The 144,179-nt window shown below is 35.1% G+C and overlaps 12 protein-coding genes across 12 annotated transcripts; 2 read left to right on the top strand and 10 right to left on the bottom strand.

Moving 5' to 3' along the window:
• Positions 1-1,181: 1,181 nt before the first annotated feature.
• LOC133326746 (glucose dehydrogenase [FAD, quinone]) lies at positions 1,182-39,389 on the bottom strand. Its single transcript, XM_061535354.1, has 3 exons — positions 38,934-39,389; positions 2,626-2,876; positions 1,182-2,563 (listed from the first exon to the last, which is right to left on the bottom strand). The coding sequence occupies exons 1-3, from the start codon at positions 39,386-39,388 to the stop codon at positions 1,182-1,184; spliced, it is 2,088 nt and encodes a 695-aa protein (XP_061391338.1). The 5' UTR covers position 39,389.
• Positions 39,390-64,905: 25,516 nt separating this feature from the next.
• Positions 64,906-67,487, bottom strand: LOC133326747 (glucose dehydrogenase [FAD, quinone]). Its single transcript, XM_061535355.1, has 4 exons — positions 67,329-67,487; positions 67,132-67,265; positions 65,880-66,558; positions 64,906-65,810 (listed from the first exon to the last, which is right to left on the bottom strand). Exons 1-4 carry the CDS (start codon positions 67,480-67,482, stop codon positions 64,906-64,908), a joined length of 1,872 nt encoding a protein of 623 aa, XP_061391339.1. The 5' UTR covers positions 67,483-67,487.
• A 4,888-nt stretch (positions 67,488-72,375) lies between these two features.
• LOC133326748 (glucose dehydrogenase [FAD, quinone]-like) lies at positions 72,376-74,299 on the bottom strand. The gene is made up of 2 exons (XM_061535356.1): positions 73,994-74,299; positions 72,376-73,935 (listed from the first exon to the last, which is right to left on the bottom strand). The coding sequence occupies exons 1-2, from the start codon at positions 74,297-74,299 to the stop codon at positions 72,376-72,378; spliced, it is 1,866 nt and encodes a 621-aa protein (XP_061391340.1).
• Positions 74,300-75,180: 881 nt separating this feature from the next.
• On the top strand, positions 75,181-77,063 carry LOC133326749 (glucose dehydrogenase [FAD, quinone]-like). Its single transcript, XM_061535358.1, has 2 exons — positions 75,181-75,462; positions 75,519-77,063. The coding sequence occupies exons 1-2, from the start codon at positions 75,181-75,183 to the stop codon at positions 77,061-77,063; spliced, it is 1,827 nt and encodes a 608-aa protein (XP_061391342.1).
• A 729-nt stretch (positions 77,064-77,792) lies between these two features.
• LOC133326750 (glucose dehydrogenase [FAD, quinone]-like) lies at positions 77,793-79,812 on the bottom strand. The gene is made up of 2 exons (XM_061535359.1): positions 79,498-79,812; positions 77,793-79,442 (listed from the first exon to the last, which is right to left on the bottom strand). The coding sequence occupies exons 1-2, from the start codon at positions 79,810-79,812 to the stop codon at positions 77,793-77,795; spliced, it is 1,965 nt and encodes a 654-aa protein (XP_061391343.1).
• Positions 79,813-84,459: 4,647 nt separating this feature from the next.
• Positions 84,460-86,434, bottom strand: LOC133326751 (glucose dehydrogenase [FAD, quinone]-like). Its single transcript, XM_061535360.1, has 2 exons — positions 86,123-86,434; positions 84,460-86,061 (listed from the first exon to the last, which is right to left on the bottom strand). The coding sequence occupies exons 1-2, from the start codon at positions 86,432-86,434 to the stop codon at positions 84,460-84,462; spliced, it is 1,914 nt and encodes a 637-aa protein (XP_061391344.1).
• A 4,030-nt stretch (positions 86,435-90,464) lies between these two features.
• Positions 90,465-92,408, bottom strand: LOC133326752 (glucose dehydrogenase [FAD, quinone]-like). The gene is made up of 2 exons (XM_061535361.1): positions 92,079-92,408; positions 90,465-92,021 (listed from the first exon to the last, which is right to left on the bottom strand). Exons 1-2 carry the CDS (start codon positions 92,406-92,408, stop codon positions 90,465-90,467), a joined length of 1,887 nt encoding a protein of 628 aa, XP_061391345.1.
• A 2,425-nt stretch (positions 92,409-94,833) lies between these two features.
• LOC133326753 (glucose dehydrogenase [FAD, quinone]-like) lies at positions 94,834-96,653 on the bottom strand. The gene is made up of 2 exons (XM_061535362.1): positions 96,435-96,653; positions 94,834-96,372 (listed from the first exon to the last, which is right to left on the bottom strand). The coding sequence occupies exons 1-2, from the start codon at positions 96,651-96,653 to the stop codon at positions 94,834-94,836; spliced, it is 1,758 nt and encodes a 585-aa protein (XP_061391346.1).
• A 439-nt stretch (positions 96,654-97,092) lies between these two features.
• On the top strand, positions 97,093-98,441 carry LOC133326754 (uncharacterized). The gene is made up of 3 exons (XM_061535363.1): positions 97,093-97,338; positions 97,390-97,650; positions 98,133-98,441. The coding sequence occupies exons 1-3, from the start codon at positions 97,093-97,095 to the stop codon at positions 98,439-98,441; spliced, it is 816 nt and encodes a 271-aa protein (XP_061391347.1).
• A 7,445-nt stretch (positions 98,442-105,886) lies between these two features.
• Positions 105,887-110,160, bottom strand: LOC133326755 (glucose dehydrogenase [FAD, quinone]). Its single transcript, XM_061535364.1, has 3 exons — positions 109,486-110,160; positions 106,336-107,178; positions 105,887-106,267 (listed from the first exon to the last, which is right to left on the bottom strand). Exons 1-3 carry the CDS (start codon positions 110,158-110,160, stop codon positions 105,887-105,889), a joined length of 1,899 nt encoding a protein of 632 aa, XP_061391348.1.
• Positions 110,161-114,058: 3,898 nt separating this feature from the next.
• On the bottom strand, positions 114,059-118,297 carry LOC133326757 (glucose dehydrogenase [FAD, quinone]-like). Its single transcript, XM_061535365.1, has 3 exons — positions 118,282-118,297; positions 117,873-118,183; positions 114,059-115,597 (listed from the first exon to the last, which is right to left on the bottom strand). Exons 1-3 carry the CDS (start codon positions 118,295-118,297, stop codon positions 114,059-114,061), a joined length of 1,866 nt encoding a protein of 621 aa, XP_061391349.1.
• Positions 118,298-123,193: 4,896 nt separating this feature from the next.
• Positions 123,194-125,138, bottom strand: LOC133326735 (glucose dehydrogenase [FAD, quinone]-like). The gene is made up of 2 exons (XM_061535347.1): positions 124,758-125,138; positions 123,194-124,692 (listed from the first exon to the last, which is right to left on the bottom strand). The coding sequence occupies exons 1-2, from the start codon at positions 125,134-125,136 to the stop codon at positions 123,194-123,196; spliced, it is 1,878 nt and encodes a 625-aa protein (XP_061391331.1). The 5' UTR covers positions 125,137-125,138.
• Positions 125,139-144,179: the final 19,041 nt, after the last annotated feature.

Raw genomic sequence — 144,179 nt, forward strand, 5'->3', positions numbered from 1 at the left:
AAAGCTGAAAAGGTGTGCATTTCATTCCTTTAACGATTTTTTCGAAGGTCAACCCTGTGTAGATTTATAAAATTCTGTTTCCGAAGCCCCCTGTACTCCATTTAATAAATTATATTTAATATATTTGAAGCATACTTTTAGGACCATCAATTAATAGTAATGGAAAGCGTAATTTTAGACGTTTTTTTTTATTTTTTATTGAAGGAATATTTTTTCAGGTACCAAAAGACCGTTAAAGAATAAAGATTTTTTTAAAGAATATTTTTTCGAAGACAACTAAGGCGTAGATTTTTTAAAGAATATTTTTTCGAGGACAGCTAAAGCGTAGATTTTTTAAAGAATATTTTTTCGAGGACAACTAAGGCGTAGATTTTTTAAAGAATATTTTTTTCGAGGACAACTAAGGCGTAGATTTTTTAGAGAATATTTTTTTTCGAGGACAGCTAAGGCGTAGATTTTTTAAAGAATATTTTTTCGAGGACAGTTAAGGCGTAGATTTTTTAAAGAATATTTTTTCGAGGACAGTTAAGGCGTAGATTTTTTAAAGAATATTTTTTCGAGGACTTGGACAGCCATAAGCGTGGATTTTTAAAGAATATTTTTTCTAAGACCAGGACAGCCATAAGAATGGGTTTTTAAAAAATATTTTTTCTAGGACAACAGGGTGTGGATTGTTTTTGAAGTACCCTGTATTTCATTTCATAAATTCTATTTAATATTTTTAAAGCATAATTTTAGGTCGTTCAATTAATTGTGGACAGAGAGTGTACTTTTAGGCCTTATATTTATTAATTATTTGTTAAAAATTATTGACAACAATATTTTTGAATTTATTTTCTTCATCTTCTTTATTTAACAAAAAATCACTTAAATTTTACTTAAAACAGACTTTGCAATTGACTCAATATATTATTTATATATACAAGTGTGTGTATATACATATTTTAAATCTATAAACTATAATAATAATTATTTTTATCATATAAAAAATTATAAAAAATAAAAACAAAATAAAAAATCCTTATAAAAATAATTCTTAAACAACTAGCAAGGTAAGCACTGGTCAACATTTTGTTTAGGCTAGACAATACAAAAAATTTGGTCAAAATAATTTAATTAATTAATGGAAATGTAATGAGGGTTAGTTGGAAATTGCACTACTGTGTCAGGTCTCCATCGCGCTATGACTGCTCATTTAAATCATTGGTGTATGTCCCCCGCGAGTTCAGTAGAGTATCGGAGACATTGTGTAACTCCAAGGGTTCCAAATTCCTCTTCTTACGATATTCTGTGGGACTTAACCACAGCTCCTTAATCATATCCGCACCCTTTTCCGCAATCATAATAACCGGGGCGTGAATGTTGCCATTTGTTATCGTCGGCATAATACTGGCATCGATGACCCTCAGGCCTGGTACACCATATACTCTAAGCTGAGGATCCACCACAGCCCAAGGATCTGTGGGTGGTCCCATTTTTGCCGTACCTGACATATGATAAATGGTCATGGTATATTGACGTATGGCGCAATTCCAATACTCATCGGTGTAGTGGGGTAAATGTTTACAATTCGGTAACTGTTTGGACCAGAAGCGAGCACCAAACCTCTTCATGGCTTTGGTTTCTCCCAAGGCGACAGCGGCCTTAACACCTTCCCTCATAACATTAACATCATCTGGATGAGTGAGATAATTGTGATAGAGTAGAGGATAGCGCAGCGGATTTTTCGATGCCAATTTCATAAAGCCTCTACTCTTAGGCCTGAGCATCATGGGGAAGACACCAAACACATCACGATTACTAACTTCTCCGAACATATAGTCATAGAATTCCTGAGTTAAACCATGAGCCTCCTTAACCTGGCTACCACCATCTGACATCACCGAGGCTGAGGTCATCATAAAACTAATATCGGGCCAGTCATCACTGGCATTGGCATATTTGGTGTTGATAAAGGCCACTGCTTCCAGGCCCACACTTGAAGTCAAAGGACCATCTTCGGTAATGGCATAACGCAATGCGGTATTAATGTTCACCATACGATTCATAACCACCGATATGGGATAATCGATAAGGAAGGCAATACCACCCACAGCAATGTGATCTTGTAGATTTTGCCCCACACCAGGGAGGTGATGGACCAAAGGCAGACCCACTCTTTGTAATTCATCTGCAGGGCCAATTCCCGACAACATCATTAGATGAGGTGAGCCAATGGCTCCAGCTGAGAGTATTACCTCCCTGGTGGCATAGGCCGTTTGCAGCTTGCCATTGCGTATAAATTGCACTCCTGTGGCTCTTTTCGTTTCGGGATGAGTCAGAACCTTGGTGACATGGGAAAACAAGGCCACATGAAGATTTTTTCTTAATCTTGCCGGTCTCAGGAAACATTTGGCCGCCGAGGCCCGGGAGCCCCTTCTCATATTGAATTGATAGAAACCAAAGCCAGTCTGTTGTTCACCATTTACATCCACAATATCATAGCCCATTTCTTCGCCAGCCTGTAAAAATGCCGGACCCAAGGGGGTGTTGTAGGGAGAGTCCTGGACAGTCCAAAGGCCACCTGGAATAAAATTATATTTATAAATTGAATTTAATTGTTCATTTATTTCATTCTCTACTAACCCGTCCCATGATATCTTTTATTCTTAGCCAAGTAGGGATTCCTTTGATCCTCCGATTTGCGGAAGTATGGCAAAATCTCCTCATAACTCCAGCCGGGGTTGCCAAATGAAGCCCATTGATCGAAGTCACGACGATTGCCTCGTATATACAACATGGTATTCAATACCGAACTACCACCCAAAACTTTGCCACGGGTCCAACAGCAGCGCTTATCCTTCATGGCCTGGCAGGCGGTGTTTTGGGGCTGGGTTCTGGAAAGAAAGCAGAAAATCGAAACCAAAAATGTAATTTTGACACTAATACAATGATGAAACAACAAAAACTACAACAAGAATTTTAATGGAATTAGAAAATAAAACATAAAAATATAAATATAAAAAATATAAAAAGTTTTTTTAAAGATATTTAAAAAAATTTTGTAAAGATATTAAAAAAAATATTTTTCAGGGTCTAGAATAGGTTTAGATTTTTTAAAAAATACTTTTTCAGAGACTAAAATAGGCGTAGATTTTTTAATGAATATTTTTTCAAGGACTAGAATAGGCGTAGATTATTAAAGAATATTTTTTAAGGGACTAGAATAGGCGTAGATTTTTTAAAGAATATTTTTTCAGGGTCTGATAAGGCGTAGATTTTTTAAAGAATATTTTTAGAGGATAAGGCGTAGATTTTTTAAAGAATATTTTTAGAGGATAAGGCGTAGATTTTTTAAAGAATATTTTTAGAGGATAAGGCGTAGATTTTTTAAAGAGAAACTTTTCAGGTTCTGATAAGGCTTAGATTTTTTAAAGAATATTTTTTCAGGGTCTGATAAGGCGTAGATTTTTTAAAGAATATTTTTTCAGGGTCTGATAAGGCGTAGACTTTTTAAAGAATATTTTTTCAAAGACCAACAAGACGTAGATCTTTTAAAGAATATTTTTTCAAAGACCAACAAGGCGTAGGTTTTTTAAAGAATATTTTTTCAAAGACCAACAAGGCGTAGGTTTTTTAAAGAATATTTTTTCAAAGACCAACAAGGCGTAGATTTTTTAAAGAATATTTTTTCAAAGACAAACAAGGCGTAGATTTTTTAAAGAATATTTTGTCAGGGCATGATAAGGCGTAGATTTTTTAAAGAATATTTTTTCAGGTCCTGATAAGGCGTATATTTTTTAAAGAATATTTTTTCAGGGTCTGATAAGGCGTAGATTTTTTAAAGAATATTTCCTTAGAGGCCAAGAAGGCGTAGATTTTTTAAAGAATATTTTCTTAGAGGCCAAGAAGGCGTAGATTTTTTAAAGAATATTTTTTCGAGGACAGCTAAGGCGTAGATTTTTTAAAGAATATTTTTTTGAGGACAGCTAAGGCGTAGATTTTTGAAAGAATATTTTTTCAAAGACCAACAAGGCGTAGATTTTTTAAAGAATACTTTTTCAAAGACCTAGAAAGTGTAGATATTTTAAAAAGAATATTTTTTCAAAGACCTAAAAGGCGTAAATTTTTTAAAGAATATTTTTTCAGAGACTAGAATAGGCGTATATTTTTTTAAGACTATTTTTCAGGCACTAGAATAGGCGCAGATTTTTTTAAAGACTATTTTTCAGGCACTAGAATAGGCGCAGATTTTTTAAAGAATATTTTCTTAGAGGCCAAGAAGGCGTAGATTTTTTAAAGAATATTTTTTCAAAGACCAAGAAGGCGTAGATTTTTTAAAGAATATTTTTTAAAAGACCAAGAAGGCGTAGATTTTTTAAAGAATATTTTTTCGAGGACAGCTAAGGCGTAGATTTTTTAAAGAATATTTTTTCGAGGACAGCTAAGGCGTAGATTTTTTAACGAATATTTTTTTGAGGACAGCTAAGGCGTAGATTCTTTGACGAATATTTTTTTGAGGACAGCTAAGGCGTAGATTTTTTAAAGAATATTTTTTTGAGAACAGCTAAGGCGTAGATTTTTTAAAGAATATTTTTTCAAAGACCAACAAGGCGTAGATTTTTTAAAAAATATTTTTTTGAGGACAGCTAAGGCGTAGATTTTTTAAAGAATATTTTTTCAAAGACCAACAAGGCGTAGATTTTTTAAAGAATATTTTTTCAAAGACCAACAAGGCGTAGATTTTTTAAAGAATATTTTTTCAAAGACCAACAAGGCGTAGATTTTTTAAAGAATATTTTTTCAAAGACCAACAAGGCGTAGATTTTTCAAAGAATATTTTTTCAAAGACCAACAAGGCGTAGATTTTTTAAAGAATATTTTTTCAAAGACCAACAAGGCGTAGATTTTTTAAAGAATATTTTTTCGAGGACAGCTAAGGCGTAGATTTTTTAAAGAATATTTTTTCGAGGACAGCTAAGGCGTAGATTTTTTAAAGAATATTTTTTCGAGGACAGCTAAGGCGTAGATTTTTTAAAGAATATTTTTTCGAGGACAGCTAAGGCGTAGATTTTTTAACGAATATTTTTTTGAGGACAGCTAAGGCGTAGATTCTTTAACGAATATTTTTTTGAGGACAGCTAAGGCGTAGATTTTTTAAAGAATATTTTTTTGAGAACAGCTAAGGCGTAGATTTTTTAAAGAATATTTTGAGAACAGCTAAGGCGTAGATTTTTTAAAGAATATTTTTTGAGGACAGCCAAGGCGTAGATTTTTTAAAGAATATTTTTTCAAAGACCAACAAGGCGTAGATTTTTTAAAAAATATTTTTTCAAAGACCAACAAGTCGTAGATTTTTTAAAAAATATTTTTTTGAGGACAGCTAAGGCGTAGATTTTTTAAAGAATATTTTTTCAAAGACCAACAAGGCGTAGATTTTTTAAAGAATATTTTTTCAAAGACCAACAAGGCGTAGATTTTTCAAAGAATATTTTTTCAAAGACCAACAAGGCGTAGATTTTTTAAAGAATATTTTTTCAAAGACCAACAAGGCGTAGATTTTTCAAAGAATATTTTTTCAAGGCCATATCAAGGCGTAGATTTTTCAAAGAATATTTTTTCAAAGATCAACAAGGCGTAGATTTTTCAAAGAATATTTTTTCAAAGATCAACAAGGCGTAGATACTTTCTTAGATGCCAAGAAGGCGTGGATTTTTTAAAGAATATTTTTTGAGGACAACTAAGGCGTACATTTTTTAAAGAATATTTTTTGAGGACAACTAAGGCGTAGATTTGTTAAAGAATATTTTTTTGAGGACAACTAAGGCGTAGATTTTTTAAAGAATATTTTTTGAGGACAACTAAGGCGTAGATTTTTTAAAGAATATTTTTTGAGGACAACTAAGGCGTAGATTTTTTAAAGAATATTTTTTCAAAGACCAACAAGGCGTAGATTTTTTAAAGAATATGTTTTCAAATACCAAGAAGGCGTAGATTTTTTAAAGAATATTTTTTCAAAGACCAACAAGGCGTAGATTTTTTAAAGAATATTTTTTCAAAGACCAACAAGGCGTAGATTTTTTAAAGAATATTTTCAAAGAGGCCAAGAAGGCGTAGATTTTTTTAAAGAATATTTTCATAGAGGCCAAGAAGGCGTAGATTTTTTAAAGAATATTTTCATAGAGGCCAAGAAGGCGTAGATTTTTTAAAGAATATTTTCATAGAGGCCAAGAAGGCGTAGATTTTTTAAAGAATATTTTCATAGAGGCCAAGAAGGCGTAGATTTTTTAAAGAATATTTTCATAGAGGCCAAGAAGGCGTAGATTTTTTAAAGAATATTTTCATAGAGGCCAAGAAGGCGTAGATTTTTTAAAGAATATTTTCATAGAGGCCAAGAAGGCGTAGATTTTTTAAAGAATATTTTCATAGAGGCCAAGAAGGCGTAGATTTTTTAAAGAATATTTTCTTTGGGGCCAACAAGGCGTAGATTTTTTAAAGAATATTTTCATAGAGGCCAAGAAGGCGGGGATATTTTAAAGAATATTTTCATAGAGGCCAAGAAGGCGGGGATATTTTAAAGAATATTTTCATAGAGGCCAAGAAGGCGGGGATATTTTAAAGAATATTTTCATAGAGGCCAAGAAGGCGTAGATTTTTTAAAGAATATTTTTTCAAAGACCAAAAAGGCGTAGATTTTTTAAAGAACAGTTTTTCAAAGACCAACAAGGCGTAGATTTTTTAAAGAATATTTTTTCAAAGACCAACAGGGCGTAGATTTTTTAATGAATATTTTTTCAAAGACCAACAAGGCGTAGATTTTTTAAAGAATATTTTTTCAAAGACCAACAAGGCGTAGATTTTTTAAAGAATATTTTCATAATGGCCAAGAAGGCGAATATTTTTTTAGAGATACTTTTCAGATTTCCCCAAAACTTCCATAACGAACCTCTTCGAATATCATTAACAAATTCGTGTTTGCCTCCAATTTGTCTCTTCAAAATTTCTTTGTAGTCTTGTCATAGCCATTTATGGCCTATTATTATTTTCTAAATATCTCTCCATCGAGATATTTGTTTATCAAGCTGTCATAATTGCCGAATGGCATCACTTTCAAGTCAGCCTCTTGCGGCTAATTAGCTATGCGAAAAAATATTTCGCACCGTTGTAAAAAAATTTGCATATTGCTTATGACATAATAACATAGATTATTCAATGGGTCCATGTGCGGAGAAATTAATCAAAGGTTATTAGTTACAAAAAAAAAAAGAAGAGACGAGAAACACGCGATCACTTTTATCAGTTTGAGTCATTCATTCATTGATATATCGAATTGGGGTTCGTGCTTCTCGAAAGAAATTGGAGATGATAATTACCTATGGATGATAGTTTGTACTTTAGATTTCGAACAAGGTCCAAGGTTCTTCAGATTTTCTTTTTTTTCGTTTTCAAAATCCGCACATCTATCTGATATCTTAAAATTAAAATATTTAAAAATAATCTGCAAATTAGAATCTGACAAGCTTTCAAAAATTTTATTTTATTTAAAAAAAGTTTTCAGGGAACAGAGAATGCGTAGATTTTTTTTAAATATTTTTAGGATCTAGCATAGAATTTAATATAATAAAATATTCATAGGGACTAGCGTAGATTTTTAGAAAAAAATTTTTAGAGGCTTGTAAAGCCCAGATTTTTTCAAATATATTATTGAGAGCTTTAAAGAAAATAATTGAAAGGAAAATGATTTCATATTCAAATCACCACTCACTTCAAATACCTTCATTGGTGAACCCATTCCCATGATTTTATGTTTCCAATACCTTTCATTATTAACAAATTATTACAATTTTATTTCAATTATTGCCATTCATCGACTGTTTTATATTCATAATTTTATTTCCACAAGAAATGAAAGAAACAAGACCCAAACAACAGCTGTTGATATCAAATAATCACTTCCATTATTATTTCAAGTTTTGTTTTTTTCTTCAATTTTATTTTTTATTGTAATCCTTTTTTTTCGTGGTGCTACCCAAGATTTGTCATACTGACCTACATTTACGGTCAGTCGGAATATGTAAAAAAATATACGTATATAGTAGCCGGCGAATGGCCTTTACTGGCCATTGATATGAGCAAAAAAAATGCTTGTATATTTCCGTGTGACTGTCTGCCTGTAAGCTTCACAGCCCGCTCATATGCAATGGTTCATTTGTAAAAATGTTAAGGAAAAAAATTCCATCAAGAAAAAAAAATAAACTTGTTATTTTGCACAACGTGTTGGAAGTTTTTTTTATTTTTGCTTTTTTGTTTCTATTTCTTGCCGTTTGTTTGCATTTTCATTCATTGCAGGTTTTTTGGGGGGGTTTTGAATTTTCGCTCATAGGTTTTAGCGCCAACTTGTTGTAATTGAGTGATATTGGCTCAATTTTGTAATGAGTCAGGAGTGTTTTTCTCTGTTTGGCAATATTGTTTAGCATAGGATTAGATTATTTTTTTTTTCGGGGATCCGTAGGGCGTATATTTTTCAGCAAAGAGTAGAGCATGGATTTTTTAAGAACTTTTTGACCAATAATACGTAGATTTTTTTAACTATATTTTTCCTTTGACCAATAATACGTAGTCTTTTTAAATACTTTTTCTGGTACTACTAAGGTGTAGATTTTTTTAAAACATATTTTTTTCAGGGGCTTATTCTAGCGTAGATTTTTAAAGAATATTTTTTCCTGGACCAGTAGAGCTTATATTGCTTAATGGCTATTTTTTTTGGAAGTTAAATAGGCGTATATTTGTTAAAGAATATTTTTTTCTGGCACTAGAATAGGCGCAGATTTTTTGAAGAATATTTATATGGGACTAGCATAGGCGTAGATTCTGGTACTGTTAAGGTGTTGATTTTTTAACGAATATTTTTTCTGGGACTACTATGGAGTAAATTTTTTAAAGAATACTATTTTTTTGCGTAGATTTTTGAAGAATATTTTTTGAGGTCAACATTTTTGAGAGAATAATTTATCTGGGACTACCAAGGAGTTGATGTTTTAGAGAATATTTTTTCTGGGACAACAAAGGCGTAGATTTTTTAAAGAACATTTTCTTAGAGACCAAGAAGTCGTAGATTTTTTAAAGAACATTTTCTTAGAGACCAAGAAGGCGTAGATTTTTTAAAGGTATTTTTTCAGATACTTGCTTATGCGTAGATTTTTTAAAAAATATTTTCCTATGAACAATAAAACCTAAATTTGTTAATAAATATGTTTTCAAGGGCTAGCATAGGCGTAGAGTTTTTAAAGAATATTTTTCAGATATTAGCACATGCGTAGTTTTTTTTTACGAATATTTTTGGGACTATTCATTCAAAGTTTTTTTAAAGAATATATTTTGTGACTATTCAAGCGAGGATTTTTTAAATAATACCACAAGGCGTAGATTTTTAAAATACAAATTTTCCTGAGACCAAGAAATAATATCTTTTCTGCAACTAAAAACTTTCTAAAAACTCTTAGTTAACGGACAAGAGATTTGTTAAAAAATATTATTTTTTTTTTTTTGAGTAGAATTTTTTATAGCCAGAATATAAAGAATATTTTTTCTGAAACTATTAAGAAAACGTAGAGTTTTCAAAAAATATTTTGTGGGCCAGAATAGAAGGGATATTTTTAAAAAAATATTAGTTAAGATATCAAACTGAGACTACCAGGGCGTAGATTTTTTAAAGAATATTTTTTCTGCGCAGAATTTTTAAAGAATATATTTTTCAAAACCAGTAAATTGTAAATTTTTTGAGGAATATTTTTTCAAAGACCTCAAGGCAATAAGGTATACCCTAGAATAATAGTATACCCTAGAATAGTTTTACAAAAGCTGACAGAGCATAGATTTCTAAATAATAAATTTTGGACATGAATGTAGTTTTGATTTTTTTTCTAAATATTTTTTAATTAAAAATTTACCCTAGACTTGTTGTAGAATGTCTACTTTCAGGGATTGATTTAACTAATTTAATCAAGCAAATGGAGCATAGAGTTTTTTTTTACTTTTTTCAAAAATTTATGTAGGCCAGGATGTTAAATTGTTAAATTTTTTCTTGACAAACAAACCAACGATTTTTTGGTAAAAATCTTTGATTTTTTTATCGAGCTTTATTACACAGTAATTTTATTTAATACACTAATAATAAACATCAGGGTGGGGTTTTTTTCTATGACTAAAATGTACTTAAATGGCAAAGACACGGAAATAATTACCACATTTCCAGTATTGAAGACGACTGCGGGAAATTAACAACAATTATATTTTTTTTATTATTATAAGAAACCAGCAGAGGTTACGAATTTTTTCCATATTTTTTGGTAAACACCGGGAGCTTCATTAAAATTATTAACGTAATTTGTTGCTTAAAATACCCAAATTAGCAATAAAAAGTGTGACAATTAATGATGTTTGAATTTGGTAGTTTTTGTGAAAGTTGTGGGTGCGAATTTTTTCTTTTTGGAAATTAAAAATAATGGAATGAAATATTTGATAAGAATAGTTCCGTTCCAGAACCTAAAAGAATCGCCTAATTTTACTAGTTTTGCAACTTTTTACTGGAAAATCGTTCCTCAACTCACAAAACTGGTAAAACGTTGAATCAAATTTAAGAGAGCACAAAACAAAACGGCGTTCTCTTTGTAATTTTTTTACTCGAGAAATTTGGTCGAGTTAAAATGGTAGACAGGAATGCCTATTTCTGATTGGCTGTTATGTTGATTTTGAAGTATTGCCATCTAATTTTGTCATTTACTAGATTTGCGTTCCCGAACTTTTCAAATTATTTTGTACTCTGAGGCGATTTTGAAATGTTTCCCTTTTACTAGATTTACTATTAAGAAAGTACTGAAACAGACCAAATTAAGAAGGGAATTCCCATTATTTTTAAAGTTTATAGAAATTCTTTTGTATGTTCTTCGATCATTTTTAAGGTCCCAGACGAAATTTTTATTTCCCAATATTTTTTCCGAAATTATTTTCCATTATTTCCTCTTCACGTTTCCAAAATAAAGCCTACCAAATATTGTTAACATCTCAATTTCTAAAGTTCCGTCTTCACATTTTCTTTTCTTATTTTTTATTCGTGATATTCAGCTTGTAAACCAATCTGTCTACACAACACGTGACGTATTGTCACGTTTTATGGATTAAAGCTATTATTTTTTTCCGATGAAATTAAAGAGGGCATCTTTCAAATTGATGTTTATGTCTAAAATCTTTTGTTTAATACACACACAGAAAGTTGTAGGCATTGTTGTAATATTTTTTTTTACACGAAAATAATAAAAGTTTGTGCCTTTAGGTTTTTTTAACTCTAAACCACTGGTCTTTAATTTTTTTTTTTTTCAAAAAAAAAAGAAAACCAAGTTGGGCACTAAAAATAGTTTTAGTAAAATCGACGTCTTAAGGACCACTCTTAAAATAGTTTTAGTAAAATCCAAGCCTTTTTGATAGGCTATAAAAAATATTATATTGGTACGATCAGGAGTTTCGTAATGTTACTCATGTGAAAAACACAGCGTATACATACGGCAACCCTGCAGACAGTAGCAACACGTAATGTGATGGAGAATTATCGGGAGAAAAGGAGAGAGGAGAGACGTGTTTTCAGGAAAATGAAGAAAGAACAAGAAAAAACGAGAGCGTGAGCAAATCGAGATGTACAAGAGTCAAAATGAAGTCCGAAAATTCTACCAACGGGTAAAACACCAAACCGAAGGTTTTGGTGCAGTCACATCATCCTGTAGAGATCCTGTAGAGATGAAGAAGGAAACCTGGTGACAAATACAGACAGCGTTTGAGAATCTGGAAGGATCACTTTGAAAAGCTTCTTGTATCAAATAGTGGCGGTGAAGAGGATACCCCAGAACCAATAAGAGATGATGGTATAGTGTGTATACCACCTAGCCAAGATGAGGTCATAAAAGCAATTAATCGGTTCAAGAACAATAAAGCAGCAGGTGCCGATGGATTACATGCCGAGCTATTCAAGACTGGTGGTCAGATGCTGGTCAGGAGCATGCACCAGCTGATTAGTACAATTTGACCAGAGGAATGCATGCCCAATGATTGGAACCTCAGCATCCTGTGTCCCGTGCACAAAAAAGGAGGCAAGACGACATGTACCAACTAAAGAGGAATTAGCCTTCTTCCCATTGCATGTAAAGTGCTATCCAGCGTACTATGTGAACGACTGAAGCCAATGATCAATAACTTTATTGGACCATACCAATGCAGCTTCAGACCTGGCAAATGCACCACTGACCAGATTTTCAATCTGCATAAAATCCTGGAAAAGACCCACGAAAAACACATCGATACATTCGTCCTATTCGTCGACTATAAAGCCGCATTCGACATCCCTATCCGTTCAGAGGATAGTTTGCGTTTGGCATTCCTGCAAAATTAGTACGGCTATGCAGAATAACTTTAAGTGGCACAAGGTCAGCAGTTAATGTCGGAAAGGACCTATCGGAGCCCTTCAATACCGAACGATATTTGATTCAGACAAGGTGACAGTTTGTTGTGTGATCTTTTTAACATCCTGCTGGAAAAGGTCATACGAGAGGCAAAGGTGAACTGTGAAATGGCACCCTGTACACCAAACAACACATGTTACTCGCATACGCCGATGACATCGATATAATGGGTCGAACACTGGGCGGGGTAACAGCCACCTTTGAACAAATTGAGAAGGAGTCTGCCAAAGTGGGTCTGACTGTAAACGGCGAGAAGACCAAGCTGATAGTATCAACGCGCAAGACGTCCAGTAGACTCAGACCAACTGTGGAACTTGGTACCGCCATAAATAAAACGAATGACATCAGTTTTGATATTCGGAGAAGGATTGTGATGGCCAACAGATGCTACTATGATCTAAGTAAGCAGTTTAGAAACAAGGCCACCTCCCGCCAGACCACACTCACACTTTACCAGACGCTGATACTACCCGTGCTGTTATATGAATCTGAAGCATGGGTACTTGCGCAAGCAGATGAGGCAGCTCTTGGGGTTTTTGAAAGAAAAATTCTCCGAAAGATCTACGGGCCGATCTGCGTCGATGGTCGAATGAACCACGAGCTTTAAAATTTATACGCGGACATCGACATAGTCAGTCGTATTGAGCTGCAGCGTCTACGGTGGCTAGGCGATGTTGTGCGAATGAATGAGAATGCACCAGCTAAAAATGCATATAAAAGCGAGCCTACTGATGGTTCCCGAAGAAAGGGAAGGCCACGAATTAGACGGAAAGGCCAAGTAGACCACAACATCTTGGAACGTAGTCTTTCAAATTGGAAAATCTTTTTTAAGCTACCATTTTTAAGCTCGGCTTATGGAACAACCGTTCTGTAACAAGCCAGCTAAGTAAAGGATGTATAAAAAATATTATTAATAAAATCCACACCTTGTTGATAGGCTATAGGAATATTTTTAATAAAATCTAAGTCTAAAGGTGAACAATTCCACGATTTACATTTTTTTTAAATCTACGCCTTTATGTTGGGCTATAAAATTATTTGTTATAAAAGCCTTCTTGTTATTCTATGAAAAATATTTGTTAGGCTATAAAAAATATTTTTATACAGAATCCACGCCATCTTGTTAGGCTATAAAACATATTTTTATATAGAATCGACGCCTTGATGTTGGGTTATAATATTTTTAATAAAAAACCACGACTAAAAAATATTTTTATAAAAATGGTGGTGGATTATAAAAATGTTTTAATAAAATTTATGCCTAAAATGCTACTCTAAAACAATTGTTTATGTCATCCACGTATTGAGAACTATTTAATTTCTCTTTGTGTAATTTAATTCATGCCAGTATTTTTTCTTTAACCACATGACAACGGGTTGCTGTCTTAAGTCTTTTGTTTGTGATTGTTTAAAAAAAAATACTAAATCCTGCTGTCATATCAAGTGTATACACCAAGTTTACTAGCACAACAGCGGCTTATGACTTGATTAATTCGTGAACAGGATTTCATGTCATATTCAGGAGAATGTCATATACGAGGGAGGGTATTTAAGTTACAAAAGTTTTTGAGCAAAAATTATTAATAATTTTTATTTTATGTCAGTAAGGGTATAACATACAGAAAGTGGCAAAGTTCTCTTAAGAGACTTTTTAAAGATTTGTATAGTAAAATTATATCTAATTTTTCTTAATTCGAAAAAATAACTAATTGAAATATTCTTGGAACTCATAATAATGAGGTATTCTATACCTATTCTCTATTTTCCATCCTCAAATAGTCATTAAATCCCAGCCTTCCTAATTATAAACATAAAATGAAAAAATACTCATCTTAACAAATGGAAAGTGCTATCAGATTGGTAATGTTAGACATTCTGTCTGATAGATGTTGTTTGGTTATTCGAAAACATAAAACAACTTTCTTTTGCCGTTTTTTCTATATTTTTTATTATAGGCTTTTGGTTCAAAAAGGCATAATTAGTTTATGTTTTCTACAAAAAATTACAAACGGCAAACAATTCTAATAAAAACATAAATTGTTTCGAATGAGGAACTCTTTCAAACCGGATTTCTAATGATCTGAGATAGATTTAACCACAAACAGAAATCATAAAAAATAATTTTATGCTTTAAGATGCTGTAGAATTTAATTACTATGTCATTCATCTTAAAATTTTGTGTTAGAAATAAAATCGGTAAACGGTAGACTAGAAAGTGTTTTATATCTTTAAAAACGAAACTAAACAAAAGACTTAAGAAACGAGCGGCATTTGTATGACAGAGTGAATTTTGCAATAAGAAAATATATTAGATTTCTGTTGTAAACAAATTTGCATAGAGAAATATTCATTTTAAAAAATCCAACCCTTAGAATGAATCCAAAAACATTTTTAATAAAATCCCTGAATGGTCACTAAAAAATTTTTAATAAAATCCACGATTGAAGGTGGACTATAAAAATATTACAAAAATTTAAGCCTTAAGGACCTATCTAAAATATTTTTAATATTTTTTAATAAAATCCGCGCCTTATGGGTCACTCAAAATATATTTTTAATTAGATCACGACTTAACACCCACTATAAAAATATTTTTATTAAATATTTATAGTCCCATATTTAGGGACTATAAAAATATTTGCATAAAAAATCAATCCGTCTTAAGCGCTACTCTAAAAATATTTTTAATGAAATCTACGCCTTAAGGGACCCTTAAAAAATATTCATAATAAGATCTAGTTAAAAAAACATATTATAACATAAAAATAATTTTAAACCAGTGAGCGGAGCAGTATAGTCGGACGGGGCCGACCATATGATACCCTAAACAACTTCTAAGGTTCTGAGCTTGGGCAATATTTCGCGATATTCGCACCCTTTTGACCGACTAGAGGTCAACAGCACCTCTTCTTTACACTGACATATTTTCAGAATATTACTAATATTCAGTACAGCCCTTCTAATTACTTGTCCGGATTCCCTTTACCGTGGGTTTTGTTGTGATATTCGGTTTTCAATTGTGGCCTGTAGATCAACTCAAAAAAAAAAAACACAAAAAAATAAGTTTTTGGTCTACATCATCCCAATATTATTATCTGATCATCATCGAAAATTATAGGCGTGGTCCTTGACGTAGGCGTTGTCCTGGATCCTTATGGAAAATGTAAAGCGATCAGTGTGGTAATGGGTTACTAAATAATATCTGAATACGTAAGCGCCTGTGTAACTCCCACATCCAAGAACATACGACAATATAATTAGTATCAAATTAAAGCTCAACCACTCCTTTTGGATATTTTATCAAACCCTCTGGTCTATACCCTTCAGGAGTACATTTTTACGCTATAAAATAAAAATTTTGTCATTTTTCACACAAAATTCAGGGTCGATTTGACCCGCTAAATATTGACCGATCTGTATCAAAACATGCGTGCTTATTTTTTTGCCCGGTCCCTTTGGCTGTGTTTGGGTCACATTTGCGGCCTCTGGAGCGACCAGAAAATTAGACCAATATAAAGTTTTTGGTTCATTTCATCCCCTAAATATTAACCGATCTTTACCAAAATCAATAGGGGCCTTCATTGACCAGAACCCATCCTACATGCAAAATTTCGTGAAGATTGGTCCATAACTGTGGCCTGTATCGTGCTTACAAATTATAATGGACAGATGGACGGACGGACACACATGTCTATATCGACTCAGCTAGTCGAGATATGACGATCGGTATACTTAAAGGTGTGTCTAGGACCAATATTTCGCGGCGTTACAAACTGACAACATAGTTGTGTAGGGTATATGGGGACTACCCCAAAAAGGGGGCGAATATTAATAATTTTTGGTGGAGAGATTTGTTACCATATACGACTACAAATTACCGAAATGCAACGCATTCGGTAGAAAAACGCGCTCAAAACCCCCCAAAATACCGAAAAATGGGTGTACCCTTATATGGGGGCTATACAAAAAATGGATTTATATTCATAATTGTTTGTGGAGAGATTTGGTACCTATTAAGAACTCAAAATACCAAATTACAGACAATTCGGTGGAAAAATTCGATCAATACACCTAAAATGCTAAAAATTAGGAGGAACCGTTACATGGGGGCTACCAGAAAAAGTGCACCTATATTTATAATTTTTTTTTAGTGGAGACATTTAGTGTACCCAATTGGAATCCAATGTACCAAATTTCAGCGAGTTTGGATAAATAACGATCTCAAGAACCCTAAATTGCCGAATAAAGCATTCGGTAGAAAAACGCGCTCAAGAACCCCGAAATACCGAAAATTGGGGGTACCCTTATATGAGAGCTATGCCTAAACGTGGACCGATATATCCCATCTTCGAACTTGACCTGCCTGCAGACAAAAGACAACTCTATGCAAAATTGCGGCACCCTATTTCAATTCCTTCAGAAGATAGCATTATTAAAACAGACGGACATGGCTAGATCGTCTTAGATTTTTACCCTGATCAAGAATATATATACTTTATAGGGTCGGAAATGAATATTTCGATGAGTTACAAACGGAATGACAAAATTAATTTACCCTCCATACTATGGTGGAGGGTATAAAAATTAGCATAGAAAAATATTCATTTAAAAAAGCCATGCCTTAGAATCAGTCTGAAAAAAATAATAAAATCTACGCTTGAAGCGGGCCCCATAAAAATATTTTTAATAAAATCCATGCTTGAAGTTGGACTATAAAAATATTTAAAAAAAAATTCAAGCCGAAATTCGACCGATCTGAAATATTTTTAATAACTTTTTTGTAATGTTTTCCTCACTTGCCAGTCGTCAGCATGTTCAAAATCCTTCGAACAGAATATTTGTATTGGGAAAAAAGACTTGATGAGAAGGAGAATGGACAGGCCGTTTAATCGGGACGCACAGGAGTTAAACGCCATATGTGCATATTTAACGGAGAGAATACCCTTCCAGCCAAAAGGTCTACTAAAGGAATGGGTTAAGATTATTAACGATAAGTTGGCTGAACTGAAGCAACTTGCATCCGAAATCAATGATGAAGGAGTAAATTCAGAACTGGAGCAGGTGACCCAAATGTGTGAAACCATCGTACAGGAAGTGGATGGTATCAAGAGAGATTGTCTGGAACTCTATTGTCCGATTTACCCCCAAGAACTCCACTACGTATGATTTTGCATTGGAGGAAATATACAACGAAGCCGACTATATGATTAGCAGATGTGACGACCTGAAAAGTGATTTGCCCAAAATGTCGAAAAAGAAAGCCCTAACCGGGATGGAATATCTGAAGAGATGGAATATAATAATCAGAAAGTTCATTCCAAAAGTTTCAAATGTGAAGTTTTCTGAAGATATGTTCTTTATTGAATTGAATCGTATGGCCGACATATACTCTGATGTAAATGAGGTGCTGCATAATAAACTGGAATCTTCCAACGATATTTTGATGCGCCCGGCAAACCCTCACTATGGAGGGAATTTAGTTACAAAAAATGCAATGATGGAGACAGTCCACTGGAGAAAAAAAAACATGAGTTAGAAACAGATAACTACGAAAAGCACAAGCCAGAAGAAATCCTACAGTTTAGCATGGCAGAATCTATACACCTGCTTAAGAAAACGGAAGATTACGGAACGGATTTTGGAAAAAAAAGGAATTAGATATCGTGTCATATTTTATTTAGAGTACAGACGAGCTGCGCAGCACCGTGTCGTGTCTTATTATTTCTTATACGAATGAGCTGCGGCTGTCTGTATATTTTTAATACCTGGATTTTTATTCTTGACAAATATTTTTTATATGTTCGAAAAATATATATTTCTTTTAAAATATCAAATGATTTTCTTTTTAAAATGTCCCCACTATTCTTATAAAGTATCATTAAAAAATATAAACTTTGTAATATCCGATTTTATTTTTCCTCATTCATTTTAGTTTTTTTCCTAAATCCATACCACAAAACACCACATTCAATTATGTATTTGGCCTTCAAGTCTCTAAACAAACTAGAATGATTTACAAAATTGGCCTCGAAGGCCAGCTTGGCAATAAACGCAAAATCATTGCCAAGGTTATTAAGAATCTAACGATTGTGTGTAATGTTTTTTTTTTTCTCCAACACGTAATTGTTTTGGGCAATTGCAATTAGCCAGTCAACTACCAAGCCAAACACAGCAAATAATTTCAGAATAGAGGCAAGGTATTTAAGTTCTTTTAAGAAAAACAAAAACAACTTGTTGTAAACATTAAATGCTGGTTGGTTAAGAAGTTGTTGCTGTAGTTAAGAATTTTTTTTCAAGTGGAAAAATTAAAATGTTGTTTACATATTTCCTTAAAGAATTTTTTCGTAATTATCATTATTTTTTTAATTTCGGAATAAAGAAATTAAAAAAGATGTATGAATTTTTTGAAAATATATCTTATAGGTCCTAATATAGTCGTGGATTTTTTATACCCTACACAACTATATTGTCAGGGTATTCTAGCTTTGTGCAGATCCAAAAGTTTGTACAAAGAGAAGGGGATCGGACCAAAGAATAAGCATGCCTGTTTTGATAAAAATCGGTCAATATTTAGCGGGTCAAATGGACCCTGACTTTTGTGTGAATAATGATTAAAATTGTATTCTATGGCTTCTATATATTTACTCCTGACGGACATAGAATCGAGGAGTTGATATCATATCCAAGAGGATTGGTTGATCTTTAAGTTAGTACCAATTATATTGTTCTATGTACTCGGATGTGGGAGTTACACGTAAATATTTACAGGTGCTTACGTATTCAGATATTATTTAATAAACCATTACCACACTAGAGGACAGAAATATAACGCTGATCGCTTTGAAGTTTTCCATAAGGATCCAGTTATGGTCAAGGACTTACTTACATACTTAGCTGGCTTGTGACAGAACTTTCGTTCCATAAACCGAGCTTGGAAAAGATTTCCAGGCGCGTCGGTCTTTTGCGCTGTTTTTCCCATTTGAAAGACCATTTTCGGCGATGTTATCTTCGACTTGAGCTTTCCAACGTATTCTTCGCCTTCCCCTTCTGCGTGAACCATCAACTGGTTCGCTTTTATATGCCTTCTGGGCTGGGACATTTTCATCCATTCTCACAACATGACCTAGCCAACGTAGTCGCTGCAGCTCAATACGTGTCTAACAATGTCGATGTCCGAGAATAGCTGGTACAACTCATGGTTCATTGGACGGCGATATTCACCGTCAACGCAGATCGGCCCATAGATCTTTCGGAGAATTTTCCTCTCAAACATTCCAAGAGCTGCCTCATCTGTTTGCGTAAGTACCCATGCTTCAGATGCGTATAACAGCACGGGTAGTATCAGCGTCTTGTAGAGTGTAAGTTTGGTCTGGCGGGAGGTGGCGGCCTTGCTTTTGAGTTGTTTGCTCAGACCATAATAGTATCGGTTGGCCATCACAATCCTTCTCCGAATTTCAAAACTGATGCCATTCGTGTTGGTTTTGGCGGTACCAAGGTATATAAAATCTTTGACTACCTCGAAGCTGTAGTTCTCTAGTTCCACAGTTGGTGCGAGTCTACTGGACGTCTTGCGCGTTGATACCATCAGCTTGGTCTTCTTGCCGTTTACTGTCGGACCCACTTTGGCAGACTCCTTCTAAATTTGAAAGGTGGCTGTTACCGCTCTCAATGTTCGACCCATTATGTCGATGTCATCGGCGGCGTAGGCGAGTAACATGTGTTGTTTGGGGTACGGAGTGCCATTTCTATTCACTTTTGCCACTCGTATGACCTTTTCCAGCAGGATGTTAACGACAAACTGTCACCTTGTTTGAATCCTCGTTCGATATTAAAGGGCTCCGAGAGGTCCTTTCCGTCTTTAACTGCTGATCTTGTGCCTGTTAAAGTTATCCTGCATAGCCGAATTAATTTTGCAAGAATGCCAAACGCAGACATGGCTTTATACGCCTCTGAACGGATAGGGCTGTCGAATGCGGCTTTATAGTCGACGAATAGATGGAATGTGTCGATGTGTTTTTTGTGGGTTTTTTTCCAGGATTTGGCACAGAGTGAAATATGGTCTATAATTTTCGGTGATGATTAGATTATAATTTTGGGATGAAGTGGCACGAAAATTTAATTGTTTGTGTAATTTCGATCTGTAGGCCATAAGTGATAGCCGAACTTCACAACACAAAGGTTGAAGCAAATCTGGGCAAGGTATTTAGAAGGGCTGTACTGAATATTAGTAATATTTGTTGACCTCTAGTCGGCCAAGAGGTTGCAAATATCGCGAAAGTTGGACTTTCGTGGAAGTTGTATAGGGTATCATATGATCGGCCCCATCCGACTATACTGCTCCGCTCACTGGTTTTACTATATATATTTTTTAATTATTTACTTATTAACTTTTTTTTTTTTGTATTTGTTATTTTGTGGACATTAACACACTTTGTGACATAATGACAACACCCTTTAATCGTTATTTAATTTATGGTTTGTTATCTCCCCGCCATAGTCATTAAACACATCGCGAAAAAAACATAATGTCTTGTTCGAACATATATCAAACCTCATTTATCAAATCTATTAATTTATAATTAATTTTTTTTCTTTCATCTTTTCGCATTGATTTTATCAACAACAACAACAAAATATTCCGCAACTAGCAATTTGCGGCTCAACTCCTTCAACACCTTGTCAAGTGGATTTTACGGCATTGTTGTGACAGGGCGCCTGTTTAAATTTCCGAATAGACAAATCGGCAATGATTCAAATTTAACAATAGAACTTTCGCTTTGTGGGATTTTTTTTTTAATTTTTTTTTTCTTTTTTACTGAAATCGAAAAAATTCCAAAACAATTTTTTTTACCATATTTTTCGTTTGGCTGCCTATCTTTGTTTTCTTTACACATTTTTCATTTGTTTTCTATTTTTCATATCTTTATTTAGCATTAATGCAATACTTGAGGGTAAACATACATTTGTCCAAATTACGACTGGCCAACACAGCCAGTCAGTCAGCCAGCCAACACACATTCACTGAAGGCTAAGCTGTTAAGTGAAGCCTCAAGTATTTCATTTTTGCATTTCTTCTATTAACGCGTCACATAGTCACATACGCTATTTACATACATACCCCTACATACCAGCAGTACTTTTTGTTTTGGTAGCCAAAAACTTATTTACCATATCCGTTAATAGCCTTGGCCACAGACGAGGTAAGGCAAAAGCTTAAACACCGCCAAACGCACTACACCGAACAAAAATAACAACAAATACCAAAATTGATAAAAAAAACAACAACATGCTAACTACTATGACCTGGCTCAAAGACAATATATATCTCTATAGATATCAGTATGTATGTATTTATTTACTTTTTTGTTTAACCAACATGATTGATGGTTCGACAATAATTGGTTTGAAAATGTGATTTGACTTCCAGTCATTGAGAAAAGAAAAAATAAAATAAACCACACGGAATGTAAAGCTTACCCCCAGTGCTTCTTCTTTTTTTATTGTCTTGCATTTGACATTAATAACAAAAAACAATTTGTTAACGACCACAAAGTGATGAAGTGATTAAAAAAGGAACGAGCGAGAGAGAGAGAGTGAGAGAGAAAAAACGCTGACTTCCCACATAGCTTTCATTGGCACGAGTTTGGGTCTTAAGTCTTTTGTTAGGCTTTAAGTCTCCAAAGAGACAAATTAATAAAATGTATGTGTCTTAAATCTTTTGTTGAGGCAAAACAAAGACTATATGATACCCTTTACCACTTTGAATATATTCTACATATGTATCCTAACAGATGTCGCCTTTTCGAAAGAACTTTGATATGAAATTGAACGAACTTAGTTCTAAATCTAACCCAATTTTCTCGAAGCTTAACACACGAGCTATGTTAGGGACAGATATCCATCTCAAAGGCACGAAAATCCCCATGAAAATGCAGAGCAACAACAACATCAAGTGAAAATAAAAACCCTAAAAAAACACACACACACACACACACACACAAAATTTCTGTAACTACACTTGTCATGAGCGAACAAATATATTAGACAGGTTGTTAGAAATACTCCAACGTACAAACCATTCAATTATAGTAACTTCAGTATATTGTACGATGTTGAGTGCCGGTCGGCCAAACTTTGGGTCTTGAGTGCACAATTTACATTAAATCGGACGAAAATATATATGGGAGCTAAATATAAATCGGAAGCGATTTTCTCGAAACTTAGCACACATCATTCTGGACCTAACACAATACCCTATGCCAAAGTCCGTGCCTCAATCTCAAATCTCAACCGATGTTCTCGAAAAATGGCACACATCATACTAAACACAATTCAGTTCACTATGCAAAATTTCGTGCAAATCGAATGCGATATAGGGTCTTTGGTGCACCATTTACATTAAATCGGACGAAAATATATATGGGAGCTATATCTAAATCTGAACTGATTTTCAAGAAACTTAACACACATCATTCTAGACCTAATTCAGTACGCTATGCCAAATTTCGTGCCAATCGAAAGTTATATAATGACTTTGGTGCACCATTTACATTAAATCGTACGACAATATATATGGGAGCTATATCTAAATCTGAACCGATTTTTGCCAATTGCAACAGAGTTCGTCCTTGGGCCAAATAGATGAGCTGTTCAAATTTCATCCAATTCGGACAATAAATGCGACCTGTACTTTGTTTACAATTTAACATAGACGGACGGACGGACATGCATAAATCGACTTAAAAGTGATTCTATGCATATTCTCAAAAGGAACCATGTGTCTATCTCGTTTCCTTTTGCCTGTTACAAGCATATGCACTAAGACATAATACCCTGTACCACAGTGTGGTGAAGGGTATAAAAATCCATGCCTGTCTATGGACCATGAAAACTTTTTAATAAATCCTCGGTCTATGGGCCATGAAAAAAATATTTTTAAAAAATTCACTCATGACTATGTACAATGAAAACATATTTTTAAACCAGTCGGACGGGGCCGACCATACGATACCCTGCACAACTACCACGGAACTCTAACTTTCTGCCGATGTTTATTCTGAGTTGGGGTAATATTTCGTGATATTTGCTGCCTCTTGCCCGATTAAAGGTCAACAGCACCTCTTCCTTACATTTTCGAATATTCAGTATACGCCTTCTAATAACTTATCCAGATTCCCTTCACGGTGGGTTGTATTGTGATGTTCGGATTATTTTCGACTCGAAAACACACAAGAAATTAAGTTTTCGGTCCACTGCATCCCAAAATTTTAATCTGATCATCACCGATAATTGTAGCCGTTGTCCTTGATCATACCTTGATCCTCATGGAAAATTTCAAAGCGATCAGCGCTATATCTTCGCCCTCTAGGGTGGCAATGGGTTACTAAATAATATATGAATACGTATGCACTTGTAAATATTTGAGTGTAACTCCCACATCTCAGTAGAACACATCACTATATTGGGTATCAACTCCTCGGGTCTATATCCTTCAGGCGTAAATGAATACGCCATAAAACACAATTTTTGTAATTTTCCACACAAAATTCAGGGTCCATTTGACGCGCTAAATATTGACCGATCTTTATCAAAACAGGCATGCTTATTCTTTGGCCCGATCCCCTCCTCTATGTATGGGATCCCCTCGCGATGTTTGAGCCATAATTGCGGTCTCTGGAGCGACCACAAAATCAGAAAAAAAGTTTTTGGTCCATTTCATCCCCTAACTATTAACCGATCTTTACCAAAAACAATAGGGGTCTTCATTGGCCAGAACCCATCCTACATGCAAAATTTCGTGAAGATTAGTCTATAACTTTGGCCTGCAACTTGATTACATATTATAATGGAGAGACGGACGGACGGGCGCACATGTCTAGATCGACTCAGCTAGTCGAGATTGGACAATCGGTATACTTAAAGTTGGGTCTAGGACCAATATTTCGCGGCGTTACAAACACTTGGGGCTGCACAAAGCTATAATACCCTGACAACATAGTTGTGTATGGTATAAAAATATACGCCTTTGGTCTCTTAAAAATATTTTTAAAAAATCTACGTCTTTGTTTGGACCCTAAAAAATATGTTTAAAATATCCACCTCAGGTTAGGTTAGGATATACGGTTTTTAATAACAACCGTCCACTCAGAGACTATGTCCATTGTGATCATCCTTTTATGTTACCTGCAAAGGAAAGAAAAAGAGAGAGTGGTGGAGCAAGGAGAACATATATTGGGAAAAAAGGAGCGGAAGGGAGGTTATTTTAGCCATGTCAAATTTTTGACAAAGCCTAGGATCTGGCTTGGGTCTATTTTGGAGAAGAAGACTAGGTTATAAATTTCATAGGCTACAACCTTTAACCTGAGATGCTTGAATTTTATAAGTATCTCATTTATCACCAGAAGCCATAAAAGGTGGGATAGTACTCCTCCCTGTGGTGTGCCTCTGTTGACAGATTTCCTTACGGAACTCTTTCCTAAGGATGAGTTGATAATTCTGCTTTCCAGCATTCTTACAATCCATTCCGTAATGAGTGTGGGGATACCTATGCTTACGAGAGCAGAATGGATGGCTTCCAGCTTCACATTATTGAAAGCTCCCTCGAAGAATGTTGCCAAGCTATAGCCAGAGGACTCCATATTCTTCTCGACGCCCCCAACCACCTTATACAGGTCGGTATCCACTGATCTGTATTTGATGTATCCATGCTGAGAGTTGTTAAGTTTACTATGGTCAATAGTGTTCCTAATTTTTGAGTCTCGTAAACTTTCTAAAGTCCTGAGTAGAAAGGATGAAAGACTAATCGGTCTATAGTCTTTTGGTAGCGTATGACTCGTCTTCCCGGCTTTCGGAATTAAGGTCACTGTTACCTCTCTCCATAGACTTGGTATATACGACAGAAATAAACAAGCCCTAAAGACGTCCTGCAGAGATAATATTATTCGTTCATCTGCATATTGCAGCATGGCCGGTATTATACCATCTGGGCGAGGAGATTTATAGGGTTGAATCTGTTTATCGCCCATACTAGTTTTGGGTGGCTTATAGTATCTTCTATCAACTTCCCTCCCTCGTTCGAACTTTTGGCTGATGCACACACTCCGCACACTTTCTATATAGTCATTGCAACCAGGAAAGTAGGTTGACGATAGAAGATCAAGAGTCTCACTGCCAGAGTTTGTCCACGTTCCATTACATCGCTTAATACTACCTATGGATTTTGGATCCTTAGATAGTACTCTGCGAAATCCACCTTAGGTTGGGTTCTAAAAAAATTAAAAAAATCTATGCCTTAAGACTCTTATTTTTTTTTAAATCTACGCTTTTGGACCCTTAAAAATATTTTTAAAAATCTACGCCTTTTAAAAAACTCACGCCTGTATTAACTCCTTCTGACCTTCGGTTGATCACCAAAAAAATATTTTTAAAAATTCTCACCTTTATCCGCGCTTTTGTTGGGACCCTAAAAAATATTTTTAAAGCAATCCACGCCTATATTAGGACCTTGAAAAAAATTGTTTTAAAATTCAAGTCTTTTACGATAGTTAAAAAAATATTTTTTTAACAACCATGCATTTGCTAACTACTTAAAAAAATATGTAAAAAAATAGTAGTTGAAAAAAATATTTTTAAAGGTCCGAACAAAAAAAAATATTTTTTTATTTATTTTATTTTTGTAATGCACCAATTCCGTTAATATTTAACTAGCCAGTAAGAGAAGGTCACCAAAGAAGTTGAGGCCAAGCCATATTGACTTCATGTTTTCGTTAAACTTTAAATGACATTGCCTTAATTTTTTTTGTTTCATTTTTTTTCTTGTTGTAAACATTACAATCCGGACTCACTCTCATTATGAGTAAAAAATTTTGAGTTATTCTCTAAATTTTGAAAACTTCTTTAAATTATGAAATATTTATTTTGAGTGTTTTTACTCAAAACACAAATTTCCACTCAAAACATACAGAGAGTCTGTTTGTGACTCTCTGTCAATATTATGCAACTGAAGTGAGTGAGTTTTGTTGCTGTATTCAAAAAAAATTTTTTTTTTTGATTTATATATTTGCTGAGGCATTACTGCTAAGACCAGTTGTAATTTATTTCCACTTCTTCAATTTTTGTAATGTTTTATTATTTTTTCTCTCTCTCGGATGGAGTCCCTGCCTTAGTTGTCCATTTCTGATTGTCCAGACGATGTCTGTCAGGTTGGAGTGGTAGGATGACGAAAATAAAAAAATAAAAAAAAGGGAAAATATGTCTGGTGATTGCTTCATTTAATTGATTATGGTTTTTGTTGTTATTGTCGTGCGGATTTTTTGTTTTTGTTTTGATTGTTGCTTTATGGCCATCGAAGGCTGTTCATATGTGAGATAAGACGTGTAATGGAAATGTAATTGAAGTGACACATTTATGTTTTAAATTCACGACATTCACTTGAAAAAATATTTTTAAAAAATCCACGTCTTTGGTAACTCCCCCAAAAAATATTTTTTTAAAAAATCCACACCTTTGGTAACTACTCCAAAAAATATTTTTAAAAAATCCAAGCCTTTGGTAACTTCTCCAAAAAATATTTTTAAAAAATCCACGCCTTTGGTAACTCCTCCAAAAAATATTTTTAAAAAATCCACGACTTTGGTAACTCCTCCAAAAAATATTTTTAAAAAATCCACGCCTTTGGTAACTTCTCCAAAAAATATTTTTATAAAATCCACGCCTTTGGTAACTCCTCGAAAAAATATTTTTAAAAAAACCACGCCATTGGTAACTCCTCCAAAAAATATTTTTAAAAAATCCACTCCATTGGTAACTCCTCCAAAAAATATTTTTAAAAAAATTCACGCCTTTAGTAATTTTTCCAAAAAATATTTTTGAAAAATTCACGCTTTTGGTAATAACTTGAATTTTTTTTAATCCACGCCTTTGGTAACTATTTGAAAAAATATTTTTTAAAAAATCCACGCCTGTGGAAACTATTTGAAAAAATATTTTTTAAAAAATCCACTCCTGTGGAAACTATTTGAAAAAATATTTTTTAAAAAATCCACGCCTGTGGAAACTATTTCAAGAAATATTTTTAAAAAATCCACGCCTGTGGAAACTATTTGAAAAAATATTTTTTAAAAAATCCACGCCTGTGGAAACTATTTGAAAAAATATTTTTAAAAAATCCACGCCTGTGGAAACTATTTGAAAAAATATTTTTTAAAAAATCCACGCCTGTGGAAACTATTTGAAAAAATATTTTTTAAAAAATCCACGCCTGTGGAAACTATTTAAAAAAATATTTTTTAAAAAATCCACACCTTTGGTAACTCCTCCAAAAAATATTTTTTAAAAAATCCACACCTTTGGTAACTCCTCCAAAAAATATTTTTAAAAAATCCAAGCCTTTGATAACTCCTCGAAAAATATTTTTAAAAAATCCACGCCTTTGGTAACTCCTCCAAAAAATATTTTTAAAAAATCCACGCCTTTGGTAACTCCTCCAAAAAATATTTTAAAAAAAATCCACGCCTTTAGTAACTTCTCCAAAAAATATTTTTAAAAAATCCACGCCTTTGGTAACTCCTCAAAAAAAAAAAAAAATAAAAATCCAAGCCTTTGGTAACTCCTCAAAAAAAAAAAAAAAATAAATAAAAATCCACGCCTTTGGTAACTCCTCGAAAAAATATTTTTAAAAAATCCACGCCTGGGAGGAGTTACCCTCCAAAAAGTTGAAAAAATATTTTCTAACAATTCACGCCTGTATTAGGACCTTGATTTTTTTTTAAATCCACACCTTTGGTTGGTACTTTATTTTTTTATTTTTTTTTTTTTTGTAACCTCATTCTATTATTTATTTTAATATTTTTATTATTATTAAAAATTATGTATTTATAATTATAATTTTGCACGTAATTTATATAAATTAGCGCTTCGAATATTATTTGCAATGTCATTTATCCGGCAGAGACACGCACTCGAAACCTTATTGAGGTCATCGTTATCAATTGATAAGAGCTGAGTAGAAGGCAAAAACGTATCCACATTACAACAACAACAACTAGAGTAATAAATATCATTTATCACATATTGTGAAAACGCTAAGTAACATGTTTTCCCTACCCCCCATCCTCATAACTGCAACATCATCGTCATTGCTTTGAACAACCTTGGAAGGCCGTTTGAGAGATTTATTTTATTTTTTTTAATTTTTGGAAATCACCAACTACCTCACTTTGAGCAGACATGTAATAAAACCTGCTTTAACTCACGTCATCATATTAAATGACTTTTTTTCCGGCTAAATGATATAACGACAATACCTCGTTGTATGTAAACCACCCCCACCCCTCTCCATAAAACATATTTTATTTCACAAATTCCACCTGCCAAATATTTATTTATTTTATTTTTTATTATTTTCTTAATTATTTTTTAAAATTTGATTTCTGTGATCTTTGGCTCGGTACTTGGGTAGGTACTTGCTCGTAATTCAATTTTGTGTTTTTAATTAAAAAAATAATAGTTAAAAAGTACTACTTAACAAAAAAAAAATAAATCATAACATAAAATGTTGACATTGAACTATAAAACAGGTGAATTGAAGGTAAAATCCACGAAAATAAAAAAAATACCCCACACAACTATTTAAAACATTTAATATTTTTTTTGTGGAGAGGGGCCAAGAGTTTTAGCTGAGGGGGGTCTTAGGTTACAACCCTAAAGGTTAATAAACCTTTTACAATGGTACATAAAATGAAATAAATGTATAACAATGGGGCTTTTAGTTTTATTTCTCTTTTTAATATATATTTTTTTGTTTTGTGAAAATAAAATAAAAAAACTTCAAGCCTGACTGCATTTCCGCGTGGTAATGCCAAGATCAATAAATGTGGATAAATGAAACCATAACAAAAAAATAGTTTATTTGAATCACAATAGCAGAAAAAATTATTTTTTTAAGTGCAAAGTCGGAGAATGCACACCTGAAGGAAGTTTGAAAAAAATATTTTTTGAAAGGCAACGTCTGGGTATATTTAAAAAATAATATGTTTTTATTACAACATTAAAAAATATATATTTTATTTTTTAAACAACTTCTGAGTCTACATTTCAATAATCTATTATATATTTTTTTTATAAAACTCATGCCTCAGGTAAGGTTTGAAAAAATATTTTTTAAAGACATCGTTAGATCATATTTCCAAAATATTTTCTTATGACAACGCCGGAAATATATATTTATAAAAAAGAATGGTTGGAAAATAATATTTTTTAGGATAACGTCTGATAAAATATATGTTATTAAAAAACCCGCCAATTTGATTCCATAAAAAAATTTTCAAAAAACACCCAACTGAAGGAATGTTGTAAAAATATTTTCTTTAAAGACAAAGTTTGAGTTTACTTAAAAAAATATTTTATACTAAAAACATCAACCCCGAAAGAATAATTATAGGAAAAATATATTTTTTTTTAATACAACTTCCGAGGCGATTTTAAAAATATTTTATTAAAAAATAACGTCTGAGTATATATTCACAATTCCACGCTTTTAAAAAATTAAGACAACGTCGGAGCCTGTTTTAAAAAATTTATATTCTTATAAAACACACACTTGAAGGATGGTTGGAAAAAATATTTTTTGGATAAATTCTGAGTCTACTTAAAAAAAAAATATTAAAAAACCCACCAAAAATAAAATATTTTTTATAAAACCCCCAACTGAAGGAAGGTTGTAAAAAATATTTTCTTTAAAGGCAACGTCTGAGTTTACTTAAAAAAATATTTTATTCACAAATTCAACAACCTTTTTAAAAAACCAGTAAGGAAAGTAATAAAGTCGGACTGGGCCGACTATATGATACCCTTCACCACTTTGGATATATTCGACATATGTATCCTAACAGACGACGCGTTTTTTGTTACATATCTATATCTGAACCGATTTTAGGGAAAATTGCCAGAGACTAATTTATATTACTTCAGTACGTTGTGCCAATCGGCCTAGCTATGGATCTTTTTACGAAGCTTAGAAATATCATTTTAGACCTAATTCAGTACCCTATGCAAAATTCGTGCAAATCGAAAAATATATAGGGAATTTGGTGCACCATTTATCCAAAATCGGGCGAAACTATATAAGGGGCTATATCTAAATCTGAACCGATTTTCACGAAACTCTGCAGACATTTTTCTACACTTAATTTAGTGCGCTATGCCAAAATTCGTGCAAATCGAAAGATATATAGGGACTTTGGTGTACCATATACATAAAATCGGACGAAAATATATATGGTAGCTATATCTAAATCTGAACCGATTTTCCCAAAACTCACCACTTATCATTCTACACTCAATTCAATTCGTTGTGCCAAATTTCGTGCAATTCGAAAGATATATAGGGACCTTGATGTAGCATATACATAAAATCGGACGAAAATATATATGGGAGCTATATCTAACTCTGAACCGATTTTCATCAATTTCAATAGGATTCGTCTTTGGGCCAAATAAATGAGATGTGCCAAATTTCATCGAATTCGGATTATAAATGCGACCTGTACTTTGTTTACAATTTAACATCAACAGTCGGACGGACATGCATAAATCGACTCAGAAAGTGATTCTATGCGTAGTCTCAAAAGGAACCATGGGTCTATCTCGATTCCTTTTGCCTGTTACAAACATATGCACAAAGACATAATACCCTGTACCACAGTGTTGTGATGGGTATAAATAGTTTATTTGAATCACAATAGAAGAAAACCATTGAGCGAAGCAGTATAGTCGGACGGTATCGACCATATGATATCCTACACAACTTCCAAGAAAATCTAACATTGTATGGTTCTACATTCTGATCTTGGGCAATATTTGCACTCTCTTGACCTTCACGATGGGTTGTGTTGTTATGTTCGGCTATAGCCACAAGGGCCAACTGAGGCGTGGATTTATTAAAGAATATTTTTCAAGGGCCAACTGTGGCGTGGATTTATTAAAGAATATTTTTCAAGGGCCAACTGAGGCGTGGATTTATTAAAGAATATTGACTCGAAAAAAACCAAAACAAAAAATAAGTTTTCGGTCCAATTTATCCCAATATTATTATCTGATCATCACCGAAAATTATAGGCGTTGTTCTTGACCACACCTGGATCCTCATGGAAAATTTCCAAGCGATCAACGCTATATTTCCGCCCTCTAGGGTGGTAATTGGTTACTAAATAATATATGAATACGTCGGCACCTGTAAATATTAAGTGTAACTCCCACATCCGAATACATACGATAATTTAATTGCTATAAATTTGAAGGCCAAACACTCCTCTTGAACATACTACCAACTTCTCGGCTCTATGTCCCTCAGGAGTAAATATATACGCCATAGAATACAAATTTGTCATTTTCACACAAAAGTTAGGGTCCATGGGACACGCTAAATATTTACCGATCTTCATCAAAACAGGTATGCTTATTCTTTGGCCCGATCCCCTACTCCATGTAAAAATTCGCGATGTTTGGGCCATAATTTCGGCCTCTGGAGCGACCAGAAAATCAGACAAAAATAAAGATTTTGGTCCATTTCACCCCCTAAATATTAACCGATCTTCACCAAATAGGGGTCTTCATTGGCCAGAATCCATCCTACTTGCAAAATTTCGTGAAGATTGGTCAATAACTGTGGCCTGTATCGTGTTTACAAATTATAATGGGCAGATGAACGGACGGACGGACTCACATTTATAGATCAACTCAGCTAGTCGAGATATGACGATCGGTATACTTAAAGGTGGGTCAAGGACCAATATTTCGCGGCGGTACAAACTCTTGGGCCTGCACAAAGCTATAATACCCTGACAACATAGTTGTGTAGGGTATAAAAATTCGGACAATGGCAGGTTAAAAAATATAAAATATTTTTTTTTTAAGTCTAAAAATACATATTTTTAAAAAAATACTCGAATGATGCAGCTTAGAAAAATATTGAATCCAATGCTGAGGTAATTCACGTTCCTATCTCAGCTTTTACAAAACATGTTTGAGTAAAAATCACAACCTAATCAAAATTCAGCCCTCTTAAAAACCCTGAACCTTATTGAAAAATTATGAAAATTACATTAAAAGAAAAACGTTCGTCGTCTCTTCATGAATGCCAAATCAAAATCTTCTAACTTTCTCGATCTCATTTTTTATTCAGATATTAAAATTCTAAAAAAAACAAATATTCAAATTCAGACAAAAAACGAAGACAACACTTTTTGGGGGAACAAATATGTAAATATCAAGAATACCTAACAATAGACTTCTGAATGCTCCCCAACGATATAGGTAACACATTCTTTTATGACCACACTCATTTTCAGTCCCACATCAATAGCCACAACACCAAAAAAACTCCCTTTCAATTTAGACTATTTGAGCCATTTCAATAGAAAACAAAAGACTTAAGCAACGAACTTAATTGATAAAAAAATATTATCGAACAAGAAGTTTTCAACAACTACAAACAAAATGTATAGAGTTTTAAAAGCGGACATTCTTTTTCTAAAAAAAATATTTTTTTTTTTTTGACAGATCAACTGCTTTCTTGTTCTGTTCTGTTCTGTTTTTTTTTTTTTTTTTTTTTTTTTTGAATTTCATTGTGGAAAAAAGACTCAATTAAAATTCCATAAGGATATCAAACTGTTATACAGGCGTAAATTACCCTAAATGGACTTAGATATTCAATAAAACACAAACATAAATTAAAAGTGAAAAGTTTTTATGATGTATAACAGTTTTGCCAAACTGTTATACTCTTCGAAAAAACGCATGGAATTTATGTTTTCTCCAAAAAGTTATATAATTTGACTTTTTGAAATATTTTTTAGTTCAGTTTTTTTTTTTTGAACTTCATCGTGGAAAAAGACTCAATTCAAATCCATATGTATATCACTGCTATCTTGTTCTGTTCATAAGGATATCAAACTGTTATACAGGCGTAAATTACCCTTAATGGACTTAGATATTCAATAAAACACCGAAAAATTAAATTTGAACAGTTTTTATGGTGTATAACAGTTTTGCCAAACTGTTATACTCTTCGAAAAAAACGCATGAAATTTATTTTTTCTCCAAAAATGTAAATAATTTGATTTTTTGACATATTTTTCTGGTGTATAACAGTTTGTGTGAACTGTTATACATTGCAAAAAAATTTTCGATTTTTATAAAAATTCATTTCTTTTACAATTTTGTATTTTCTTTTTTCCTTAAATTTTCATAAATTGAGGTTTTATGTACATGTGATGTATTTTTGTAGTGTATAAAAGTTTATGTAAACTGTTATACTTTAAAAAAATGTGCGATTTTTATTAAATTTGACGTTTTTTATTTATTTTTTTTTTGCTCTCTAGTTATTTTTCTTTATAATTTTATGTACCACTTATTTAGACTTTATTTGTTGTTCACACCTTTGGCCCTCTCGTCTACGTCTAACTTTAATGAATTCATTAAAAACAAATTAAAATCATCACATAGCCGACGCTATTATGCCAATAGACAAACATCTGTTTGGTACGAAAAAATTAACTGACCTAAGACACTACTGCTGCTGAGGTGATGACTGGCAAAGTCCAAAACAAAAGACTTAAGACACAAACGTGGTGGCAGGCAATTAAAATGAATGAAAAGAAAGTAAATAATTTAAAAACGAATTTTTGGAGATGGGTTTTTTTTTTGTTTTGTGTTGAATTTATGAAATAATTTAGTAGTTAATAACATGATTAATAATTTTAAACAATAACAAAATTGTTGTTAAAATTTGTATTGTATAAATTTTTGAATGAAAATAAATTTTTTTTTTGATTTTTTTAAACAATAAATAAATCAATATTTTATAGGAAGTGGGATAAGCTGACATTTTGTTTGTAAACATAAAACATAGCCCATACAGTGGGGCCTCGTAAAACATTTTATTTGGAATTATTTAAAAAAAAAATTTTTTTTTTCTTTGGGGTTTTAAAAACCAATCGTAAAGAAATAATTTAAAAACATAATTGAATTTTTTAATATATTATATTATTTATTATTTATTTTTTTTTCTACTACTGTGCAATAGTTTCCACTGTACTTTTGTAATATTTACAAAACAATTGTTTGTGGCAAAATTAATTGCCCGCATAGGCCGCCTTTGGCCAAGAAGAGAAACGTACCTGGTCGCCGCCAACTTTCAACATAAGTAAATAAAAATTTTAAAGCGAAAATTTATTTGGCGAATTCATAAAAACACCGATTTTTAATGAAATAACAAAACAACAAAGACTTCATAATTGTTAAAGAAAATAGCAAGCTACTGGGATATTTCAAAATTCCACAAAAAAAAAAAACAGTAAGGAAAGTAGTAAAGTCGGACGAGGCCGACTATATGATACCCTTCACCACTTTGGGTATATTCAACAGATGAATCCTAACAGACGTTGAAGGACCATAAACACGAAAATGGATCCATAAACATGTCATTCTACAACCTATACTAAATTCTTCTTTTGGTCATTTGCTATAGATATAGCATATATGAGACTTGTCAGAGATTAACTTATCTTAACTACAGTTCATTGTACCAAAATGTGTGGTAATCAGACAAATTTTGGGTCTTTTGTGCACAATTTACATACACTCGGAAGAAAAAATATATTGGAGCTATATCTAAATCTGAACCGATTTTCACGAAATTTAACACACATCTTTCTACACTTAATCCACACATCATTCTAGACCTACTTCATTACGCTATACCAAATTTCGTGCAAATCGAAAGATATAGAGGGACTTTGGTGCAACATTTACATTAAATCGGACGAAATTATATATGGGAGCTATATCTAAATCTGAACCGATTTTTACGAAACTTAACACACATCATTCTAGACCCAATTTAGTAGGCTATAGCAAATTTCATACAAATCGAAAGATATATAGGGTATTTGGTGGACCATTTACATTAAATCGGACGAAAATATATATGGAAGCTATATGTAAATCTGGACCGATTTTCAGGAAACTTAACACACATCATTTTAGACTTAATTCATTACGCTGTGCCAAATTTCGTGCAAATCGAAAGATATATAGGGTATTTGGTGGACCATTTACATTAAATCGGGTGAAACTATATATGGGAGCTATATATAAATCTGGACCGATTTTCAGGAAACTTAACACACATCATTCTCGACCTGATTCATTATGCTATGCCAAATTTCGTGCAAATCGAAAGATATATGGGGACTTTGGTACACTATTTTCATTAAATCGGACGAAAATATATATGGGAGCTATATCTAAATCTGGACCGATTTTCAGGAAACTTAACACACATCTTTCTAGACCTAATTCAGTACGCTGTGCCAAATTTCATGCCAATCTAAAGATATATAGGCACTTTGGTGCACCATTTACCTTAAATCGGACGACACTATATATGGGAGCTATATCTAAATCTGAACCGATTTTCTCGAAAATTGGCACACATTATTCTAGACCTAATTCAGTACGCTGTGCCAAATTTCATGCAAATCTAAAGATATATAGGCACTTTGGTGCACCATTTACCTTAAATCGGACGACACTATATATGGGAGCTATATCTAAATCTGAACCGATTTTCTCGAAAATTGGCACACATTATTCTGGAACTAATTCCGTACGCTATGCCAAATTTCGTGCAAATCGCAACATATATAGGGACTTTGGTGCCCCATTTACCTTAAATCGGACGAAAATATATATGGGAGCTATATCTAAATCTGAACCGATTTTTCCCAATTTCAATAGGGTTCATCCTTGGGCCAAATAAGTGAGCTGTGCCAAATTTCATCCAAATCGGATAATAAATGCGACCTGTACTTTGTTTACAATTTAACATGGACAGACGGACGGACGGACGTGCATAAATCGACTTAAAAAGTGATTCCATGCATATTCTCAAAAGGAACCTTGTGTCTATCTCGTTTCCTTTTGCCTGTTACAAACATATGCACAAAGACATAATACCCTGTACCACAGTATAACAGAAATTTTAAAGTTGTACAAAAAAAAATCTCATTGATTTTCTATAGAAAACTAATTTTTATTACAAAAAAAAAAAACTAACCCAATTCTGATTAGAAAAAAAAAACAATGGAAAATATGGGAATTCCATTTGATTTTATGGCCTACATGTGTGGTGGGTTTTATGGCATCAGAACTCCACTCAGTTCTCCCCCTCCACTCTCTACTCCCCCTCTACTCTTCTCTCCCCCTCTACTCCCACTCCACTCTTCTCTCCCGCTCTACTCTCCACTCCCTCTCCCTCATACCATCCAATTATCTTTATAGCCTATGATCAATCCATCCAATAACATGTTTGTTTCTTAAGTCTTTTGTTTTTCTTATGCTAACATTAAACCCATAATAATGGTGATGATAATGGTTGTGCAGTACCGTTAGAATATCGATTTTCACTTTCTTGGTATCTCTAATATTCTGTCTTTCTGAGTTTTACAATGTTTGACATGATTGTTGGTTGGTATGTCAGCACACGACTGACTTGGCATCTCAATCCTGTTCTAGAAATTGTTTTAATGACTGTTCGGTTGTTTTTTTATTATTTTCTATTGTGGTGAAAGATGCCATTAAAAATAAAAAAAGAACATAATTGGTCTTGGGGAGAAGAATATTTTTTTTTTTTTTTTGAAAAGAAAATAAGAAGAAGAAAAAAAATAAAGTTTTTTAAAAATATTTTAGAGGTCTAAAACAGGCGTGGATAGAAGAGGATTTTATTAAAATTATTTTTAGGCGTCTAACAACAGGCGTGGATTTTTAAAAAAATATTTTTAGAGGTCTAACAACAGTCGTGGACAGAAGAGGATTTTATTAAAATTAATTTTAGGGGTCAAACCACAGGCGAAAATTTTTTAAAAATATTTTTAGAAGTGTAATAACAACCATGGATTTTTTTTGAAACTATTTTTAGGGGTCTAACAACAGGAGAGATTTTTTTATTTTATTTTTTTGTTATTATTTATTTTTTTTTTTAAATCAATGCTTTTGTTTGATGCTTGAAAAAATATTTTTAAAAAATCGACTCCCTTGGATGATGCTTGAAAAAATATTTTTAAAAAGTCCACGCCTTTGGATGATGCTTGAAAAAATATTTTTAAAAAATCCACGTTTTTGGATGCTTGAAAAAAATATTTTTTAAAAAATCCACGCCTTTGGATGCTTGAAAAAATATTTTTAAAAAATCCACGCCTTTGGATGATGCTTGAAAAAATATTTTTAAAAATCCTTGCCTTTGGATGATGGTTGAAAAAATATTTTTTTTTTAAAAATCCACGCCTTTGGATGCTTGAAAAAATATTTTTAAAAAATCCACGCCTTTGGATGCTTGAAAAAATATTTTTAAAAAATCCACGCCTTTGGATGATGCTTGAAAAAAATATTTTTAAAAAATCCACGCCCTTTGATGCTTGAAAAATATTTTTAAAAAATCCACGCCTTTGGATGCTTGAAAAAATATTTTTAAAAAATCCATGCCTTTGGATGCTTGAAAAAATATTTTTAAAAAATCCACGCCTTTGGATGCTTGAAAAAATATTTTTAAAAAATCCACGCCTTTGGATGTTTGAAAAAATATTTTTAAATAATCCACGCCTTTGGATGCTTGAAAAAATATTTTTAAAAAATCCAGGTCTTTGGTCCTGGAAAAAATATTTTAAAAAAATCCACGCCTAAAATCGGACGAAACTATATATGGGAGCCATATCTAAATCTGAACCGATGTCAAGAAAACATAGCATGTATCAATCTAGACCTAATTCAGTATTCTTTGCAAAATTTTGTCTCAATCGGACAAATATTGAGAGTTTGGTGCTCCATTTACCTAAAATCGGACGAAACTATATATGGGAGCTATATCTAAATCTGAACCGGTTCAAAACTTGACATATATCAATATGGGCCTAATTCAATACTCCATGCTAAATTTTGTCTCAATCGGAGAAATATTGGCTGTATGGTGCTCCATTTACATAATATCGGATGAAACTATATATGGAAGCTATATCTAAATCTGAACCGATTTTCTCCAATTTCAATAGGGTTCGTCCTTGGGCCAAATAAGTGATATGTGCCAAATTTCATTCAAATCGGATCATAAATGCGACCTGCAATGTGTTCACAAAAATACATGGACGGACGGACAGACGGACATGCGTAAATCGACTTAGAAATTGATTCTATGCATATTTTCAAAAGGAACCATGGGTCTATCTCGATTTCTTTTGTCTGTTACAAACATATGCACAAAGACATAATACCCTGTGCCACAGTGTGGTGCAGGGTATAAAAATTTAAATTTTGTTGTTAACCCCCAGGCCCAGTATATTTTTATTGCTATCCTATTTTTCTATCGAATTTCTCCCCTTTCGAATAACTCACCTATATTTCCAATCCATTTTACTTTTATGCAAATACAGCGACAGCAAGGGTACATCCGAAATTTCCGTTTCATGGCCACCTGCCTCCAGCAGCAGCACTTTCCAATGAGGTACTTCTGATAGCCGTGAAGCCAACACGGAGCCCGCTGAACCACCACCAATTATAATAAAATCATAAACACGATCAACTTCTTTCACATTAAAAGGACGATTTTCCGGATCGAAGAGATCATAATTATAATAGGCAATGGCGGCTATCAGAAAAGGTATGATGGTTAGTTTACCCACTCCGATAATGGCAGTGGCCAGCTTAATGGCACCAGCAATGGCCAGACTTAGTTTGGAGGCACCTACTGCCAGGCCGGCAGAGGCAGCAACTGTGGAGGCTGAACTGGCCTTAAACAGCAGGCCAGCCACGGAGGAGGCAGCGGCGCCCAATGCGGGGACCACAACCATTTTTCAACGAGGGATTTTGAAGGGGGGATTTTTTCAAAATTTCGATTTCAAATATTTATTTTGGGCGTTTGAATTTCCAAAATTTTCCACTTCAATTTTTTTTTTTAATTTTTTCAACACTTTTTTTTGTATTGATTTTTTTCAATTCATTTTCAATTTCAAATTTTCTTGCTTATTTTTTTTTTTCTTTTCAAATATTTTGTGCAATTCGTTTAACTTCCATTGTGGTATGGGGGTATTAACAAATTCACTTTTTTGTTGTTTGTTGTTTTTTTTTTTCGAACACAACTGCAAAGCTCTTAGCCAAGAAAAAAAATGGTTAACACCGTTTTAATGCGACCTCCATGCGCATGCGCTCACAACCGTTACGTTTAAAAGTTTGTCGACAACTGAGTGAAGTTTCGACGAATTGTCGTTGATTTTCATTAAATTGACTCAACAGTCGGCCAGGCGCACTACCATCATGGCTCAATGATAATTTAAATTGGTAAGACCCGATGGTAAGGCAACCACACATTACAACAAAGTTAGCCATGTTATTTGGAGAGCACTCAAGAGTGAGGCTCACTGGGGGTTTATGCTCTCTTGTCATGCCTTGGCATTAAATTTTGAGAGCTATGTTTATGTTTCCACAATGTTTTTGTTTACCTCCATCGGATCGGCATTAGGAAAATCAATAATAAAAAAAAATTATCTTCGGCTGTGTACTTGAGGATTTCCCCATAATCGTCTCTTCTCCTCAATTCTGCGGATTCCTTTTGATTTGGTAAATCATTTTTTGTCATTACCATAATTTATTTTGGATTTTTTGTTTACGTGCCAAATTTAACGTAGATTTTTCAAAAATATTTTTTCATGGTCCATAGACAGGCTGGGATTTTTTAAACATATTTTTGGGGTCCATAGACAGGCGTGGATTTTTTAAAAACTATTTTTGGGGTCCATAGACCGGTGTGGATTGAAAAAAAATTATTTTTTGGGGTCCTTGACCAGGCGTGGATTAAAAAAAAAATATTTTTTGGGGTCCTTGACCAGGCGTGGATTTAAAAAAAAAATATTTTTTGGGGTCCTTGACCAGGCGTGGATTTAAAAAAAAATATTTTTTAGGGTCCTTGAACAGGTGGGGATTTAAAAAAAATTATTTTTTGGGGTCCTTCACCAGGTGGGGATTTAAAAAAATTATTTTTTGGGGTCCTTGACCAGGCGTGGATTGAAAAAAAATTATTTTTTGGGGTCCTTGACCAGGTGTGGATTTAAAAAAATTTATTTTTTGGGGTCCTTGACCAGGCGTGGATTTAAAAAAAAATATTTTTTGGGGTCCTTGACGAGGCGTGGATTAAAAAAAAAAAAAAATATTTTTTAGGGTCCTTGAACAGGTGGGGATTTAAAAAAAATTATTTTTTTGGGGTCCTTCACCAGGTGGGGATTTAAAAAAATTATTTTTTGGGGTCCTTGACCAGGCTTGGATTTAAAAAAATTATTTTTTGGGGTCCTTCACCAGGTGGGGATTTAAAAAAAAATATTTTTTGGGGTCCTTGACCAGGCGGGGATTTAAAAAAAATATATTTTGTGGGGTCCTTGACCAGGCGTGCATTTAAAAAAAATATTTTTTGGGGTCCTTGAGCAGGCGTGGATTATTCAAAAATATATATTTTTCTACCCTACACCACACTGTGGTACAGGGTATTATATCATTGTGCATATGTTTGTAATTTATGCATGTCCGTCCGTCTGTAGATGTTACATTGTAAACAAAGTACAGGTCACAATTATGATCCGATTTGGACGAAATTTGGCACAAGTCAATTATTTGGCCCAAGGACGAACCCTATTGAAATTGGTGAAAATCGGTTCAGATTTAGATATGGCTCCTATATATATTTTCGTCCGATATAGGCACCAAAGTCCCTATATATCTTCCGATTTTCACAAAATTTGACACAGAGTACTGAATTAGGTCCAGAATTATGTGTGCCAAGTTTCGTAAAAATCGGTTCAGATTTAGATATAGCTTCCATATATATTTTCGTCCGATTTTATGTAAAAGGGGCACCAAAGTCCCTATATATCTTTCGATTTGCACGAAATTTGGCACAGCGTACTGAATAAGGCCTAGAACGATGTGTGCTAAGTTTCGTGAAAATCATTTCAGATTTAGATATAGCTCCCATATATATCTTTGTCCGATTTTATGTAACTGTTGAACCAAAGTCCCTATATATCTTTCGATTTGCACGAAATTTGGCATAGGGTACTAAATTAGGTCCAGAATGATGTGTGATAAATTTCGTGAAAATCGATTCAGATTTAGATATGGCTCCCATATATAGATTCATCCGATTTTATGTAAATGGTGCCCCGAAGTTCCTATATAACTTTCGATTTGCACGAAATTTGACATATGGGACTGGATTAGGTCCAAAATGACGTGTGTTAAGTTTCGAGAAAATCGGTTCAGATTTAGATATGGCTCCCGTATATAGTTTCGTCCGATTTTATGTAAAAGGGGCACCAAAGTCCCTATATATCTTTCGATTTGCACGAAATTTGGCACAGCGTACTGAATAAGGCCTAGAACGATGTGTGCTAAGTTTCGTGAAAATCATTTCAGATTTAGATATAGCTCCCATATATATCTTTGTCCGATTTTATGTAACTGTTGAACCAAAGTCCCTATATATCTTTCGATTTGCACGAAATTTGGCATAGGGTACTAAATTAGGTCCAGAATGACGTGTGATAAATTTTGTGAAAATCGATTCAGATTTAGATATGGCTCCCATATATAGATTCGTCCGATTTTATGTAAATGGTGCACCAAACTCCCTATATATCTTTCGATTTGCACGAAATTCTACATAGGATACTTAATTAAGTCTAGAATGATGTGTGCTAAGTTTGGTGGAAATCGGTTCAGATTTAGATATAGCTCCCATATATATTTTCGTCCGATTTAAGGTAAATGGTGCAACAAAGTTCAATTTCATTTCAATGTCCTTTCGAAAAGTCTGTTAGGTGACTATGTAGAATATACCCAAAGTGGTGAAGGGTATCATATAGTCGGTCCCGTCCGACTTTACTACTTTACTTACCGGTTTAAAAATATCTTGGCGCCCCTAGACTGGCGTGGATTTTTTAAAAATATTTTTTGCGTCCATAGACGGGCGTGAATTTTCTAAAAGGATTTTTTTGGGGTACATTGACAGGCGGGGATTTTTTAATTTTTTACACCAAGTATTTGTAATTTCTTTGCAACATATTTTACAAAATGTCTAACCTATATAATCCGCCATCCAAAAACAACGATTATCCAACTGCCTACCTAACATTCTCAACAACCTTAAAATATTGCACACAAAAAAATATTTCCAAATACCAAAAAAACAACAAAAAATACACATGTAAGCTTACATGCAACAGGGGGATTTCAAATACTTTTCAAACGTTTTTCAGTTTTTTTTATTATTAATCAACAACAAAATTATGAAGAAAAAAAATTGGCATTAATATGTTGCACTCTTCAAACACACAAAACAAAGAGGCAGCAACATGCGTGCAAGCCCACACACACACCAAAAACAATTAATAATTAAGGTTAACATTGCAACAACAACAAACGAAATAAATTCCTCTGTATGGAGATTCCACATCGTCAAATGCCACATTTTAGCAGACGACCAATCCCTCCACATCGATTATTTTTCTTCATACCCTCACTCTGTCTAAAGACGCATTTTAGTCTTAAATTACATGAAAATTTGCTAACCCAAAAAACAAAAAACCGGGCAACAATGCCCAAGTTCGTAATGTGGCTGAACTTTTGGTAACATCGTATATGTATGTAATAATAGCTTGGGATAAAATCAAAATTGTCAAGTACACATTGTGGCTAAAAAAAAACTAAACAATGCAACAATGTGTTTGAAAATTCGTAACGAAAAAAAACACAGCAACCTACTAAAGGTAAACGATTTGATTAAATGATAGCAGGATTACACTCAAAGAAAAATTAATAACCCTGAGGTAACTACATAAAAAAAAAATTCCAAAAATCCACGTAATGTCTAAAGACCTATGGCAATGACCCTAAAAAGACCCTAAAAATTATTTTTAATTACCCAAAAAAGTATTTTTTTTTTAAACCATTAAGGAAAGTTCAAAAGTCGGACGGGGCCGACTATATGATGATACCCTTCACCACTTGGAATATATTCTACATATGTATCCTAACAGATGTCGCCTTTTCGAAAAAAAAACATTGACATGAAACTGAACGAACTCGATTTTCTCGAAGCCTTAAAAAAACTATATATGGGAGCTATATCTAAATCTGGACCGATTTTCACGAAACTCAGCACACATCATTCTAGACCTAATTCATTACGCTGTGCCAAATTTCGTGCAAATCGAATGATATATAGGGACATTGGTACACCATTTACATAAAATCGGAAGAAACTATATATTGGAGCTATATCTAAATCTTAACCGATTTTCAGGAAACTTAGTACACATCATTCTGGACCAAACACAATACCCTATGCCAAATTTCGTGCAAATCGAAAGATATATAGGGACTGTGGAGCCACATTTACCTAAAATCGAACGAAAATATATATGGGAGTTACATCTAAATCGGAAGCGATTTTCACGAAACTCAACACACATCACTCTAGACTTAATTCCGTAAGCTGTACCAAATATCGTGCAAATCGAATAATATATAGGGGTTTTGGTGCACCATATACAGAAAATCGGACGAAAATATATATGAGAGTTATATCTAAATCGGAAGCGATTTTCTGGAAACTTAACACACATCATTCTAGACCTAATTCAGTACGCTGTACCACAGTTCGTGCAAGTCGAACGATATATATGGACTTTGGTACAACATTTACATAAAATCGGACAAAACTATATATGAGAGCTATATCTAAATCTGCACCGATTTTCAGGAAACTTAACACACATTATTCTAGACACAATTCAGTACACTATGCAAAATTTTGTGCAAATCGAATGATATATAGGGGCTTTGGTGCACCATTTACATAAAATCGGAAAAAACTATATATGGAAGCTATATCTAAATCGGAAGCGATTTTCAGGAAACTTAACATACATCATTCTTGACCTAATTCAGTACGCTGTGCCAAATATCGTGCAAATCGAACGATATATAGGGACTTTGTACACCATTTACATTAAATCGGACAAAAATATATATGAGAGCTACATTTAAATCTGAACCGATTTTCACGAAACTCAGCACACATCACTCTAGACTTAATTCCGTATGCTATGCCAAATTTCGTGCCAATCGAAAGTTATATAGGGATTTTAGTACACCATTTACATAAAATCGGACGAAACTATATATTTGGGAGCTATATCTGAATCTAAACCGATTTTCACGGAACTCAGTGCAGCATTTATCTTAAATCGGTCGAAAATATATATGAGAGCTGTATCTAAATCTAAACCGATTTTCCCCAATTTCAATAGGGTTCATCCTTAGGCCAAACAAATGAGCTGTACCAAATTTTATCAAAATCGGATTATAAATGCGACCTGTACTTTGTTTACAATTTAACACCAACAGACGGACATGCATAACTCAACTCAGAAAGTGATTCTATGCATATTCTCAAAAGGAACCATGGGTCTATATCGATTCCTTTTGCCCGTTACAAACATATGCACAAAGACATAATACGCTATAGAATACATATTTTGTAATTTTTTACACAAAAGTCAGGGTCCATTTGACCCGCTAAGTATTGACCGATCTTTATCAAAACAGCCATACTTATTCGTTGGCCCGATCCCCTTCTCCATGTAAAAATTCGCGGTGTTTGGGTCATAATTGCGACCAGAAAACCCGACAAAAATAATGTTTTTGGTTCATTTCATCCCCTAAATATTAATCGATCTTTACCAACAACAATAGGGGGTCTTTAAAGGCCAGAACCCATCCTACATGCAAGATTTCGTGAAGATTGATCCATAACTGTGGCCTGTATCGTGTTTACAAATTATAATGGACAGACGGACGGACGGACGGACACACATGTCTAGATCGACTCAGCTAGTCGAGATATGACGGTCGGTATACTTAAGTGTGGGTCTAGGACCAATATTTCGCGGCGTTACAAACACTTGGGGCTGCACAAAGCTATAATACCCTGACAACATAGTTGTGTAGGGTATAATAATCCACGATTGTCTATGGACCCGGGGTGACGTTAAAAAAAATATTTTTAAAAAATACACGTCTGGGACGTTAAAAAAATAATTTTAAAAAATCCACGCCTGGGACGTTAAAAAAATATTTGTAAAAAATCAACAGCTATCTATGGACCCTGGGGGACGTTAAAAAAATATTTTTAAAAAATCCACGCCTGTCTGTGGACCCTGGGGGACGTTAACAAATATTTTTAAAAAATCCACGCCTGTCTATGGACCCGGGGGGACGTTAAAAAAAAATATTTTTAAAAAATACACGTCTGGGACGTTAAAAAAATAATTTTAAAAAATCCACGCCTGGGACGTTAAAAAAAATATGTTTAAAAAATCCACGCCTGGGACGTTAAAAAGATATGTTTAAAAAATCCACACCTGGGACGTTAAAAAAATATTTGTAAAAAATCAACAGCTATCTATGGACCCTGGGGGACGTTAAAAAAATATTTTTAAAAAATCCACGCCTGTCTGTGGACCCTGGGGGACGTAAAAAAATATTTTTAAAAAATCCACGCCTGTCTATGGACCCGGGGGGACGTAAAAAAATATTTTTAAAAAATCCACGCCTGTCTATGGACCCGGGGGGAAGTAAACAAAATATTTTTAAAAAATCCACGCCTGTCTATGGACCCTGGGGGACGTTAAAAAAATATTTTTAAAAAATCCACGCCTGTCTATGGAACTTAAAAAAATATTTTTAAAAAATCCACGCCTATCTATGGACCTCAAAAAATATTTTTAAAAAATCCACGCCTATTTATGGACCCCAAAAAATATTTTTAAAAATCCACGTCTATCTATGGACCCCAAAAAATATTTTTAAAAAATCCACGCCTATCTATGGACCCCAAAAAATATTTTTAAAAAATCCACGCCTATCTATGGACCCCAAAAAATATTTTTAAAAAAATCCACGCCTATCTATGGACCCCAAAAAATATTTTTAAAAAATCCACGCCTATCTATGGACCCCAAAAAATATTTTTAAAAAATCCACGCCTATCTATGGACCCCAAAAAATATTTTTAAAAAATCCACGCCTATCTATGGACCCCAAAAAATATTTTTAAAAAATCCACGCCTATCTATGGACCGCAAAAAATATTTTTAAAAAATCCACGCCTATCTATGGACCGAAAAAAATATTTTTAAAAAATCCACGCCTATCTATGGACCGCAAAAAATATTTTTAAAAAATCCACGCCTATCTATGGACCGCAAAAAATATTTTTAAAAAATCCACGCCTATCTATGGACCGCAAAAAATATTTTTAAAAAATCCACGCCTATCTATGGACCGCAAAAAATATTTTTAAAAAATCCACGCCTATCTATGGACCGCAAAAAATATTTTTAAAAAATCCACGCCTATCTATGGACCTTAAAAAAATATTTTTAAAAAATCCACGCCTATCTATGGACCGCAAAAAATATTTTTAAAAAATCCACGCCTATCTATGGACCGCAAAAAATATTTTTAAAAAATCCACGCCTATCTATGGACCCCAAAAAATATTTTTAAAAAATCCACGCCTATCTATGGACCGCAAAAAATATTTTTAAAAAATCCACGCCTATCTATGGACCGCAAAAAATATTTTTAAAAAATCCACGCCTATCTATGGACCCCAAAAAATATTTTTAAAAAAATCCACGCCTATCTATGGACCCCAAAAAATATTTTTAAAAAATCCACGCCTATCTATGGACCCCAAAAAATATTTTTAAAAAAATCCACGCCTATCTATGGACCCAAAAAAATATTTTTAAAAAATCCACGCCTATCTATGGACCCCAAAAAATATTTTTAAAAAATCCACGCCTATCTATGGACCCCAAAAAAAATATTTTTAAAAAATCCACGCCTATCTATGGACCCCAAAAAAAATATTTTTAAAAAATCCACGCCTATCTATGGACCGCAAAAAATATTTTTAAAAAATCCACGCCTATCTATGGACCCAAAAAAATATTTTTAAAAAATCCACGCCTATCTATGGACCTTAAAAAAATATTTTTAAAAAATCCACGCCTATCTATGGACCGCAAAAAATATTTTTAAAAAATCCACGCCTATCTATGGACCCCAAAAAATATTTTTAAAAAATATTTTTAAAAAATCCTGTCTATGGACCTTAAAAAAATATTTTTAAAAAATCCACGCCTGTCTATGGACCTTAAAAAAATATTTTTAAAAAATCCACGCCTGTCTATGGACCTTAAAAAAATATTTTTAAAAAATCCACGCCTGTCTATGGACCTTAAAAAAATATTTTTAAAAAATCCACGCCTGTCTATGGACCTTAAAAAAATATTTTTAAAAAATCCACGCCTGCCTATGGACCCCAAAAAATATTTTTAAAAAATCCACGCCTATCTATTTACCCCAAAAAATATTTTTAAAAAATCCACGCCTATCTATTTACCCCAAAAAATATTTTTAAAAAATCCACGCCTGTCTATGGACCTTAAAAAAATATTTTTAAAAAATCCACGCCTATCTATGTACCCCAAAAAATATTTTTAAAAAATCCACGCCTATCTATGGACCCCAAAAAATATTTTTAAAAAATCCACGCCTATCTATGGACCCCAAAAAATATTTTTAAAAAATCCACGCCTATCTATGGACCCCAAAAAATATTTTTAAAAAATCCACGCCTATCTATGGACCCCAAAAAATATTTTTAAAAAATCCACGCCTATCTATGGACCCCAAAAAATATTTTTAAAAAATCCACGCCTATCTATTTACCCCAAAAAATATTTTTAAAAAATCCACGCCTATCTATTTACCCCAAAAAATATTTTTAAAAAATCCACGCCTATATATGGACCCTGGGGGACGTTAAAAAAATATTTTTAAAAATCCACGCCTATCTATGGACCCCAAAAAATATTTTTAAAAAATCCACGCCTTGTGTTGGTCATTAAAAAATATTTTTAAAAAATCCACGCCTATATATGGACCCAAAAAATATTTTTAAAAAATCCACGCCTATCTATGGACCCAAAAAAATATTTTTAAAAAATCCACGCCTATCTATGGACCCCAAAAAATATTTTTAAAAAATCCACGCCTATCCAAAAAAATATTTTTAAAAAATCTACGCCTGTCTATGGACCCCAAAAAATATTTTTAAAAAATCCACGCCTATCTATGGACCCCAAAAAATATTTTTAAAAACTCCACGCCTATCTATGGACCCAAAAAAATATTTTTAAAAAATCCACGCCTATCTATGGACCCCAAAAACTATTTTTAAAAAATCCACGCCTATCTATGGACCCCAAAAATATTTTTAAAAAATCCACGCCTATCTATGGACCCCAAAAAATATTTTTAAAAAATCCACGCCTATCTATGGACCCAAAAAAATATTTTTAAAAAATCCACGCCTATCTATGGACCCAAAAAAATATTTTTAAAAAATCCACGCCTATCTATGGACCCAAAAAAATATTTTTAAAAAATCCACGCCTATCTATGGACCCAAAAAAATATTTTTAAAAAATCCACGCCTATCTATGGACCCAAAAAAATATTTTTAAAAAATCCACGCCTATCTATGGACCCAAAAAAATATTTTTAAAAAATCCACGCCTATCTATGGACCCAAAAAAATATTTTTAAAAAATCCACGCCTATCTATGGACCCAAAAAAATATTTTTAAAAAATCCACGCCTATCTATGGACCCCAAAAAATATTTTTAAAAAATCCACGCCTATCTATGGACCCCAAAAAATATTTTTAAAATAATCCACGCCTATCTATGGACCCCAAAAAATATTTTTAAAAAATCCACGCCTATCTATGGACCCAAAAAAATATTTTTAAAAAATCCACGCCTATCTATGGACCCAAAAAAATATTTTTAAAAAATCCACGCCTATCTATGGACCCAAAAAAATATTTTTAAAAAATCCACGCCTATCTATGGACCCCAAAAAATATTTTTAAAAAATCCACGCCTATCTATGGACCCCAAAAAATATTTTTAAAATAATCCACGCCTATCTATGGACCCCAAAAAATATTTTTAAAAAATCCACGCCTATCTATGGACCCAAAAAAATATTTTTAAAAAATCCACGCCTATCTATGGACCCCAAAAAATATTTTTAAAAAATCCACGCCTATCTATGGAGCCCAAAAAAATATTTTTAAAGAATCCACGCCTATCTATGGACCCCAAAAAATATTTTAAAAAAATCCACGCCTGTCTATGGACCCCAAAAAATATTTTTAAAAAATCCACGCCTATCTATGGACCCCAAGAAATATTTTTAAAAAATCCACGCCTATCTATGGACTCCAAAAAATATTTTTAAAAAATCCACGCCTATCTATGGACCCCAAAAAATATTTTTAAAAAATCCACGCCTATCTATGGGCCCCACAAAATATTTTTAAAAAATCCACGCCTGTCTATTGTTTTTTTTTTATTATTATTATTTTTTTCTTGAGTGTATACCTTTGTGTACTTCTTGCTCATTTAAAATCGCATCACATGTCTTTGCATGTTTGTATAGTACCATGTGAAGATAAGATATTGTCATTGCATCAGTTTTGTTGTAATTTAGCCTAAATAACAATAGGCATTGTAAGTAATCACACACACACAAACACACACATTTGATGTATTTCTAATTTTAAATTTTTTGCATAATATTTTTCAAAAAAAAAAAAAAAAAAAATATTTTCTCATATATTCAAATCACCGAAGAAATTTTTGAGAAACTTGACATAGTTAAAAAAAAATTATTTTGGAACCCAATTTTTTTTCTTTTTGGTGCTACGAAACCTAGCCCAACAATCTAAACCATTACCATCTGACCTTGATCTGTTTTCAATATTTGTACACATTTCTTTAGATAATGCAAAGATAAACATTTGTTGTTGTTGTTTTTTTTTTTTTATTACCGACTGGTCATAATTCTGTTTCCTCTCTAAAAAGCAGCGCAATCAACCGAAAAATAGCCTCAACAACTAGCATATGTGAAATAAATTCGAAGTAAATAGAAAAAAACATTGTCCCGCCAAACAAATAACTGTTTACCCATCTTAAAAAGGCGTGAAAAGACATCGTGAGTTTATTTTAAGTAATTTCCGTTACATTTGCCTATTCATCAAAAAAATTGAAATTTCCTAATGCAATGAAAACAAAACGGCAAGGCCGTTTTTGGAGAGGGTATCACATAAATTTACAACAACAAAAAATTAAAAAAAAACATTTTGTTGCATGTTTCCAAAAAAAAGGCTAATATGTCTGTCTTTTTGCTTAACTCTTCGTCTATTTTTTATTTCCTCGAAAATTGTCGCAAATTAATTATTTTTAATTGTGAATATAAATTGAAATTCATTTGGGGGGGTTTTAATGTTGTCTGTCTGGTACCCATCACACATGTAACATTTTATTTTCGGAAGCAAACTATTACAAATTATAATGAACACACATTAGGTTCGACAATATCACAGATAATAATCTTTCACACGCAAGCCGTTTTTTGTAGGGGTGGGGGGTAATACGAGGCAAGGCAATTTATGTTGCAGAAAGTAAACAAAAGACTTAAGAAAGAAACGGGAAAATTAAAAGGTCATAGAAAATATTACAAATCTTGAAAAAAATATTAAAAATATCCAGGCCTATGTTAGACCCTCGAAAAAATATTTAAACCAAAAATTTCAGGTCTAAAGATAATATCTGGATTTTTTTAATCCACTCCAGTGCCTAAACAAATATTTAAAAAAAACTCCACGCCTAAGGTAGTGCTTTAAAAAAATATTTTTAATCAAGTAAGGAAAGAAGTAAAGTAGGACTGGGCCGACTATATGATACCCCTCACCACTTTGGGTATATTCTACATATGTATCCGAACAGACGTAGCGTGTTTGTTATATATCTATATCCGATTCAGGGAAACTTGCCAGAGACTAATTCAATTCAGTACCCTATACCAAAATTCGTGCAAATCGAAAAATATATAGGGACGTTGGTGCCCCATTTACATTAAATCGGACAAAACTCAATTCAAGACCCAATTCAGTACACTATGCAAAATTTCGTGCAAATCTAATGATATATAGGGGCTTTGGTGCACAATTTACATAAAATCGGACGAAACTATATATGGGAGCTACATCTAAATCTAAACCGATTTTCACCAAACTTAGCACACGTCATTTTAGACTCAATTCAGTACACTATGCCAAATTTTGTGCCAATCGAAAGATAAATAGGGACTTTGGTCCACCATTTGTCATAAATCGGACGAAAATATATATGGGAGCTATATCTAAATCTAAACCGATTTTAACAAAACTTAGCACACATCATTCTGGACTCAATTCAGTACACTATGCAAGATTTCGTGCAAATCGAAAGATATATAGGGACTTTGATGCACCATTTACGTTAAATCGGACGAAAATATATATGGGAGTTATATCTAAATCTGACCCGATTTTCTCGAAACTTAACACACGTCATTCTAGACACAATTCAGTATACTATGCAAAATTTCGTGAAAATCGAATTGTATATAGGGTCTTTGGTTCACCATTTACATTAAATCAGACGAAAATATATATGGTAGCTATATCTAAATCTGAACCGATTTTCACGAAACTTTGCACAAATCATTCTAGACTTATTTCAGTACGCTATGGCAAATTTCGTGCAAATCGAAGAATATATAGGGACTTTGGCGCACCATATACCTTAAATCGGAAAAAAACTATATATGGGAGCTATATCTAAATCTGAACCGATTTTCTTCAATTTCAATAGGGTTCGTCCTTGGGCCAAATGAGTGTCTTGTGCCAAATTTCATCCAAATCGGATCATAAATGCAACCGGCAAGTTGTTTACAATTTAACATCTACAGACGGCAGCGATTCTAAGCATCTTCTCAAGCGGAATCATGGGTCTATATCGATTCCTTTTGCCCGTTACAAACATATGCACAAAGACATAATACCCTGTACCACAGTGTGGTGGAGGGTACAAAAATCCACGCCTGTCTATGGACTCCAAACATATTTTGAAACCAGTGAGGGGAGCAGTATAGTCGGACCGGGCCGACCATCCGATACCCTACACAACTACCTCGGAACTCTTAACTTTCTGCTAATTTTTATTCCGAGCCTGGACAATATTTCGTGATAGTTGCACCCTCTTGACCGACTTGAGCTCAACAAATATTACTAATATTCAGTACAGCCCTTCTAATTGCATTTCCATATTCCCCTTCACCGTAGGTTCTGTTGTGATGTTCGGCTTATAATTGTGGCTTATAGGTCGACTCGAAAAAATTCAAGAAAAGTAAGTTTTCGGTCCACTTCATCCCAAAATTATTATCTGATCATCGCCGAAAATTATAGGCGTTGTCCTTGACCATAACTCGAACCTCATGGTTAGTGAATAAATCTGAATACGTAAGCACCTGTAAATATTTCAGTGTAACTCCCACATCCGAGTACATACGACAATATAATTAGTATCGATTTAAAGGTCAACCACTGCTCTTGGATATACTATCAATTTCTCGGGTCTATGTCCTTCAGGATTAAATATATACGCCATGGAATGCAAATTTTGTCCTTTTTCACACAAAAGTCAGGGTCAATATGATCGGTCATATTTTGACCGATCTTTATCAAAACAATCATGCTTATTCTTTGGCCCGATCCCCTTCTCCATGTAAAATTTCGCGATGTTTGGACCATAATTGTGGCCTCTGGTGCGACCAGAAACAATAGGGATCTTCATTGGCGAGAATCCATCCCACATACAACATTTCGTGAAGATTGGTCCATAACTGTGGTCTGTATCGTGTTTACAAATTATAATGGGCAGACGGACGGACCGACACACATGTCTAGATCGACTCAACTAGTCGAGATATGACGATCGTTATACTTATAAATGGGTCAATATTTCGCGACTACAATGACTCCCAGCCCTTTCAGTTCGTCTATGAAGACACCTGTAAGCTTCAGCTCGTCTATAAGCATTCTCTGGTCCGTCAGACCAGAAGACTCCCTTTAGCTCGTCTATGAATACTACTTGGCCCTTCAGTTTGCCTATAAAGACTGCCTGAACTTCAGCTTGTCTATGAAGACTGACGTGTCCTTTAGGTCGAATATAATGACTCTCTGAGCTTCAGTACGTCTATGAAGATTCCCTGGCCCTTTAACTCGTTTATGAAGACTCCTGGCCCTTTCAGTTCCTCTATAAATACACCCTGGCCCTCCCCTCTATGACGACTCCCTGGCCCTTCAGTTCGTCTTCGTCTTTAAAGACTCCCAGAGCTCCATCTAACCGTAAAGAACTTCAACTTGCATTTGCAAACTCCCTCAGCAACAGCTCGTATATAAATACTCCCTGACCCTTCAGCTCGTCTATGAAACCTTCCTAAGCTTCAGCCCGTCTATGGAAATGTCTGGAACAAAGTAATTTTAAATAATTCTTGCTTCTGGTAATGTCCGGAAAAAATATTAAAAAAAGTCTTAGCCTAAGGTCTGGAAAAAATATTTTAAAAAAAATCTAAGCCTATGGTCTGGAATAAGTATTTAAAAAAATCCTGAAATTTTTTTATTTACGATTTTAAAATATTCCAATGTAATTACGAATTTATTTAATTCAATTTTTTTTCTTCTGGTTTCTCTTTTCAGGTAAGCTTTTGTTTTGATCACCTGTTTCTCGCAACTATAAATATTCCGCCAAAAAAATCGATGGATGAATGAATGAAAAATGACTCACGATAAGCAAAAGTCATCAGTGGCTTCACAGCGGGGTGGAGAAGAGTCTTCAACACCTTCGGCTCATATTAAAAATACTGAATATATTTTTTTGCAAGTAAGTGACCTAAAAATTATAAAAAAAAAATAAATAAACAACAACAAAATAAAGAAGTCATCAACTCAAATCTGGAGAAAAAATAATATTTTTTCTTACATACAATTGTAAAAATGTTTTGAATTGTGGTAGGAAGATGTTTTTTCGATGTTGTTATTGTCATAAAATTACGAGTAGCAAAAGCAACAACATACAGTAAAAATGTCGAATCGTAATCGAAACAATGCAGGGAAGTCTGACTACCAGACAGACAAACGGTCTCAACACATGAGATGATGGCTACACACATTGTAATGCATGAGTGAATATATTTTTGCTTGGATGAGGGGAGGGGTAGGTGGCTGAGATGCCACCATAAAATCAGTTAGTACATCAACTCTCCCAATAGCTGACTGATCTCTTCTCCCCACACTTACCTTAAGTTGGGGAGGGTCTGAAGAAGATCCCCTGGATTTTTTGACGTAACAAAAACCAAAAATTTCCTCACACCTCCCTCCCTTCCACCCCAGCCAGTAGTTTCTCTGTCTGCCTGCGTGCCGCCAAAAAATTCACTTCCATTGCAAATGGGTGTGAAGTATCCAACAATCACACATTGAAGTACCATTTCAAGTGTTGACATTCATTTGCCATGAATTATATAACCCCCCCCCCCCCCCAAAAAAAACCGAAAACCGGTAAATGACTATTTCTTTTATACGGCATTAGGTTTTAGTATCGGTTAATGGAAATATAAAAATTAAATAGAAATGAGACTTTAAGTAGGGGTATTAAAATTTTTGCAATGGCCTTGCTAAAGTGGGGAGACAAAACAAATACTCATTTGACAAATTAATTGAATAAAAATAATGAAAAACCAGTGAGCGGAGCAGTATAGTCGGACGGGGCCGACCATACGATACCCGACACAACTACCACGAAAATCTAACTTTCTGCGGAGTTTTATTCCGAATATGGGCAATGTTTCGTAATAGTTGCACACTATTTCCCGATTAGAGGTCAAAAGCACCTCTTCCTTACACTGGCATATTTTCCGGATATTCCCAATATTCAGTACAGCCCTTCTAAACACTTGTCCAGATTCCATTCACTGCGGGTTCTGTTGTGACGTTCGGCATGTGGACTATAGACCGAGTTGAAAAAACACAACAAATTAAGTTTTCGGTCCACTCCATCCTAATATTATTATCCGAACATCACCGAAAATTATAGGCGTTGTCCTTGACCATACCTGGATCCTCATGGAAAATTTTAAAGCGATCAGCGCCATATTTCAGCCCTCTAGTGTGGTGATGGGTTACTAAATAATATATTAATACGTAAGCACCTCATATTTAAGTGTATCTCCCACATCCGAGTACATACGACAATATAATTGGTATCAATTTAAAGGTCAACCTCTCATCTTGGATATACTATCAACATCTCGGCCCTATGTCCTTCAGGAGTAAATATATACGCTATTGAATACAAATGTTGTCATTTTTCACACTAAAGTTAGGGTCCATTTGACCCGCTAAATATTGACCGATCTTTATTAATACAGGCATGCTTATTCTTTGGCCCGATCTGCTTCTCCATGTAAAATTTCGCGATGTTCGGACCATAATTGCGGCCTCTAGAGCGACCAGAAAAACCGACAAAAATTATGTATTTGGTTCATTTCATCTTCACCAAAAACAATAGGGGTCTTCATTGGGCAGAACCCATCCTACATGCAAAATTTCGTGAAGATTGGTCCATAACTGTGGCCTGTATCGTGTTTACAAATTATAATGGACGTACGGACACGAGATATGACGATCGGTATACTTAAAGGTGGGTCTAGGACCAATATTTCGCGGCGTTACAAACTTTTGGGACTGCACAAAGCTATAATACCCTGATAACATAGTTGTGAAGGGTATAAAAATTAAGAGATGTACGCCTGTCTATGGACCTTGAAAAAATATTTTTAAATATCCACGCCTGTCTGTGTACACCAAACAATATTTTTTTAAAAATCCAGGCCTGTCAATAGACAGCAAAAAATATTTTTAAAAAATTCATGCCTGTATAGGAGCCCAAGCAAATATTTAAAAAAAATCACCACTATTGATACTTACTTACTTAGCTGGCTTGTGACAGAACTTTCGTTCCATAAGCCGAGCTTAGAAAAGTTTTCCAGACGCGTCGGTCTTTTGCGCAGTTTTTCCAATTTCAAAAATCATTTTCGGCGATGTTGTCTTCGACTTGATCTTTCCAACGTATACTTGGCCTTCTCCTTCTGCGTGAACCATCAGCTGGTTCGCTGTCATATGCCTTCGCTTTTATATGCCATTCTCACAGCATGACCTAGCAACCTAGCAGCTCAATACATCTAATAATGTCGATGTCCGAAAATAGCTGGCACAACTCATGAGTTCATTCGACGTCGATATTCACCGTCAATGCAGATCGGCACATAGATCTTTCGAAGAATTTTTCTCCCAAACACTCCTCGAGCTGCCTCATCTGCTTACGTATGTACCCATGCTTCAGATCCGTATAACAGCACGGGTAGTATCAGCGTCTTGTAGAGTGTGTGTTTGGTCTGGCGGGAGGTGACCTTGCTTTTGAGTTGTTTTCTCAGACCATAGTAGCATCGGTTGGCCATCACTATCCTTCTCCGAATTTCAAAACTGATGTCATTCGTTTTATTTATGACCGTGCCAAGGTATATAAAATCTTTGACTACCTCGAAGCTGTAGTTCTCAAGTTCCACAGGTGGTCCGAGTCTACTGGACGTATTGTACGTTGATACCGTTAGCTTGGTCTTCTCGCAATTTACTACCAGACCCACTTTGGCGGACTCCTTCTCAATTTGTTCAAAAGTGGCTGTTATCGCTCTCAATGTTCGACCCATTATGTCGATGTCATCGGAATAGGCGAGAAACTGGTGTTGTTTGGTGTACAGAGTGCCATTTCTGCTCACTTTTGCCTCTCGTGTGACTTTTTCCAGCAGGATGTTAAAAAGGTCACACGACAAACTGTAACCTTGCCTGAATCCCCGTTCGGTATTAAAGGGCTCCGAGAGGCCCTTTCCGACTTTAACTGCTGATCTTTTGCCCGTTAAAGTTATCCTGCATAGCTATTAATTGGGCAGTGGGTAAATACCCAAAGGGTAAATACCCGGTAAATTGGGTAAATACCCGGTAAATTGAGTAAATACCCATTTGTGGGTATTTATTTGGGTATTTACTATATTGAATCGGTAATACATCTTGCACCCTATTTCCGGGTTTCCTGTATCAAATCGATTTAGAATGAATAGTTTTACAATACTTTAAAGACGTGGGTAAAAACTTGGGTAAAGGTTTTTACCCAAAAATTGGGTATAAACTCATTAACTGGTACCCAAAAAGAACACTCTGTGCCAAATTACAGCCAATTTGGTTGTAAAATGTGTCTAATAGGCAAAAAATACCATAAATCGGGAGATACGGTTATATGGGGGCTATATCAAAACTTGGACCCAGGGACCCCATGTTCGATTTCTATATTTGCTTTGTCATTAGAAACATGTGTGCAAAATTTTGGCCGCCTATGTCAAGTGGTTCGGCAGTTAATGAGTTTATACCCAATTTTTGGGTAAATACTCAAAATATGGGTACCTTTGCATGGGCGCTACCAGTAAACGTGGACCTATATACATAAAAATTGTGCATGGACATTTGGTACCCAAAAAGAACATTCTGTGCCAAATTACAGCCAATTTGGCCTCAAAATGTGTCTAATAGGCTAAAAATACCTTAAATCGGGAGATACGGTTATATGGGGGCTATATCAAAAAACTTGGGACCCCATGTTGGATTTCAATATTTGCTTTGTCATTAGAAACATGTGTGCAAAATTTTGGCCGCATATGTCAAGTGGTTCGGCAGTTAATGAGTTTTTACCCACGTCTTTAAAGTATCGTAAAACTATCTATTCTAAATCGATTTGATAACAGAAACCCGGAAATAGGGTGTAAGATGTTGTATTACCGAGTCAATATAGTAAATACCCAAATAAATTCCCGCAAATGGGTATTTACCCGATAGTTTACCCACCATTACGGGTATTTACCCGGTAAATACCATCTCTATGCATAGCCGAATTAATTTTGCTGGAATGCCAAACCCAGGTTTTTCCAGGATTTGGCGCAGAGTGAAAATCTGGTAAATGGCGGATTTGCCAGGTCTGAAGCCACATTGGTAGGGTCCAATAATTCATTGGCTTCAGTCGTTCACACAGTACGCTGGATAGCGCTTTATATGTAATGGGAAGTAGACTTATTTCTCTATAGTTGGCACATGCCGTCTTGTCTCCTTTTTTGTGCACGGGACACAGAATGCTGAGGTCCAATCATTGGGCATGCATTCTTCTACCCAAATTGTACTAATCAGCTGGTACATGCTCCTTACCAGCATCTGACCACCAGTCTTGAATAGTTCGGCTTGTAACCCATTGGCACCTGCTGCTTTATTATTCTTCAGCCGATTGATTGCTATTCTGACCTTACGACACTCCTGATCGTACCACGGTTTTCTTGATGGTGGTCTTTGGTACCCAAGTGTTGCCTTTGCTGCAGTTTGTAGGGAGTGGGCAATTATTATCGGGACAAGGGGTGCTTTAGTCAAGATGTTGGGTAAGTTGAGCGTAGTAGGCTACTGCTACCTGTTGTGTTTGCAGCTTTTCGACGTAGAATTTCGGTGTTACATTAGATCGCAGCTTTGCTGCTACATTAAGACGGGTGCGTACCTAGGCTGCCACAAGTTAATGGTCCGAATCGATATTCGCTCCTCGTATCGATCGGACGTCTTAAACACTGGATGACAGCCTTCCGTCTATCACAATATGATCGATTTCATTTCTCGTTGTTCGATCGGGAGAAATCCAAGTGGCCTTGTGGATATCGAGATGCTTGAATCTGGCGCTGCTAACTATCATGTTTTTTTTTCTGCCGTGAAGTCAATCAACCTCATGCCGCTGTCTGATGTTTCTTCATGGAGGCTGAATTTTCCAACGGTGGGGCCAAAGATATTTTCCATTCCGATTTTTGCATTAAAATCTCCTAGCCGAATTTTAATGTCATGGACAGGGCAACGATAATATGCTGTTTCTAGGCGTAAAATATGATTTGGTCGGAACATGGGCGCAAATGAGACTGATGTAGAAGAACTTCACTTTTATACGGATTATAGCAATTCGCTCATCTACTGGAGCGGAATCTGGAGACGAGGTCTTTTATTCTCCTGTTAACCATAAATCCGCAGCCAAATTCATGTCTCGTCGCATTTCCTGTAAGGCAATAATATCGGCTTTGTACTTGCTGAGTACATCCGCCAAAGCGAACACTGCGCCCGTTCTGTGTAATGTGCGCACATTCCAAGTTCAGAGTCGCAGATCGTGGTCCTTTATACGTTTGCGGGGGCCGTCAACATTAGGTGGGTTTGGTTTTCTTTTTTTTTAGCTTTTGTATAGTAGGTTGGGTTTGCGGAGAGTGGGCAACTAACCCGACGCCTCAACCCATTTTTTATAGTTCTTATGGGTGAACTCGCGGCACATATTAGCTTACTATTTCATCGGGTTATGAAAATAGCTACCCCAGGTGGCACCACGGGGAGGTCAGTGTCCATAATTGAGATGAAAGGGGGACCAAGATAAGCCGGGACTTCGCCATGTTAATGACAATCAGAGCCGTTGCTTGGTATCTATCATCCCCTACGCTTGTCTATGGACCCCAAACAATAGTTTTAAAAAATCTATGCCTGTCTATGGTCCCACAAAAATATTTTTAAAAAATCTATGCCGGTCTATGGTCCCACAAAAATATTTTTAAAAAATCTATGCCGGTCTATGGTCCCACAAAAATATTTTTAAAAAATCTATGCCTGTCTATGGTCCCATAAAAATATTTTTAAAAAATCCACGCCTGTCTATGGACCCAAAGAAATAATTTTAAAAGATCCACGCCTGTCTATGGACCCCAAAAAATATTTTTAAAAAATCCACGCCTGTCTATGGACCCCAAAAAAATATTTTTAAAAAATCCACGCCTGTCTATGGACCCCAAAACATAATTTTAAAAAATCCACGCCTGTCTATGGACTCCAAAAAATAATTTTAAAAAATCCACGCCTGTCTATGGACCCCGAAAAATAATTTTAAAAGATCCACGCCTGTCTATGGCCCCAAAAGATTAAAAAATATATATTTTTTAAAAATCCACACCTTTCTAGGGCCCCAAATTTAAAAAAAAAATATTTTTTTAAAAATCCACGCCTGTCTATGGACCCCAAAAACATATTTTTAAAAAATTCACTCTTTCTTCTCTAACCTAAATTCTTATGGCACGAGCTCTTCTTCCCATTTGTTTTTAAATCCCCCTCATTAATATTTACAACCCCACTTAATTCAATTACTTAATACCAAATCGGTAATCATTAATTGAAATTCTTAACAAGTTTGTTCCAAAACACACACACACAAATGTAATCGAAATTAACAACTTTCACTATTGACAAATATTATGTTGTCCGACTCCAAAAATAAAAAAGGGCAGGGGCCGGCCACATATTCACATGAACTTAATTTTTCGGCACTTGTCAAAAAATAAACACCACTACTCGGGCAATTCAATTGATTATTTTTCGATACCCCTACCCGATACTAAAACACGATCTTCTTCAAATGCAAAAAAATACTAACACACTCACACACATAAAAAAATAATCAAAGCTATTCAAATCGAATCACTCCGCTACGAATGACACGTACATTTTTTTATTTCGAATTATATTACGTATTTGATTGGTCGTAATCTATGTATCCGGAGGCATGTAATCAAGTCGGTGTCTGCGGCAGCAGACACACACAATTCGTTAACAATTCATGTGGGGGTCGATATGTGATTGTCGATTAGTACAACAATTTTTTGGGGAATTTTGAAAAAACTATGACATGAAATTGATTAATTGTTCAATGAAATTAACGGTTCCCTGATTTTTTTTTATAAAAAAGTGAAATTAACGGTTCTCTGATTTTTTTATTAAAAAAACTTTTGCATGCAATTTTATTTATTGGGTGGAGTTCTCAGGGGAGGAGGTGTTATTAATATACTCTTTAGTCTAAAGGTTAAATTCACCTTATGAAATTACTCTTCTATTGGTAAAAATATTCTACATCGCATAATCCTGACATCCTTTCTCATATACTTCTTAGAGGACTCCATCAAACCTGCTTTGAATACTCCGACAATGCCAAAACATGAATCTAACATTTCCTTACAAAAATTCAGACAAGATTGTTATATGGTTGTTGAATTTGCTAAAAGCTTTATATTTAAGCTTTATAACAGAGAAAAGCTTAGCTATCAACAATGTTGTCAATATCTCAATAATAAACTAGCCGCGGATTTTTTTAAAAACATTTTTCAAAGTCCTTAGTCGGGGGTTTGGATTTAAAAACAATAAATCAGGGTTCTTGTCAGGCTATTTTTTATAACCTTCACCACATTGTGGTACAGGGTATTATGTCTTTGTGCATATGTTTGTAACAGGCAAAAATAATCGAGATAGACCCATGCTTCCTTCTGAGAATATGGATAGAATCACTTTCTGAGTCGATTTATGCATGACCGTCCGTCCGTCTGTAGAAGTTAAATTGTAAACAAAGTACAGGTCGAATTTATGATCCGATTTGGATGAAATTTGACACAAGTCAATTATTTGGCCCAAGGACGAACCCTATTGAAATTGGTGAAAATCGGTTCAGATTTATATATATATATATATATATTTTCGTCCGATATAGGCACCAAAGTCCCTATATATCTTTCGATTTGCACGAAATTTGGCATAGAGTACTGAATTAGGTCCAAAATGTTGTGTGCTAAGTTTCATGAAAATCGGTTCAGATTTAGATATAGCTCCCATATATATTTTGGTCCGATTTAATGTAAATGGTGCACCAAAGTCCCTATATATATCTTGATTTGCACGAAATTTGGCATAGAATACTAAATTAAGCCTAGAATGATGTGTGTTAAGTTTCGGGTCAGATTTAGATATAGCTCCCATATATAGTTTCGCCAGATTTTAGGTAACTGGTGCACCAAAGTCTCTGAAAATCATTTGATTTGCACGAAATTTGGCATAGCGTACTGAATTAAGTCTAGAATGACGTGTGCTAAGCTTCGTGAAAATCGGTTCAGATTTAGATATAGCTCCCATATATATTTTCGTCCGATCTTATGTAATGGGTGCACCAAAGTCCCTATATATATATATATATATATTTCGATTTGTACGAAATTTGGCATAGAGTACTGAATTAGGTCTAGAATGATGTGTGTTAAGTTTCGTGAAAATCGGTTCAGATTTAGATATAGCTCCCATATATAGTTTTGTCCGATTTTATGTAAATGGTATACCAAAGTCCCTATATATCATTCGATTTGCACGAAATTTGGCATAGCGTAATGAATTAAGCCTAGAATGATGTGTGTTAAGTTTCGAGAAAATCGGATCAGACTTAGATATAGCTCCCATATATATTCTCATCCGATTTTATGTAAATAGTGAACCAAAGTCCCTATATATTCTTTGATTTTCACGAAATTTGGCATAGTGTGCTAAATTAGTTCTAGAATGATGTGTGTTAAGTTCCGAGAAAATCGGTTCGGATTTAGATATAGCTACCATATATATCTTCGTCCGATTTAATGTAAATGGAGTACCAAAGTCCCTATATATCTTTCAATTGGCATTATAATTGGCAATCTTTCCGTCCGTCGATTATAATTTGTAAACAGGCCACTGTTACGGACCAATCTTCACGAAATTTTGCATGTAGGATGGGTTCTGCCCAATGAAGACCCCTATTGTTTTTGGAATAGATCGATAATTATTTAGGAGATGAAATGGACCAAATACTTAATTTTTGTCGGTTTTGCTGGTTGCTTCAGAGGCCACAATTATCTCCCGAACATCACGTAATTTTACATGAAAAAGGGGATCGGGCCAAAGAATAAACATGCCTGTTTTGATTAAGATCGGTCACTATTTAGAGGGTCGAAATGTGTATTCTATGGCATATATATTTACTCCTGAAGAATATAGACCCGAGAAGAGGAAGGAAATATAGCGCTGATCGCTTTAAAAATTTCCAAGAGGTTCCAGTTATGGTCAAGGACAACGCCTATAATTTTCGTTGATGATCAGGTAATAATTTTGGGCTAAAGTGGATCGAAAACTTAATTTTTTTGTTGTTTTTTTTGTTTTTTTTTTTTTTTTTTTTTGTCGATTTATAGGCCACAATTATAAGCCGAACAACAGAATACAACTCACGGTGAAGGGAATCTGCACATGTAAGTAGAAGGGCTGTACTGAATATTTGTAATATTCGGAATATATGTCAGTGTAAGGAAGAGGAGCTGTTAACATCTAATCAGTCAAGAGGATGCAAATATCAGGAAAAATTTCCCAGGCTAGCAGGAAAAATCCGCAGAAAGTTAGAGTTCCGTGGTAGTTGTGTAGGGTATCGTATGGTCGGCCCCGTCCGACTATACTGCTCCGCTCACTGGTTTAAACATATTTTTTTTGAATTCCATAGTCCAGGTGTGGGATCCAGAGCAAGACAAAAAGTCTTCCTATGGACAACAGAGGAAGTCAAAAAGTCTTCCTCTGGGGGTCCAGAGGAATTTTTTTCTATAGAAAAAAGTCTTCCTCTGGGGGTCCAGAGGAATTTTTTTCTATAGAAAAAAGTCTTCCTGTGGGGGTCCAGAGGAATTTTTTTCTATAAAAAAAGTCTTCCCCTGGGGGAGCCAGCGGAATTTTTTTCTATAGAAAAAAAGTCTTCCTCTGGGGTCCTCTATAGAAAAAAGTCTTCCTCTGTGGTCCAGAGGAATTTTTTTCTATAGAAAAAAGTCTTCCTCTGGGGGTCCAGAGGAATTTTTTTCTATAGAAAAAAGTCTTCCTCTGGGGGTCCAGAGGAATTTTTTTCTATAGAAAAAAGTCTTCCTCTGGGGGTCCAGAGGAATTTTTTTTAAAAATATTTTTTGGAGTCCATAGACAGTGGTGGATTATTTAAAAAGTGTCTTCCTCTGAGATCCAGAGGAAGACAAAAAGTCCAGAGGATGTTTTTCCATAGAAAAAAAGTCTTCCTCTGTTGTCAGAGGAATTTTTTTCTATAAAAAAAATCTTCCTCTGGGGTCCAGAGGAATTTTTTTCTACAGAAAGAAGTCTTCCTCTGGGGTCCAGAAGAATTTTTTATTTTTAGATTATTTCATATTCAAAATTTTATTCATTATTTCGTTATGTTACACTAAGGAGAAAATTCTATATTAATATTATTTACACATACATATATACACACACATTGGAAAAAAAAATATACGAAAAAAATCTCATCACAATTCCTGATGATCCCCCTTGCCATCCTGCCAATCCTCTTTAATCATATCCGCACCCTTTTCACCGATCATGATAATGGCAGCATTTGTATTGGCCGCAACGATGTCCGGCATAATACTGGCATCGACGACACGAAGTCCCTTTGTGCCATGTACCCGAAGACGCCAATCCACCACAGTGGTGGCATCTGATGATGGTCCCATTTTTGTGGTACCCACAGGATGATAAACGGTTGTGGTCATGTGGCGAATATAACAACGCCAATAATCATCGGACTGATAGCGATGCGAATTGCAGGCGGGTAAATCGATTTTATAGAGAGCCGTTTCACGTTCCCTAAAGGCCTTGGTGTCGGGTAATTTGGAATAGATATTCAGTGCCCTTATATAGGTATCAACATCACGTTCATCGGACATGTAGTTGGCATGGATGAGAGGAGCGTCCAAGTAATTGGAACTTCTCAGTTCCACATGACCCTTGGAGAAGGGTTTCAGATGCAGCAGATAGGTAATGTAGGTATTGGTGTTCTCATTGGCCTTCAGAATGGAGGCAGCTACTTGTTTGTTGAACCCAGTAGCCTTGATATAACCCTTCAGTTCGGGAGATTGCATCAAACTAAAGAAATTAGTGGTTTGAATATCGGGGTTGGGTCCGTCGAGGGAGGTGGTATTAATAAATCCTGTCAGGGCTGTGGCCTCGTGATGCAACAGTTTACTATAACGACCCATAATCAGATTATACATGGCATCCACCAGCTCCTCTTCGGTGGGTTTGCGTGCTGTGGATTTGTCAATGGTGAAAACCACCGGCAGACTGGCATGATCCTTGAGATTTTGACCCACCGGTAAATCCAAGAGGACGGGGATACCCAAAGACTTCAAATGGCTGGCAGGACCCACACCTGAAAAAAATCGAGAGTGAAAATTTTAAATTCAAAAAAAAAAAAAAAAATCAGTTCTGAACCACTCACCCGACAACATCAACATCTGTGGAGTACCCAGAGCCCCACCTGCCAAAATTACCTCCTTCTTCACATTTACCGTAAATTCCTTTTTCCCCTTAAGGACAAATGTCACTCCCGTCGCCCGCTTGTTCTTATCAAAATTCACCTTCTTCACCTGGGCATAGCGCACCACATGCAGATTCTGGCGATTTTTATCCAAATGCGATTTGGCCGTGGTAATACGTCGACCCTCATGTTGGGTACCCAAAATATCAATTTGACCCACCCATGAACCCTCCGTGAAATCTGGCGCCGTACCATAACCCATTTCACCCATGCCGGCCTTAATGGTTTCCCGAAATTCATTATCCGATACATAATTGTTGATAATCATGGGTCCACCCACACCATGATCTCCGGGCTTATAGTCACCTCGTGTGGACCGCAAATCTTCTGCCTTGCGGAAATAGGGTAGCACATCATCATAGCCCCAGGTTGGATTACCACGATCACGCCAATCGTCGAAGTCGGCACGAGTTCCGCGCGCATAAATCATGGCATTCATACAATTGGTTCCGCCCAACATTTTGCCTCGAGGCCAGTGACAGCTTTCCCCCTCCATGGCCATACAGGCCTTGCCATTCGGTTCGGTGTGGTATTGCCAATCCCAGTCGGAGAATTGGGTGGACATGTGCCAGCCGACGAACTGCAAAGAGAAAACAAATAAAAATTATGAGGATTCCTCTGGTCCCCCAGAGGAAGACTTTTTTCTATAGAAAACAATTCCTCTGGCCCCCCGAAGGAAGACTTTTTTTCTATAGAAAAAAATTCCGCTGGCTCCCCCAGGGGAAGACTTTTTTTATAGAAAAAAATTCCTCTGGACCCCCACAGGAAGACTTTTTTTTTCTATGGCCCCCCAGAGGAAGAAAAAAATTCCTCTGGAAAAAACCCCAGAGGAAGACTTTTTTCTATAGAAAAAAATTCCTCTGGACCCCCAGAGGAAGACTTTTTTCTATAGAAAAAAATCCTCTGGACTCTATAGAAAAAAATTCCTCTGGTCCCCAGAGGAAGACTTTTTCCTGTAGAAAAAAATTCGTCTGGACCACCCAGAGGAAGACTTTTTTTCCTATAGAAAAAAATTCCTCTGGCCCCCCAGAGGAAGACTTTTTTCTATAGAAAAAAATTCCTCTGGCCCCCCAGAGGAAGACTTTTTTCTATAGAAAAAATCCTTGGTCTTGAAGAAATATTTTTTAAAAAATCCTCTTGTTGGTTATCTTACCTCTGTTTCAATGGGAGGATCTCCTCCTGCCTCCAGCAGTAAAACTTTCCATTTGGGATTTTCACTTAGGCGACCAGCCACCACAGAACCTGCTGATCCCGAGCCAACTACCACAAAATCATAATCCTGTATACCTAATGAAATGAAACCCTTTACTTTATTCTCGTCCCGATTTTAGAAGATCTCTTCATTGTTACCATTTTTCATAATCTCCTCCCCGTAATCCTTGGGCCAATGCGAACGATCACTTAACGAACAAAATTTCGATATCAAAGTCTGTAGCAGCAGTGTCATCAGGGTATTGGCTGGACCTGCCGAGCGGGCAGCACATTCCGTTGATAAAAAATCCATAATATCGAAATGGAATGTCGAATCGAACCGAAAAAACGAAAATATTCCACTTAAAATCGCGTATTCTCCTCTAGTGGTTGCACTTAGTTAAACACCTATTCCGAACTAAATTTGTTGTTGACTTTTGCTGATCTTTTTATAGTGAAATCATTTTTCGAGCGATCAGGAAAAATGCACGGCATTCTAATTGTTATTGCAGCAATGCATTACCGAACTGTCACAATTTGCATTTTATTTCTATTTACATTTTGTTGTCGTTGTTGTTGTTGTTTTTGCCGGCAAGCCAGAATTTTTTTTTGTAATTTACAGCGTGCTCCAGAGGGGGTAAAGCTTTGTTGCAGAAAAAAAATACAAAAACAAAGTCAAGCAAAAGCTTTTTTTGTAAACACACCCCATAAAAATTAGAAAAACAAGGGGCGCCAATATATGCCGGCCATTGGGGGAAACAGTGGTTCGGACCTCTGAAAAAAATATTTTTAAAAAATCCACGCCTTTGTAGGGTCCTTGGGAACATATTTTTTAAAAATCCAAGTTTACAGAGATTTGGGGCGCCAATATATGCCGGCTATTGGGGGGAACAGTGGTTCGGACCTCTGAAAAAATATTTTTATAAAATCCACGCCTTTGTAGGGTCCTTGGGAAAATATTTTTTAAAAATCCAAGTTTACAGAGATTTGGGGCGCCAATATATGCCGGCTATTGGGGAACAGTGGTTCGAACCTCTGAAAAAATATTTTTAAAAAATCCACGCCTTTATAGGGACTTTGAAAAAATATTTTTTAAAAATCCAAGTTTACAGAGACTTGGGGCGCCAATATATGCCCTTTATTGGGGAACAGTGGTTCGGGCATTTAATAAATTATTTTTAAAAAATCCACGCCTGTTCTGGACCCTTTAAAAAAAATATTTTTAAAAATCCTAAACAAACCCATGCCTTTGTTGGGACCTTAAAAAAAATATTTTTAAAAAATCCACGACTTTGTTGGGACCTTGAAAAAATTTTTTTAAAAAATCCACATTTGAAAACCACTGTCATTTATTTTTTTAGAAAAAAAAATTATTTATTTACACAATTTAAACCTTTTATTACATCTACATTTTGTTTATCTGTTTTTTTTTATTTTTTTTTTCGTGTATCGTCCTAATCTATTATTCTCTCCGAGTTCGGGTTTGTTTACAAGGAATAACAATTGTTGGCCTGTTATCGGTGAGGTGATACATTTTAATTACCCAACAATATAGATAAGTGGGTAAAGCTGGTTATACTTAGTTGGAGATAATTAAAAATATAAATAAGCTCTTCAGACCCTATGGCTCGGAACAACCTTGAGAAAGGTCTAAAAATAACTTCGATTGTCGAAATAAAAAATTAACAGCTTCTAAACCCAAATATTTGAGTAGATCAATAGATCAGATCAGACGCTTGGTTGCCAAAAAAAATTAACACCTGACGTCTCTTGTGTATTTGTTAATATTATTATTCTAATAAAAATATAATAAATTAGGAAAATATTTTATCAAGGCGTTGATTTTTTAAAATTAGTTTTTCGGGTCCATAGACAGGCGTGGATTTTTTAAAATTAGTTTTTGGGGTCCATAGACAGGCGTGGATTTTTTAAAATTAGTTTTTGGGGTCCATAGACAGGCGTGGATTTTTTTAAAATTAGTTTTTGGGGTCCATAGACAGGCGTGGATTTTTTAAAATTAGTTTTTGGGGTCCATAGACAGGCGTGGATTTTTTAAAATTAGTTTTTGGGGTCCATAGACAGGCGTGGATTTTTTAAAATTAGTTTTTGGGGTCCATAGACAGGCGTGGATTTTTTAAAATTAGTTTTTGGGGTCCATAGACAGGCGTGGATTTTTTAAAATTAGTTTTTGGGGTCCATAGACAGGCGTGGATTTTTTAAAATTAGTTTTTGGGGTCCATAGACAGGCGTGGATTTTTTAAAATTAGTTTTTGGGGTCCATAGACAGGCGTGGATTTTTTAAAATTAGTTTTTGGGGTCCATAGACAGGCGTGGATTTTTTAAAATTAGTTTTTGGGGTCCATAGACAGGCGTGGATTTTTTAAAATTAGTTTTTGGGGTCCATAGACAGGCGTGGATTTTTTAAAATTAGTTTTTCGGGTCCATAGACAGGCGTGGATTTTTTAAAATTAGTTTTTCGGGTCCATAGACAGGCGTGGATTTTTTAAAATTAGTTTTTGGGGTCCATAGACAGGCGTGGATTTTTTAAAATTAGTTTTTGGGGTCCATAGACAGGCGTGGATTTTTTAAAATTAGTTTTTTTTTCTAAGACGATCTAGCCATGTCCGTCCGTCTGTTGTAATCACGCTATCTTCTGAAGGAATTGAAATAGGGTGCTGAAATTTTGCATAGGTTTGTCTTTTGTATGCAGGCAGGTCAAGTTCGAAGGTGGGATATATCGGTCCACGTTTAGGCATAGCTCCCATATAACGATACCCCCCAATTTTCGGTCTTTTGGTATTCGTGAGCGCATTTTTCAACCCAATTCGCTGAAATTTGTTACATTGAGTTCTTATTGGATACTAAATGTCTCCACAAAACATTATAAATATAGGTCCACTTTTTCTGGTAGCCCCCTATATAACGGTACCTCCTAATTTTCAGTACTTTTGGGGTTTTGATCGTATTTTTCCACCGAATTGGCTGTAATTTAGTATTTTGAGTTCTTAATAGGTACCAAAGCTCTCCACAAAAAAAATTATAAATATAGGTCAATTTTTTTGGAATGGACCCAATAAAAATGCACCCCCAATTTTAGGTATTTTGGGGTTCTTGATCGCGTTTTTCAATCGAATTCGCTGCACTCCGATATTTTGTAGTCGTATATGGTAACAAATCTCCCTACAAAGAATTTTCAATATTCGCCCCCCTTTTTGGGGTCGTCCCCATATAACGAAAGGAATCGAAATAGACCCATGGTTCCTTTTGAGAATATGCATAGAATCATATATATGTCCGTCCATGTATTTTGTGAAAAAAGTACAGGTCGCATTTATGATCCGATTTGGATAAAGTTTGGCATAGGTCACTTATTTGGCCCAAGGACGAACCCTATTGAAATTGGGAAAAATCGGTTCAGATTTAAATATAGCTCCCATATATATTTTCGTCCGATTTAAGGTAAATGGGGCACCAAAGACATTATATATCTTTCGAATTGCACGAAATTTCGCACAGCCTACTGAATTAAGCCTTGAATGGTGTGTGCTAAGTTTCGTGAAAATCGGTTCAGATTTAGATATAGCCCTCATATATATTTTCGTCCGATTTAAGATAAATTAGGCACCAAAGTCGCTGTAAATCTTTCGAATTGCACGAAATTTGGCACAGCGTAATGAATTAAGCCTAGAATGATGTGTGCTAAGTTTCCTGAAAATCGGTTCAGATTTAGATATAGCTCCCATATATCGTTTCGTCCGATTTAGGGTAAATGAGGCACCAAAGTCCCTATATATATTTTGATTTGTACGAAATTCGGCATATGGTACTATATTAGGTTTAGAATGATGTGTGCTAAGTTTCATGAGAATCGGTTCAGATTTATACATTGCTCCCATATATAGTTTCGTCCGATTTAAGGTAAATTGTTCACCAAAGTCCCTATATATCGTTCGATTTGCACGAAATTTGGCACAGCCTACTGGATTAAGCCTAGAATGATGTGTGTCATGTTTTAAGAAAATCGGATCAGGTTTAGATATAGCTCATATATATAGTTTCGTCCGATTTAAGGAAATGAGGTACCAAAGTCGCTATATATCTTTCGAATTGCACGAAATTTGGCACAGCCTAATGAATTAAGCCTAGAATGATGTGTGCTAAGTTTCGTGAAAATCGGTTCAGATTTAGATATAGCTCCCATATATAGTTTCGTCCGATTTGAGGTAAATGACGCACCAAAGTCCCTATATATCTTACGAATTGCACGAAATTTGTTACAGCCTACTGAATTAAGCCTATAATCATGTGTGCTAAGTTTCGAGAAAATCGGTTCAGATTTAGATATAGCTCCCATATATATTTTCGTCCGATTTAAGGTAATGGTGCACCAAAGTCCCTATATATCCTTCGATTTGCACGAAATTTGGCATAGAGTACTAAATTGGATCTAGAATGATGTGTAAGTAAGTTTCGGGAAAATTGTTTCAGATTTTGAGGTAGCTCCCACATATACATTCGTCCGATTTTACATGAATGGTGCACCAATCTCCTAATGTTAGTCGGATTAACACGAAATTTTGCACAACGTATCACATGGAGACTTTTCCCAAGGTACGCAGGCGACTCTTAATCTGCCCGAATAAAATTATATTTAGCATAGGCTGTAGAAAGACATGAGAATGTTCCTTCGAGGGAACATTGACATGTAATTGTAAGGATACATATGTAGAATATACTTAAAGCGGTGAAGGGTATCATATAGTCGGCCCAGTCCGACTTTACTACTTACCTTACTGGTTTTTATATATATTTTCAAGGGTCTAACCAAGGTGTAGATTTATTAAAATTATTTTTTAGGGGTCTACCAATAGGCGTGGATGTTTTTAATTTTTTAAAAATATTTTTTCAAGATCTATCCTTTGCCCTCAGGTTTTTTTAATATTTCTTCAAGATCTTAGGTTTTCTTTTAATATTTTTTCAAGGTCTATTATTTGCCCTTAATTTTTTAAAAATATTTTTGGGCTCCATAGACAGGCGTGGATTTTTTAAAAATATGCTTTCAAAGCCTATCCTTTGCCCTTAATTTTTTTAAAATATTTTTTAAGTCTATTCTTGGTCCTTAATTTTTTAAAAATAGATTTTTTAAATCTAGTTTTTATTAATTAAAAAAACAATTTAGTTTTTAAAAATATTATTGAGAACTTTTCTAAATTTCTTCCCAATCCACCTTGATAAGATCCGCTGCCTTTTCGGCAATCATCAGGGTGGGAGCATTTGTATTGACACTGGTAAGCAGAGGCATAATCGAGGCATCTACCACTCGAAGATTTTCGACACCCCTCACTCGGAGTCTGCGATTCACAACAGAGCTCTCATCATCCGCTGGACCCATTTTTGCCGTACCCACCGGATGATAACATGTCGTAGACATATATTTCAAATAACATTTCCAATATTCCGCAGATTTGAATAGCAAACGATTACATTCCTCCAAGGGAAGTTGAATAATATCGGCATTTTTTCGACGGAATCCTGTGGTGTTGACAAAATCGCTTAGGTATTTTAGTCCCTCAATTAGAGTTTCCGAATCGTCGGGATGTTCAAAATAATTGGCATTTATTATTGGTGGTTCTTGAGGGGAGGTGGATTTTATGCGAAGGTTACCACGAGATTTGGGCTTTGAGAGTAGTATAAATACCACCATAACGTGATGATGTTTTTGGACTTCCAGCAAATGGTATCGCAGCTCATCCTTGATACTTTGCCCCACCAGGAAGGTGTTTAAGGTAGCCACATCTCCAATCCTGGCAATGGCATGCAAGATTTGTATGTCAGGGTGGGAATTATATTCCGAGTTGGTTCGATTTAGCTTCACAAAGCCAGCAATGCTCATCACCCCAATGGTACTTAAGGGTCCTTCGCGATGTAATAAATATTGATAGAGAGAATCGGAGAGAATATTTTTATCCAACGGTTCTCCATTGAGTTTGAGAAATGCACAGGCCACTGCATGATCTTGGAGATTCTCGCCCACCTTTAAATCATGCAAAACGGGAATATTTAAAGGTTCTAAAACCTCTTGGGGTCCTATGCCGGATAGCATCAGCAGTTTAGGGGTATCGATTGCTCCAGCTGAGAGTATGGCCTCCTTGGTGACTTTGGCGGACATTTGAATATTTTGGTTTAAAATAAAATCCACCGAGGTGACCTGTTTGCCGAACTCATCAAAATTCACTTTTGTCACCTGGGCATTTTTAATGATTTTCAAATTTGGCCTTCGCGATGCGACTCTACCCAAATGCCCCTTACCCGATGTGGTGCGTTGACCATTTTTCACCGTACCCCATAGGCGAGAATAACCCAAGATATGATCATGCGTAAATCTCTTGTGTATCGGCTGGCCCATTTCCTCAGCTCCGCGGTAAATTAAATCCAAAATATCCTTATCATAGAGATGAAATTCTCCAATATCCACATAACCCTTAGGGTGGCTCAAGTTATCATGGGGCCGAACAGACTTCTTAAAATAAGGCCAGAGATCATCAAAACCCCAACCGTGATTGCCCAAGTCTAACCAGCTGTCATAGTCCTCACGATTGCCTCTGATATACATCAGGGCATTGATGGCTCCAGAACCGCCCACCATTTTACCCCTTGGCCAATAGCAGCGATCATTTTTATAAGCCTTGCAGGCTCGGGCGCTAGGTTCCACAAAATAATTATAGGTGTAGTTGGTGTGCTGGAGACTGGGGAATACAGCTGGGATCTGGGGGAGAACAAAAAAATAAATAAATAAATCACCTATTCTTATCTCTCCTCCTTACCTCCGCCTCCTGTGGTGGATCAGCGCCAGCTTCCAATAACAATATTTTCCATTCTGGGTTTTCACTTAAACGGCTGGCCAATACCGATCCTGCGGAACCAGCCCCTACTACAATAAAATCGTAATTTTCCACCGAACGCCTCCTCACAGCCTCTTCGGCATAGTCCGGAGCATAGTTTCCCTCCTTTTCCAAACTACACTGACCTCTCAACACAGATTCCACCAAGATTGATAACAATGTATTTACCACTCCCACACTATTTGCGGGACATTGATTGCCAAAGGTAGTCGGAATCGCCACCGTCATGCTGTCTCTTCAAAATTTGGCAGTTAACTGAAAATTTTCGGCTCAGCTCCAACTGCAATTAGGCTTTATTTTTCTTTCGACTATTCAAACACACGTGGTTCGGAAGTTTAATTAGCACCTACAAACGTTATTGCGCATATTGAGTCAAGAAGAGAGGTACACTTGAAAAAAATAACATAACTAACCTAACCTTTATTTTTTAGGGACTAACCTAAGGCTTGGATTTTTCAAAAATATTTCGGGAGTTCATCTTCGGGAGAGGATTTTTTAAAAATATTTTTTGGGTTCATTTTTTAAAATTAATTTTTGGGAGCCTAACCTTAGGCGTGGATTTTTTAAAATTAATTTTTGGGAGCCTAACCTTAGGCGTGGATTTTTTAAAATTAATTTTTGGGAGCCTAACCTTAGGCGTGGATTTTTTAAAATTAATTTTTGGGAGCCTAACCTTAGGCGTGGATTTTTTAAAATTAATTTTTGGGAGCCTAACCTTAGGCGTGGATTTTTTAAAAGTAATTTTTGGGAGCCTAACCTTAGGCGTGGATTTTTTAAAAGTAATTTTTGGGAGCCTAACCTTAGGCGTTGATTTTTTAAAATTCACTTTTGGAGCCGAACCCAAGAATATTTAAAAAAAATATTTCATTCTCCATCGTTTAAACGTACATTGACCCTCTTCTTGAACTTCGTGTTGGCCATATCACTTCCTAGCTTAATTTATGCACCTGACCTCAGATAAGCCAATTCCACAACAACGATTTGTTTAAATTGATTGACAGCTAAGTGTCCCAAATTCCGAAGCATTCCCCACGTACAAAGTATTTATAGGCAAGTGATTAGAAAATCGGAATTGAAGTTTATTTTCGAAGTTCGTTATGTTAAGTACAATGGCCCCGCAGTGTCCGGCACCCAGTGTGGGTGCCATGAACGCTTTGGTAACTTTGCTAATTGAATCACTGCATACTGCCTCTTGTGGCCTTACCCATCCCGAGGAATATCCCCCTGATTATGGCCAGGATGTTTTGCTGCAAAAAGAACCCTTGGAATTTGATTTTGTAATTGTGGGCGGTGGTACAGCAGGCTCTGTGGTGGCCAGCCGGTTAAGTGAAAATCCCAAATGGAATATATTGCTCCTGGAAGCCGGTGGAGATCCAATAACGGAATCAGAGGTGGGTCAAAACAAATTAGAATTTTATTTAGGAATTTTTATTGGATTTTTCTTTAGGTTCCCTTGTTATTTGTGGCCTTAAGGGATTTGAAAAATATTTACAAACTCTATGCGGAACCGAGCAGATTCGCTTGTAAAGCCTTTGAGGATGAAAGATGTTCCTGGATCCAGGGCAAAGGTCTGGGTGGTTCAGGTTCCATTAATGGTTTGATACATATAACCGGCTTTGCCCATGATTTTAACAATTGGCGGCAGTTGGGCAGCACTGGATGGGCTTATAAGGACCTGCAGCCTTATATTGAGAAAATTGAGAAAAATCAAGGAAACTCCAGTCATCCCCGGGGATATTTGGATCTTGGCAATTTCGAGGCGGGAGATGAGGATATCATTGAAATAATTTCTACAGCTGCAGAAGAATTGGGTCAACCACGTATCAGAGACTTGGGAGGCCTCCACAATATGGGTTACGCCATTGTCCGGGGTACAGTAAGTCGGGGCCGCCGTAGCGGTACAGCCAAAGGTTATTTGGGTAGAGTGGCAGCCTCACGCAGCAATTTGAAAATTATTAAAAATGCCCAGGTCACAAAATTGCGATTTGATGGCAAGGGTCAAACTTTGGATTCCCTGGACTTTGTGGTGGAACAAAATAAGCGTCGGAATGTTAAGGTCGTAAGGGAGGCGATTCTATCAGCTGGGGCATTTAATTCAGCAAAATTATTAATGCTATCAGGAATTGGTCCCAAGGACAATTTGCAGGCCCTCAAAATTCCCATTTTACAAAATTTACCCGTGGGCCGGAATTTGCAGGATCATTTGGTAACTTTCGTATTCTATAAATTTCCCCAGGAAGTGGATGGTAGTCAGGTGCAAAATATGATTTATCAATATCTAATGCACAATCGAGGGCCCCTAGCAACCATAGGAGCCACCCGCTTAGTGGGCTTTGTCAAATCCCATTTGAATCTAACCCATCCTGATCTTGAAATGCATCACATGTTTTTCCGGGCAGGAAATTTTTTTGCACTCAATACCATACTCTCGGGTTTGGGAATGAAATCGGAATATAAAAATTTCGTTGTAAATTTAGTAAAATCCCAAGCCCTACTAATGCTGGCCATTTCATTGGTCCAGCCCAAAGCCAAAGGCCGGATGCGATTAAAATCGAAAGCCTTTAAAGATCCTCCCATTATCAAATCGAAGTTTCTATCGCTTCCAGAGGATCGTGAGGCCTTTGTAAGAGGTTTGGAATATTTTTCGAATTTCGAGAATACCAAATCGTTTCGAACCCAACAAATGGAAATTGTGCGAATCCCCATGGAGGAATGTGACCGGTTTGAATTCAAATCCCGTAATTATTGGCTATGTTATACGAAATACTTCACCAATTCTTGTTATAATGTTGCGGGAACGGTGCGAATGGGTGCAGAAGAGGATATGGAAGCTGTTGTCAATTCCCGTTTAAAGGTAAAGGGTGTAAGGAATTTACGTGTGGCGGATGCCTCCATTATGCCCAGCATAACCAGTGCCAATATCAATGGTCCCACCATCATAATTGGGGAAAAGGCGGCGGATATGATCAAGGAGGACTGGGCGGAGGATTGAATTTAAAATTTGAATAAAATTTTTTTGATGCCTAACCTTAGGCATGGATTTTTAAAATTATTTTTTGCTGCCTAACCTTAGGCGTGGATTTTTAAAATTATTTTTTTGCTGCCTAACCTTTGGCGTGGATTTTTAAAATTATTTTTTCAAGGTCTAACCTTAGGCGTGGATTTTTAAAATTATTTTTTCAAGGTCTAACCTTAGGCGTGGATTTTTAAAATTATTTTTTTGCTGCCTAACCTTAGGCGTGGATTTTTAAAATTATTTTTTCAAGGTCTAACCTTAGGCGTGGATTTTTAAAATTATTTTTTCAAGGTCTAACCTTAGGCGTGGATTTTTAAAATTATTTTTTCAAGGTCTAACCTTAGGCGTGGATTTTTAAAATTATTTTTTCAAGGTCTAACCTTAGGCGTGGATTTTTAAAATTATTTTTTCAAGGTCTAACCTTAGGCGTGGATTTTTAAAATTACTTTTTTTGCTGCCTAACCTTAGGCGTGGATTTTTAAAATTATTTTTTCAAGGTCTAACCTTAGGCGTGGATTTTTAAAATTATTTTTTCAAGGTCTAACCTTAGGCGTGGATTTTTAAAATTATTTTTTCAAGGTCTAAGCTTAGGCGTGGATTTTTTAAAATTATTTTTTCAAGGTCTAACCTTAGGCGTGGATTTTTTTTCAAGGGCCAAACACAGGAGTTAATTATTTTTATTTTTTTAATTTATTCGAACATGTTTTAGCTAATATCCTCCTCTTTATATTCAAATTGATTATCCTCTTCCTCTACATCCTCTTCCTCCGGCTCTCCCCCTGCCTCTTTCATATTTCGGTTCTGCAACCAATCTTCCTTGATTAAATCTGCTGCCTTTTCGGCAACCATTATTGTGGGTCCATTCGTGTTTACCCCTGGTATGGTGGGCATAATGGAGGCATCAATAACCCGCAAATTCGTTACACCCTTTACACGTAGGCGAGAATCCACCACAGCCGATGGATCCTCCCTTGGTGCCATTTTTGTGGTACCCACTGGATGATAACATGTTGTGGACATATAAGTGGAATAGCAACGCCAATATTTTTCACTTTTGAAGGCAAATTGATCGCACTCCTTGAAGGGGATGTGAACCAGTTCCGCCTGCCTTGCATGGAAAGCCGAGGTGTTGACAAAACGTTCCAAATATTCCATGGACTTCAGCATCACATCCATATCCGCGGGATCACCAAAATAGTTGGCATCAATTTTGGGTGGTTTCTGATAGGAACGGGAATTGAGGGTCACCGAACCTCTGGATGTCGGGTGGGAGATCAGGGTGAGAAACAATAACAGAGAATGCTCCCTTATCTCCTGCAGTAAATGTTCTTGAATCTCCTCCCTCATATCTGTTGAGACCAAAAAGGTTTTCAAAGACTGCTCATCACCCTGCCTAAAGGCTTTGTGTATTATCTGGACATCAGGATAATCGTTTTTGGTCTTTGGCAGAACATCGATAAAGCCTACCAGGCTCATGCTGCCTATTGTGGACAGGGTGCCATTTTTATATACCAAATAATCATAGACCATGTCCAGAGAATCGGTGGATTGTATCTGACTGCCATTGTACCGGGCAAAGACCACATTGAAAACATGATCCTGTAAATTTTCACCCACCGGTAGATCCTGTAAAATGGGTATGTGTAAGGGATCCAAAACTTCACGAGGACCAATACCCGAAAGCATAAGTAATTTGGGGGTATCTATGCTACCAGCCGACAATATGGCTTCTTTGCGGATTTTCACAGTTAGGGTTCTCCTTTTTTGTTGTATCAAAAATGTCAAGGATTTTACTCTTTTACCCTTGGTATCGAAATTTATTTTCACAACCTGGGCATTTTTTATGACCTGTAAATTTTGGCGCCTGGAAGCTGGTGTCAAATAACCCTTGGCTGTGGTGGTGCGATAGCCACCGCTAACCGTACCCTGAACACTGGAATAGCCACGATAATTATCCCTGCCAAAATGCTCGAATACAGGTTGTCCTAATTCCTGGGCGGCCTGATAGACCATGCGAAAGGCCTCCTCATCTAAATGCTCGAAATCGCTTATGGCAATATAATCTTGCGAAGAGGTACCATTTTCTGCTGGAGGAGGAGTAACCGATTTTTCAAAATATGGCCACACATCATCATAGCCCCAACCGGGATTACCCATTTCCAGCCATTTGTCATAGTCCTGGCGATTGCCTCTTAAATACATCATGGCATTAATGGCACCGGAACCACCCAGCATTCGGCCGCGGGGCCAATAACATTGATCACGCTTAAAGGCCCTACAGGAACGGCCATTCGGTTCTGTATAATAATCATAGACATAGCGATTGTGGCGCAAGGCCATGGACAAGGCGGGGACCTGGAAGGAGAAGAATAATAAAATTATATTCCTAACTTGAAAAAAGGCTACCTACCTCCGACTCCTGTGGCGGATTCTCTCCCGCCTCCAATACCAAAATTTTCCACTTGGGATTCTCACTTAAACGGCTGGCCACCACTGAGCCTGCCGAACCGGCACCCACAACCACAAAGTCATAGCGATCCAAACCTTTGCGTAATGCCTCCTCAGCATAGTCTGCAGGATAATATTCCGGTCGGGCTATATCACATTGAGCCGCCAATAAATATTCCGTTAATAGGGAAACCATGGTATTCATCACACCAACACTTTGTGAGGCACATTGTTGTTGGTGTGATTGTGAGTGCGAAGCTATGCTGGTAGAATGCATATCGAATAGTTTCGCAAATGTGTTCTGCACTTTATATAGACTTGAAACTTTTTTCAATTTGATAGGGGTTATCGAATATGGAAATTTAATTAACAAGGTTGTGACAAAATTATAGGTTATCGGAAGTAGGTGTCACATATAATTGAGTAACATTAGCTCGCCTTATGGCAGGCCCCAAAAATTTTAATTTTAAAAAATTCAAATTCCAAAATAGACTCCAAATCACGCCTTGTGATACTTACATACTTAGCTGGCTTGTGGCAGAACTTTCGTTCCATAAGTCGAACTTAGAAAAGATTTCCAGGCGCGTCGGTCTTTTGCGCAGTGTTTCCAATTTGAAAGACCATTTTCGGCAATGTTGTCTTCGACTTGGTCTTTCCATCGCATTCGGGGCCTTCCCCTTCTGCGTGAACCATCAGCTGGTGCGCTTTTATATGCTTTCTGGGCTGGGTCTGATCTTCATCTATTCTCACAACATGACCTAGCCAACGTAGTCGCTGCAGCTCAATACGTCTAACAATGTCGATGTCCGAGAATAGCTGGTACAACTCATGGTTCATTCGACGACGATATTCACCGTCAACGCAGATCAGCCCATAGATCTTTCGGAGAATTTTTCGCTCAAACACTCCAAGAGCTGTCTCATCTGCCGGCGTAAATACCCATGCTTCAGATCCATATAACAGCACGGGTAGTATCTGCGTCTTGTAGAGTGTGAGTTTGGTCTGGCGGGAGATGGCCTTGCTTTTGAGTTCTTTGATCAGACCATAGTAGCATCGGTCGGCCATCACTATCCTTCTCCGAATTTCAAAACTGTCCGAGAATAGCTGGTACAACTCATGGTTCATTCGACGGCGATATTCACTGTCAACGCACATCGGCCCATGGCTCTTTCGGAGAATTTTTCGCTCAAACTTGGAGCTGCCTCATCTGCTTGGATCTGGATCTGAAGCATGGGTACTTACCATGCTTCAGATCCATATAACAGCACGGGTAGTATCTGCGTCTTGTAGAGTGTGAGTTTGGTCTGGCGGGAGGTGGCCTTGCTTTTGAGTTCTTTGATCAGACCATAGTAGCATCGGTCGGCCATCACTATCCTTCTCAGACATTTTTGACTACCTCGAAGCTGTAGTTCTCAAGTTCCACAGTTGATCCGAGTCTACTGGACGTCTTGCGCGTTGATACCATCAGCTTTGTACTCTCGCTGTTTACTGCCAGACCCACTTTGGCAGACTCCTTCTCAATTTGTTCAAAGGTGGCTGTTACCGCTCTCAATGTTCGACCCATAATATCGATGTCATCGGCGTAGGCGAGGAACATGTGTTGCTTGGTGTACAGAGTGCCATTTCTGTTCGTCTTTGCGTCTCGTATGACCTTTTCCAGCAGGATGTTAAAAAGATCACACGACAAACTGTCACCTTGTCTGAATCCCCGTTCGGTATTGAAGGGCTCTGAGAGGCCATTTCCGACTTTAACTGCTGATCTTGTGCCAGTTAAAGTTATCCTGCATAGCCGAATTCATTTTACAGGAATGCCAACCGCAGACATGGCTTTATACACCTCTGAACGGATAGGCCTGTCGAATGCGGCTTTATAGTCGACGAATAGGTCGAGGAATGTGTCGATGTGTTTTTCGTGGGTTTTTTCCAGGATTTGGCGCAGAGTGAAAATCTGGTCAATGGTGGATTTGCCAGGTCTGAAGCCACATTGGTATGGTCCAATAATGTAATTGACCATAGGCTTCAGAAGTTCATACGATGCATGCTGGATAGCACTTTATATGCGATGGGAAGGAGACTTATTCCTCTATAGTTGACACATATCGTCTCGTCTCCTTTTGTGTGCACGGTACACTGGATGCCGAGATTCCAATCATTGGGCATGTATTCCTCTAGCCAAATTGTACTAATCAGCTGGTGCATGCTCCTGACCAGCATCTTACCACCAGTCTTGAATAGTTCGGCTTGTAACCCATCATCGTCTCCTGCTACTTTATTATTCTTCAGCCGATTGTTTGCCATTTTGACTTCATCTTGCCTAGGTGGTATACACTATATACCGTCATCTATTATTGGTTCTGGGATATCCTCTTCACCGCTACTATTTGATATCAGAAGTATTTCAAAGTGCTCCTTCCAGATCCTCAGCACGCTGTCTGTATCTGTCACCAGGTTTCCTTCTTCATCTCTACAGGAGGATGTGCCTGCACCCAAGGCTTCGGTTTGGTGTTTTACCCGTTGGTAAAATTTCCGGATTTCATTCTGACACCTGTACATCTCGATTTGGTCATGCTCATGTTTTTCTCGTTCTTCCGTCATTTTTCTGAAAATACGTTTCCGCTCTCTCCATTTCCCCCGATAGTTCTCCATCGCATTACGTGCTGCTACTGTCCGCAGGGTTGCCCTATACGCTGCCTTTTTTCATATCTGTAGCATTACGACACTCCTGATCGTACCTGGGATTTCTTGATGATGGTCTTTGGTTCAGCAAGTGTTGCTTTTGCTACAGTTTGTGAGGAGTGGGCAATTCTCTGCCACTGTGTTTCTATATTATTATCGGGACAAGGGGTGCTTTCGTCAAGCAGTTGGGTAAGTTCAGCGGAGTAGGCTTCTGCTATCTGTTGTGTATGCAGCCGTTCGACGTCAAATTTCCGTGTTGCATAAGATCGCACCATTGCTGCTACATTAAGACGGGTGCGTTCCATGGCTGCCACAAGGTAATGGTCCGAATCGATATTCACTCCCCGGATCGATCGAATGTCTAAAACACTGGATGAATGCCTTCCTCGTCTATCACAACATGATCGATTTGATTTCTCGTTGTTCGATCGGGAGAAATACAAGTGGCCTTTGGTATATATCGGGACAAGGGGTGCTTTCGTCAAGCAGTTGGGTAATTTCGGTTTCTGCTATCTGTTGTGTTTGCAGCTTTTTGACGTCAAATTTCCGTGTTACATTAGATCGCACCTTTGCTGCTTGCTACATTAAGACGGGTGCGTAGCTTGGCTGCCACAAGGTAATGGTTCGAATCGATATTCGCTCCCCGGATCGATCGGACGTCTAAAACACTGGATGAATGCCTTCCTCGTCTATCACAACATGATCGATTTGATTTCTCGCTGTTCGATCGAGAGAAATCCGAGTGGCCTTGTGTATATCGAGATGCTTGAATCTGGTTCTGCTAACTACCATATGTTTTGCTGCCGCGAAGTCAATCAACCTCATGTCGTTTATCTGATGTTTCTTCGTGGAGGCTGACTTTTCTGAGGTTGGGGCCAATCATATTTTTCCTTCCGATTTTTGCATTAAAATCTCCTAGCATACTTTTTATGTCATGACCAGGGCAACGATCATATACTGTTTCTAGACGCTCGTAAAATATATCTTTGGTCTGTTCATCTTTATCGTCGGTCGGAGCATGGGCGCAAATGAGACTGATGTAGAAGAACTTCACTTTTATACGGATTATAGCAATTCTCTCATCTTTTTTTTTTTTTGCTGCCCTGTTAACCATAAATCCGCAGTCAAATTCACGTCTCGTTTCATGGCATGGTGGGGCCAAAGATAGTTTCCCTTCCGATTTTTGCGTTAAAATCTCCTAGCAGAATTTTAATGTCATGGCCAGGGCTACGATCATATGCTGCTTCTAGGCGCTCGTAAAATATGTCTTTGGTCTGTTCATCATTATCTTCGGTCGGAGCATGGTCGGAACAAATGAGACTGTTGTAGAGAAGAACTTTGCTTTTATACGGATTATAGCAATTCGCTCATCTACTGGAGTGAATCTGCAGACGTGGAGGTCTGTTATTCTCCTGTTAACCAAAAAATCCCCAGCCAAATTCATGCCTCGTTGCATGGCAGCTATAATACAAGGCGTAATCATCTGATTTACTTACCACTCCAGTCCCTTTCCATCGCATTTCCTATAAGGCAATAATATCGGCTTTGTACTTCTTGAGTACATCCGCCAAAGCGGAAACTGCGCCTATTCTGTACAACGTGCGCACATTCCAAGTGCAGATACGCAGATCGTGGTCTTTTATATGTTTGTGGGGGTCGTCAACATTGGGGATGGTTTGGTTGGGCAACTAACCCGACGCCTCAACCCATTTTTTTGATAGTTATTATGGGTGAACTCGCGGCACATATTAGCTCACTATTTCATCGGGTGATGAAAATAGCTCCCCAGGTAGCACCACCTGGAGCTCAGTATCCATAATTGATATAAAACAGGGACCAAGCTAAGCCTGGTCCCTCGCCATGTTAAAGCCAATCAGAGCCGTTGCTTGGTATCTATCATCCCCTACGCCACCCCCCTTGTCTATATACCCCCAAAAAAATACGTTTTAAATAACCCAAGCTTGTCCATGGACCCCAAAAAATATTAAAAAAAAAATTCCTCCAAGGAGTCGTAGCTCTTGTTTTAAGTCCAATTTTTTTTTTTTTTTGTTTTTATTTTTCAACATTCTGAAATGTTATTCACTTAAAACCAGCCGACTCGTGCGGCCACTTAAATAAACATTATTCTAATTTTATCGCCATGACTCAGCGGAAAAAAATATTATCTCTTACAACAACAACAACATGCAAACAATAATAAAAAATTACAATAAAAAAAATTATACGCAAATATTTTTTTAATCTCTATTTACAATTCGGTTTTATAACCCACATCCCCTTGCTGCCCCTCCTCGCCATCCTTACCCTCCCACTGCCTTCTGATAAGATCTGCTGCTTTTTCGGCAATCATAATGGTCGGAGCATTTGTATTACCACTCGAAACAAAAGGCATAATGGAGGCATCTACCACTCGAAGATTCCGGACACCCTTCAGCTTGAGCTGAGGATCAACACAGCTTTTGGGATCCTCGGCAGAACCCATTTTAATAGTACCCACCTGATGATAGCAAGTCGAAGTAAAATAGGTGGCATAACAACGCCAATATTCCGGGGATTTAAATTCGTAACGATCGCATTCCTCAATCGGGATGTGGACAATCTCAGCCTGCTTCTGCCTAAAGGCCTGGGTCTGTTCCAATTTATTGACATAATTCATGCCTCTTAGCAGTACCTCCATATCAGAGGGATCAGCAAAATAGCCCGAATCGATTAGAGGATGATCATTGAGAGAAGTAGATTTTATTTTCAAACTCCCCCGTGATTTGGGATGGGCGACCAATACAAATACCGCTACCATATCAAAGTTCTCGATTTCATTCATCAACACCTTTTTATATTCCTCCTTCATGGAGAAGCCATCCAGCAGAAGCTGCATACCCAACAAATTGCCACGATTAAAGGAAAGATGATGCATTTCCACATCAGGATAGAGGGGAGACTTTGTGGGATCGGTTTGCAAAAATGCCACCAAGGGGGTGCTGCCAATCGAACTCATCGGACCCTTTTGATGTACCACATATTGATAGATATCATCGAGCATTTGTTTGGGATTTGGCGGATCGGCAGGTACTCGCAGGAATGTCAAGGTCAAACTGTGATCCTGTAAATTCTCACCCACCGGTAGATTGTGGATGAGTGGTATATTTAAGGGCTGTAGAACCTGCTTGGGTCCCACTCCGGATAACATTAAAAGTTTAGGGGAATCAATGGCCCCAGCTGAGAGTATGCCCTCCTTGGTTACCCTCACCTTCATGGTGTGTTTATCCCGCAGTTTAAATTCAATGGAATCCACACGATCTCCTTCCCCATTGAAATTAATTTTCGTGACAAAGGCATTTTTAATGATTTTCAAATTCGGGCGAAACTTTGCCACCTTGGCCAGATAACCCTTACCGGTACTACCACGCCTTCCCTCTGTCACAGTACCCTTAATGTGGGCATAACCCACATAACTACCCTCCACAAAATCCTCCACCTTGGGTACTCCCAATTCTCGTCCTGCTTCAGTTATCAACTCCACCACATGCCGATCAAAATCTCCAAAATCATTCAAGCTTACATAACCCTTGGGGTCGTTTGGATTTCCCTGGGGAGTTGTAGACTTTTGGAAATAGGGCCACACCTCATCATAACACCAACCCTCACTGCCATCCTTACACCATCTGTCATATTCCGCACGATTACCTCTGACATACAACATGGCATTAATGGCTCCGCTGCCTCCCAGCATTTTTCCCCTAGGCCAGTGGCAGCGTTCATTTTTAAAGGCCCTGCAGGCACGGCCATTTGGCTCGGGGAAATAGGCAAAACTGGAATTGGTGAATTGCACTCCAAAAAACATAGCGGGGATCTGCAAAGAAAAAATTAATTAAGTCACCTCTTTTTCACTCATTATTCCCTTCCAAACATACCTCCGATTCTGGTGGCGGATCGCCACCAGCCTCCAACACCAAAACCTTAAACTCCGGATTCTCACTTAGCCTACTGGCCACCACAGACCCCGCTGAACCGGCACCAATCACCACAAAATCATAATCCTCCAGGCCTCGTCTTAAAGCCTCTTCCGCATAATCCTCTGGCCAGTCATCCCGTTTGGAAATCTCACACTGAGCTGATAAAATTCCCTCCACTAAAAGCGATACCAAGGCATTCAATGTACCCAGGCTGGGATTTGAACACTGCGTCGCAAATAAACCTCCCGTTTGTAGATCGTTAATCGACATCTTTGCCCTGCGCCATGTAATGAATAACTGAAGTCTCTCTCGGAAAACAAAATTCTATAATTCCGATTACATTAAGTGCAGCAGATGCGTGAAGCAGAAGCAGCGGCAGCAGCGAAGCAGAGCCGACACTGAATCAACATTCGAAGATACACTCAAGAAAAAAAAAATCGGCGGAATTCTTATCTACCAATTCACACACAACAAACTACCTGGTTTCAGGTTATCAGATCAACCTAATCAGCTACCTAGCTCAGGATTGCTTACATAGTAAGCAGTAAGGTGTTAGGGTCTAAGCATAGGTGTGCATATTTTTTCGGAGCCCACATACAGACCTGGATTTTTTAAAAATATTTTCCAGGGACTATACATAGGCCTCGATAGACGTGGATTTTTTAAAAATATTTTCCAAAGCCTACAACTAAGCGTGGCTTTTTTAAAAATAGTTTTTTATGGCCTATAAATAGGGGTCGTCTATCCATAGGCGTGGATTTTTTAAAAATAGTTTTTCATGACCTAAAAATAGGGGTCGTCTATCCATAGGCGTGGATTTTTTAAAATAGTTTTCAAGGTCTAACCTTAGGCGTGGATTTTTTAAACTTGATTTTTGTGGAGTCTAACCTTAGGCGCGGATTTTTTAAAATTCATTTTTTGGAGTCTAACCTTGGGCGTGGATTTTTTAAACTTCATTTTTTGGAGTCTAACCTTAGGCGTGGATTTTTTAAACATCATTTTTTGGAGTCTAACCTTAGGCGTGGATTTTTTAAAATTAATTTTTCAAGGTCTAACCTTAGGCGTGGATTTTTTAAACTTCATTTTTTGGAGTCTAACCTTAGGCGTGGATTTTTTAAACTTCATTTTTTGGAGTCTAACCTTAGGCGTGGATTTTTTAAACTTCATTTTTTGGAGTCTAACCTTAGGCGTGGATTTTTTAAACTTCATTTTTTGGAGTCTAACCTTAGGCGTGGATTTTTTAAACTTCATTTTTTGGAGTCTAACCTTAGGCGTGGATTTTTTAAACTTCATTTTTTGGAGTCTAACCTTAGGCGTGGATTTTTTAAACTTCATTTTTTGGAGTCTAACCTTAGGCGTGGATTTTTTAAAATTAATTTTTCAAGGTCTAACCTTAGGCGTGGATTTTTTAAAATTAATTTTTCAAGGTCTAACCTTAGGCGTGGATTTTTTAAAATTAATTTTTCAAGGTCTAACCTTAGGCGTGGATTTTTTAAAATTAATTTTTCAAGGTCTAACCTTAGGCGTGGATTTTTTAAAATTAATTTTTCAAGGTCTAACCTTAGGCGTGGATTTTTTAAAATTAATTTTTCAAGGTCTAACCTTAGGCGTGGATTTTTTAAAATTAATTTTTCAAGGTCTAACCTTAGGCGTGGATTTTTTAAAATTAATTTTTCAAGGTCTAACCTTAGGCGTGGATTTTTTAAAATTAATTTTTCAAGGTCTAACCTTAGGCGTGGATTTTTTAAAATTAATTTTTCAAGGTCTAACCTTAGGCGTGGATTTTTTAAAATTAATTTTTAAATTTAATTTTTCCTTTTGAACAAACATTTTTCTTTGAGTCTATCCCTCTGACAGGCTTTATCTTTTTTCTACTTCGAAGAAAAAAACTACATAAACAAATAAACACTTCCAGAACCCATCAGTTCCGATGTATATTCAACATTTTATGAGCCAATATAAAACTATAAAATTTATCAGTTAGATGGGCAGTTAGTAATTATTTCCATAATTTAAATTATAAGTAGAACAAACAAGAGATCTTATCTGTTCGAACAACTGTTGAAACAACAACAAAAATTAACCCTCTTAGAAATAATGACATGTAGATTTTTTTAGTATTCAGAGATAAGGTTAGGTGAGAAACTTAGTTGAACGATAAGCTGCTTTGTTAGCTGGAGTGAAAATAAATTGTGGGACCAGGAGGGGGAAGGTAAACAGTGACCTACCTAAATTTGGTAGGCAAATGGTAGGTCGAATAAATAATAGTGATAAGAACGGTTTTAGTTACCTAACCTGACCTAGTCAACAGGTTAGGTACCCTTAATTAATTTTAAAAAACCCCAACCTGAAAGTAGACCCCAAAAAAAATATTTTCAGAAATCCACGCCTGAACGTAGACCCCAAAAGATTTATTTTCAGAAAACCAGGCCTCAATGTAGACCCCAAAAAAAGATTTTTAAAAAATCCACAGCTGAAAATAAACCCAAAAAAATTAATTTTCAGAAATCCACGCCCCCACGACCCCACGCCTGAAAGTAGGCCCCAAAAATTAATTTTCTGAAATCCACGACTGAAAATTGACTCCACGCCTGAAAGTAGACCCCAAAAGATTTATTTTCAGAAAATCACGCCTGAAAGTAGAGCCCCAAAAAATTTATTTTCAGAAATCCACGACTGAAAATTGACCCCACGCCTGAAAGTAGGCCCCAAAAATTCATTTTCAGAAATCCACGACTGAAAATTGACCCCACGCCTGAAAGTAGGCCCCAAAAATAATTTTCAGAAATCCACGCCTGAAAGTAGGCCCCAAAAATTAATTTTCAGAAATCCACGACTGAAAGTAGACCCCAAAAATTAATTTTCAGAAGTCCACGACTGAAAGTCGACCCCAAAAAATTATTTTCAGAAATCCACGCCTGAAAGTAGACCCCAAAAATTTATTTTCAGAAATACTTACTTACTTAGCTAACTTGTGACAGAACTTTCGTTCCAAAAGCCGAGCCATTTTTGGCAAAGTTGTCTTCGACTTGATCTTTCCATCGTATTCGTGGACTTCCCCTTCTGCGTGAACCATCAGCTGGTTCGCTTTTATATGCATTCTGGGCTGGGTCATCTTCATCCGCCATTCTCACAACATGACCTAGCCAACGTAGTCGCTGCAGCTCAATACGTTTAATAATGTCGATGTCCGAGAATAGCTGGTACAACTCATGGTTCATTCGACGGCAAAATTCTCCGTCAATGCAGATCGGCCCATAGATCTTTCGGAGAATTTTTCTCTCAAACACTCTAAGAGCTGTCTCATCTGCTTGCGTAAGTACCCATGCTTCAGATCCATATAACAGTACGGGTAGTATCAGCGTCTTGTAGAGTGTGAGTTTGGTCTGGCGGGATGTGGCCATGCTTTTGAGTAGTTTTCTCAGACCATAGTAGCATCGGTTGGCCATCACTATCCTTCTCCGAATTTCAAAACTGATGTCATTCGTTTTGTTTATGGCGGTACCAAGGTATATAAAATCATTGACTACCTCGAAGCTGTAGATCTCAAGTTCCAAAGTTGGACGGAGTCTACTGGACGTCTTGGGCGTTGATACCATCAGCTTGGTCTTCTCACCGTTTACTGCCAGACCCACTTTGGCAGGCTCCTTCTCAATATGTTGAAATGTGGCTGTTACCGCTCTCAATTTTCGACCCATTATGTCGATGTCATCGGCATAGGCGAGTATCTGGTGTTGTTTGGTATACAGAGTGCCATTTCTGTTCACTTTTGCCTCTCGTATGACCTTTTCCAGCAGGATGTTAAAAAGGTCACACGACAAACTGTCACCTTGCCTGAATCCTTGTTCGGTATTAAAGAGCTTCGAGAGGTCCTTTCCGACTTTAACTGTTGATCTTGTGCCAGTGAAAGTTATCCTGCATAGCCGAATTAATTTTGCAGGAATAGGAATCAATCTGCCGATTGATTCTTATTCTGACTTCATCTTGGCTAGGTGGTATACACTCTATACCGTCATCTATTATTGGTTCTGGGGTATCCTCTTCACCGCCACTATTTGATACCAGAAGTTTTTCAAAATGCTTCTACCAGATCCTCAGCACGCTGTCTGTATCTGTCACCAGGTTTCCTTCTTTATCTCTACAGGAGGATGTGTCTGCACCAAAGCCTTCGGTTTGGTGTTTTACCTGTTGATCGAATTTTTCAGAAATAGACCCCAAAAAAATAATTTAAAAATCCAGGCCTAAGGTTAGACCCCAACAAAATTTATTTTTTATTTACCAAAAATCTTAAAATATGTTTTCAACCCCTCCCCTCGTATTTGCCCTTGACCATATCCGCTGCCTTTTCCGCAATCATAATAGTAGGAGCATTAGTATTTCCCGTGGTAATATAGGGCATAATTGAGGCATCCACCACCCTCAAATTTTCCACACCTTTCACCAGTAGTTGCGGATCAACACAGCTGCTTTCAGCCTCCACCGCTCCCATTCTCACCGAACCCGATTGATGATAGCAGGTACTGGAAAAATATTTTATATAACAACGCCAATATTCCTCCGATTTAAAACGTAGGCTATCACATTCCGCAATGGGTATGTGCATCAATTCCACGCCATTGCTTCGATAGGCCTTGCTATTTTCCAAGGCCATCATATAATCAATACCGGCCATTAACATATCCATATCATAGGGGTCTTGAAGATAACCCGATTCGATTATGGGTGGATCTGCAGGAGATTTTGATCTCACCTTCAATTGTCCCCTGGAGCGGGGATGCGACTGTACCACAAATTTCATCAGAATCGTATATTTTTCCAATTCTCCGAAAATGTGTTCCTGGAATTCGCGCTTCACGGTGAAGCCATTTAAGAGGGTCCTTAGACCATCCCGATTACCTCTGCGCACCAGAATGTGATGTATCTCCACATCTGGGTAGGGTGAAGAGGATTTTGCATCCGCTTTTATAAATCCTGTCAAGTGGGCGGTGCCAATGCCACTTAGAGGCCCGGAATTGTTTGTCAAATATTGATAGGTGGCCGTGAGGCTATCCAAAGGGTTCGAAGGTGGGGCTGGTATACGGAAAAATATAATGGCTATCACGTGGTCTTGTAAATTTTTACCCACCGGTAAGTCATGGAGAAGGGGTATATTTAACGGCCTCAACACTTCGGAAGGTCCTATGCCGGAAAGCATTAGTAGCTTGGGGGAATCTATGGCCCCTGCGGAAAGTATGACCTCTCGTCCGACATTGACTTGGAGGGAAGATTTATTTTGCAGAAGAAATTCCACAGTAGTGACTTTCTTCCCCGACGAATCAAATTTCAACTTGGTCACCTGGGCATTTTTAATGATCTTGAGATTAGGACGTTCCGCCACCTTGGCCAGATAACTTTTCCCCGTACTCGAACGTTTACCATTTGCCGTGGTGCCTCGAACATAGGTATAGCCGACATAACTCCCCTCCACAAAATCTTCCACCAGAGGTTGCTTCAATTCCTGGGCTCCCTGCAGTATTACGGTGTTAATATCCTCGGTGAACCTTCCAAAATGATTTAGGGTCACATAACCCCTGGGATGGCTGGCATTTCCCTGTGGCATTATGGCTTTTGCGAAATATGGCAACACTTCATCATAACACCAACCTGCAGCACCCTCCTTACACCATAGATCATAGTCGCGGCGGGTTCCTCTAATAAACAACATGCCATTCATGGCTCCCGTACCACCTATGGTGCGGCCACGGGGCCAATGGCAGCGTTCGCCCTCAAATGCCTGGCAGCTACAGCCACCATCGAGTTCGGTGAAATAACGATAGGAGTGTGGGGTATGTTGCATCGAGAAAAATACATCGGGGATCTAAAAGGAAAACACCTTAAAATATGTTCTCTAAATTCCTAAAACTTCGAAACTTACCTCCGACTCTGGTGGTGGATCTCCTCCCGCCTCCAAGACCAAAACTTTCCATTGCGGATTTTCACTCAAACGGCTAGCCATTATCGAACCTGCCGTACCGGCTCCAATAACCACAAAATCATAAGGATCCTTTAGGCCATTCCGTCGAGCCTGATCGGCATAATCCTCAGGCCAAACCTCTGGTCGCGATATATTGCATTGGGCGGATAGGATACCCTCAACCAAAAGCGATACCAGGGTATTAACAGCTCCCACACTTGGTATTGGACACTGGGCGGAACAAACTGCCGCATTAGCTGGCCCTGAGCCTGCCACACTTGTTAGCCACATTTCGAAGACTAAACAGATTTTGAATTTAAAATTTCAATAACCCACCGGTCGATGTGCTTTCAATTTCATGCGAATTGAAAGTAAACCAGCTTTTTGCGAATATTCAGGCTTTTGATTTATATATCGGACAGGGTAGTAAATAATCAAAAAAAAAAAACAATAACAAAAAATATTTATTTAATTAAAAAAATAATAACAACAATACCAATAATTATTCTACATAGCCTTGTTAACACACTTTGTTGTTGTAAACCCGAATTCGGGCTATAAACTGCATAAACCCTCAGCGGCATTCGAAAATAATAAAAATACGTTTTTTTTTTACAAAATATTCATTCAAAATCGTTCGGAGAGGGGTTGTAAATAATTTTTATAGGTTTACGACATTTTGTCAAAAATGTCGCAAATTTAAAAAACGTGTAAAAATCCTTTAAGACGTTAAAAAATGAAAAATTTTAATTAAAATCGTTCGGAAAGGGGTTGTATATTATTTTTTTTAAGTTTACGACATTTTGTCGAAAATGTCACATATGTCAAAAACGTGTAAAAACCTCTCACATTTTAAGTAAATGAAAATGTTCATGTTTAGAACACTTCTGGGACTTAAGACAGTTTTGTCATACATTTTTAGGTTTACGACATTTTGTCAAAAATGTCGAAAACATGTAAAAAACTTCCCAGATGTGAAATAAATACAAATTTAGACGTCTTCGACACTTCTGGGAGTTTTCGACATGTTTTTTCATAATGTTTTTAGGTTTACGAAATTTTGTCGAAAATGTCACATATGTCAAAAACGTATAAAAACGTCTCAGATTTGAAGTAAATGGAAATTTCCACGTTTAGAACACTTCTGGGACTTAAGACAGTTTTGTCATACATTTTTTAGGTTTTCGACACTTTGTCAAAAATGTTGCAAATGTAGAAAACGTGTAAAAATCCTCCCACATGTGAAATAAATTAAAATTTAGACGTCTTCGACACTTCTGGAGGTTTTCGACAATTTTTTCATAATATTTTTAGGTTTACGATACTTTGTCGAAAATGTCACCAATGTCAAATTCGTGTTAAGAACCTCTTAGATGTGAAATAAATGAAAATTTAGACGTTTAGAACAACTCTGGGGTTTACCACAATTACGACATTTTGTCGAAAATGTCGCAAATGTCCAAAACGTGTCAAAAAGCTCTCACATGTTAAAAAATGATAAATTCTTATTAAAATCCTTCGGAGGATTGCATACAGTTTCTTTTAGGTTTACAATCTTTTGTCGAAAAATTTTCATAAATATTTTAGGTTTACGACATATTGTCGAAAATGTCAAAAACTTGTAAAAAGCTTCTCAAATGTTACAAAAAAAGAAAATTTAGGCCACTTCTGGGACTTAAAACTATTTTGTCATAAGTTTTTTAGGTTTATGACATATTGTCAAAAATGTCGCAAATGCCAAAAACGTGTAAAAAATCTCTCAGATGTTTAAAAAATTGAAAATTTATGCAACTACGACACTTCTGGGATTTAAAACAATTTCGTCAAACATTTTTAGGTTTACGACATATTGTCAAAAATATCGCGAATGTCAAAAACGTTTAAAAAAAACCTCTCAGATGTTTAAAAAAGTGCAAATTTATGCAACTACGACACTTCTGGGATTTAAAACAATTTTGTCAAACATTTTTAGGTTTACGACATTTTGTCAAAAATGTCAAAAACGTGGAAAAAACCTCTCAGATGTGAAACAAATGAAAACCTAGGCGTTTATAAAACTTCTGGGTTTTATGACAATGTTTTTATAAAAAAGTTAGGTTTACGACATTTTGTTGAAAATGCCGCAAATGTCAAAAACGTGTCAGATGTTAAAAAAAAAATAAAAATTTAGACTTTTGCATAAATTTTGGCGTTTGTAATTTCGCAAATGGTGGCCAGAGCCATGTTCGGGATTTCCGAATTTAAAGGGGACATTTTGAAGGCATTTTTGATTCTCGGATCATTTTTCTCTATGCTGCATACCTCACATAAATTTCGTTATTTTGCGGATCCTGACCTGGTAGGAATTCGAAAATAAACGTTGCTATTGGCTCCAAGCCGCAACATAGGTCTGGAGCCATTAATGACATATTGTTTATTAGGAGAACCCCTAAAAATTTTTTTTGGGGTATAGCCTTAGGCGTGGATTTTTTAAAATAATTTTTCAAGGTCTGACCTTAGGTGTGGATTTTTTTTAAATAAATTTTTGTGAGTTGGTTTATTTTGCTTTTTACCCTGAATGGATATATTTATTAAATTAATTTTTTATTTTCCTTTATTTTTTCATTTCTTTACAGGTAATTTTTATGGTGACTCATCATTGCAAGTGGAACCAGATTTCCGAACCAAACCTGTTATAAATTGAAAACATGTAAGTCTTTTGTAAAATTTGTGGCTCTCAGCCCTCATCCCACTCTTGCTTAATAAAATCCGCCGCCCTTTCTCCAATCATCAGCGTTGGGCCATAAGTATTACATCTCGTTATCTGCGGCATTATGGATGCATCGGCCAACCTCAAATTCCGTACACCTTTCACTTTCAGTTGGGGATCCACACATGCGGAACTGTCATTTTCCGCTCCAATTTTTAAGGTACCCACCAAATGGCTACTAGTCGAAGAATAATACGAAATATAACAAGGCCAATATTGTTCGGTATCTTCCGAACATTCCGATATGGGGACACGCAACATTTTAGCCTTTCTTCGGAGAAAGGTGGAGGTTTTTGCCAGGCGTTTGAGATATTTTATCCCTCCCAAAAGTCCCTCTACATCTTCCTGTCGTTGTAGATAATTTGGATAGATTAGAAGAGGGTCCTCAGGACCGGAGGATTGTAATTGAATTTTTCCCCTCGACTTGGGTTGGAGTAGTAAAATAAACACCACAACCACATCGCCTTGGTCTACCAGATTTTCGAAATATTTTTTCAAATTTTCATTGGACATAAAACCCGCGAGGAACCCCATTCCCAAGGGGGCACCACGGCGCACGGTAAAGTGTTGTAGTTGGAGATCCGGATAGGGACTTTTTGATTTCGAACTGCTTCTGATAAAACCATTTAGGGACCCCGTACCAATGGATGCTAAAAATCCCTTACGAAATTTCAAATAATCATAAATATCCTGCAGATCCAGATAGGTCCTTTCCGAAGGTATGGAGAAGAATATGGGTATGGCCACATGATCCTGCAGATTTTCTCCAATTGGTAAATTGTGGCGAACTGGTATTTTCAGTGGCTCCAAAACCTCTTTAGGACCTATCCCTGAAAGCATCAGAAGTCTGGCTGATTCCACGGTGCCGGCTGATAAAACTGCCTCCATTCCCACCTGGACCTTAAACGACCTTTTATTTTGCAATTCGAACTCCACTTCTTCGACCCGATCTCCCTTTTCGTTGAACAAAAATTTGCGAACCTGGGCATTTTTTACCACCTTTAAATTGTTCCTGAACTTGGCAATTCTTCCCAAAAACCCCTTGGCACTGCTGCTACGTTGGCCTCTCTCCAGAATGCCACGAAAATTGCCATAACCCAAATAACTATTTTCCACAAAATCGGTAATCCTTTTCACACCCAATTCCTCCGCTCCTTTGGAAAAGAGCCCCTTAATATCCTCAGCATAGTTGCCATATTCCTCCAAACTAATATACCCCATGGGATGGGTCAAATTCGCCTCATTTCGAAAAGATTTGTCAAAATAAGGCCACACATCTTCATAACACCAATTTCGGGCTCCTTCTGCACCACACCACCCGTCATAGTCCCCACGGGTTCCACGAAAATACAGCATGGCATTAATGGCTCCCGAGCCACCCAAACATTTGCCACTCAACCAGCCACAAATTCCCAAAGGAGCCGACCGGCAAGACACACCATTGGCCACTGCTCTATAGGTGTAAGTATAATTCGAGGCCTGGACCGAGGTGAAGAGAAAGGGGATCTGGAAAAAAATATCCCCAGAATTTATATCCCTTCCACAAGAAGAACACACTTCCAACTCACCTCCGACTCCATGGGTGGATCGTCGCCAGCCTCCAGCAGCAAAACTCGCCACAAAGGATTTTCACTTAAACGGCTGGCCACCACCGAACCAGCAGAACCTCCACCAATTACTACAAAATCAAAGCCGCCTATCTCCTGATTTGTAAGTTCTCCTGCAGAATCCTCTGGCCACATATCCTCCGTGGAAATCTCACATTGATCCTTGTAGAGGCTCTCCATTAAAAGGGTCATGAAAAAATTCATAGCACCCAAACTGGCTACGGAACATTGTGGCGAACAGGTGTTATTCGTTGTTGGTGTTGTTGTTGTTGTGAATGCTAACAAAGACATTTTTGTAATGAGAATTGAAAAAATATTTTTTAATAAATCCCGTAGGCCAAGGTGTGCGGAGCTCTAATAAAAATTTGTATTTTTATTGTGGATTTTGTCGGGTGGTCTATAAATTTGTTTCAATTTATAGGGGTAATTAAAGACGATAAATATCTATTGTTTGTAGATTTGCTGGGAAATACACTCAGAGAAAAAATAGAAACAAAAAAAAAACAAAAATATTTTTTGTGGTACTCGAAGCTTTTTCCAATTTTTTGGGGGTTTTCTATAGGCATGGATTTTTTTCAGCACAGCAGCCCCGCAGTGTCCTGCACCCAGTGTTGGTACCATGAACGCTTTGGTAACCTTGCTAATTGAATCACTGCATACGGCAAGTTGTGGTCTTACCCATCCCGAGGAATATCCACCCAATTATGGTCAGGATGTTATGCTGCCAAACGAACCCTTAGAATTTGATTTTGTTGTTGTGGGTGCTTGTACAGCAGGCTCTGTGGTGGTCAGCCGTCTTAGTGAGAATCCCAAGTGGAATATTTTGCTCCTGGAAGCCGGTGGAAATCCTGTGGCGGAATCAGAGGTGGGTACAAAGGAATTTGGATTTTTGTTTCGGAATTTTATTGGAAATTAGGGACTTGAGTGTGGATTTGCCTGTAAAGCCTTTGAGGATGACAGATGTTCCTGGATCCAAGGCAAAGGCCTGGGTGGTTCAGGTTCCATTAATGGCTTGGTACATTTAAACGGCTTTGCCCAGGATTTTGACAGTTGGCGGGAGTTGGGCAACCCTGGATCGGGTTATAAGGACCTCCAGCCTTATATAGAGAAAATTGAGAAAAATCATGGTAACTCGAGTCATCCCATGGGATTTTTGGATCTCGACAATTTCGAGGGGGTGAGTGATGAAGAAATCGTAGAAATAATTTCTAAGGCTGTTAAGGAAATGCGGCAACCACGTATCAGAAATTTAGATGGTCTACACAATTATGGGCTACGCCATTGTTAGGGGTACGATAAGTCGGGGTCGGCGCAGCGGCACTGCCAAAGGTCATTTGGGTAGGGTGGCAGGCAGCCTCACGCAGCAATCTGAAAATTATTATAAATGCCCAGGTCACAAAATTGCGATTTGATTCGAAGGGTCGAACATTGGAATCCCTGGATTTTGTGGTGGAACAAAAAAAGCGTCGGAATGTTAAGGTCTTAAGGGAGACGATTCTATCAGTTGGAGTATTTCAAAGCCCAAAATTATTAATGCTTTCCGGTATTGGCCCCAAGGAAAATTTGCATGCTTTGAAAATACCCATTTTACAAAATTTACCTGTGGGTCGGAATTTGCAGGACCATTTTATGGCTTTTCTTTTCTATAAATTTCCTCAGGAAGTGGAGGGCAGTCAGGTGCAAAATATGATTTATCAACAACTAATACACAATCGAGGACCCTTATTAACCATAGGAGTCACACGGCTGGTGGGTTTTGTTAAATCCCATTTGAATCTAACCAAACCCGATCTTGAAATGCATCACATGTTTTTCCGTGCAGGAAATATTCTCGGACTCAATACTTTACTCACGGGTTTGGGATTGAAATCGGAATATAAAAATTTCGTCGTTAATTTAGTAAAATCTCAAGTCCTGCTAATGATGGCCCTTTCATTGGTCCAGCCGAAATCTAGAGGCCTTGTCTAACCTTTGGCGTGGATTTTTTAAGACTCATTTTTGGTGTCTAACCTTAGGCGTGGATTTTTTAAGACTCATTTTTGGTGTCTAACCTTAGGCGTGGATTTTTTAAGACTCATTTTTGGTGTCTAACCTTAGGCGTGGATTTTTTAAGACTCATTTTTGGTGTCTAACCTTAGGCGTGGATTTTTTAAGACTCATTTTTGGTGTCTAACCTTAGGCGTGGATTTTTTAAGACTCATTTTTGGTGTCTAACCTTAGGCGTGAATTTTTTAAGACTCATTTTTGGTGTCTAACCTTAGGCGTGGATTTTTTAAGACTCATTTTTGGTGTCTAACCTTAGGCGTGGATTTTTTAAGACTCATTTTTGGTGTCTAACCTTAGGCGTGGATTTTTTAAGATTAATTTTTTAAATATTTTTTTCAGGGACTACCTGTTAGCATAACCTTTGCCATATTTATTCTATTTTTTTTAATTATATAACAATTGAATTTATTTAACTAAATTAATCGCTCTCTTATGTGTGTGCGTGTATGTTTATCTGTTTCTGTTTTGTTGTTGTTATATATCTTTTACAAATAAAATACAATTAATTGTCGTTAATTATATTTCAACAATGAAAAGTGCAAACGATAACATTTTTTGTTGCTGGTATACATCAAACGGCTTTGTGTTTTAACTCAATAAGAATAACAACAACAACAAGAAAAAACTCCAACAAATAAATGTCAATTAATTGACAAGGCACGAGTTCATGTTAACTGTAATTTATCCGCTTATTGTCAAGTTCATTAAACTAATGGAGTTAGGGGGTAGGGAAGAAGAAAAAATAGTTTTAAAAAATCCAAGCCTAAAGATAGGCATTGAAAAATCCACGCCTTGGGATAGGTATTGAAAAATCCACGCCTTGGGATAGGCATTGAAAAAATATGCTTAAAAAATCCACGCCTTAGGATAGGCATTGAAAAAATATTCTTAAACAATCCACGCCTTGGGATAGGCATTGAAAAAATATTCTTAAAAAATCCACGCCTTGGGATAGGCATTGAAAAAATATTTTTAAAAAATCCACGCCTTGGGATAGGCATTGAAAAAATATTCTTAAAAAATCCACGCTTTGGGATAGGCATTGAAAAAATATTCTTTAAAAATCCACGCCTAAAGATAGGCATTGAAAAAATATTCTTAAAAAATCCATGCCTTTGGATAGGCATTGAAAAAATATTCTGAAAAAAATCCACGCCTTGGGATAGGCATTGAAAAAAATATTCTGAAAAAATCCACGCCTTGGGATAGGCATTGAAAAAATATTCTTAAAAAATCCACGCCTTGGGATAGGCATTGAAAAAATATTCTTAAAAAATCCATGCCTTTGGATAGGCATTGAAAAAATATTCTTAAAAAATCCACGCCCTAAGATAGGCATTGAAAAAATATTCTTAAAAAATCCACGCCTAAAGATAGGCATGGAAAAAATATTCTTACAAAATCCACGCCTTGGGATAGACATTGAAAAAATATTCTGAAAAAATCCACTCTTAAGGTAATGCTCCGAAAAAACTGGAAAATTCAACGATAACAACTTCCGCCATATTTAAAGAAAAATCGGCCATTTATTTAAGTAGCACCCGATTTATTTCCTTTCATCTTAAACGACTACGTCACACTATTTTTTTTTTTATTTGTAACTCTTATCACTTGTCCGGCCTGTGTATATACATTTTCATTTAAATTTTTTGGTCATGAGGTCTATTACCGCTGGCAGTGTATCAGTCAGCAGGAGAAGAACGAAGGAGGCGAAGAAAACAAGCACCAAACTCAGCATGCAAATCACAGGCCACTGTTCATATTGGCACGCATTGTCTGTACGGGACGTGGAGATTCAAGCATGCCAGCGGCATTTATGAAATCGGTACCTCGCCTCAACAGAGAATCGATTAAAGCTGAAAGGGGAAGGGAAACAAGAAATTAGGAAAGGTTCGGAATTTATTTTTTTAAGAAAATTGTCCTGCTTACCATCTTCAATATCACTTTGACTGGCATCATCGGCATCGGTTTGACGTGTCTTTAATTTGTGACCTCTTTTCGGTTGATCCTCTGGTGGCACAAAATGATCCTTGCCATGCTCCTGTATGATATCTCTCATTTGATTACCTCTGGCGGTTTTCTTTCCGCGCTCCTGTGAGGCTTTCTTTTTGTGATCCTCTTTCGCAAACTTTACAGGAACTTCTTTAGGTGGCTTTTCAGGTTGTTGTTCCTGATTTTCTTGAGGCTTTTCCAAAATTTCCTTGTGCTCTTCAGGTACGGAACTTGTTTTAATTTCCTTGTCACTTTCAGTTTCCTTGTCACTTTCAATTTCCTTGATGTCACTTGTTTTCACTGTCGCTTCCTGCTCATTGGTGGCTTGTATCTCTGAATCCTTGGCCACCACTTGGCGTTTTTCTACACTTTGCCCTTTGGAATTTTCCAAATCGATATCATCTTTCGGCTTAAATAATTCACGACCTTGTGGCCCTGCCTCAACGCCACCCTTGATAGATGGTTGTAGTATGGTCAACAGGATAACCAGAAACACAGCTGGAATTTTCCACATATTGATTGGCAGCATGTTTAACGTTTGAATTATGAATGTAAACTGATTTTCAATTTGTTGCTGATCCAACACACCTATTTCAAAATCGTAATCGATTGGAAATGTTTGAATTTTTATTTGAAACTTTGCCGAATACCCTACAATAGGTTTAAATAGTTTTGGGATATTTAAAAAAATCCATGCCTCAGGATAGGCATTGAAAAAAATAATTTTAAAAAATCCACGCCTTAAGATAGGCATAGAAAAAATAATTTTAAAAAATCCACGCCTTAAGATAGGCATAGAAAAAATAATTTTAAAAAATCCACGCCTTAAGATAGGCATAGAAAAAATAATTTTAAAAAATCCACGCCTTAGGATAGGCATTGAAAAAATAAGTTTAAAAAATCCACGCCTTAGGATAGGCATTGAAAAAATATTCTGAAAAATTCCACGCCTTAGGATAGGCATTAAAATAAATAAATTTAAAAATCCACGACAATTTGTAGGCATGGAAAACATAAATTTAAAAATCCACGCCTAAGGATAGGCATTGAAAAAATAAATTTAAAAAATCCACGCCTTAGGATAGACATGGAAAAAATAAGTTTAAAAAATCCACGCCTTATGATAGGCATTGAAAAAATAAGTTAAAAAAATCCACGCCTTAGGATAGGCATTGAAAAAATAAGTTTAAAAAATCCACGCCTTAGGATAGGCATTGAAAAATTAAATTTAAGAAAACACGCCTTAGGATAGGCATTGAAGAATAAATTAAAAAAAGCCACGCCTATTTTTTGGCTTTGAAAATATTTATAAAAATCGAGGCCTATTTTTAGGCTTTGAAAAAAATATTTAAAAAAAATCCACGCCCATTTGTAGGCCACAGAAATATTTTTAAAAAATCTTCGGCTTTGAAAAATATTTTTTTCAAATTTTACCCGCTGTAGGGAATTTCCCCAGTCCCCATTACCAAACTTTACAAAACTTTAAAATTTCTGCATCAAGTTATTATGTAGCTAAACGTCAATTAAAACAACAATAACAACAGAGACAAAACTTCATGAATAAACCAGAAATTTTCCTCATTGCTGCTGCTGCGGCAGCATTCCGACGTCGCACAACATCGTCACAACGCCACAGCATATCGAACGCGATTGAAACTCGGTCGTCGTCATATCGTTAATGCACTTCTGATTCTTTTTTACCACATATGGTAAGATCGCAAATATTTGTTTTTTCCACCCGATGGAATCGCAAGGTGGCGACGTACACACGCGCCAAACCACCCAACAGAAGGCAGCAGAAAATCGTAAAAAACTGGTATAACATGTCAACAATGTTCGGCAGGTATTTTGTTATTGCTGCTGAAAATTTTTGTTAGTGTTTTTGTTGTTGTTGTTGGCTGTTTATTTATAAATAATAAGCTGGAAAAAAAGCATTAACTTCCCCACCAATTTGTTGTTGTTGTTATCTCTGACTTTAGCCACACTACTGCTAAGGTCCAACATCGACGAAATTATGTACCTGAATTCAATCACGTCAATCAATATCGGCAGTGGGTTTATCAAAAAAAAAAATCGCCACACAAAAATTTAGATTTGAAATTTATGGCGTGAGGTTGATCGGGAACAAATTGGAAAAATAATAAATTGCATTTTAATTTTATTGCGAGAATAAGGAAGGAAACTGTGTGAGGAAAATTTCATCGAACACCGACTTTAGAAAGTGGAACACAATTTACACAGGGATGACAATTTTTTTTAAATATTTTTTCCGACCATTACCTTAGGCGTGGATTTTTTTAAATTATTTTTTCAATGCCTATCCTTAGGCGTGGATATAAAAAATTAAATTTTCAATGCCTATCCTAAGGCGTGAATATTAAAAATTACATTTTCAATGCCTATCCTAAGGCGTGGATTTTTCAAAATAAACTTTTCAAAGCCTATCCTAAGGCATGGATAGTAAAAAATTAAAATTTCAATGCCTATCCTAAGGCGTGGATTTTAAAAATTAAATTTTCAAAGCCTATCCTAAGGCGTGGATTTAAAAAAATTAAATTTTCAATGCCTATCCTAAGGCGTGGATTTTAAAAATTAAATTTTCAATGCCTATCCTAAGGCGTGGATAATAAAAAATTAAATTTTCAATGCCTCTCCTAAGGCGTGGATAATAAAAAAATAAATTTTCAATGCCTATCCTAAGGCGTGGATTTTTTAAAATTAAATTTTCAATGCCTATCCTTAGGCGTGGATTTTTTAAAATTAAATTTTCAATGCCTATCCTTAGGCGTGGATTTTTTAAAATTAAATTTTCAATGCCTATCCTAAGGCGTGGATTTTTTAAATTAAATTTTCAATGCCTATCCTAAGAAGTAGATTTTTTTTAAATTAAATTTTCAATGCCTATCCTAAGGCGTGGATTTTTTTAAATTAAATTTTCAATGCCTATGCTAAGGCGTGGATTTTTTTTAATTAAATTTTCAATGCCTATCCTAAGGCCTGGATTTTTTTAAATTAAATTTTCAATGCCTATCCTAAGGCGTGGATAATAAAAAATTAAATTTTCAATGCCTATCCTAAGGCGTGGATAATAAAAAATTAAATTTTCAATGCCTCTCCTAAGGCGTGGATAATAAAAAAATAAATTTTCAATGCCTATCCTAAGGCGTGGATTTTTTAAAATTAAATTTTCAATGCCTATCCTTAGGCGTGGATTTTTTAAAATTAAATTTTCAATGCCTATCCTTAGGCGTGGATTTTTTAAAATTAAATTTTCAATGCCTATCCTAAGGCGTGGATTTTTTAAATTAAATTTTCAATGCCTATCCTAAGAAGTAGATTTTTTTTAAATTAAATTTTCAATGCCTATCCTAAGGCGTGGATTTTTTAAAATTAAATTCTCAATGCCTATCCTAAGGCGTGGATTTTTTAAAATTAAATTTCCAATTCCTGTCCTAAGGTGTGGATTTTTTTAAAATAAAAATTTCAATGCCTATCGTAAGGCGTGGATTTTTAAAAATTAATTTCCAATGCCTATCGTAAGGCGTGGATTTTTTTTAAATTAAATTTGCAATGCCTATCCTAAGTCGTGGATTTTTAAAATTAAATTTTCAATGCCTATCCTTAGGCGTGGATTTTTTAAGATTAAATTTTCAATGCGTGGATAATAAAAAATTAAATTTTTTTGGATAATAAAAATTAAATTTTCAATGCCTATCCTAAGGCGTGGATAATAAAAATTTAATTTTCAATGCCTATCCTTAGGCGTGGATTTTTTAACATTAAATTTTCAATGCCTATCCTTAGGCGTGGATTTTTTTAAAATTAAATTTCCAATGCCTATCCTTAGGCGTGGATTTTTAAAAAATATTTTTCATGGCTTCTACTTAGGCGTGGATTTTTAAAAAATATTTTTCATGGCTTCTACTTAGGCGTGGATTTTTAAAAAATATTTTTCATGGCTTCTACTTAGGCGTGGATTTTTAAAAAAATATTTTTCATGGCTTCTACTTAGGCGTGGATTTTTAAAAATATTTTTCATGGCTTCTACTTAGGCGTGGATTTTTAAAAAATATTTTTCATGGCTTCTACTTAAGCGTGGATTTTTAAAAAATATTTTTCATGGCTTCTACTTAGGCGTGGATTTTTAAAAAATATTTTTCATGGCTTCTACTTAGGCGTGGATTTTTAAAAAATATTTTTCATGGCTTCTACTTAGGCGTGGATTTTTAAAAAATATTTTTCATGGCTTCTACTTAGGCGTGGATTTTTAAAAAATATTTTTCATGGCTTCTACTTAGGCGTGGATTTTTAAAAAATATTTTTCATGGCTTCTACTTAGGCGTGGATTTTTAAAAAATATTTTTCATGGCTTCTACTTAGGCGTGGATGCCTATGTGGGTGCAATGCCTACCCTTAGGCGCAGATTTTTAAGGTTATTCTTTCAAAGCCTACAATTAGGCGTGGATTCTTTTTAAATCTTTTTCAAAGCCTACAATTTGGCGTGGATTTTTTTTTAAATCTTTTTCATGGCCTCCACTTACTTGTGGAGTTTTAAAAATGTTTTTAAATTTTTCTTTTCGAAAACGACCTCCAAACCTCATCAGACCTGCTGTAGGGTATCGGCCAAAAATTCAAATAAGAATTCAACACTTTCCAATCGATAACGATTTTGAAACAGGTGCAGCATCCGCAACAAATTGAAGATCAGTTTACATTCAGTACTCAAACGTTAAGCATGCAGATGCAGTCGAACTTGTGGAAAATTCCAGTTGTGGGTCTAATTATCCTGTTGGGCATAATAAAACCTTCTGTCAAGGGTGGTGTTCAGGCAGCACCACAAGGTCGTGAATTATTCAAGCCAAAGGACGATATCGATTTGGAAAATTCCAAAGGCCTAAAGAATATCGTACAAGACCATGGTAAGGACCACATTCAACCTCCACAGGACCAACAAAAAAAGGGTCATATGTTACGGATCCATCATGCCGATGGTGAGGATGACGATGATGCTAGTGTGACTGATCTTCAAGATGGTAAGCAGGATTTTTTTCTCAACAAACAATTTCCGAACCTATCTTTTTCTCTTCCTGCTTTTCAGCTCTAATGGAGTTTCTTTTGAAGCAAGGTGCCGATTTCCTAAATGCAGCTGGCATGCTTGAATCACCACGTCCCATACAGGCAATGCGTGTCAATATGAACAGTGGCCTGTAATACGCATCTGAGTTGAATATTTTCTCTCCCCTTCATATTTTTTACAAGATACGCCAGAGGTTGTTGACCTCATGATGAAAAATAAAATTTTATCAATGACCTCTTTTCAAGTATTTGTTATTTTATTTTACACATACACACACACACACTTAAAAATCGTCATTTCAATAAGCACTTCGCGATTTCAGCCAATCTTCTTTGATCATATCCGCACCCCTCTCTCCAATCATAATGGTCGGTATATTTGTATTCCCCGTGGTTATGGTGGGCATAATACTAGCATCGATAACACGGAGTCTCTTCATACCATGCACCCTCAACCGGGGATCCACAACAGCATAACGATCTGTATAGGGACCCATTTTACACGTGCCAACCGGATGATAAATCGTTTGAGAATAATAGCGTGCCAAACATTCCCAAAAAGCATCGCTGAGGTACTCCACCTCAGGGCAGTCACGCCACACATAAATATTCAAAGTTGCATTCAGGCGCCTGAGTATTGGGGCCTGGGTCAACTCATGGCCGAATTTCAAAGCCTCCACCTGGGAGAAAAAAATCATCATTAAATTTTGTTTCAATCTCTTTTCATTCCCCGCCCTTCCTCACTTACCATTATTGCCATATCCAATGGATCATCATAATAGTTCGCATGTATTTTCGGATGATCCCTCACCTCATCCGATGTCAGCTCAATCCAACCACGACTTTTCGGTCTCATCACCAGAGGTGTAATCACAAAAGAATCCTTGTAGAGTAGCGGTTCCATAGTCTCCGCATAGTTGGAGAATGAAACCGCTCCTCCTCTCCTACCAATCATACCACCATCTGAACTATAGCTGACACTACCCAAAAAGAATTGCACATCGGGCCAATCCAATTTCGGATCTTGATATTTACTACTCCAAAAGCCCATAACTTCGGACATAGGCATTGCATAAAAGAAACTATCCTCTTTGTGGATAAATTTATCCACCGACTCGACAGTCATCTCCTCGGGCACCACAAAGGATAAACGTTTTCCTGTCAGGGTATTTTTCACGGCATACGTGGCACCCGTTGTCGATATGTGATCCTGCATATTACCTCCGACACCGGGTAAATGTTTGAGTACAGGAATATCAAATTTCCGAAGTTGAGCTTTGGGTCCAACACCCGACACCATTAGTAACTGGGGACTGGCTATGGCACCAGCCGATAAAATGACCTCCTTCTTGGCTGCGGCCTTATGTTTACCACCCATCCATTCGAAAAGCACCCCCTTTGCCTCATTTGTCCGGGGATCTATTATGATTTGTTCGACAAAGGCATTTAGGACGACGTCTAAGTTACGCCGCTTCCACACCGGTCGTATATAGGCCTTGTTCGCGCTACAGCGTAGACCATTGCGTAAACTACCATGGGGTACCGCAAAACCGGTTTGGGATCGACCATTAAAATCGTGATAGGGATTAACCTAGAAATTATAATAAGAAAAAATAATGCAAAGGAAAAATAATCGATAACAATTGGACTATATGGAGTAATTATAGGCTACATAAAAAAGTTATCGATAACCCATTTTATGTAGACACAATTTATCGATAACATAACTAATGCACGAAAAAGTTATCCACAAGACCTCTACTGTATAGAAAAATGATCGATAAAAAATATTCTGTATTAAAAACTTATCGATAACATTTTACAATGATCGATAATTATTTTTTTGGAGTATAAAAGTTATCGATAATAATTTTTTGTATCATAAAATAATCGATAATAATTTTTTTCTTTCAAATAATTATCGATAACAATTTTTCCGCATTGAAAAATAATCGATAATATGTTTTCTTTATCAAATTATTATCGATAATATTTTTTTGCATAGAAGAATCATAGATTAAATTTTTTCTGCATAGAAAATTTATCGAAAACCAATTTTCTGCACTGAAAAATAGTCGATAGCAGTTTCCCGCTTCTAAAATTATCAATAATACTTTTTCGGTAAAGAAAAATTATCGATAAAAATATTTTTGAATAGATGAATTATCGAAAACAAATTTTCAGTATAGAAAAAGTTTTGAAAGCAATTTTTCTGTAAAGAAAAATCATCGATAATAATGTCTGTGTATAGAAAAATTATCGATAAAAATATATCGATACATTTTCTTGTATAGCATATATATCGGTAATAATTTTTCCTTATCAACAAATTATCGATAATAATTTTCCTTTTCAAGAAATTATCGATAACAACTTTTCCATTTCTAAAAATTATCGATTATAAAGTTTTCTATATCGAATAAAAAAATAAATTTAAAAAAATGTCGATAACAATTTTTGTGTATGAAAAAATTATCGACAATTATTTTTTCGGTACAAAAAAAATTATCGATAATAATTTTTCGTTATAAAAAATTATCGATAAAATTTTTTTGGCATAAAAAATTATCGATAAAAAATTTTCGGCATGGAACAATTATCGATAACAATTTTTTCTAATCAAAAAACGATCGATAATTATTTTTTTGCATAGAATAATTATCGATAACTATTCATATTATCAAAAAAAAAAAAAAAAATGATAGATAAAAGTTTTTGTGCTTCAAAAAATTATCGGTAATAATTCTTTTGAGTCGAAAATTTTCTGTATCAAAAAAATATCGATAATAACTTTTCTTTACCGAAAAATTATCGATAATAATTTTCTTGTATAGAAGAATTATCGACACTTATTTTTCTTTATTAAATAATTGCCGATTATATGTTTTTGTATAGAATAATTATCGATAATAACATTTTTGTATAGAAAAATTATCGATACAATTTTTCGGCATAGACCAATTATCCATAACAATTTTTCCTAATCAAAAAACGATCGATAATTATTTTTTTTGCATAGAATAATTATCGATAACTATTCATATTATCAAAAAAATGATCGATAAAAGTTTTTGTGCGTCAAAAAAATATCGGTAATAATTCTTCTGAGTCGAAAATTTTCTGTATCAAAAAATTATCGATAATAACTTTTCTGTATCGAAAAATTATCGATAATAATTTTCTTGTATAGAATAATTATCGATAATAATTTTTCTTTATAAAAAAATTACCGATTATATGTTTTTGTATAGAAAAGTTATCGATAATAACATTTCTGTACAGAAAAATTTATCGATAACAATTTTTCAGTATACAAAACGTATCGATAAGAATGTGTTTACACAAAAAAAATTATCGATAACAAATTGTTTGCACTAAAGCAAATATCTATAATATTTTTCTGTACAGAAAAATGATCGATAACAATTTTTCTATGCAGAAAATTTATCGATAACAATGTTTCTATAAAGACAATTTATCGATAAGAAATTATCCTTAAAAAAAACAATCGATAACTATTTTCCGTATCGAAAATTTGTTGATAATAATATTTTGTGCCCAAAAATATCGATAACAACTTTCCGTAACGAAAAATTAACAAAAACATGTTCTATAAAATCGTTATCGATAACAAAAATTTTTTGTCGGTAAATATGTAAATCTCCTTTAAAAAAAATTATAACAATTCGATAACAATTTTTCTATACAGAAAATTTATCGATAACAATGTTTTTATAAAGACAATTTATCGATAAAAAAATTTTCCTTAAAGAAAAACAATCGATAACAATTTTTCGTAACGAAAAATTATCCAAAACATGTTCTATAAAATCGTTATCGATAACAAAATTTTTTTGTCGGTAAATAAATCTCCTTTAAAAAAATCCCCCATCCTTACCAAATTCAATTCCTTCATCGCCACCATAAAAACATCCAACAACGGCGATGGTGATCGGTAATTCTCCACCGATATGGGACCACCATGACCATGATAGGGATCTTTCTCAAAACCTGGCACTCTCATATCTTCCAATTTTCGAAAATAATGCAGAACATTATCATAATTCCAACCGGGATTTCCCAGTTCCGCCCAATGGTCATAATCTTTTCGATTTCCTCGCAAATACATCATGGCATTGATGCTGCTGCAGCCGCCCAACATACGGGCTCGAGGCCAATAGCATTGCTGATTTTCCATTGCCAAACAGTAGCGGGTTGATTTCTCTGTCCAATATTTCCAATCCCAGGGACTGCGTTGAAAGACGGGATACAACATTGGCAGATCGGCAATCAGAGGTTCATCACCACCCGCCTCCAGCAGTAAAATATTCCATTGTGGTATTTCGGAAAGCCTCGAGGCGAGGGTACATCCCGCCGATCCACCACCAATTATTATGAAATCGTAATGATCCCGCAATTCGAGAACTCCTTTTGGAACTACACGATTCTCGGTATCGACAATATCCGGACGATGATGTTGAATGTCATGGACGAGTAGTAGCAAGACCATGGCACTCGGGCCGATGGTAAGCAGAAAACGACCGAATGCCAAATAACCTTCAGGGGTTAACATTTTAGGGCACTTCCTTTTTTAACTTTTTGCTAAAAATCCGATTTATTTTCCGAATTCGAATTTTGTTTTTTCCCCCGTTTGATTTCTTTTTAAACGTCTTCACAATTCAACTTCCCGTCCAAAACTGTTGATGGCTGCTTCGGAAAAATGTTGAACTAGTATTCCGCTTCTTATTTTTCGGTTTAATTTTCCATTTCGCCAATTCATCAGAATTTTTTTTTTTTTAATAGGTCATCTTGTTTACATTTTTTTCGATAGTTCGCTAAAAATTGTTTTTATTGTTGTTGTAATTTTTGGTAATATTTTCGGTTCGTGGTGTTGTTAACATTACGATGGTCAGGGTTGTCTGACCGGTTAGTGACTCATATAGAAAATCATGTGAAAAGCCTTGCGAAATTTCCAATAACAAGATTTTCTATAAACAAATACCTGAAATTATAATCGATTACAGAGTTTTCAATAGAATGAGATTTTTTGTTGAAAATTGGAGTCGATAACATGGTTCACCTTGGAATTTGTTATCGATAACACGATTGTCTATAGAAATTGTTAGCGATAACAAGATTTTCTATAGAATTTTTATATTGATGTTCTATATAAATAAAAATCGATAACACAAATTATAATGTTAATACTTTTTTATGAGCAAATCATATCGATAACAGTATTTCCTCTGTTATCTCTTTTCGATAACAACATTTTCCATAGAAATTATTATCGAAAACATGTTTTTCTATAGAAACTGGCACCGATAACAATGTTTTCTATCAAAATAATTATCGATCACAACATTTACCATGGACAATGTTATCGATAACAAATACTTTTAAGTGAAATATCATCGATAACACAATTTTTTATACAGATTCGAATCGACATGTTCGAGAACAATATTTTCAAAAGAAATTGTTATTGATAACATTATTATCTGAGGCAATTGTTATCGATAACAATATTTTCTAATGTAATTGTTATCGATAATAATATTTTATAAAGAATTTGTTATCGATAACAATATTTTCTAATGTAATTGTTATCTATAACAATATTTTCTACAGCAATTGTTATCGATAAAAATATTTCCTAAGGAAATTGTTATCGATAACAATATTTTCGAAAGAAATTCTTATCGATAGCATTATTTTCTAAGGACATTTTTATCGATAATAAACTTTCAGAAGAAATTGCAATCGACAAAAATATTTTTTAAAGAAATTGTTTTCGATAACATGATTTTCAACTAGACTTGTTATCGATAACACTGTTTTCTGTACAAATTCCTCACGTTATCGTTATCAGTACCTTATATCGTTTTTTATCGATAACAAGATTTTTTATATCGATTTTTTATCGATAACAAGATTTTTTATATCGATTTTTTTATCGATAACAAAATGTAGTAAATTGAATTTTTATCGATAACAATATTTTCTGTTAAAATTACAATCGATAAGAAAATTATCGTTAGAAATTTTTATAAATAACAAATTTCATAAAACAATTCTTATCGATAACAATGTTTAGAACTTACTATTATTAGCGATAACAAAAACTCAAATCGATAACAAGATTTTCGGTTGAATTTGCAATCGATAACAGTACCTTATATAAACATTTTTATCGATGACATGGTTTATAATCAAAATTCTTATCGACAACAATTTTTGCAATAAAAATTATTATCGATAACAATAACCGTTTGTAAAAATGACAATCGATAGCAAGATTATCGGGAGAAATTGGTATAAAAAACTAGCTTTTTAAACATATGTGTCGATAAGAAGGTTCAAAATAAAAATTATTATCGATTACACGATATTTCTGTAAAAATTCCACTCGATAACAAGAGTTTCAATGAAAGTTGTTATCGATAACAGTACATTAAATAGAAATTGTTAACGATCAAAAGATTTTCTCCAGAAATTATTATCGATAACAAAGTTTTCAATAAAAATTATTATCGATAACAAAGTTTTTCCATATAAATTATTATCGATAACACTAATTTGTGCTTTAGAACATTATTTCTGTAAAACTATTTACCGGCACTAATTTTTTTTTTTTTATTTTTTTTTTTTGGGAAATAATTATCGATAACGAGATTTTTGTATCGAAAATTCTATCGAGAATTTCTCATTCACAAAATTATTTATTGCAAAATTTTTTTTATCGATAACCGCATTTCTAAAAAAAATTTTCACCGATTATATGATATATCGATAACTGTATATTATATAGAAATTGTTAACGATCAAAAGATTTTCTCCTGAAATTATTATCGATAACAAAGTTTACAATAAAAATTATTATCGATAACAAAGTTTTTCCATATAAATTATTATCGATAACACGAATATGTGTTAGAACATTATTTCTGTAAAAATATTTACCGGCACTAATTTTTTCAATGGAAAGTTATTATCGATAACAAGATTTTTTTTATCGGAAATCCTATCGAGAATTTCTCATCCACAAAATTATTTATTGCAAAACCACATTTCTAAAAAAAATTTCACCGATTATATGATATATCGATAACACTACATTATATAGAAATTGTTAACGATCAAAAGATTTTCTCCAGAATTTATTATCGATAACAAAGTTTTTCCATATAAATTATTATCGATAACAAAGTTTTTTCCATATAAATTATTATCGATAACAAAGTTTTTCCATATAAATTATTATCGATAACACGAATTTGTGCTTTAGAACATTATATCTGTAAAAATATTTACCGGCACTAATTTTTTCAATGGAAAATAATTATCGATAACAAGATTTTTTTTCGAAAATTCTATCGAGAATTTCTCTTCCACAAAATTATTTATTGCAAAACTATTTTATCGATAACCGCATTTCTAAAAAATTTTTCACCGATTATATGTTATCGATAACAGTGCATTATATAGAAATTGTTAACGATCAAAAGATTTTCTCCAGAAATGATTATCGATAACAAAGTTTTTCCATATAAATTATTATCGATAACAAAGTTTTTCCATATAAATTATTATCGATAAAAATTATCTAAAAAAAATTCACCGATAAAAAATTGTTATCGAAATTTGTATCGATATTTTTTTTTTTATTTGTAAAAATTGATGTTTTCAATTATTATCTACTTTTTTTCCACAATTATTATGAAAATTTATCATCGATAACACGATATCGAAAAATAAATCGATAAAGGATAAGGTCTTTAGAGAAAAAAAATGTTGTAAAAAATATTCTTCGAATTTTCAAATGATTTTAAAATATTTCCGTAACTGCTATCTGTCATTTGTTCTAATCGATAACAAAGTGTTATCGATAAATAAATCGATAAAAAAATTTTCTGAGAAAAAAATATTGTCAAAAATATTCTTCGAATTTCCAATGGATTTTAAAATATTTCTATCTATCTGTCATTTGCTCTCATCGATAACAAAGTGTTATCGATAAATAAATCGATAAAATAGTTTTTTGAGAAAAAAAATATTGTCAAAAATATTCTTCGAATTTCCAATGGATTTTAAAATATTTCCGTAGCTGTTATCTGTCATTTGTTCTCTTCGATAACAAAGTGTTATCGATTAATAAATCGATAAAAAAAATTATTTTGTAGAAAAATAATCTTCGAATTTCCAATCGAATTTAATTTTTTTGTTTATTTGGCTCCAATCTGTCATATATTTTGTGTTTGTGAGCCACTGCGCCTAAAAGTATGCACCACACATGTTCAAAATAAGAGAAACAGCTGATTTATTCAATACTCCTTCTAATTTATTTTATTTAATTTTTTGGACTATTTACAGGTAATTGCAATATTTCCACATTTTTTAAAGATGAGGTTATCGATGAGGTAAGTTCGGCAGCTGATTCTTCTCTCACTCTCCCTGCTCTCCTCCCTCTTCTACCACCTTTGGAGCTCCTCCAATATCATTTGAGCCCCCTTTTCGGCAATCATAATGGTGGGACCATTAGTATTACCACTGGTAATGTTGGGCATAATACTGGCATCGATAACACGCAACCCTTTAATACCATGGACCCTCAGCTTCTCATCCACCACAGCCGTGGGATCCGTTGCTGGACCCATTTTACAGGTACCCGCCGCATGCCAAGCACTTATCATGAAATATTTGATGTAGCAATACCAATAATCATCGGAATCAAATTCCCACGTATCACATTCCTCCAAAGGTAGGCGTATGTATTCCAAACCATAGTGGCGGAACATTTCCGTTTTCTCCAGGGAACGAACAAATCGAATATAACGCAGTAAAGTTTGGCGGTCCTCCTCAACACTGGCATAATTGTTATGGATCTCAGGACCCCTACCAAAGATGGGATACTTTAGCTTTACCGAACCTCTAGATTTGGGTTTGATGAGAAGACCTTGCAGTTCCAAAGTGGTCTCATTTTCGGCTAACCTCAAAAATTCCTCCACAAATTCATCACGGAATTGTAGGAACTCAAACATATTGGCACCACGCAGAGGTTTATCGATACCCGACACAATCATCACATCACTTTTGTTGACAAAATTCTGTGAAGCTTGAGAATTTATGAAACCCACCAAATTCCGATTGGCGGCCAAGCTACCATTTTGATATGCCAAATATTGGAAAGTGTTCGTCAGGCTATCGGCCTCCTCAGGTTGGGGTATGTTTTTGGTGAATTTATATGTCATCGACATCATGCCGTGGTCCTGCAAATTCTCACCTACCGCTAAATTGCGCATGCAGGATATCTTAAGCTTCCTTAGATTATCACATGGCCCAATTCCGGAATGCATTAAAATCTGCGGACTATTAAAGGTACCAGCACTCAATATGATCTCCTTGCGGGCCTGCAGTCTCAACAGCTTTTTATTCCTCAGCAAAACCTCCACCCCAGCCACCTTGTTCCAACCATTGAAAAGGATTTTCCTTACCACCGCATTTTTGGCCACATGCAAATTCCGCCTATAGCGGGCCACCTTACCCAAATAGGTCTTACCCGTACTCATACGTCTACCACGATCCACTGTGCCCATAATGTCATGGGTAAAACCCAAACTTTTCACTTCGTAATCCGTTTCCACCTCTTCGGTGGCATTTTCCAAAATATTTCGTAAGGTATAAAAATCTTCGGGTCTCAGGAAATTATTCAAAACCAACGAACCCTTGGGATTTTCAGGGGAGCTCTCGTCATGGGTGGCCTTTTCGAAGTGCTTATAAACATTTTCCCAAGACCATCCTTGGTTACCCTGACTCTCCCATTCATCGTAATCTTCAGGGCGGCCCATTAAAAAGACATTGCCATTTATGCCCGCCGTACCGCTAATCATTTTACCCCTTAGCCAAAAGCAGCGGCCATCCTTCATACCTTGACAGCTGGTGGGATTCGGTTCGGCATAATCGTTCCAGGTGTATTCGGATTTTTGCAGCAGATTTGACAAAGTGTAGACCTAAGATGAGATGGATAGTAAATTAAAAATATTCAAAATATTTTTCTGAGAATATATATCGATAGCAATTTTTTGTAAAGAAAATTTATCGATAACAAATCCTTATCGATAACTGAGTCCACTATTGGAAATCCCCACCTATCACAATCTGTTTTCTCTAGAATTTATAATCGTTATCAATATTTACTAAGGAGAGTCATGGTGATAGAAAAACCTTTCCAAAAATAAGTTTCGATATCGATAACAGGGTTCTTATCAAGGTCATTGACCGATACTAAATATGTTTTTCTAGAATATGTCAACGATGACAATTAAAATGTCCTAAATTTCGTCTGATGTTATCTAAAAGCATGTCAGAGAATAATCGATTTTTTTTAAATAATTTGAAAAACATTTTTTTATAGCTACCACAAGGCGTGATTTCTTTTAAAATATTTTTTGAATTTTTGGATTTTTTGAAAATAGTTTGTTGAATATTTTTGGAAATATTTTTTTTTTGAATATTTTTGGATTTACTGAAAATAAAAATATTTTTTTTTTGAATATTTTCGGATTTTTTTAAAAATATTTTTTTTTTTTTTGAATATTTTTGGATTTTTTGGAAATATTTTTTTGAATATTTTCGGATTTTTTGAAAATATTTTTTTGAATATTTTTGGATTTTTTTGAAAATATTTTTGGGGTCCATAATTTTGGGGTCTTTCATAAAGCGTGGATTTTTTTAAAATATTTTTTTTTTGAAAATAAAAATATTTTTTTTTCGAAGCTACCACAAGCCATGGGGTTTTTAAAAATATTTTTTGGATTTTTTGAAATTTGTTTTTTTTGAATATTTTTGGATATTTTAAAAAGTTTTTCTTTTAAATTTTTTGACTTTTTGAAAATTTTTTTTTAATAATTTTTGAATTTTTTGAAAATATTTTGTTGAATATTTTTGGATTTTTTGAAAATATTTTGTTGAATATTTTTGGATTTTTTGAAAATATTTTTGGATTTTTTGAAAATATTTTTTTTTAATTTTTTGAAAATAAAAATTTTTTATTTTTTGATTTTTTTGAAAATATGTTTTAAAAATATTTTTTTTTTTTTTTTTTGAAAATATTTTTTTTGGATTTTTTGAAAATAATTTTTTGAATATTTTTGGATTTTTTGAAAATAAAAATTTTTTTTTTTGAAAATATTTTTTTTAATATTTTTGATTTTTTATATATTTTTTTAATATTTTTGATTTTTTGAAATATTTTTGGAAATATTTTTTTTTTTGAATATTTCTGAATTTTTTTAAAATATTTTTTTGAATATTTTTGGATTTACTGAAAATAAAAATATTTTTTTTTACCACAAGCCATGGGGTTTTTTTTGAATATTTTTGAAAATATTTTTTCGAATATTTTTGGATTTTTTGAAAATATTTATTTGAATATTTTTGGATTCTTTTTAAATATTTTTGAATTTTTGAAAATATATATTTTTTTTAAATTTTTGGATTTTTTGCAAATATTTTTGGAAATATTTTTTTGAATATTTCTTATTTGAAAATATTTTTTGAATATTTTTGGTATTTTTGAAAATATTTTTTGGAGTTTTTGGAAATTTTTTATTTGAATATTTTCGACATTTTTGAAAATATTTTTTTAATTTTCGGATTTGTTGAAAATATTTTTTGAATATTTGTGATATTTGAATTTTTTGAAATATTTCCGGAATTTTTGAAAATATTTTTGGATTTTTTTTTTAAATTTTTATCAATATTTTTGGATTTTTTGAATATTTTCGGAATTTTTGAAAATATTTTTGGTTTTTTTTAATTTTTTTAAAAATCCACGCTTTGTGATAACTTCGAAAAAATTTTTTTTAAAAATACACGCCTTGTGGTAACTTCGAAAAATATTTTTTAAAAAATCCACGCCTTGTGGTAACTTCGAAAAATACTTTTTTAAAAAATCCACGCCTTGTGAATATTTGAAAAAATATTTTTTAAAAAATCCACGCCTTGTGAATATTTGAAAAAATATTTTTTAAAAAATCCACGCCTTGTGAATATTTGAAAAAATATTTTTTAAAAAATCCACGCCTTGTGAATCTTTGAAAAAATGTTTTTTAAAAAATCCACGCCTTGTGAATCTTTGAAAAAATGTTTTTTTTAAAAAATCCACGTCTTGTGGTAACTTCGAAAAATATATTTTTAAAAAATCCACGCCTTGTGGATTTCCACATCGGTCCATTTTGTTTCCGAATTAAAATTTTAAATTTATTCCCATTTATTCTCACTCACCTCTGAAAGCGAAGGCGGATCACCACCTGCCTCCAGCACCAATACACTAACATTGGGATTTTCACTCAAACGGCTGGCAACAACCGATCCGGCATTACCAGCCCCAATTACAATGTAATCGTGTGCCTGCGGCCAACGTTGTGTCAACAATTCTTCGGCATAATCCGATGGCCACATTTGTGGATTAGTCAGATCATCTCGGGCAGCCGTTAAATTTTGAAAAAGCTCAGCTACCAGATTATCAAAAAGCAGGGGATTGCTGACCTGGGCAAAAACGCCACAAATCCCCACAACGAAAAAGAGAATCAGAACTAAAAAAAGAAATTTATTTGTTAATTGTTGTTATTTTTGTTGTTGCATCGGGTTTTCTGTTTTACACCTCATCCACTTAACAGTTGATTGACCTTACCGTTGTTATTAGACATATTCTCCAACGCCCAACCGATGATAATGATCTCGCATCTAGTATTTGTTTCGGATTTTTGTGTGTACGCGCGGTATGAAATCGTCGTAGCTACTGATCACCTGAGGACTATAAAATGCGGGTTTTTTTAAAATAATTTATAATTTTTTTTGTTTTACTTTTTTTATTTTATTTAAAATCTCGAACTCAATAAAAAACACACATCGAATATTTCGATAATTACAATAACAATAGCCCTGCATCGAGTTTAATTAGCCACTAAGTGGTTTTTTTGTTGTTGGTTTTTTTCGTTTTTTTTTTTTTTTTTTTTTTTTTTGTTATTTGAATTGCTATCGAATCGAATTTCGAATGTTGTTTCAACGCTTCACTCAGCAGTTATCATCACCTGGCTGCCTGCCGGCTGATAAGGCGGTGAATTTTCTTTACCTTGTGCGCTATTGTTGTTTTTGCTTTTGTCGTCTGTCACCGGTCGTATTTCATCCGGAAATAGCTGACTTAACAGAGAAGCTGTTATTTTGTTCACAAAAGCTATTGTAAGTTAACAGAAAGCTTTCACAGAAAAGCTCAAAAATTAAATATTGCTCTGGCAAACAACAGTCGAGGCTAAAAAATGTATTACTCTTAAAACAAATTTTTTGAAGGCATTGAAAAAATAATTTTATAAAATCCACCCCTAAGGATAGGTATTGAAAAATTAATTAAAAAAAAAATCCTCGCCTATTTGTAGGCATTGAAAAATTAATTGTAAAAATCCACGTCTACCTCAGCCCAGTTCAATTTGCAGTCAAACGGCCTATATTTATATAAAGCTATATAAAATGTATACGCCACCCTGCAAGGGATATTGAAGGCACAAACCTCAAATCCTAATTGGATAACACGGATAGGGTGGTATGTATACATATACATACCACCCTGTGATTAAATCCTTTGCTATCGATCATATGGCGACATCTATATTTCATCGCATTTAAGGTGTATCCGCTATCTCATTATTTAATGGGTTGTTTCCGTTGAATACCCACATCTACCCTACTACTAAGGATTTTTTGCATACTTTTAATGATTTTTTCCTAGAGCACCTATCATTTAATATTTTTGGATTTTTTTGAAAATTTTTTATTTTTTTTTTTTGAAATATTTTTTTTAATATTTTTGGATTTTTTTAATATTTTTGGATTTTTTGAAAATAAAAATATTTTTTTCGAAGCTACCACAAGCCATGTGGTTTTTAAAAATATTTTTTTTTGTATATATTTGGATTTTTTCGAAAATTTTTGCATTTTTTGAATTTTTTTTTTTTGATTTTTTAAAATTTTTTTTGTTTTGAATATTTTTTGGATTTTTTAATTTTTTTTCTTTTTTTTTTTTTTGCCTTTTTTTGGATTTTTTTTTTTTTTTTTTTTTGAAAATATTTTTTTTATTTTTTTGGATTTTTTGAAAATATTTTTTTTTAAATTTATGAATTTTTTGAAAATATTTTTTTGAATATTTTTGGATTTGTAGGCATTGAAAAGTTAAATTAATTTAAAAACAAAAATAAGCGCCTTTTTGAAGGCATTGAAGAAAATGTTTTTACAAATCTGCGGCTAGCTCAGCTCAGTTTAATGTGCAGTCAAGGCTATATAAAATGTATATGCCACCCTGCAAGGGATATTGAAGGACAGGGTGACATGTATACATATACATACCACCCTGTGATTAAATCCTTTGCTATCGATCACATGGCGACATCTATATTTCACCGCATTTGTTGTGTGGGTCTGTCTCCGCTGTGTCATTATTTAATGGGTTGTTTCCGTTGAATACCCACATCTACCCTACTACTAAGGATATTTTGCATATTTTTAATGATTTGTTTCCAAGAGCACCTATCATATTGTCTTCTATGGATAGAAAATGTTTTGCGCGTCCTCTAGAAGTAGAAAAACTTCAATACACTACAATGTTATGAAAGTGTTTTAGGGTTTTTAAAGACACAAGCCGCAAAGTTTACATCTCACCCTGTGATTGATGGTTTATGCTATCGACCTCAAGGCGACATCTATATTTCACCGCATTTGTTGTGTGGGCCATTATTTAATGGATTTTTCCTTTGAATGCCCACATCTAGCCTACTACTTAAGATCTTTTGCACATTTTTAATAATTTGTTTCCTAGAGCACCTATCATATTCTCTTCAACGGATAGAGTATGTTCTGTACGTCCTCCAGAAGTAGGAAAACTTCAATGTACAACAATATTGTGAATGTGTTATATGGTTTTTAGGGATTTCAAAAGTTTGTTCCCCTAGTCCAATGAATAAGCATGACTGGTTTGATAAAAATCGTGTGTCAATTGGACCTACACTTTTGTGTTTGAAAAATTAAGGAACAACATTATTTTCATTTATTTTTGTAAACTTTCTGGAGGTCGTGGTTGTAACCCGAATATCCCGAAATTTTACAGGAGGAAGGAGATCAGTTCTACATATAAACATGGCCGATTTGGATATCATTTAGTGGATCAATTACGCCTTGACTTTTATGTACAGGATATACCAACAACATTATTATTGTTTGTGATTCATGTTGCTCTAGAGGCAACGATTATGACCCGAATGTCATGAAATTTTACACGAAGATGGTGATCGGTCCAATGAATAATCATGGCCAGTTTGATGATCATGGCTGTACGTTTAACGGGTCATTTGAACCTTAACTTATGTACGCAAAATGCACCAAAGACATTGTTATTATTATTTGTTCTTGATGTCCTAAACATTTCTGATGTCGGAATTATAACCCGAATGCCACAAATTTTTACTCGGTGAATGCGATTTATGCAATGAATAAGTATGGCTAGTTTGAAGATAATCGATCATCATTTAGCGGGTCAAATTGACCTAGACTTTTGTGCGCAAAATTGACCAAAGACTTAATTTTTGTTTCTTGTTCTGATCGCTCTAGAGGCCACGAATCTTAACCGAATGCCACAAAATTTTGCATGGAGAATGATATATGCCCAACAAATAAGCATGGCTAGTTTGATGATTATCGATTAACATTTAGCGGGTAATTTGGACCTAGGCTTTGATGCGCAAAATTGACCAAAGACTTTATTTTGGTTTTATATTCATATCGCTCCCAGGACCACAGTTTTCAACCGAATGCCACGAAATTTTACATAGGGATGAGGATATGCCCAACAAATGAGCTTGGCTAGTTTGAAGATGATCAACTAATATTTAGCGGATCAAATGAACCTGGACTTTTGTGCGCAAAATTGACCAACGGTTTTTGTTTGTCTTTCAAGGCGTTCTGGAGACCACGATTATGAACCGAATGTCACCAAATTTTACACAGGGGAGGGAATCTATTGAACGAATAATCCTGGCTGGTTTCATGATGATCGCTCAATATTTACATGGTCAAATGCACATAAACCTTTGCGCGCAAAATTGAACAAAGACTTTATTTTTGTTTCCTATTCATATCGCTCTCGTGGACCACAATTATCAACCGAATGTCACGAAATTTTACATAGGGATGGGTATATGCCTAACAAATGAGCCTGGCTAGTTTGATGATGATCGCTCAATATTTAGCTGGCCAAAAGAACCTGGGCTTTTGTGCGCAAAATGGGCCATCGACTTTATTTGTTGTTTCTTGTTCTGATCGCTCTAGAGGCCACGAATCCTAACCGAATGCCACGAAATTTTGCATGGAGAAACGGATCTATCCAACAAATAAGCATGTCCAGTTTGATGGCAATCGCTCAACATGTAATGGGACATTTTGACCTAGACTTTGATGCGCAAAATTTATTAAAGACTTAATGTTTGTTTTTCATTCAAGTCGCTATAGAGGCCACGATTTTGAACCGAATGCCACGAAATTGTACACAGGGAAGGAAATCGGTCCAAGGAATAATCATGCCAGGTTTCATGATGATCGCTCAATATTTACATGATGAAATGAAACTAAGCTTTTGTGCGCCAAAGGGTCCAACGTCTTATTTTTTTTTCTTGTTCTGATCGCTCTCGTGGCCACAATTTTGAACCGAATATCACGAAATTTTACACGAGGACGGGTATTTATGCAATGAATGTGTAGAAGAAATAAGCATGGCTAGTTTGAAGATCATCGCTCAATATTTAGCTGGCCAAAAGAACCTGGACTTTTGTGCGCAAAATGGACCAACGACTTTGTTTTTTTTCTTGTTCGGATCGTTCTAGAGGCCACGAATCTTAACCGAATGTCACGAAATTTTGCATGGAGAAGTGGATCCATCCGTTGAATAAGCATATCTAGTTTGATGGTAATCGCTCAACATTTAATGGGATTTTAGGACCTAGACTTTGATACGCAAAATGGACCAAGGACTTAATTTTTGTTTCTTGTTCAAATGGCTCTCGGGACCACAATTATGACCCGAGTGAAATTAAATTCTTCATGAGGAGAGGTATAAGTCCAACTAATAATCATGGCCAATTTCAAGATAATCGACCAAGATTTAGTTGATCAAATGGACCTAGACCTATGTGCGCAAAGTATACCAAAGACCATAATTATGAACCGAATATAGAGAATAATATTTTTTTTTATATATTTTAATAATTTATTTGTATATTTTAATTTAAGGACTATTTAACTTAACCTAATTTTATAGTTTAATATCATAATTTTTATAAATAAATTGTCATTTCTTTCCTCTTCTTCTTAAATAAATAATTTTTGTTGTTGTTGCTATATAAAAAAAATTACTAAACTATGACAGGCACACTAAATACAGTTTTTTCGATTTGGTTTCACATAACTTAAAAAATAATTTAAAAAATAATTCATTCACTGGTCTCCACTCTCATACACTGGACCTCTAACGAGCATTCTCTCGCTCTTACTCTCCCTCCTTCCTCCTACACCACCGTATTTTTAATCCAAAATTCCTTAATCATATCCGAACCCTTTTCGGCAATCATAATGACGGGAGCATTTGTGTTGGCACTAACCAAATTCGGCATTATACTGGCATCGATGACACGTAGACCACGAATACCATAGACCCTCAGTTGTGGATCCACAACGGCCTCGGGGTCCCAATAGGGACCCATTTTACAGGTACCAACCGGATGATAAATTGTCACAGTGTAATGACGGATCATACATTCCCAATAGGGATCGGTAAACATTTGCAAATGTTGGCATCCCGGCCATTTTATGGCTGAAAGCCTAGAACCAAATCTCTGCATCGCCTGGGTCCGTGATAGGGCCACTGCAATCTTCACACCTTCTATTAAAGTTTTTGTATCAAAATCATCGGTCAGGTAATTGGGTATAATGTAAGGATAGTCGAAGGGATTGCCCGAACGCAGTTTTATCGAACCCTTACTACGAGGCCGAAGTAACATAGGTATAATGCTCCAGACATCATGATTGTTGATCTTTTCAAACACCGCACGATAGAAGGCATCCGTAAGGCCATGGGCCTTTCGCAGCTGATTACCACCATCGGAATTTGTTGACCCTGAGACAAAATGGAATTCAATATCCGGCCAATCCATGGTGGCATTGGCGTACTTTGTATTGACAAAGGCCAGACCCTCAACACCACCCAAAATCGTGAGGGGACCCTGACCAAAGACGGCATATTGCAGCACCGTGGACATGGAATGGAAACGATTTTCCACAATCGACACCGGTTGGTTGACCATGAAGGTCAGACCACCCAATCCGATATGGTCCTGCATATTTTCTCCCACATTCAGCTCCTTGATGACAGGGATGCGATGTTTGGTCAATTCCTTGCGAGGTCCAATACCCGACAGCATCAACAGCTGGGGAGAGTTGACGGAACCTCCGGACAAAATTACCTCTTTCTTGGCTCGCACATGATACAGCTTCTGGTCCTTGACAAATTCCACACCAAATGCCAACTTAGTGACAGGATCAATCATAATCCTGGTGACATGAGAATTCATGGAAATGTGTAAATTGGGCCTGAGCCGTGCCGGTCTCAAGAAAGCCTTGGCGGTACTGCAACGACTGCCACGCCTCGTAGTACCCTGGGCAATCATAAAGCCAGCCTGCTTTTCACCATTCAAATCGCGATTTTCATAGCCCATTTCAACGCCGGCCTCAACAAAACTTGCCGCCAATGGGGTGTGATAGGGAGCCTCTCCCACCGTTAGATATCCACCCGTCGAATGATAAGGGGTACTGGCCAAATAGGGATTGGTATTGTCCTCTGATTTTTTGAAATAATACAAAGCATCACGATAGCTCCAGCCGGGGTTGCCCAAGGCCTCCCAGGCATCGTAGTCATGTTTGCTGCCTCGAAGGTATAACATATAATTCAAAACACTGGAACCACCCAAGACTTTACCTCTGGGCCAGTTACAGCGACCTCCGTTCATGGCTAAAAGAAAAATCACAAATTAGCAACTTCTTTAAATCCAAAAAAAATTCTCCTCCTCTACTCACCCAAACAAGTGGTTCCCGATGGCTCTGTCTTATATTTCCAATCCATTTTACTCAACTGCAAATATCCCGCCATTAGTGGTACATCCGATATTTCCGTTTCATCGCCACCTGCCTCCAGCAACAGAACATTCCAATTTTCCACTTCCGTTAAACGATTTGCCACCACCGCCCCCGCCGATCCTGCTCCTATTACAATAAAATCGTAGTGATCTCTGATTTCATCTCCTGCGGTATCAATGGGTTTCGACTCGGGATCCATAATTTCTTCATATTGAAAATAGGCAATTGCTGCTAGTAGGGTGGGTATGAACCAACTGTTACTGGTGGCCGCCGTCAGGGCGCCACCCACCACTGCCGCCGTATTGGCTATTGCGCTCATGTTGTGGGAGAAGAGCTACTCTCAAAAGATTTATTTTTTCTTAGCTGGTCTTTGGGAGAGGTTACTGGGAGTGAGAGAACATTTCCCAGGGAGAAAAGAAGAACTGGAAAGAGAAAGAAAATAACAATATGAATAAAGGAGAGTCGTTAAGGGATCATTATTTTGTTATCGATAGTTTTTAAGACAAATTTTATCAAAATTTTTTTGAAAGGAAAATAATCAATCATTTTCTGTTGTCGATAATTTCGATAAAAATTTATCTTCATAAAAAAATTATCGATAACAAATTTTCTATAAGAAAAAAATTATCGATAACAACTTTTCTGTATAGAACAATTGTCGATAATTATTTCTTGTCCATATAAAAAAATTATCGATAACAAATTTTCTGCAAAAAAAACTTTTTGATATTTTTTCTACACGGAAAAAATAATTATTGTTAATTTTTCTATACAGAAAATTTGTTATCGATAATTTTTTATACAAAAAATTATTATCGATAATACATATAATTTGTTATGCAAAAAATGTTTATCGATAATTTTTCGATGCAGAAAATTTATTATCGATAATTTTATACAAAAAGTTATTATTATCGATAGGTTTTATGTAAAATATTTTATCGATAATTTTTACAAAAAAAAATAATGAAAAATTATTGTTTACCGAAAAAAATTATTATCAATTTTTTCTTACGGGAAAATTATCGATTATTTTTCTATTCGGAAACATTATTATCCATCATTTTTATATGCAGAAAATTTCTTTTTGATGATAGAAAAATAATTATCGATATCTTCTATGTAATTTTTTCAGTATCGATATTTTTTTATACATTAAAGCTTTTATTGATTATATTACTATAGATTAAACCTATTATAGATAATAATATCTATACGAAAAACGATTATTGATACTTATCGATAATTTTTCTATAGATAAAAATTATTTTCGATAATACCGCTATACAAAAAAAAATAATTTGTTTATGGAAGAATTATTATCGATAATCTTTATATGCAGAAAAATTGTTATCGATCATTTTCCAATTCAAAAAAAAATATTATCGATAATTTTTTTCGTACGAAGGAATTTGTATCAATAATCTTTCAGTGCAAAAACATATCGATAATTTTTCTTTGCAATTTTTCTTATCGATTATTTTGCTAGGCAAAAAATGCATTATCGATAATTTTTCTATACAAACAATTATTATCCATAATTTTTCTATACAAAAAAAATATTATTGATAATTCTTCTACACAAAAAATTTTTATCGATAAATGTTTCTACCCAGAAAAATTATTATAGATAAGAAAAAAATGTTATCGATAATTTTTCTATACAATAAAGCTATTATCGATTATATTTCTAAAGCAAATAGCTATTATCGATAATTTTTCTCGCAAATGTACAATACAAAAATATACAAAAACAAGTTATCGATAAATTTTTTATACAAAAAATAAGTTATAGATATTTTTCTTTAATCTAAAAGTTAGTATCGATAAATTATTATTGACAATTTTTCTATACAAAAAATTTTTAACGATAATTTTTTTATACAAAAAATTATTATCGATAATTTTTCTATACAAAAAATTATTATCGATAATTTTTCTATACAAAAAATTATTATCGATAATTTTTCTATACAAAAAATTATTATCGATAATTTTTCTATACAAAAAATTATTATCGATAATTTTTCTATACAAAAAATTATTATCGATAATTTTTCTATACAAAAAATTATTATCGATAATTTTTCTATACAAAAAATTATTATCGATAATTTTTCTATACAAAAAATTATTATCGATAATTTTTCTATACAAAAAAATTATTATCGATAATTTTTCTATACAAAAAATTATTATCGATAATTTTTCTATACAAAAAATTATTATCGATAATTTTTCTATACAAAAAATTATTATCGATAATTTTTCTATACAAAAAATTATTATCGATAATTTTTCTGCGATGAAAAAATTATTATCGATAATTTTTCTATAGAAAAAAATTATTATCGACAATTTTTCTATACAAAAAATTATTATCGATAATTTTTCTATACAAAAAAATTATTATCGACAATTTTTCTATACAAAAAATTATTATCGATAATTTTTCTATACAAAAATTTATTATCGATAATTTTTCTATACAACAAAATTACTATCGATAATTTTTCTATACAAAAAATTATTAACGATAATTTCTCTATACAAAAAAAATATCGATAATTTCTCTATACAAAACAATTATTATCAATAATTTTTCTATACAAAAAATTATTATCGATAATTTTTCTATACAAAAAATTATCATCGATAATTTTTCTATACAAAAAAATTATTATCGACAATTTTTCTATACAAAAAATTATTATCGATAATTTTTCTATACAAAAAATTATTATCGATAATTTTTCTATACAACAAAATTACTATCGATAATTTTTCTATACAAAAAATTATTAACGATAATTTCTCTATACAAAAAAAATATTATCGATAATTTCTCTATACAAAACAATTATTATCAATAATTTTTCTATACAAAAAATTATTATCGATAATTTTTCTATACAAAAAATTGTTATCGATAAATGTTTCTACCCAGAAAAAATATTATCGATAAAAAAAATGTTATCGATAATTATTCTATACAATAATGCTATTATCGGATATATTTCTATAGAAAATAGATATTATCGAAATTTTTCTCAGCAGAAAAATTATAGACGATAATTTTTCCATACAAAAAAAATTTATCGATAATTTTTTCTATACAAATTTTTTTATCGATAATATTTTTATAAAAAAATTATTATCGATAATTTTTCTACTCATAAAAATAGTATTGATAATTTTTCTATCCTAAAAATATCGATATTTTTTTATACGGAAAAATTGTAATCCATAATATATTTATTGGAAAAATACAGACAAGTTGTTATCGATAATTTTTCGATGCGGAAAAGATTTTATCGATAAATTTCTATGCCAAATAATCATTATCGATAATTTGTCTACACAAAAAATATGTTATCGATATATTTGTTATACAAAAACCATTTTTATCGATAATTTTTCTATATAGAAAATTGTTATCGATTATTTTTTAATACGGAAAAATATTTTCGTTCTTTTTTCTATAAAATATTGTTATCGATAAATTTATAGTTAGTTCAATTAAAATCGATAATTTTTCAGTCCAAAAAAATGAATTATCCATAATTTTTTAATACAAAAAATTAATTATCGATAACTTTTTTAAACAATTGTTATCGATAATTTTTTTATACCAAAAAAATTTTATCGATAAATTTTCAATATACAAAATGTTTTATCAATAATTTTTCTATACAGAAAAATTCTTATCGATTGTTTCTGATAATTACCGATAATTAATTTTTGGTATAGAAAAATTAATTATCGATAATTTTTTATACAAAAAGATTTTATCGATAATTTTTCAATACAAAAAATTATTTATCGATAATTTGTCAATGCAAAAAATTAATTATCGATAAATTTGTATACAAAAAATAATTGTTATCGATAAATTTTCTATATAAAAAAAGTATTATCAATATTTTTTCTATGCAGAAAAATTCTTATCGATTGTTACTGATAATTTTTTTTATCCACAAAAATTTTTATCGATAAATTTTGTATATGAAAAAAATTTTATCGATAATTTTTCCCCAAGTAATATTACTTTTTTGTAATCGAAACGTGTTTAAGCCCGCATCTACGTTTACATGGTGGCTACAACAACAACAAATCTCCCACCGATAACAACACACCAACATTAGCTATGAGTGACAAATAAAAATTGTACCCAGAATATTAATTAGCCATGCTGGTCACTTGTAGGTGACTCCGAACTACGTTACGGTTATCATGTCCACGAATCAATGCACCGTAACGATGACACCATTTCTTTGGAGGTTTTTTGTTTTTGGGTAACCTGGGTTATAAAGTTTTTTTAGTTTTTTATTTTTATATTTTTTTCTTGTGGTCAACCTCTGTGTCTGATTGAAAATGAAAGCTTCGTCTCGGCAGGTTCGTTTTTGCCAGGTTTGAAAAAAAAATTCCGGAAATATTGCTCCATAATCACACAGCACACTGACACAATAATAATGTAACTGATAGACAGACACACCGCGTTAATAAGGACGTGATGGGAATTGAACAATTAGTGGGAGGGTGAGACTTCGATTTTATATATGGGTATATAAAGTGTCATTATGTGCTTCTTTTATTTAAAAAAATGTAATAAAATTCGAGTATTTTTTGAGTGATTTTTTGTGAAATAAAAAAAAATCCCCAAGGAGATTTCCAAAGACCTATAAAAAATAGTTTCCAATTTTTAATCACAATAAAAATATTTCCAAGTTTTAACTATTCCCCAAAATGTATTTTTGTATTTCGATAATACACAAATTTCTGAAATAATTTTCTGTATTGAATTTTTTTTTTTTTTTTTGAATAATAGATCTTTTTCATTGTTTATAATAGCAGGTCTTAATTTTAAATTATAGTCACCAACATTTTCTTGGCATTAAAATGTGTTAATATATCACGTCGACACCTTTTTTGGTTACGCTCGATAATTATGGTGTAAATGTATGTATGTCGAACGCATGGTTGACACTAAGACATGCGGTAGCGTAATTAATAATTTTAATTTTTCAAAAAATTTAAGCCCAGAAAAAAAAATATTTAAAAAAACCTAAGGATCAGGATGTAAAAAACCCTAAGCTCAGAATCCGAGTTGCCCTCCAAAGGAGACTACACCTAAACATGGACCTAGGTTGATTATATTTTGTGGTGAGGTATTGCACCAACTGAGAACCCTATGTACGAAATTTCATCGAAATCGCTTGATAAATTCTACCTAATACTATCAAAAAGCATTAAGTCCGAGGCGCTCTTCAAAATGGAACTATACCTAAAAATTGACCTAGGTTAATTATTTTTTGTGGGAAGTTATTCCACCAACTGAGAATCATATATACCAAATTCCAACCGAATCGGTTGATAAATAACACCTAAAATCCTCAAAAAGCTTAAAATACGATATGCCCTTCAAAGGCGACTACACCGAAAAATTGGCCCAGGATGATTATTTTTTTGTGAGACGGTATACCAATAAATGAGATACCTCTATATCAAATTCCAACCGAATCCGTTGAAAAATGCCACCTAAAACCCTCAAAAATCTCGGAATCCGAGGTGCCCCTCAAAGGAGACTATACCTAAATATGGACCTAGGTTAATTCTTTTTTTGTGGGGAGGTATATTATCAATTGGGAAACCTACATACCAAATTCCATTGAAATCAATTAATAAATGTCACCCAAAACCCGTAAAAAGCTTTAACTTCGAGGTCACCCTCAAAGGGGCCTGTAACTAAACATAGACCTAGACGGATTATTTTTTGCAGGAAGTTGTATGACCAACTGAGAAACCTATATACCAAATTCTAGCTGTATCGGTTGATAACTGCTACATAAAACCCTCAAAAATCTCGGAATCCGGGCAACTCGGACTCAAAGGGGACTATACCTAATTATGGACCTAGGATAATTCTTTTTTTGTGGGGAGGTATATTATCAACTGGGAAACCTACATACCAAATTCCATTGAAATCAGTTAATAAATGTCACCCCAAACCCGTAAAAAGCTTTAACTTCGAGGTCACCCTCAAGGGGACTATAACTAAACCTTGACTAGACGGATTATTTTTTGCAGGGGGTTGTATGACCAACTGAGAAACCTATATACCAAATTCTAGCTGGATCGATTGATAAAAGCTACATAAAACCTCAAAAAGCTCAATTTCGGAGTGTGTCCTTAAAAGGAGACTATACCTACAAATGGACCTCAAAAACTCAAATTCGATGTGTCCTTAAAAAGAGACTGTACCTACAAATGGATCTATGTTGATTATTATTATTTTATTTATTTTTTTTGTGCTGAGATATTCCATCAACTGAGAAACCTCTACGACCAATTTCCACCAAAATACGTATGTAAATGTGACCCAAACCCCTTAGAAAGCTTTAAATCGGATGCTACCTCAAAGGGGACCATATCTAAAAATTTACCCAGGAAGATAATTTTTTTGTGGGGAGATATTCCACCAACCGCGAAACCTATAAATCAAATGCCAACCGAATCGGTTGAAAATGTCAACTAAAACCCCAGAAAAACTTTTAATCGGAGGCATCCTATAAAGGTGGCTACATCCAAATACGGACCTATTTTCACAATTTCTGATATGTAAGTTTTCTGCCTTCTGAATAGTATATATACCAAATTCCAGCCAAATCAGTACATAAATCTCGTCTAAAATTCTCATTAAGCCTTATATCGGAGGTACCCTATATATCTTAATATGGACCTATTTCCTATTTCCGAATCCGATGATAAATCTCTTTCAAAAATTTCAAAAAGCTTTAATTCGGATGTCACCTATAAAGGGGCCTATACCAAAATATGGGCCTATTTCCACAATTTTTGATATGTACGTCTTCTGCCCTCTGAAGAGTCTAAAAACGAAATTCCAGCCGAATCTGATGATAAATCTCTTTCAAAACTTTCAAAAAACCTTTAAATCGGATGTCTCACCTATCCGATGATAAATTTCTTCTAAAAAATAAGCTGCAAAAAGCTTTAAATCTGGGTTACCCTATAAAGGGGGCTATACCCAATTATGGACCTATGTTTATAATTTTTATGGACCTATGTTTATAACTTTTCACATGGAGGTATTTAAAACACTGAGAAGCCGGAATGCCAAAATTCAACCGAATCGCTTGATAAATTGAGCATAGACCCCTTTAAAAAGCTTTTAAATGGAGTTAACCTATAAAGGGGCCTATATGAATATGTGGACCTATTAGCATTTTTTGTATGAAGGCTTTCTGTGCCCTGAAAAGCCTATGCGGCAAATTACAACCAAATCGCTTGATGCATTGGACATAAAACCATTAAAAAAGTTTAAAATCGGAGCTAACATATAAAGGGGCCTATATGAATATGTGGACCTATTGTCAGAATTTTTTGAAGAGAGGGTTTTCTAACCCCCTACGCAGCCTAAATACCAAATTACAACCAAATTGCTTGATAAATTCGGCCTAGATTTAAAAAAGGCTTTAAAGCGGAGCTAATCTTTATTGGGTACCTATACCAAAATCTGGACCTAATTCAAAAAATTTTGGGTAGGAAGGTTTTCCAGCCCCTGAGAACACAACATAGCAAATAATCCCAAACCTATTTATACCCTACACAACTATGTTGTCAGGGTATTATAGCTTTGTGCAGCCCCAAAAGTTTGTAACGCGGCGAAATATTGGTCCTAGACCCACCTATAAGTATACCGATCGTCATATCTCGACTAGCTGAGTCGATCTAGACATGTGTGTCCGCCCCTCCGTCTGTCCGTTATAATTTGTAAACACGATACAGGCCACAGTTATGGACCAATCTTCACGAAATTTTGCATGTAGTGTGGGTTCTGGCCAATGAAGACCTCTATTGTTTTTGGTAAAGATCGGTTAATATTTAGGGGATGAAATGGACCAAATACTAAATTTTTGTCGGTTTTTTCTGGTCGCTCCAGAGGCCGCAATAATGGCCCGAACATCGTGAAATTTTGCATTGAGAAGGGGATCGGGCCAAAGAATAAGCATGACTGTTTGGTCAATATTTAGCGGGTCAAATGGACCCTGACTTTGAATATTGAAAACAATTGAGTTCCGTGGTAGTTGTGTTGGGTATCGTATTGTCGCCCCCTTACGACTATACTGCTCCGCTCACTGGTTTTATTTTATATTTTTAATAGATCCTCGCCTTTATTTAAACTATCGAAAATAGTTATTAGTCTCCTCTGTGTAAACACTGTATAACCAATCACGTAATGTAACGTTACGTTACGCTGATACCCAATGTGATTTATCACCCGCTAATGAACTTGAAATTTCAAATCTTTCTCCCTTTCCAAAAATAACCTCTAAAAGAGTCACTTATTGATAAATATTCATCGAACATATGTTTTTTTTATAATTAGTCAATGACGTAACGTAATGACCCGTTCACCGCCGTTACGTAGATTACCTATTACTAATAACCACGATGCTTCTCTGAATAACTAAACCACAACATTGATGTAAAGGAGAAGAAAATTCATTTTGGAATTTACGCGATTTGAGGAAAATGCCAAAGGAAAAACAAGTTCCGCCTAGGAGAAAAACAAATGTTGTAATGCCAAGGTAATCTAAGGCTGTGTGAGTATGTGTGGAACTTTAAAACTACAACAACAATAATCCAGACAACAACAAAAAACAAACAACCAGTTGTTGTATTACAGTTAAATTGTTAACCAGAAAATTCGTCGGCCAGCGGGAAAATTTTTTTTCAAACAGGTTTTCCATTGGCCACCACCATCCCACACCATCGATATACCTCAAAGAGAGGCTAACGAAAATATGTGGAGAAGAAGAAGTAGCTTGAAATAAAACTGAGATAATTATATCAACCCATGAATGACAGCCGCCAGTGGCTGGCTGTCAATGGCAGCCAGCCTCTGCGGAACGGAACGGTGAAAAGTCAAGTTCAAGGTGTTCACAACTGGAAATCCAAAACAAAAACCCAAAACTGAAAACTAGCCATGTAAATTTATTTTAATTATGTTTTGTTTTTCGTTGTTGTTTTTGTTGTTGTTTTATTTTTTGGAAATTATATGGAAAGTGGCGGAAAAGTGACTATCAAATTTTATTTCCTAGTTTGTAAGTCATGTAAAATTTTGTAGCAGACATTGGAAGTTCAATGGCTTCGTGTAATTTTTGCAGGTGTTTTTTGAGAAGCAATGCGGAAAATTTGGGATTTTTCGTGGGGAATTAAAAAAACAAATGAAAAAGCGTTAAGTTCGGCCGGACCGGGCTTTGTATACCCTCCACCATAGATGTACTGACAGGTAATTGACATGGAAATAAAAGGAACATACCAAAAAGTGGACCTATACCCACATTTCTGCAAACCCATTATGTCAACCATAATACAAATTTCCGAAATTTTTAATAGATAATTATACCTTCACCCTTAGGGCTTATGAGGGTGTACTAACTTTGACACGGTGAAAATGTGCCTCATCGAAATATTGATTCTAGACCCCATGCTTCTTTGGACCAAATCCGTTTCAGAAAATTTTGATTTCATCCAAACTTTGCCCATCTTATTATTTCTTCCAAACTTAGTTCATGTTCGAAGATGGGGGAATATAGGTCCACTCCTTTTGGTACCCACACAGGGGCTAGGCCTTAACGCGTGTTATAGTTCATTATCGAACCTTATGTTCTAGTTTTTTATCTCGATATCCTCCGTAGGTGAAATGATTACAACAGAGTCTTAGAAACCAAACCCAAAAGCCGGAACAAATCAGATAACTATTTTTAAGATAAAAAGGGGGTTATATGGCGACTTCACCAAAAAGGGGGCGAATAATAACAATTTTTGGTAGGGAGATTTGCTAACATATACGATTACAAAATACCAATTTGCAGCGAATTCGGTTAAAAAACGCGCTCAAGAACCCCAAAATACCGAAAATTGGGGGGTACCGGTATATGGGGGCTATTCGAAAAAATGGACCTATATTCGTAATTTTTTGTGGAGTGATTTGGTACCTATTAAGAACTCAAAATACTAAATTACAGCCTATTCGGTGGAAAAATACGATCAAAACCCCCCCAAAATACTGAAAATTAGGAGGTACCGTTATATGGGGGCTACCAGAAAAAGTAGACCTATAATTATAACTTTTTGTGGAGACATTTAGTACTCAATAGGAAACCAATGTACCAAATTTCAGCGAATTCGGATGCAAAACGTGCTCAAGAACCCCAAAATACCGAAAATTGGAGGGTACCGTTATATCGGGGCTATTCGAAAAAATGGACCTATATTCATAATTTTTTTGTGGAGTGATTTGGTACCTATTAAGAACTCCAAATACTAAATTACAGCCGTTTCGGTGGAAAAATACGATCAAAACCCCCCCCCCCCCAAAATACTGAAAATTAGGAGGTACCGTTATATGGGGGCTACCAGAAAAAGTAGACCTATATTTATAACTTTTTGTAGAGACATTTAGTACTCAATAGGAAACCAATGTACCAAATTTCAGCGAATTCGGTTGAAAAACGCGCTCAAGAACCCTATGCCTAAACATGGACCGATATATCCCATCTTCGAACTTGACCTGCCTGCAGACAAAAGACAACCCTATGCAAAATGTCAGCACCCTATCAAAATTGTTTCAGAAAATAGCGTGATTACAACAGACGGACGGACATGGCTAAATCGTCTAGATCTTTATAGGGTCGGAAATGAATATTTCGATGAGTTGCAAACGGAATGACAAAATTAATATACCCTCCATACTATGATGGGGGGGTATAAAAATCATGGCCTATAGGCGTCGATTTCTTCATATATTTTTCAATGTCTATCCTTAGGCGTGGATTTTTATACTCTACACAACTATGTTGTCAGGGTATTATAGCTCTGAACAGCCCAAAAGTTTGTAACGCCGTGAAATATTGGTCCTTGACCCACCTTTAAGTATACCGATCGTCATTTCTCGACTAGTTGAGTCGATCTAGACATGCGTGTCCGTCTGTTCGTCTGTACATTATAATTTGTAAACACGATACAGACCACAGTTATGGACCAATCTTCACGAAATTTTGCAGAATCCATCCTATTGTTTTTGGTAAAGATCGGATAATGGACCAAATCCTTGATTTTTGTCGGTTTTTCTGGCCGCTTTAAAGGCCGCAATTATGGTCCGAACATCGAAATTTTACATGGAGAAGGTTACCAGGCCAAAGAATAGGCATGCCTACTTTGTCTTTTATCGGTCAATATTTAGCGGATCAAATGGTCCCTGACTTTTGTGTGAAAATTTACAAAAATTTGTATTCTATAGCGTATATATTTACTCCTGAAGAACGTAGACCCGAGAAGTTGATAGTATATCCAAGAGGAGTGGTTGGCCTTTAAATTGATACCAATTATATTGTCGTATATACTCGGATGTGGGAGTTACACTTAAATATTTACAGGTGCTTACGTATTCATATATTTAGTAACCCATTACCACACTAGAGGGCGGAAATATAGCGCTGATCGCTTTGAAATATTCTATGAGGTTCTAGGTATGGTCAAGGACAACGCCTATAATTTTCGGTGATGACCACATAAAATATTTGGGATGAAGTGAACCGAAAACTTAATTTTTTGTGTTTTTTCGATTTTGATCTATAGGCCACAAGCCGAACATCTCAACATCATCACAAAATATTGCCCAGGCTCGGAATAAACATCCGCAGAAAGTAAGAGTTCTGTGTTAGTTGTGTAGGGTATTGCATGGTCGGCCCCGTCCGACTATACTGCTCCGCTCCGCTGGTTTCTTTGTTAGGGATGATTACATTTTAGAACTACCGATCGAAGACTTCAAGAAGCCGTCTGTATCAATAGTCACTTCGAAGTCTATTGCCAATTCAAGGGGCTTCTAGAAGTATTTTGAAGATTGCTAGGTTTCTGCTGGCTATTCCCATAGAAATCTGCTACATCTAGTATAATTGAAGGCATCTGTAAATCTGATTCTCGAAGGTATTCTGTATATGGAATGTCTCTGAAGGAATTTTGCCTATAGAAGCCTCAAAGATTACATTGTTTATAGAAGATCTATTGTCTATAAAATGCTTCCGGAGGTCTTCCTGAGGTGAGTGGCCGTCACTTTTGATTTTTTGAAGAAAACACAGATTTATTCCACTTTCTTTACAAATTCTATCTCACAGCTCAAAAATAAAAATCTGTTATTTTTCTTTGTTGTTCTTTGTATTCTTTCTTTCTTCATTACCTTTCCGACCCACACCTCGTATTTTTTGTTCATTCAAATTTAAATAAAAAGCCGCTGGCTGTTACCTCCGCACACACTACCCGACATTCTTTCTTTCAAACAACTTTCATTGGATTACCCTCACACTATGATATGAGGGCGTAGAATATGGCACACGAACAAAAAAATACTGATTTCCATATAGAGTAAAAAGTAAGAAAGTCGCTTAAGAAAATTATAAAATAGAAAATAATAAATTCTAATAAGAAATTCTCTCCCTGCTTTTGGTTGAGGATTTAAGATATGCAAATGTGTTTTTTTGGTTATACGGCTTTTTTTGGAATAAAATTATTCGTAACACTTTCAATTTCACTTTTTATACCCTTCACCACACTACAGTGGTACAGGGTATTATGTCTTTGTACATATGTTTGTAACAGGCAAAAGGAATCGAGATAGACCCCAGTTTCCTTTTGAGAATAAGCATAGAATCACTTTCAGAGTCGATTTACACATGTCCGTCTGTCCGTCCTTCCGTCCATGTATTTTTGTGAACAAAGTACAAGTCGCATTTATAACCGGATTTTGATGAAATTTGGCATAGGTCACTTATTTGACCCAAGGACGAACCCTATTGAAATTGGAGAAAATCGGTTCAGATTTAGATATAGCTCCCATATATATTTTCGTCCGATTTAATGTAAATGGTACACCAAAGTCCCTATATATCTTTCGATTTGCACGAAATTTGGCACAGCGTAATGAATTAGGTATAGAATGATGTGTGTTAAGTTTCCTTAAAATCGGTTCAAATTTAGATATAGCTCCCATATATATTTTCGACCGATATAAGGTAAATGGTGTACCAAAGTCCCTATATATACTTCGATTTGCACGAAATTTGGCACAGCGTAATAAATTAGGTCTACAATGATGTGTGTTAAGTGTTAAGTTGCCTGAAAACCGGTTCAGATTTAGATATAGCTCCCATATATATTTTCGTCCGATTTAATGTAAATAGTCCACCAAAGGCCCTATGTATCTTTCGATTTCCACGAAATTTGGCACAGCGTAATGAATTAGGTATAGAATGATATGTGCAAAGTTTCCTGAAAATCAGTTCAGATTTAGATATAGCTGCCATATATATTTTCGTCCGATTTTATGTATTTGGTGCACCAAAGTCGCTATATATCCTTCGATTTGCACGAAATTCAGCACAGCGTAATGAATTAGGTCTAGAATGATGTGTATCAAGTTTCCTGAAAATCGGTTCAGATTTAGATATAGCTCCCATATATATTTTTTGCCCGATTTAAGGTAAGTGGTGCACCAAAGACCCTCTATATCTTTCGATTTGCACGGAATTTGGCACAGCGTAATGAATTAGGTAAAGAATGGTGTGTGTTAAGTTTCCTGAAAATCGGTTCAGATTTAGATATAGCTCCCATATATATTTTCGTCCGATTTAAGGTAAATCGTCGACCAAAGGCCCTATATATCTTTCGATTTGCACGAAATTTGACACGCGTAATAAATAAGGTCTAGAATGATGTCTGCCAAGTTTCGTTGAAATCGGTTCAGGTTTAGAAAAAGCTCCCATATAAATGTTCGTCCGATTTAATGTAAATGGTCCACTAAAGTCCCTATATGTCTTTCGATTTGCACGAAATTTGGCACAGCGCACTGAATTAGGTCCATAGTTATGTATGCGAAGTTTAGTTAGAATCGGTTCAGATTTAGATATAGCTCCCATTTAGATATAGCTCCCATTTAGATATAGCTCCCATTTAGATATAGCTCAGATTTAGATATAGCTCGCAATATTTGTCTGATTGAGTAAAATTTTGCATAGCGAATGCTATTGAGAAAAAAAATGATGCGTGATAAGGTTTGTTGAAATCGGTTCAGATTTTGATATAAGTCTTATATATATTTTCGTTCGATTTTATGTAAATGTAAATTAGGTCCATCTGTATATATATATAGCTCCCATACATAATTTGACTCGATTTCATACTAATGGTACACCAAAAGAATCCAGGTCTGTCCGTTTGAGATGCAATTTTTCTTTGATTTCAGAATGGTATGTGTATGGATTTTTTTAATTGTTTCCAAAATCTATCTGGATAGCACAAGGATACGTCAGACTTTTGAACTTTCCTTACTGGTTTTAATTTTTATTATAGTTTTCCAAAAATCCATCCCTAGATTTATTTAAAACCAGTGAGCGCAGCTGTATAGTCGGACGTGGTCGACCATATGATACCCTACACAACTTCCACGAAAATCCAACTTTCTGTGGTTCTATATTTTGATCGACTAGAGACCAAAAAATATTACTAATATTCAGTACAACCTTTCTAATTACTTGTCCAGATTTCTTTCACCATGGGTTGTATTGTGATGTTCGGCTTGTAATCGTGGCCTATAGATACAATCGAAAAAAAGCACAAAAAATTAAGTTTTCGGTCCACTTTATCCCAAAATTATTGTCTGAACATCATCGAAAATTATAGGCGTTGTCCTTGCCCATACATGGATCCTCAAGGAAAATTTCAAAGCGATCAGCCCTATATTTCCGCCCTCTAGTGTGGTAATGGGTTAATAAATAATATATGAATACGTAAGTACCTGTAAATATTTAAGTGTAACTCCCACATCAGAATACATACGACAATATAATTGGTATCAATTTAAAGGTCAACCACTCCTTGGATATTCTATCAACTTCTCGAATCAACATCCTTCAGGGTTAAATATATACGCCATAAAATACAAATTTTGACATTTTTCACACAAAAGTCAGGGTCCATTTGACCCGCTAAATATTGACCGATCTTTATCAAAACAGGCATGATTATTCTTTGGACCGATCCTCATCTCCATGTAAAAATTCGCGATATTTTGGCCATAATTATGGCCTCAGGAGATGCCAGAAAATCAGACAAAAATAAAGTTTTTGGTCCATTTCATCCCCTAAATATTAGCCGATCTTTACCAAAAACAGTAGGGGTCTTCATTGGTCAGCACCCATCCTACATCCAAAATTTAGTGATGATTGGTCCATAACTGTAGCCTGTATCGTGTTTACAAATTATAATGGACAGACGGACGGACGGACACACATGTCTACATCGACTCAGCTAGTCCATATATGACAACCGGTATACTTAAAGGTGGGTCTATGACCAATATTTCGCAGCGTTATAAACTCTTGGGGCTGCACAAAGCAATAATACCTTGACAACATAGCTGGGTAGGGTATAAAAAGTCGCAAATAATTTTAATATAGAAAAAACCAACAATAAAACATTTTAAAAACAAAAATATTTTCAGCATTTTTTTTTTAAAATCAAAAAAGTGCTAACGTATTTTTAAAATCCTTTCGTAGATTTAAACATATATGTGGGCCAATTTGTATGGAGCCAAAAAATTCCAACCCCTTTACTTTTACCTACGACCATCGTCTCAGAAAATAAACGAGAAATAGTTAAAATATGTATGAAACGCCCTCTGACGGTGGTCATAGGTAAAAATAAAGATCAGAAATGAATTGCTCGACCCCAAAAACTCCCCATATACACATAAACAAGATAATATAACGATGAATAAAAAAATCGAATTTTGAATCAAAATGATGTTATATATGAAAAGTGAGAGACTCGAAAATCGACATTGACCTATGGTTCCTTCACCAAAGTTGCTTAGAATTGTCCATAGAATTATCCTAGGGAGTGGATTTAATCGACAAAATGTATGGCCCGCCCTAATATATTTTCTTAAAAAGTCCTTGTCTTGGGTTTTTTAGAAAAAAAACATTTTTGTCTTAAAAATCCTCTTCTCCTCCTCTCTTTAATAAAAAATTTATTTTCTTTTAAATCCACGCCTAGATCTCTTTAAAAATATGTTTTTATAGAATCCACCCCTAATGAAAAATATTAAAAATTTCTGCTTTGAGTTCTTATAAAAAATATTTTGAAAAAATATCCACAAAAATAATATTTCAAGGTGTTTTCACCACGCTGATTGGTCAATACTTTTATATATATATATATATATATGATCTGATTATATTCCCTGATTGTTCTTAAAAAATATTTTTTATTAATTTTTTCTTGTCACCTTCCAATATTAAAAAAAAATAAAAAATATATATTTTTTTTATTTTTTGGGAATTCAAAAAAAAGTTTTCTTAGCGCAGGTGCTTTAAAATGGCTCCTAATTTTTTATATTTATATTTAATATTTTTTTTTCTATTACCGCTTTTATATTTCCTCTTAATAATTTTCTAGACAAATCCTCCCCCAATAATTATCGTCATCATTCTCATAATATTATTATTGTTAGCCAACATTTAGGCCTGATAATATTTATACAAACAAGCAAAAAAAAAAAGAAAAAAATCATATAATATATCCCCCACCCCCTTCTTGACCATTTAATGTAACATTAGTAGCAACGCCACAATTACGTTTACGGCTTTTTTATTGCCTCAAACAGAAGTTTTTTTCTCCTTCGATTTTTCTAGTTCAACAAATGGACTTTTGCACATGCGCACCAGTGGCCACACTCTCCTCCACAACCACTTCGAAAGATGACTAGGTTGTCTTTTGGCCAATTCATTGTTATTATTTTTTTCTCTTTTTTTCTTTAACGTTTTGCTTTCTTTGTTTTAGACACCTTTCTTTTTTCATTTTTTTTTTTTTTTTGCTTTGCTTTCTTGTGAGCATTTCTTTATTCTGCTTTTCACACTTACTTAATAATAAAAAAAAACTATTTTTTTTTCTGAACTGCTGTAATAATTCACGACCGACGAGACGACGAACGAGGATGATATTATGCGAGCGAACAGCAACAAAAATTTTCAATTCAATACGATTTTTTTTTAATTTTGTTTGTTATTATTTTAAAATAATAAGTTTTTGTCGATTTTCGTTTCCTTGGAATTCGAATTTCTTTTAATTTAATTTGTTGTTTTTGTATTTTTTGTTTCTTTGTGTTTCTTTTTCTTTCACTTTCTTTTTTCACGTAGCTTCTGCTTTGTTTGCCAGGCTATACCACCGAAGCAACTTCGATTCGTTTTTTTATTTTTTTTTCAACTTCAGCGTTTTCAACGTCTTTCCTTTACGACTTCCCTCGGTTAACTGATTTTTTCCGATTGGAACTTCTTTTAGCCAAGGTTCGTGTTCATTTTTTTTCTTGGTAAGCCTCATTGGGGAAGAGGCCGGCATTTCTTAGGCTCTCTCGCTTGCTCTCTCTCTCCCCTACCTTCATTACAAATGGCCATGGCATGGCTCTTCCACAAGGAGTTCAAACATAAAGACTCTGAGCATGCGCAACATAATTTATTTATTGGGGTGGAACGAGTTTTTGATCTCAAGAAAAAATTTTTTTTTTAAATAGAAATTAAAATTAGAAATTTTTAGAGGCTCTCTAGAAGTGCTGTATTTAAAGAAAATTATTTTAGAGGTACCCTAGGAGTGCTGTATTTAAAGAAAATATATTTGCATACCTTCTAGGCGAGGAGTGCTGCCTAGAAGTGCTGTATTTAAAGAAATTATTTTTAGATGCTCCCCAGAAGTGCTGTATTTAAAATATTTTTTAAGAGGCTCCTAGTTAATTATCTACAATAACACTTATGTAAAATTGTAAAGCATAGTTTTAGGAGGCCTTATGACAGCAGTATTAAATCAGCTGATAGGATCCAAACTTGACGATATCAAAAAATGATTATGGATTTCTAATTAATTTTTCCACAGTTCTAGGCCTGGTTAAATTAAATCTTTTGAGGATCTTAAGGGATGTTTTATTTAAAGAAAATATTTTTAGAGACTCCCTAGACGTGGTTTATTTAAAGAAAATATTTTTGGGAAGCTTCTAGGTGGGATTTGTTCACCCTAGCACCCTAGGCGTGGATTATTTGAAGAAAATATTTTAAAGCCTCTCTAGGCATGCTTTATTTAAAGAAATTAATTTTGGCATACCTTCGAGGGGTGGTTTATTTAAAAAAAATATTTTTAGAGGCTCCCTAGGCGTGGTTTATTAAAAACATATTTTCAAAGGCTGCCTAGAAGTGCTGTATTTAAAGAAATTATTTTTAGATGCTCCCCAGAAGTGCTGTATTTAAAATATTTTTTAAGAGGCTCCTAGTTAATTATCTACAATAACACTTATGTAAAATTGTAAAGCATAGTTTTAGGAGGCCTTATGACAGCAGTATTAAATCAGCTGATAGGATCCAAACTTGACGATATCAAAAAATGATTATGGATTTCTAATTAATTTTTCCACAGTTCTAGGCCTGGTTAAATTAAATCTTTTGAGGATCTTAAGGGATGTTTTATTTAAAGAAAATATTTTTAGAGACTCCCTAGACGTGGTTTATTTAAAGAAAATATTTTTGGGAAGCTTCTAGGTGGGATTTGTTCACCCTAGCACCCTAGGCGTGGATTATTTGAAGAAAATATTTTAAAGCCTCTCTAGGCATGCTTTATTTAAAGAAATTAATTTTGGCATACCTTCGAGGGGTGGTTTATTTAAAAAAAATATTTTTAGAGGCTCCCTAGGCGTGGTTTATTAAAAACATATTTTCAAAGGCTGCCTAGAAGTGCTGTATTTAAAGAAAATATTTTTAGATGCTCCCCAGAAGTGCTGTATTTAAAATATTTTTTAAGAGGCTCCTAGTTAATAATCTACACTAACAGTACAATTGTAAAGCATAGTTTTAGGAGGCCTTATGACAGCAGTATTAAATCAGCTGATAGGATCCAAACTTGACGATATCAAAAAATGATTATGGATTTCTAATTAATTTTTCCACAGTTCTAGGCCTGGTTAAATTAAATCTTTTGAGGATCTTAAGGGATGTTTTATTTAAAGAAAATATTTTTAGAGACTCCCTAGACGTGGTTTATTTAAAGAAAATATTTTTGGGAAGCTTCTAGGTGGGATTTGTTCACCCTAGCACCCTAGGCGTGGATTATTTGAAGAAAATATTTTAAAGCCTCTCTAGGCATGCTTTATTTAAAGAAATTAATTTTGGCATACCTTCGAGGGGTGGTTTATTTAAAAAAAAATATTTTTAGAGGCTCCCTAGGCGTGGTTTATTAAAAACATAT

This window comes from Musca vetustissima, unplaced genomic scaffold, assembly GCF_032173495.1.
Source record: "Musca vetustissima isolate MV318-11 ecotype Yass unplaced genomic scaffold, APGP_CSIRO_Mvet_v1 utg20432, whole genome shotgun sequence".
Taxonomy (NCBI): domain Eukaryota; kingdom Metazoa; phylum Arthropoda; class Insecta; order Diptera; family Muscidae; genus Musca; species Musca vetustissima.

Excerpts from the sequence above, each read along its gene's own strand:
- LOC133326746 (XM_061535354.1), bottom strand. The coding sequence starts at position 39,388 with ATGGTTGTGGTCCCCGCATTGGGCGCCGCTGCCTCCTCCGTGGCTGGC. Across the intron at positions 2,877-38,933 it reads AAAATGGATTGGAAATATAG|AACCCAGCCCCAAAACACCG; the intron begins GTGAGTTATTCG and ends CTTTCTTTCCAG. Across the intron at positions 2,564-2,625 it reads TAAAAGATATCATGGGACGG|GTGGCCTTTGGACTGTCCAG; the intron begins GTTAGTAGAGAA and ends ATTTTATTCCAG.
- LOC133326747 (XM_061535355.1), bottom strand. The coding sequence starts at position 67,482 with ATGGATTTTTTATCAACGGAATGTGCTGCCCGCTCGGCAGGTCCAGCC. Across the intron at positions 66,559-67,131 it reads ATCCTCCCATTGAAACAGAG|TTCGTCGGCTGGCACATGTC; the intron begins GTAAGATAACCA and ends TTCTCTTTGCAG. Across the intron at positions 65,811-65,879 it reads ACAGATGTTGATGTTGTCGG|GTGTGGGTCCTGCCAGCCAT; the intron begins GTGAGTGGTTCA and ends GATTTTTTTCAG.
- LOC133326748 (XM_061535356.1), bottom strand. The coding sequence starts at position 74,299 with ATGACGGTGGCGATTCCGACTACCTTTGGCAATCAATGTCCCGCAAAT. Across the intron at positions 73,936-73,993 it reads ATCCACCACAGGAGGCGGAG|ATCCCAGCTGTATTCCCCAG; the intron begins GTAAGGAGGAGA and ends GTTCTCCCCCAG.
- LOC133326749 (XM_061535358.1), top strand. The coding sequence starts at position 75,181 with ATGGCCCCGCAGTGTCCGGCACCCAGTGTGGGTGCCATGAACGCTTTG. Across the intron at positions 75,463-75,518 it reads ATCCAATAACGGAATCAGAG|GTTCCCTTGTTATTTGTGGC; the intron begins GTGGGTCAAAAC and ends ATTTTTCTTTAG.
- LOC133326750 (XM_061535359.1), bottom strand. The coding sequence starts at position 79,812 with ATGCATTCTACCAGCATAGCTTCGCACTCACAATCACACCAACAACAA. Across the intron at positions 79,443-79,497 it reads ATCCGCCACAGGAGTCGGAG|GTCCCCGCCTTGTCCATGGC; the intron begins GTAGGTAGCCTT and ends TTCTCCTTCCAG.
- LOC133326751 (XM_061535360.1), bottom strand. The coding sequence starts at position 86,434 with ATGTCGATTAACGATCTACAAACGGGAGGTTTATTTGCGACGCAGTGT. Across the intron at positions 86,062-86,122 it reads ATCCGCCACCAGAATCGGAG|ATCCCCGCTATGTTTTTTGG; the intron begins GTATGTTTGGAA and ends TTTTCTTTGCAG.
- LOC133326752 (XM_061535361.1), bottom strand. The coding sequence starts at position 92,408 with ATGTGGCTAACAAGTGTGGCAGGCTCAGGGCCAGCTAATGCGGCAGTT. Across the intron at positions 92,022-92,078 it reads ATCCACCACCAGAGTCGGAG|ATCCCCGATGTATTTTTCTC; the intron begins GTAAGTTTCGAA and ends TTTTCCTTTTAG.
- LOC133326753 (XM_061535362.1), bottom strand. The coding sequence starts at position 96,653 with ATGGAGAGCCTCTACAAGGATCAATGTGAGATTTCCACGGAGGATATG. Across the intron at positions 96,373-96,434 it reads ATCCACCCATGGAGTCGGAG|ATCCCCTTTCTCTTCACCTC; the intron begins GTGAGTTGGAAG and ends ATTTTTTTCCAG.
- LOC133326754 (XM_061535363.1), top strand. The coding sequence starts at position 97,093 with ATGAACGCTTTGGTAACCTTGCTAATTGAATCACTGCATACGGCAAGT. Across the intron at positions 97,339-97,389 it reads ATCCTGTGGCGGAATCAGAG|GGACTTGAGTGTGGATTTGC; the intron begins GTGGGTACAAAG and ends ATTGGAAATTAG. Across the intron at positions 97,651-98,132 it reads ATCTCGACAATTTCGAGGGG|GAAGTGGAGGGCAGTCAGGT; the intron begins GTGAGTGATGAA and ends AAATTTCCTCAG.
- LOC133326755 (XM_061535364.1), bottom strand. The coding sequence starts at position 110,160 with ATGTTAACCCCTGAAGGTTATTTGGCATTCGGTCGTTTTCTGCTTACC. Across the intron at positions 107,179-109,485 it reads CGATGAAGGAATTGAATTTG|GTTAATCCCTATCACGATTT; the intron begins GTAAGGATGGGG and ends TATAATTTCTAG. Across the intron at positions 106,268-106,335 it reads CATTGGATATGGCAATAATG|GTGGAGGCTTTGAAATTCGG; the intron begins GTAAGTGAGGAA and ends TTTTTCTCCCAG.
- LOC133326757 (XM_061535365.1), bottom strand. Across the intron at positions 115,598-117,872 it reads ATCCGCCTTCGCTTTCAGAG|GTCTACACTTTGTCAAATCT; the intron begins GTGAGTGAGAAT and ends ATCTCATCTTAG.
- LOC133326735 (XM_061535347.1), bottom strand. The coding sequence starts at position 125,136 with ATGAGCGCAATAGCCAATACGGCGGCAGTGGTGGGTGGCGCCCTGACG. Across the intron at positions 124,693-124,757 it reads ATCGGGAACCACTTGTTTGG|CCATGAACGGAGGTCGCTGT; the intron begins GTGAGTAGAGGA and ends TTTTTCTTTTAG.